The 144,179-nt window shown below is 44.4% G+C and overlaps 2 protein-coding genes across 14 annotated transcripts in view; both read left to right on the top strand.

The window, feature by feature from the left end:
- Window positions 1-897: 897 nt before the first annotated feature.
- Window positions 898-113,872, top strand: MYT1 (myelin transcription factor 1). 7 transcript variants are annotated; one of them, XM_073309008.1, is made up of 24 exons: window positions 900-966; window positions 44,608-44,708; window positions 59,109-59,163; window positions 60,877-60,907; window positions 64,810-64,872; window positions 66,157-66,404; window positions 67,555-68,436; window positions 70,077-70,211; window positions 71,963-72,053; window positions 75,284-75,397; window positions 76,997-77,211; window positions 79,816-80,021; window positions 81,419-81,688; window positions 83,046-83,200; window positions 84,974-85,072; window positions 87,221-87,283; window positions 87,444-87,512; window positions 94,381-94,443; window positions 95,009-95,092; window positions 104,492-104,713; window positions 105,330-105,421; window positions 108,365-108,468; window positions 109,126-109,269; window positions 111,046-113,872. In XM_073309008.1, the coding sequence occupies exons 1-24, from the start codon at window positions 942-944 to the stop codon at window positions 111,184-111,186; spliced, it is 3,672 nt and encodes a 1,223-aa protein (XP_073165109.1). In that variant the 5' UTR covers window positions 900-941; the 3' UTR covers window positions 111,187-113,872. The 7 variants fall into 7 exon arrangements, with proteins under 7 accessions (XP_073165116.1, XP_073165115.1, XP_073165109.1 ...); XM_073309011.1 differs by lacking the exon at window positions 900-966 and adding an exon at window positions 5,809-6,074; XM_073309010.1 differs by lacking the exon at window positions 900-966 and adding an exon at window positions 6,153-6,587.
- A 23,978-nt stretch (window positions 113,873-137,850) lies between these two features.
- The window catches only part of PCMTD2 (protein-L-isoaspartate (D-aspartate) O-methyltransferase domain containing 2), an 18,055-nt gene continuing 11,726 nt past the window's right edge, over window positions 137,851-144,179 (top strand). Inside the window, exons 1-3 of one of the 7 annotated variants that reach the window (XM_073309022.1) lie at window positions 137,949-138,035; window positions 140,131-140,295; window positions 142,557-142,888. In XM_073309022.1, coding sequence (XP_073165123.1) covers window positions 142,582-142,888 — 307 coding nt within the window. In that variant the 5' untranslated portion in view covers window positions 137,949-138,035; window positions 140,131-140,295; window positions 142,557-142,581. The other 6 variants (XM_073309019.1, XM_073309021.1, XM_073309020.1 and 3 more) reach the window with 6 other exon arrangements.

The raw sequence follows: 144,179 nt of genomic DNA on the forward strand, positions 1-144,179 counted from the left end.
TTCAGTACCATGTTGCCATATGTCCCTTCAGATGCAGGGCTGCCCATTACAGTTTGGACGCAGCCAGGAGGCAGTTCCCCCTCCTCATCCACCCACCCACATACTCTGCACTTTAACAAAGCATAACCTGAGCTACCCAGTTGCAGAGAGGCCAGGCCTGACTCATTTGGGCCAGCAAGGAGAAAGGATTCAACACCCCACCACTTCCATTCGGAGACCACATTTCTGTGACAAAGACTCCAGGCGGCCGGATGATTCTGTTTCAACCATGGGACGCTGGCAGCATCAGAGCAGGGGGCCAACACATCTCCAGCACCCACCTCCATGTCCTCACATTGGTGTCCCTTTGGGAGGGGGGGGGGAACCCTTTTTCCTGCTTCCAGTGGCAAAGCAGAGGCGGGTGGAGACTTTCCCCATATGCATGGGAAACATTTCGGCAGAAGCACTGAAATTGCACCGCCTCGCTGCAGCTGGGTGGCTTTTTTAATCTACAGAGCCCCGCCGCTTACATTTAGCAGCCGCGGGTGTCCCTCCCTGCTGACGGCCCCGGTTATGCCCGGCACGCTCCAGCCGAAATACTCGGTCGGACGGAGGGGAGTTTGCACCCCAGTAGCGGCCCCAGGCTGGGCTCCCGGGGCGCATGCTCAGTCTGAGGCGGCAGCTTCCCATTGTCTGCAGCCCGGGGAACAATTGAGCCGCGGCTCCAGATCTGCAGACCTGCGATTGGCCGCATTGATTTGTAATGAGCAGCTCGGCGAGCTCCCATTGGCCGGGCGGCCTCGCTCTATGGGCCTCTCGAGCACATAAGTTTTTGCTCTGGAGTGTAACTTTTTGCAGGGATGAAGTAACTTCTGACTTGAGCTGTTGTGTTTTGGTTTGTTTTTTGGTTTTGGTTTTGGTTTTTTTTTTGAGGGGAGGCGGTGGCTAAATCGCTAGCAAGGATGAAGCTGTGTGGAACTTTCCTTGGTTCGTAAAAGCCTCTCTAAACTTTTCTTGACTTCTGTGTCTTTGGGTTTTGTTTTCCTTCCTTGCAGCTTCTTAGCCGGTCTCTTCCGCGTCTGTTACATGTCATTTTTCAATGCACCAAGCAAAGGTGGCGAAAGTGACTAACTTCCAGGCGTGCCTCGATGTTAATCGCTTTGTGTATGTGGCTCAGAAAAGGAAATGTGTCAGGGAGGCTAGGAACAAACAAACAAACACACACAAAAAACCATGTATCTGTATTCTCCTCTGTTGAGTGCATGGCAGCAATACCTTTCAATACATTCAATACATTTCACAGGCTTAAAAGCCAAGCTTCACCTCTAGTGTGTGCACTTAGCAAGTGAGATTCTGATTTATTCTTTTTTAAATATCTCGTTTTCAAAATGATTGACATTGACTAAACTCAATTTCAGATGCAAAAGTTTGTAGATCTAAACACTCTTACAAACGTAGGCGAAAGTGTGTGTGTGTGTGTGACTCTCACCTGCTCGTGCTGAAATTAGACTCCAAATAATGCTTTGTTGTTGTTAATCATTCGGGGTTTTTTTGGGGGGGGGGCGGGAAATGATGCAGGTAAGAGATCTTTTTCTTTGTTTGTTTCTCATCAAAGCTTTGTCCAGAGTTCTCCGCTTTTGCATATTAGTGGATAAATAGGGGGTAGCTCAAATATAAAGCTGCCTAAAGCCTGTTAAGCCGTTGATGGAGTGTCCTAAAGATTGCACTTCACTGCCGGGACACAATGCTGACAAGTTTTGGTTTTGTTTTTAAATGCCATGTAGAAAATGCAGGGTTGAGATTGCAAAGATTTGCATGGGACTGATAAGGAGGCGGACGCCTTTAAAGAAATTAATAGTAGTTTAAAAAATAAGCTTCCAACTGTAAATTCCTTTTAGACAAAGAAGTTTTCTCCTGGGGGAAACTGTGTAAATCAAGAGAGAGAAACGGAGGGATATTGAAGAGTTTTTGTGCGTGTGCGGTGGTGTCCCATCTGCCAGGGGCCTGTAGTGGGCAGGTCTTTCTTTCCCAACCCTTCAGCTGTTCCATATACAATATTAATGCTGGCCATTTCTATTCGGCATACAACAGCACTAATTGTAGTCTGAGGCATTAAGGCAGCCAGCCCATCTGCATCGAAGCTTTCAGAAAGAAACAAGAAAAATCTTTCACCCCCCAGCTGGTACCGTAGAAATTGGTGCCAATTGCAAATGTATAAAGTTTGAGACCTAAAGTACTTGCAAAGAGTCTCTAGGAAGCAAGTAGACTGCAGCTTAGCATTATGTCTGGATATACACAAAGTAACTGCACTTGTATTTTAAACAACCTTCAAACATAGACCTTTAATTCGAGTTTTTTAAATGGACTCATCCAGGTTTTTTTTTAAACCAGAGGATGAATATAATCCATTTTTGTGTTTTTTTTTTTAAAAAAATCTTTCCATATTCATTTTGTAGGGTACGGATGAAGTGAGCTGTAGCTCACGAAAGCTTCTGCTCAAATAAATTGGTTAGTCTCGAAGGTGCCACAAGTACTCCTTTTCTTGTTATCAATGACTGGTAAACGTGTCAGTTTCAATTTGCAGCCGCTAAGATTTTCCAATGTTTGCGAGTAATTTTGTACCTCAAAGGGGAAAAAGCCATGTGTAAAATGTGGAACACAGAGAAAGAGTCAGCGTATTAAAAAGTGGCTACTTAGAAATCAGAAATAATATAATTTTAAAACACAAATTGTAACTATTAACATTCTGTGCTTCAAGTAATTTCTTGGTCTGACACATGTATCACTTAAAAGAGAGCCGAAAACTGTAGCCAGTTGTTTGAAGGTTTTGCTCAGCTGTGATCTTAACTTTAGCAGCAAGCTCAGGGGCGGGTATTCCTAAATCGTTTCTGAACAGTGGCTGCTACAAGCTATGGCAGGAGCTGTCCACTTCACCAGTGCTGATTGTCCTGTGTTTGCCTGGTTTCTCTTTAATTTTCTCAGCTTTCTGGAGGCTTTTAAAAGTTGAAACCTCTGTATGCTAATGTCTTAAATCGCCCCTCCAATTTTCTCAATGAGTTTGCCATGTAAGCCATTTATCTTCGTTTAGCAAAACAAACAGGTTAGGTTTAAAAGACAAAATAATAAAACCCTTAATATTTTGTTTCTCTTCAGCAACATCTTAGTGATAACGATAAACTCTAGCCTTACACTGTCCCATTTTGCGTCTAAATCTAGGTTGGTGTATTTGGATATACCCGTTTGCAAACTAACTTTTATTTTTCTGCTGAGGTTTTGCATAAACAACGGAATGCTATCGGCAGTCAATTGTACAGACTTTGGAGTTCCAGGGTAAATAAGTGTAGAAGGGGTGGGTGGGTGTGAGAGAGAGAGGCTGTGTGTGTGTGTGTAAACCCACATACGCATGCATACACACAAACACCTTTTCCTCTTGTTTTCCATGCTATCTCTTTTGCTTTTGTTTCCCAAGTTTTAGTGTTACGTGGCCGAATTCAATAGCACTCAGGAGTACCATCCAGTATTGTTAACAGAATGGAGCTGATGGCGCCTGATTCCTCCCTTTTGATTCTATCTGGAATGCAGAACAATGAAGATGCGGTGTAGCACCGGGCCTGCTGCCGGGAGATAAGAGTTTAATAGAATTTCTGAATGCCAAAGGTTTAGGATGTAAAATATCCCTGTCCTCGCAGCATGTCCAAAGGAGATAGAAAATGGCTTTTCAGGAGTACTCTCAGTTGAATTCCTCCTTTTATGTTAATGGCTTAGCAGCTCAGGCAAGAGCCAGTAGCTGGGCCTGCAGTCATGGAAATGGGCATTGTAAGATGTTTCTTTCCAAGACACGCTGAATGTTCTGGGATTACAATGCTGTTACAGCCCCTCCCCCTAAATCTTAAAACAATGCATTCAGAATAAAATAGTCCAAAATAACTAACTAAAGGACATGGGCTTTGGCCCAATAGTAGGGTGGTGGGTGAGGAGCTGGTTGGCAAAATGGGATTTTATCTAAAGATTATTCCTTGGGGCCCTTTGTGGTGGTACCCAGGACGCTCAATGCCATTGGCTTGGATGAGAATAGGATCAGGGCCCACGATGACACGACCAATCTTTCTTTCTTTCTTTCTTTCTTTCTTTCTTTCTTTCTTTCTTTCTTTCTTTCTTTCTTTCTTTCTTTCTTTCTTTCTTTCTTTCTTTCTTTCTTTCTTTCTTTCTTTCTTTCTTTCTTTCTATGACCGTGAAATATCAGGGCAGGAATCGATCTCAGAATAATTGTCATTTACTTCTTTTCTCTCTCTCGCACACACACCACTGCGCCGTAAAGATGTACAGGGGCGAGATGTTCCGCTCTTCAGCGTGCTCTGGGAGGAAGAATAAATGACTTGAGTGGAGTGTTTGAAATGCTGAGGTTGCAACTTTTGCCTTCTCTTGGCTTTTCTGTCCCTGCGGGCCTGGGCAAGCTCCAGCAGAGAGACGGTCATCAGTTTGGCTCGGCAGGGTCTCCTCCAGACCAGCCATGGGGGACCACAGGCCCAGACCTCAACTTGGGTTGCTTAGCTCTGCAACCGCTCTCTGGCTCTAGCATCTCTGAAGGCTCTTGGGGTTTTTTAGTCCATTTGTGAGCTGCAGCCTGTTCCTCTCAAACCTCCATTAAGAGGACAGTCGAGTCACCTTCTCAGTGAGAGGAAGAGGAGAGGCTGGGAAGTGCAGAATATCCCTCCCCAGTGGGAAGAGCTTGGTTCAGTCAGATCATATGTCCGCCACGATTTTCCAAAGTTACAATCAGCACCGATTAAAAGTGCTAATGCCCCAGTCCAGCACAGGGGAAGGGTGATAACTTTTGTCCTTGCTTGACCATGTGGGGAGTGGGGGTCTCTGACAAGAGCCGGGATACACATAGCACGTGTCGGCTTCGTGGCACACCTCATGGGTGGTGATGGGGCCTGCGGGGAGGGGTGTGTGTGTGTGAGAGAGAGAGAGAGAGTCAGATGATAGCTCCGGGGTGGGGGGGGAGGCTCTTTCCGGGGGGAAACAGGCTTCCAGGAAGAACCGATTCTCTCTCTCTCACACACACACACTTAAGTAGAGATTGTGGGGCTGTTTTTAGAAGGATCCTTCTTCTGCTTTCAGTGGAAACAAACAAATGGAACTATCTGAAACTTTATCCGTCACCCCGCTCCTTCCTGTTTTTTGAAGGGGGGGGGTGTTTTCTGGGACTGTTGTGTGGGGTGCTTTTTTTAAAAGAATTATAGATACATTATAACAACTGGTCCTCGAATATGTACATGGGCTAATATGCCATACTTCCTGTTTCATATAGGCGATAAATTTCCCGGTCTCTTCTTTATGATGATAGGTCATCTTCCTAACCACCAATAAATATTGTAAAGTACTTTCGCTGTAGCTATGCTAACCTAGGGCATCTGTCATTCCCTGGTTGTTGCTATTAGAAATTATTGGACTGTACCATACGAGGGGAATGCACGGGGGGGGGGATCAGGATGGCAGTCGTAACATTCGCAGCCCTTCTGTGTGCTGGGCTTCAAAGAAGCCCCAACTCTTCTGCATATTAATTATGAATCATCTTGGGCAAAATCGGGCCCTTTCGGTTGGCTCTGGCGGCGGAAGTGGGGAGGTGGGAGCAGGAGGGGGGGAGGGCGGGTCGAGCAGCGCCCCAGCTCTCTCTCCACTCCAAAAAGTCAGCAGTCCCATCTTTTTGATGCTACACTGTAAATGTATTTCACCTCGGAGAGTAAACAGATATATTGCAACCCCAAGGGTTCATGGGTAGTGTATTTACAAAGGGAAGGCGCATCAAGCCCCCTCTGTGCCATTTCCATTAATGAGAGCGGTCATTAAGTAAATGAGACATTGCCTGTAGCAGGCTTAAGAGTTCACACACTAAGGCGCATCAGCTATTGAATTGAAACCAACAAACCATCTTACACGCATGTTACTGGTGTAGGGAAGTGGGCAAGCCTCCAACAACTCTTCCCCCCCCCCACCCCACCTCCAACCTCTCCCCCCTCCCCATGTAAATTTCATGATTGCTTTCCGTGATGTCATTTTGAAAAGGGGCAGACAATAGCTGTGGGGAAAAGGTAAGTCAATATTATGTTCTTTCGCTGACAAAGGCAGATAATGCTGGGGGGAGGGGGGGTTCACCTTGGATTGGTACAGAGCAGAGGAAGGGGGTCTCGGAGAACCCAATTAATGTAAACAGATACAGGCTTGGCGCTTGGAGGCAGGGTTTGTTGTTTTAAAATTGCATTGGAGAACCGAGGCGGTTTTATTAAGATAATGATTATTCCTAGGTCCATCTTTCTCTCTCTCTTTCTCTGAGACTCGAGTGGACATGTTATGCTTCTGACTGAAGAAGAGAGCTTTAGCGGGGGCGGGGGAGGGGACACAGCATCGGATTCAGCTGGGAAACTTTCTGAATATTTCTGGAAGAAGAAGAGCAGATATGTTTGTGGACATAGAGATCTGTGGACGTTTATCAGGATAAATCACTGTGGTTTTAACAGAAGAAGCTTCGTAAAGGGAGAGGAAGAAAAGGCAAGCTTCGTAGTTTATTTCACTGGGATATCTTGCGTGGTAACTTCCAGTCCAAGGTACTGGAACAGGAGCCGATGCTGTGACTGACTCTGTCTGAGGCTGTGATCTCTCTGGTTGTTGTCTTTCTTTCTTTCTTTCTTTCTTTCTTTCTTTCTTTCTTTCTTTCTTTCTTTCTTTCTTTCTTTCTTTCTTTCTTTCTTTCTTTCTTTCTTTTCAAACTACTGAAGGGGAAGGGGGGGGGGACCTTTACATATTTTGTTCTTGTTTGCCTTGTACAAAAGATGCAGGCCAGTGTCTTCGGTCTGCTGTTTCTTACTCTTAAATCATTGATGAGCTTTGCATTTTCCTTCAACTAAGTGAAGATAATTAGTTTAAACAAAACAGGGCAGAGCCTCTAAAAATGGCATGCCTTTAAAAGCAAGTTGATGTGAGGTGTTAAAAGACCATGTGTTGGCTGTTTCAGCTAGTAGACTTTTTTTCTGACTACTTTCCACTTCTCTCGTTATAGTAAGGAGAAAGGAGGAAAATATGCGATATTTGTTTCCGTGCTCTCTGTTTACCGTGACAAAAAGACATCTGAAGCCTTGTTTGTAGTTAGCTTTGATCAGAGGTTTTACTTGAATGATCCCTTTAACAATTTCTCCGAAGAGGAAAAGTTAAAAATCCCGCAAAACGTTCGCACAGCAAGTGAAAACAGTTCCTTAGTCCTGGGGGTTGGAGTGAAAGGACCAGTTTGCTGGATGGCAGAGGTTGTTCTGTATTAGGAAGGACACTACGGAAACCATCTCTTGTAGCAGCTGGAAAGCAAAAACCCAGACACGTTCAAGGTTCTTTCGTGCGAGTGACCTGTGCAAACAAAAGAGCAAGTCACAGTAAGATGAACATAAACCACTGAACAAAACAGATACCTAGTGGCAGGAGGCCTTTGTGTTATGAGTCATCAGGATGTTTGCCTTGAAATCCTCCCTTTCCCCCATTCTGAAGTGAATCGTTCGCTTACAGCTTGGCTTGGATCCAGGACCTGGCTGTCTGGGGGGCTCTCCCCTACTTTTGTCTTTGACTTACTAAGCACGACTGTGTAGTTTTGCAGGACAGCCATTTCCAAATCATCAAGGGCGGGGGTGGGAGGGAGGCAGGAGTGCAATCTAACCGTGCCAATGTGCAGCCACAAACAGCCCCCATCGCTGTGTTTATCCTCCATCTATTGTGGGCCCCTCTGCTTGTATTCTAACCCTTTCCCCAGGAAAGGCAGTTTCAGGCAAAGTCCTCCCCATCTCTCTGCCGGTTCTTTTATCCCCTCCTCCCCCCTCCCAGTTGGCTCTTCTGCTGTTATTATCAGCTTTTTCCATATGGTCACTTTAATTAATGGCAGACAAAAGGGGGGGGAGGAAGAGAGGAATCCAGGAATTAGAGTTTATAGCGGGTTCGTGGCTGAGGCCGTCATAGGAACCCGAAGCAAAGATGCCGCCTGTGCCCTTCTTTGTATGATGCTGTTTATTGTTCCAGCGGCCTCACACGCCGTAGCCGGGTCTCTGCTGCGGGGGAAGGAAGCACAAACCCATCTGACGGCGGCGGTCCTTCTTAGCTCTAGGATTCAAGGCGCCCAGCCAAGTTGTTGGTTTGTTGTTTCTGGAGCTGTGACTGACACACACACGCCCCGTTTGCCTGTGCCTTGTGGAGGCCGAGATCACTTTCGCTGGCGGGGGGGGGGGGGAAGGGAGTGAATTGTGATCTGAAGGAAACCCAGTGGTGAGAGGGGCGCTCGGATGAGCTGTTGCACCCTTAGGAGAACTCAGGAAAGTTTGTTTTGTGATTAGCTGCACATTCGGACAGAATTGCCAACTGGCTACGGAGCGGAGTGTCTTTGTAACTAAAGGTACAACTAGACCACAGCGGGTTATTTTTATTGGGGGGCCAGGCATGCTACTCCACAAGTAACAGCTACTGCACTTGCCGAATTAGCTTTGGGAGGGTCAGCCATGGGGGAATGCGCTGTTAGAAGGAACATGGAGATGCACGCTCAACTCTTTCCAGTCTATAGTGAGGACAAAGTGCATGCAGGGATGTTCTAACAACCAAGAGGGTGAAAACAGCACAATCTCCTCCGTGTCCCTGTCATCCCTGCCTCCTAGAGTCTCCCAGGGGTATTTGATGGGATTCCTTTGAAGGAGGGTTATTAATAAATATTAGTCACGCTGGGGATAAATGTGGGAAGACAACACGGGTGTTTATCAGAGTAGCCCCGCAGACACCCACTCTTCTGGCTCTCCCAAATGTCTGCCCTGCAGAATTGAAGTCTCCATTGGTTTGTGGGTGGTGGTTGTTTTTAAATCTCTGAGAATGGGATGTTTCTAGAGGCGCACGCGTAAAACCGATCCGCGTTGCCTAGCCCGTTGCAGCCAGGTTTGTTGTCAGAGGAGGCGATCTCGTGGAAGGCATCAGCTGATCGCCCTTCACGGCTCTTCGCTAACCTTTTAACTGCACGACAGTCCTGGGGGGAGCTGGGCTGAGGCACTGGGTGCAGGCATCAGAAATGCAGCCTCGCCACAGCTCGCACGTGGGCTCCTGCCAGCGGGGCCAGTCCGGTCTCGCTCCCCTGCTTCACTTCCCCACGGGACCCCTGCTGCCCGTGGCTGCGGGCCGGTACGTCCTGTTCCCCGGGGTGTGTGTGTGAGACTTACCCGGTGCAGAGGCCCAAATGCATCACTAAAGTCAGGGGGTCTCCTGCTGCTTCTCTAAACAGGGGTGATTTTCACCTTTTGACAACAAGGTCCCCAATTCAATAAGACAGTGACCTCAAACGACCCTCCCCCCCCCGCAACTTTCTCCCACCCGCACTCTCCCCTTTATAAAATCCCCTTTAAAAAAATACAGGGTGGTGGGAATTTCTGAGCCTCGCACAATAATGCCTTGCTCTCATTCCTGAGAAATATCTTCTACCTTTATCTCTTAAGCCAACATTACAGCCTCCTGCCACCCTACGCATCTCCCCCACCCCTTTACTCCAGTGTCTGCGACTATCTGTACAGGCCTTAGGTGTATACACCCGAAGTGTGTGGGGGGGGCGGGGCGGGTAGAGACCTAAAATGCGTGACACTAATAAACTCCAGCTCCCAGTTGGACTCTCGGGGGCTCTGCAGTGGGTGGCTTGAATGACAGGCTGTCAGTCCCGAGGCGGTGTGTCCGGCTGGCCTCTGGGTACCTGTTTGCCTGCGTGCGCTCTTCTGCCTTCCTGGGTTGTTTGATGCTGCGCTGGGGGTTGTTTGCGTTCTTGGCGCTGGCCAAATGCGGATTTCGTGCGGCTCATCCCACGAGGCTTGGGGAATGGGGGGGGGGGGGGGGGGAGGGACAGCAGGACCAGGTGATTTCAAACCGGGGAGCTGACGACAGTAATTATCCTTGCAACTAAACCAGCTGGGTAGAGCTGCTCTCTCGTTGGGGCTTAATCAAAGCAGTGAACTGCAGGTCAGGGAGGGAAGGGTCAGGAGGGACATAGGGGAGAGCTTGTGAGTGGCCAGTGTCAGGCTGACTCGGAAGGGGAATAGCAGCCAAAGCAAAAAGCCCAGTGCTCGCAGCTCCAGCCTCAGGCCGGTGGGGCTGGCTGGCCAAGCGTCTGCCGCAGTTTTTTGGAGGAGAGGGGAGCCTCTAATAACAGGTGGCTGAGTCCAGTCGCCGGGAGAGCAGCTCCTGTGCGTAGTTGGGACACTAACGCAGGCATCGAGCGTGGCTCTTACAACAGCTCTAGACGCTGGGCTTGCTCTTCCTCCCCTGACGTTGGAGTTACTCCTGATCTGAAAGTGGGAACAGAACCCGGCCCATGTACTTTTAACCTCCCCCGCCCCCTTAATGTGTTGGCATTTGGCAGTGGCATCGCGCTGCACTGTTCGGAAGCTCCCTTCCATGTGCATGCAAGACGTCAAGTTACACCGCTGCCTACCTCGCCAGTGTGCCCGACTGGAGCTATGATTCCCCGGTCGGGGGAGGGGGGCGGGCGTTGCATTGCTCCCTAGCTGGGGGGATGCCAGTGTTGACGCTGTCTTGGCTCAATTGCCAAAAAATAAAACAAAAACCCCTTCAGCCCTGTTACGTTTTGTTTTTTTGTTTAAGTTATTTATTTATTGCTGATTGCAGCCTTAAAGCGCGGAGAGGCTGCCTGGCCGGGACTGCTGGTTAACATCATTGTAACCAGATCACACAGACTTGCCGGAAGAAGCCGGAGAAAGCTTTTGAATTATTACTGGAAGTCATATGATCCCCAGCCGGGCTGAGCTGCGTGTGCAGCGCGTCAGACCAGCTGCCATTTTACTCAGACATTTTGAAAACACTTTAACCCTCTGATCTCCCGAGCCCGGTCCTCTGACCTCCCGAGCCCGGTGTGTGCGCCTTTGCGCGTTCGGTTCCCTTGCATTTGCACTGGGGGGCGGGGGAAACATTTTCAAAGCTTTTGCTTCACCTGGGGGGGAGCAGTTTTCTCCACCCCCTCCCCAATCCCACCGTATGAACAATAGGTTGTGATCCGGAGTCGGGAAGACCACCTGGCTTGATCGGTTCTGCTCCCTGCACGTGTCAGCCGGTGCTGCGCTCTGCTCCCTGCAAAGGGGGACCGATCTACCTCCCCAAGCGGGGAGATTCGGCCTCTAAGGCAGTGGACTAACGTGGCGGGGGAGGGGGGTCTGGCTTTGCAATGCGAGCTTCCAGTAAATGCCAGAAGTGGCCTCAGCTCGGGTGAACTCATCCAGACAGACCCACTGCATTTCCCAGAAAGCATCAAGGCAGCCGGCGCAAAGGAGCAGCGCTGTCCAGGCTGCTGTGAAGTCAGATGTTTGCGTGGAATTGCCAAAGGGATGGGAATGGGCCTGCCCCGTCCCTCTCCAAGGAGGCGAGAGGCAGACCCGCCCTGGAGACGTTCAGTGCTGCTCCAAAGAGCACGAACTAACTCCCGAAAGTCGGGAACTTTTCGATGAAAGCAGCCCGTGGCTGTCTCGGTCTGGCTCTGGGATAGCGCATCAGTTAATGAGTGTTTCAAGGACAGATGGACAGGGATCAGAGGGAGGAAATTGGCCTTCTCCTGGTGATGAGCTCCGTGTATTAACCTAGACAGACAGACGCCACTTAGATCCGTTAGTGGTAACTAGCTCCTTCTCATTGGACGTTTCTGTAGGTAGGATGTGAAACCATTGTAAACTTTATGAAGGATAATAATACAACTGAATAATATGTTGTTCTTGTCCAAGGATTTCAAAGGCCAATAAAGTGATATTTATGCCCCTGATCTGCAGCTAGGGTAATCGAAGCACAGAAAGGTTAACAGGACCTAAGTGCTATACATCACTTCACCCACCACTGAGAGGCAGCCACCTCTGGGATGGATTGGGGCAGCTTTTGAAGCAAGGCACCACTAAATATCAGTTTATAAAGAACATTGTACCAAATTGAACGTTATTTGACTCTACATGGGGACTTGATCTTTCAAGGAGTTTTAGTAGCTTGGAAGGGTGGGGAGTGGGGATATCATGCTATGAATAAAGAAGCCAGGCTGTATATGCAGACTAATTCACTTGTAAAGAACTACTGCTAGAGTAATAATGCATGCATTGGTACATCACCCTTCCCCAAGGACTCTTGCCACCTACCAAAAATGTAACTAAAGGATAAGGACCAATTTTTTTTCCAATGGCAAAAAGAAAACCCACTCATTTGTCATTACTTTTGCTGGGGGTGAGGAAGAGAGGCAGGCAGGTGTGCGTGTGTGACAGAGTGAGGAGGATGCAAATGTATCATCTTGATGGGGTGATTTCATGAAGACTAGTTGCAACTGGTCTCCACAGCATCAGCCTCTCCCCAGACTCACTGGGATTTCCAATTCCCTGCATAAGATATTTTCAGCCTTATCTTCTGATGCTACTTGCTTCTCAAACCAGCTGTAGGCTTGAGGGGAGTGGAGGGCTTCTGACAAGCCCAGACAGAACCAGGAGGCTGCACCAGGGGCTATTATTAGGGTGGGAAGAGACATGCCCTCTAGGGAATATTGTGGGAGAAATAGGGTTCTGCCCCCAGGTATCAGCCCTCTGTGAATAGTCAGAGATTAGTAGGATATGCATGGGTTATGAGGTTTGTGGCCCTTGCCTACTCTGACAGGTTGGCATTTCCTTCACACTTGTGTGCACATCACATTGGCTGGATGAGTCCATGGAAACTCCACACAGTGTGACACTCATGGTATTGTCCAAACTTTCCAGTTTTGCCACTGACTTCAGTGAGGCAAGGATTTCATCCTGGGGACCCGAGGGTTGCATTCAGATTCCTTCAAAATCTCTAACTCTCTCGTGCGGCTTGATAAGAGCAAAGTATCAACGGTTTAATTGCTCTACTAAGCCTATGTTTTTTGCTTACCTGCCCCATTGTCCCTGATGGGCTTAACAAGAAACCAGAGCTCCGGATGGACTCTGGGAGAATGCATCTAACCGACTGGTGGCTTGGAAGGGATGAGGTACAGGTTCTGGGACCTAAGGCAGCTGGACAGCAAGGTCCCACTGCCTTAGAGTGTTCGGCATGGGGGCCTGCACTTGGGAGCATGCCTGAGAGACCCAGAGTTAGGAACCAGTCACTACTCAGACCAGGGGAGTTAGACGCACATGGACCCAGTTTACAACAAACTAGTGCCTGTCCAGAAGAAGACAGGTCCAGGGTTTCACATTTGGTTCCTAATACTGTGCTCATCCCAGTAGGTCACCCCCGGAATACTGATTTCTGATACCCCCTGTACCGCCTGGCTCAGAGTTGCCCCTGTGCATTGCCTGTGTGTGGTGGTAAACTTCGGAGGAAAAACTGAAGCAAGGGGAAATTGTGACTTTGAAAGCTTCTACAGTGAAGGTCCTGGCAAAGGTCCAGTGTAGTGTGGAAAGGAGGGCAGAAAGGCAAACTGGGGTTCTGTGAACTCTCTTTTTATTGATAAATGGCAAGTTGGAAGAGAATGAGATCAGTGTCTCCGTGGTTAGACGATTTCAAGCAATTGTCAGGTCTTTAAAATAAAAGAAGTGACACATTGCTTTAATACTGCCCTTTATCTTTTTTAAAAACAAAACGAAAATGGAAAATATAATAATTTTCACCTGAATTAAAATGCCTTTGATCTTTGTCTTTCATTGAACTTTTTGCTTCAGAGAGAATAGATTAATAAACACTTTCAAATGGAAAAGTATAGTTTGAAAAGGTCCCCTTTTTATCTTTAACAGAAAGCTTTAGTGCTGACCTGTATATGGGCCCCACCTTTTTTTTTTCCCCCTTTCCCCTTTTATGTTCACAGAAATAAGTTTGCTTTTACTGTGATCACACTGGCCTTTCCTGGGCATCTTTTATTCTTTCCTTTTTTAAAATTTTGAAGTCAGCACATTTAAAAGAAATTGCAATGTTTTTTGAATCAGACTGAATGAAAGAGCAAAAAGGAGAATTTTAATCTGCTCCAAGCAAAACTGCCTTGTACATCTGTCATGTTTGGGATTAGTGGAACTCTTTAAAGAACCTGAAGACTTTTTAAACAAAGTATTAAACATTTGTGACCTGGTTTCCACTCTGACAATATTCTCATTAATAAGAGTGTAGGCTGAAAGACATCTGTTAAGCCCTGGTTGTTTTATGAATATTACAGAATTTAAAAAAAAGAAATCTAAAGGTAGCAGTTAGGGGCACAATCTTTTAGTCAGTTTCAAAATAGTGATTTTTTTTTTTGAATAGCCAAATGAAGATGTTTTAAAAGGATTCCACGTCCTGTGAAAATTGGGCCTCTTTAAGGTGTTTAAAGATGAGCACCTAAAATCATTCATTACTTTTTGACAATTTAGGCCTTCAGTCCTTACTTAGGATAAACATCCCCCAAAGTCAATGAGAGTTTTACCTAAGTCAAGAATGCATGTTTTTGCCCTTGAATTTGCCTTGCTGGAGGGGAGAATTTACCTCTGTCCCCAAATGGAAAGTTTGTAAGACATCTATTTCTTCTGTTTGAAAGCAGCAGTTTACAACTCCACTAAAAGCCTTTTCAAGTGGATAAATGCCTGACACCATGCAGCGAGTAGCAGGCAGCAGAAAGCAGGGCCCTAAGGAGCTGTCAGCGGAGCAGACTGAAGCTGGGAGGTGCTTAGCGTTCTCAACTGACATTGGTTTCAGTAGTGGATAGTGGCTCACGGTATCTTGCAGCGCTAAGTCCTATCAAAATAAAAACCAAAGCAGGAGGCATCCTTAGACACATAGACAGCACATTTGAATGTATCCGATGTTGCTCTTGGTCGCAATAAAAAAGAAAGTTCTTTTGGGGTTTGCTCCCTGTGTTTTGTCTGATAACACTGATGAAGTAAACAACTCAGTTCAGACCCCCGAGGAAAAACCATGTGCGCTCAGTAAACCACTTGCTGAAAGAATCTTTCAGTGTTCACACAGGTACCTCGTTTGAAAAGGAGGTTGCTGGCGACGGCAATCTCTGCATCCTGTTTATGCTTGCTGGGTAAAATATTAACGAAAGCGTCTGAACATAAAGTTCTGGTGTGAAAGGGTATCAGCAGGGGAGAGCCATATGGTGCCAGCGTGCTCACAAAATACCAAACGTTGGAAATTCCTTTTTGCAGAAGACTGAAAACTCTACTTCCCATACATAATATATGAGTTCACGCCTTTGATGACTAATGTTTAGGAGTACAAATGGTACAGGCAACTCCTTGGAACAGACACAACTTAGGGCATGCTATTTTCCCTTCTTCCTCTGTAGAAAAGAAATCAATCTTGAGCTGCTAAGATACATTTATCCAATATGCTGTAAGACAATATTTTTCCAGAACGGCTGCACAAGCTGCCTTTGGTCCAATTAAATATAACTGCAGGGGGACTTAGGCAAAAGAAGAAACCTACCAGCTTGAAACCGTTTGGAACTGGAATAGATGCGTCTAGGGCAAGCTTCCTGCCCCACCCCCAGCCTTTTCAACTGAGGGCGGGCTACTCCAGTGGGTTTGAGATCAGAGCCCGTTTGAGTGCAAAAAATTAGAAATAAAATTGTCTCTTGCAACGGCACCTCAGACTTGTTTACTCAAGTGCTCTCTGCCAGCTTAGGAGTCAGGTGTATTCAGCAGAAATGAATTCAAAACCCACATTATGGATTCCCCATAGCGAGTGTTGTTATAAGGTACATGAGATGTCTCTGGGGGAGGTTTCATATATACACTACTTAAAACCCAAGGCATCTCTGGCTTAATCTGCAGGTGATCCTTACTGTGTGCTTGATTTTATTTTATTTTTTTTAATCTCTCAAAAGCAACCATTTGACATTGAATAGATATACTGTAGCCAAAATACTTATGTATAAATGCCTGTATGTTGCACATAAGATAATTAAATAGAATTTCACCAACTGCTTTGGATGGTTTGAATGGCCTTAAATGTCCTAGAATCTGAATGTGCTGTCTTTCCAGCACCTGTGACTCTTCATTTTTCTTGAGCCTGAAGAGGGGAAGTTCTGCTAGGAGAAAAGGAATGGTTTATCTAGCAGGAAGGCATTTGGGACCCAATTTCAGAAATCCAGATCTTGCATGTGAGCATTCAGATCAGCATTTGGGCACCCAGCATCCCTTGGAAGAACTCTAAGTATCAACTGGAGCATCTAAATGCAGAATTTTGCCCTCCCATTTAGGCACTCGCATTTCAAATTTGGGCTTCCCCGTGTAACCTAAAGAGAGGCCGCCCCAAGGACTTGCAGACTCGTGGTAACCAAACACTCAAGATGGACTACTGCCACAAAGATGTGGATCCTGATCCAAAATTTCTCCATGCTCAGGGGTGTTTAGAACACAGGTTTTGGTTCAACCTATTTGACATATAGGCACCAGCTGTGAAGTTGCCTATAATGACATATGGCCCATCCATGACTCCTATTAGCAAATATCTCTAACAGAGAGAGATAAGACACTAGAGGGGAGGGTTCTGATTACTGCAGATAATTCTTTCCCAGGTGTCTGGCTGGTGGGTCTTGCTCACATGCTCAGAGTGTAACAGGACTGCCATATTTGGGGTCAGGAAGGAATTTTCTCCCAGGTCAGATTGGCGGAGTCCCTGGGGGCTTTTCACCTTCCTCTGCAGCCTGGGGCCTGGGTCACTCGCTGGTTTGAACTAGAGTAAATGGTGGCTTCTCTGGAATTTGACGTCTTTAAATCAAGATTTGAGGGCTTCAGTAACTCAGCCAGAGATTAGGGGCCCATTGCAGGAGTGGGTGGATGAGGTTCTGTGGCCTGCGGTGTGCAGGAGGTCAGACTAGATTATCACGATGGTCCCTTCTAGCCTCAATGTCTGAGTCTAAATTGGTGGGGCAGAGTCTCTGCTTTGCATAGGTTCTGCTGCTTGACGCAGCACAGTTGGGATGGGGGACTGTCAGGCTACGTGGAGGAAGGCATAGGAGCTTGTTTTGTCAGCTCTGCACTTACTGGAGACTCCCCTAGGCTGAGGGTTTTCCCAGAAAGGGCGCTATGGGAGCTTTCAGCTCACCTTTGCTCTGCCTTAATGATGCAAAGGGAGATGATTGAGAGAAAAAAAAAAATCTCCCTCTGCACCTGGAACTAAATCCGAGCATTTCCTAATTTGTGCCTGTGCTGATTGGGTGTCTTGGTTCTGACCTATCTCTGTAACACTGTGGTGCTGGTATCTCTCTGATTGACTCCGGTAGGAACTGGCCCAAACACTAGAAACGCAAGTCTACTAAGCCCTGGCCATGCGCTCAATTAAGAATTCTGATGATGTTGCTATTATCAATCTGCATTCTCCATATTACAGGAAACCTATTGACTCGTTGGTTGGAGCCCAGAAAAGAGCAAGGAAAATGACCGGGGGACGGGAGGGATTAATTTACGAGGCAAGTCCAAAGGAAAATGTGTGTGTCAGTTGGCTAAGCAATCTAAACTACAGACCGGTGGGGCACACTTATATTGGTCAAGGTTGTGAAGAGGTGTGATTTGTGACAGACATAGCCATGCCCTCTGAAGCTCCTAATGTCAACCGTGCTTTTACCGGAATAGCTCGCCTCGCTCAGGGTGTGTGTGTGATTCGGGCAACATTGGTAACAGCGCGTGAGCTCTTCTGGTATAAACTGCATTGCTTTCCGGGTGTAGGAACACTGTACATTATACTAACAAAGCACTTCTGGTCTAGACATGGCCTCAGATGGGGTGTGAGAATGGTCCATAAGTGGTGTAAACACCATGGAGGGAGTGGAATTATCTAGGGTACACAAGTAGTGTAACTGGGAGTAATGGGATGAAATTAAGAGAGGAACAATGTAGGCTGAAATATTAGCCTTTCTTGACAGGGAAATGGTCTAAAATGTGAACTAGCCTCCCAAGGGAAGAACATTTTGATTATGACTGTAACAAATGAGGATCTCTTGTGGTCTTCTCCAAATATAGGAAACACAATGGAGGACAACTCTGCAAAAGGCTATGCTAACCCCTCAGGGGTCTAGAGTGACATTTCACACTACTCCACTTTGGTTTACCATGGTTACCACCGTCCTCAATCTTCTGTCTGCCTTTATTTATGTGTGAAGTAACTCTCCAACTCCATCCTTGCTTTCCACTCTCCAGTATCTGTTTAATCACCATTATGCATGAATGCTTATGCATCAAAGTAGAACATATCCCTCCCAGTGCAATGAATAATGCCTCTGAGGTGTGGTGCACATTTTGGGTGCGGTACTGAAAGGCAGGCAGCATTGGTTTTCCTCTACTTTGCTAGCTGTCAGCAAAACTCCCAACTGGTTTCAGTGGGTCCAATTTACCCTGGTTTTACATTGGCTGATTACAGGAGAATAGCACTAGCATAAAACTGGAGTCACCCAGTGGTAACTCAGGTCCAGCCCCTGTTCTAGTCACAATGGAAAAAACCACAAGTACAGGAGTGAGAGAAGGTCATCTACCTGGCAAAGACATAAGTATGACTGTTTTGGTGAGAGTGGAGTCTCTTAGGGTGTGTGTGTGTGTGTTTTTCAGATGTTAGCGTCTCCTAAGGTGTTAATATATAAACCTGGCTGGAATGAAAGCTCATGCTGATGTCTAGAGAGAGAGATGCTGTAGTTATATTGTCTGCTGGATAGTAGCAATTCTACAGCCTTAATTTCTACAGTTAATACAACATCTATTTTCCATAATTTTGAAGCTTTGTGTCTCGCTAGCTTCTGGCAAGTGGAGTTAAAGTTTGTTTGTGGGCCCAACGTTTTGTTTTAATTAGTCAGTGAGCAACTAACTGCTTTGCTCAGAGAAATGCTTTCTCCAATAACATCAGTGACAGGCAAGGATTAGTCGCCCTATAGAGAGAGCTGCTTTGTTTAAAAAGTGGCTGGAAGTTGTGTAGTTGCTTTAAAGAAAAAATGACAGCCTGAGCAGTTAACTTTGCCCCAGGGGTCTCAAAGGAGCCCACAATGAGTTGTCATCTCCTCTTGCACTTCCCTTAGAAACTTTCAGCTACACGGTGTTGAGAATGGAGCTTTCTGACTGGCAGAAAAACAGATTGCTGCTGGAGTGGCAGAGGACCCTTGGCATGTTCACTCCATCCATCACTTACTTTGCAGGATTCTAAACAGGACTGGGTGGCTGGTTTTTGTTTGTTTGTTTGTTTGTTTGTTTTGAAGGATAACAAGCATATCCAGTGACAGTAAAGGTGTTGTTGGTTTTTTTGGGGGGGTTTGGAAGAAATATAAACTTTTATGCTCCAGGGCAAGAGACAACTTTTCATTAGCAAAGGTCAGGAGGAAACTTTAACTAGGGCGAGGATATCACATTACTGCCTCCTGCAGGGTTTCGTGCACCTTCTTGTCCAGCAGCTAGCACTGGCCACTCTCAGAGGACAGTGAATTAGATGGACCCTGGTCTGATCCTGTACAGTAAGCCCTATGTAGCAATGTAGCCCTTTCAGCGTTCGCTGGGAATGTAACAACTGCAGAGTGATGAACAACATAGGCTTGATTGTGGCCAGACTTCAGAACCCCACACAGGGAGAGGTGCAGCACTGTACGGCTCTGGGAGGAGCTATGAGAGGCTTCCTACCTCAGGAAGGAAAATGGCTCTAGGAGCCAATGTGCCATCTTGAAGAATGCTGTATGCTCTCCCCAGGGACCAGGATGGGACCGCTCAAGGGACACAATGGCCCTGCTTTCTTTGACCCTTTAAGAAGGCTAATGTCGTGGCTTCTGGCCTGGTGCACTCAGGGAAGCACAAGGGCTAGGATTGTACCTTATTATACCTGAGCCATTTCAGGGGTGAAGGAAATGTCCTTGTGCCCTTTTTTCATCTGCCTCAGCTCCTCACAGGCAACTTACATACCCATGCCAACCTGGGCCTGATCTGGCCTCTGATTCTTGCCCAGGGATCAACTCTTCAGTCAATGGCTACTTGATCAGACAGGTAGAATGTTGGGTTTTGTGAGGCCAAGGCAACTGGGGATGGACTGGCCTGGCTGGAGGTCCTGCACATCCCAAAAGGAGCCTAGTTAGGCAGGATGGGGACTTTTCCCATACAGCACAGAAGCTGGGGTGGGGACCAGTACTAGAGAAAGTTCATGCTGCACCTTTAAAAGGGTTCAGTTCTGCAACCCCTCAGAACCAGAACTCTCATTGCTCTCAGCAGAGCTGTCATTGACTTCCATGCAGCCCCCGAAAGAAGGTATAAAAGCCACTTCTAAGCATGTTCCCCACAGCACCCTGGAGGCATTCTGTCTGCTTTGGCGCTCTGCAGAGAGAAGGCTTCTGGCTACTGCTCCTAATGCCGTACATGTTCCCTCTTCCCGGCTGTGAATGCTTAATCGTTAGCCTATTAACTCTACTTCACACTTAAAGAGCGATCGCAGAGTCTCCATATAGCCTAACACGATAGATATAAAGGTATCACACTTTCCTATTTCATTTCAATTAAGGGGGTCTCCAGGAGCACTGAAAATGGCACCACAAGGATGATGAAAGAAAAGGAGTACTTGTGGCACCTTAGAGACTAACCAATTTATTTGAGCATGAGCTTTCGTGAGCTACAGCTCACTTCATCAGATGCATACTGTGGAAAATACAGAAGATGTTCCTATACATACAAACCATGAAAAAATGGGTGTTTACCACTACAAAAGGTTTTCTCTCCCCCCACCCCACTCTCCTGCTGGTAATAGCTTATCTAAAGTGATCACTCTCCTTACAATGTGTATGATAATCAAGTTGGGCCATTTCCAGCACAAATCAAGGTTTTCTTCCGCCCCCCCCCCCCCCCCCGACTCTTCTGTTGGTAATAGCTTATCTAAAGTGATCACTCTCCTTACAATGTGTATGATAATCAAGGTGGGCCATTTCCAGCACAAATCCAGGGTTTAACAAGAATGTCGGGGGGGGGATAGGAAAAAACAAGGGGAAATAGGTTACCTTGCATAATGACTTAGCCACTCCCAGTCTCTATTCAAGCCTAAGTTAATTGTATCCAATTTGCAAATGAATTCCAATTCAACAGTCTCTCGCTGGAGTCTGGTTTTGAAGTTTTTTTGTTGTAATATCACAACTTTCATGCCTGTAAGCGCGTGACCAGAGAGATTGAAGTGTTCTCCGACTGGTTTATGAATGTTATAATTCTTGACATCTGATTTGTGTCCATTTATTCTTTTATGTAGAGACTGTCCAGTTTGACCAATGTACATGGCAGAGGGGCATTGCTGGCACATGATGGCATATATCACATTGGTGGATGTGCAGGTGAACGAGCCTCTGATAGTGTGGCTGATGTTATTAGGCCCTGTGATGGTGTCCCCTGAATAGATATGTGGACACAGTTGGCAACGGGCTTTGTTGCAAGGATAGGTTCCTGGGTTAGTGGTTCTGTTGTGTGGTGTGTGGTTGCTGGTGAGTATTTGCTTCAGGTTGGGGGGGCTGTCTGTAGGCAAGGACTGGCCTGTCTCCCAAGATTTGTGAGAGATGATGAAGTTAACATAGTTGACGAGTCTTCTTGCTTTTAAATAAACTGGGCACAGCAGAACCCCTGCTCAGTGTGTGATGATAGTGGCAAACTGGTACTTTTGTTTGAGGCTACCTTTTTAATGTCTAATGGGGTCATTGATTGACTGCGCGTGAATAGAACTGAAACACGCGTCAGCGGCCGTACCAAGTGTGGAAACGGGGGGCACTGTCGAGAGATGATTGACCCTCTCGAAGGCTGAGAGTCGTAGGGTGCTGAGTAATGCTAAGTTACCCCAAGAGAGTGATTATTTCATGATGATCTCACCTTCTATTATGCCTTATTGCTTCTGTCTGTTTGACTCTACGACACACACTGATGTGTCAAATTTTCACTTCTTATGTGACAGGAGAGAGAAAAGGCTTAATATCACAACGACAAGCTGGCATTCTGGAAGGAGCCCACTTAGTCATCTAACTCTATGTCAGTGACACGAACAGCCAGTCTGTTCACTGGCTGCTTAGCAGCCTGCCTTAAAGACAGCCTCTCTGCTCCTTTATCCTTCCAACAACTGATGTGGCATCCAACATATACACACACAACACAAAATCTATTGGCTGCAGATTTTATTTATGGAACCTTGCCAACTTGACTCATTGTGAAATTTTCCCCAGTTTCTTGGGCATGGGTATTTGGTGGAGCAAAAATGCAGAAATCTGTCTGAAATCTTGATTTTTGGCTAATGAGGAATGGATCTGATTTAAGAAGCAATGAAGTGTCCCTCTGAAGTTACTGTATGTTTGCATGATGGGTCAACGTCTCTGTTGGTATAATCGGTTCAGGCCCACTGACTTTGGTGAAGTCACACTGATTTACATGAGCTGAAGATCTGACCTGTGATGTATATTTTTAAATCAATCACCCTGTTTTTTTAAAAACTAAACTAAAACAACGCAAAGTGTTTTATCTGTGTTTGTAAAACTGGATTTTTTTTTGGCTGTCCGTAAGAATGTTCTCCAGTTCCCTATAGTTTGTCTAGGTCTGTCTTTGCTAGTAAACCATGGGTTGCTGGGGACGTTTGCACAGTCTTGCTACAGTCAGCAGTGACATGGGGTGAGATTTTCATCCCCTACTGCAGCTCCTGTTCATAGGGTAGAAGGTCCAGAATGGCGTACAGAAGCCCTGGTCCAGCTGGGGAGGACTTCCCCATTCAAGCGTTGCAGAGCTCAGCCATAAGTTGGCCTTCTGAGGACCCCCTTGCAAGCCTTGGCATAGGGGATGTGCCAGACATGGGGCTGGAGGGGCTGGGGTAGGGGTGTGTGGGGCATGCAAATATAGCACACCATGCGGCAGAGATAGTGGACAGTACTGGATGGAGCCCATAAAGATCTAAGGTTAGGCTGTCCTAACTGAGACAGGCACCAAAACTGCCATGGGCCACAGAATCAAGAAAGTGGAAGGGTGGCTTAAAGTCACCTTAACCTCCCAGTCCACGATGCTGGGAGTTCTGTGCTGGGCCACTTAGAGAATCTCACCCTTGAAGTTCGAGGTTTTGCTCTGTGTGGTTGGCAATGCCCTTTTTGCCTGTCAAAGGCCTTTCAAGCAGAAGGAGACCTGAGCAACACACTAGACAGGACTGAAATTTGAAAGGTTTGGCTAAAGACCATCCGGACCTATTTAAGGTTTTGAAGACCCCAATGCAACATGCAGTAGTTTTGCTTACAAGCCATCGACTTTCTTCACACTCACGAGTGTGTTAGGGATTTCATTGATTACGCTAAACTCCTTAGGTGCAGCCTTTCCCTCCACACAGACCCACACTCACTTACAACCACCGCTGCAGCTCTCTTCCTTTTCCTTTGGCTCTTATATTGACAGCTCAGATACGCTGTGCCAGATTCTCAGCCGAGTCAATGGGCCTCATTCTGAACTATCGGACAGCAGCCTAAATGGGGAGCAACTCCAGTCAAACCAATGGAGCTCCGCCCATGTAAAACCAGCATTAGAGAGAAGAATCAGGCTTCGCTCAAAGCTGGTGTAACTTACACCTTCTCCTTGGCAGATTAGTTGCACCAGTTTAGAGACTCCCTGAGGCTGAGTGGGCTAAAATTACAGGTGGTGTGGAAGGAATGTAATTTATACGTGTGTGAGTGGAAAGGATCTAACACAACTGGAGAGACCCTAGCTGGATCTAAAGTGGTGTCTCTGACAGGCTGGAAGAAGGCATAAGCTCCCTCCCTCTCAACTTAGCCCATTCTTCCAAGGGAAGGGAAAGAGCTGAATTCGCTGGAGGTTTTGAATCTGAAATATGCCTGAGGTTTTTTGGTGGGGAGGGGAGGCAGGGGTGAGGTGGATCCTTCCTATGAAAAATCTTTTGAAAAAAAGACCCCCTCTGGAAGTGTTTTAATGCCCAAAACAATACAACTGTCATCTCCTTTCTATTTTCATTCCTCCTCAACCCCAGTTTTCTGACTTTGGCTCCCATGACTCTGCCTCCCTCTATTAATGCCACATTTCCTGACTTTGCCAAAATGGAAGCAGCATCCTCTCTGCTTGGCTCTATTTGATTAGGATGTAATCTGTCCAGCTCCCATCTCTTTTCATCCTGCACTTCTTTTGTTTTTCTTTCCCTTCTGTCCCTCCCCAATTCTCTTTGCCCTCTTGCCCGCTTATTTAAGAACATAAGAATGGCCCCGTTGGGTCAGACCAAAAGTCCGTCTCTCCCAGTATCAGTCTCCCACCGTGGCTAGTGCCAAAAGCTTCAAAGGCAATGAACAGAACAGAGCAAGTATCCAGGGATCTATCCTCTGTCCTCCAGTCCCAACCTCTCCACCCCGGGTGTTAGTCCATCTCACAAGCTTCTTTCTTCATGGTTCCTCTCCTCTCCGCCCCCTCACACACATTATAATTTGTTGTTTGTATTACCACAGCACCTCAGAGTCCTAGTCACGGACCAGGACCTCATTGTGCTTGGGGCTGTAGACACACAGCAGACATATGGAGGTGTCTTTCCACACCTTCTGATTCCCCAGCTAAGGTGTGAATCACCCCTTCATATGATGCCCGCACCTGTGGGGTCAGCTCCAGTAGTCCTTCTCATGGTGGCCCCTGTCTCTGTGCTGTGTGACGCATGTCTCTAAGCAGAAATTCCACAGGAGTCAGGAGGGCCCCGAGAGTCCTGCAGCTGTGTGACGGAGGGCAGCTCCCATGCCACAGATCAGCAGGAAGCCAGAGCAACTCTCCATTCAAGAAAGAGAGGATCATCTATCCCAATAGCCCTGGCCAGATATTCGCTGCCATAAAACGCATGATATAAACAGCATTTTGTTGAAACAGCGTGGACCACATCCTGAAAGAATAAGCTCGTACCCTTGCAAACCATGTATCTTATGCATGCAAATTGGCGGCTGTAGGCAGTTGCCTGTCTTGCACATTTCCCACACGCATTTTCCATCCGCGTGCAAGCTTTTCCTATTCAGTCTGTGCATCCTTGAACTCAGTCATGCAAAGTCATCCGGTTGGACTGGACTCTAGATATGTGCTGAAACAGAGGTGCATAAACACATCACTTATTTTAAATACACTGCTGAAGCGCAAAAGCCTATATAGAAGACGGAGCACTGGACTGGAACTTGGGCGACCCGGCTTCTATTCCCGCCTCTGCTACTGGCCTGCTGGGTGACCATAGTCAAGCCACTTCCCCTCGCTGTGCCTCAGTTTCTCATCTGTAAAAGAGATAATGAACAATGCAAAGCACTTTGAGATCTACTGATGAAAATACTGTGTAAGAGCTAGGTGTTACTATTATACTTTCTGTATTGTCAGGTGTATGTCAAACTCACACATGATATGTCTTATATAACAGAGGAACTATCTGATGCTTTTCACTGAGCCATTGGCTACTTCCTTCAAGAAGCACAATCCCCTGGTGCTGGCCACATCCCCAGGAGTCCAAGACTTGCTGGTCTTCCTGAATTGTCCCTTAAAATCTATTGGCAGGGAATTCTCCTGCTGTGTCGACATATTGGCTCCACAGAGGCTTTTGATTTGGTATGAAAAGTAATTATTATGGTGGTGCCGTTTAGCAGTTGTTTTTTACTCTGCTGGTCAGGTTAAAAGAAATAATAATAATATAAGAGAGACTCAGCCAGAGTAACTGCCTGCAACATGCTATTTGCATTTTTAAGGAAATACGTCTTTGAGACAGCTTGGGTGAAAGGTCAGTATTTGCATATAAATGGAAAAGAAAGTGTATGAGGCTGGAAGTTACAGCTGTATTATTTTCTCAGCAGTGAGCCGCTGTTTGGGAGATTCAGGGACAGGGATTGTATTTGTCTTTTATTGAATAGAAAAGTTACCAGGAAAGCCAAATTAGAACAAAATAATGAGGTAAATGTGCAAGAAGAAAGAAGCAACATCCCCTTACTCCCTTCCCAAACACACTCATGTGCAAACAAGCGTGTAACACATCATGCATACACAGGCAATGTACAAATGCCCAGTCAGACACCAAGAGGAACCACACATGCAAAAGGGCATTTGGAGGACAAAGCAGGTTACAAGTAGGGACTGTTATGGTTTTCCTGTCCCTGGCAGTAGAAGGTATGCTGCGAGTAATTGTCTGAAAATGATAAGCCAGTAGTTTAAATTTTGTTCATGCTCAGATCTGTTCAGCTGGTAATTATTAATGTGCTTATAGAAGGTTCCCGCGTTTGTGGTCAAAAGAAACAGATGGGCGATCTAAGCAGCTTTTTGTTGCTCCCAGGTTACTAGACTGATGCACGAGGTAGAGACTAGGCAGCAGGACTAGTCGTTACCTAGAAAGCAGTCAAAGGTTAAAACCAACTGTCACTATTGTTGATCTCTTGTTGTCCCAAAGAACATAAAGAAGTTCTCTAGGGATGTGGGGAAAAGTTAACTGGTAGGTTTAATATTCCTTCTTTGTAGTCTTCATTTTGGCAGTCCTCTCCTAGGCACCAGCAATGGTATCTGGGCCACATTTGCTTATAAACATGTTTAAATGGAGGTGCTAGTGGAGAAATCATACCAGTTAATTTATCTCTCGGGTTGCGTTAGATTTTGACTTTAAGTCCCCAATTCAGCAAGCACTTTAGTATGTTCATAACTCTTACCCTATAGCGTTCGATGTGGCTACTCTCCTGAGTAAAATTAAGCATGAGTTTAACTGTTTGCAGGTTTGGAAGCTAACTTAGCCAAGCACAGTAGCATCCACTGTAGAATAGTAGATTTGCTTTTCCTGAGCCCCCCCACCTGAAACTTCTGTAACTTATATTTTCCTGTTCTTTGGCTTTCTGCCCCCCTTCTCAGAAGGCAGAAGAGCAGCGTCACAGTTTGAGAACCACAGAACCAGGAGCAGGGGAAAAAACGCTGAAATACCATAATTCTATTCACTGGGCAAAATGGTCTCTGGTTTTGTTTTTTTTTAATCAACATATTTTAGAGAATGACACATAAATAGAACTGCTGCCATGTGCATGAAACATTTGTTCCCCCCCTTGAAGAATGTGTGAGTGACATGAACATCAGGAAGGGAAGGAGAAAGATGTTACTTTTGAACCTTATATAGCCTTCTTTAATGTATTTCTCTCACACTCAGAAAAAGGCATTGTCTATTTAACGGTTCAAGAACACTGGACCCTAAATATCCTTGTTAAGGAGCGGGGTCTTTAGCCTTATTTCTTGTTTTTATATTGTGGGAGCACTTAGGACTCCATTCTGCTAGGGGCTGTGTAAACACAGGACAAAAAAATGGCCCCTGCCCCCAAAAGCTTACACTTGAAGTGTAAGACAAGATATAATAGATCTATACAGACAGCCAAGAAGAGTACAAGGACAAAATGAGACAATATTGGTTAGCATTACAGGCAGTGACCTTAGCACACCCATGGCCTATTCGTTGTCAATTTTTTTGTAGGCATCATGGTAGAAGCAATGGATTTTTCCTAAAAGTGGGGGTGAACATGGGGGCCCTGCTCCCCAGCCAAGCTGGAAGCCACAGCCAGGCTGGGGAGCACAGTCCCCTCCATCTGCCCAGGGTAGGGGGGCCCAAGAGCAGCCCCTGGCTTGTGTCTCTGCCCCCAGACCCACCGAGCAGCGCAGGAGGGTCTGCGGCTACCCATAGCTGCCAATGTGGCTTTTACTGTGACCCAGCTTCAGTTTCCAGTCTGGATTCGGGCCTTGGGGGCCGAAGAGCTGCTGCCAGGCCATGGTAAGAGATGCCCAGGCAGCTATGGGGAGCCGCAGACCCTCCATCTGCCCTGAGCAGGAGACCCAGGGGGGCAGAGTCATGGGCCAGGGGCTGCTCTTGGGCCCCTCCCCCTCGGGCAGGTGGAGGGTCCATGGTTCCCCTGGCTCCCTGGGCCGCTGTTACCTGGGCCGGGCTCCAGCTTCTGGCATGGCTGGGACGTGGGACCTTGAGGGGGAAGAGGAGGGGCAGGGGGCTGGGCCTATGGTGAAAAGTGGACAGGCCAGTCCCATCCACTTTGGCCCTCTTCTCCCCCCCGCACCATTCCGGCATCCATGCATCGTGGCAAAGGAGGATCTGAAGGAGGACAATGATGTAGCATTGGGATGTTTATGGGGAGCTCCTCCTAAGTGTCAGGAGCAGAACAGGAGAATATACAAAGATGTTTGTTTGAAAATTTAACCAGTGGGCTGTGAAGGCATATTCCATTGTCTGATCAGAGGCAGGAGTTAACATCTCAGAAGTGAATGAGAGATAAGTAGAGTGACGATAGGCCATGAAGGGCTTTGAAAGAAGACAAGTAGCTTATGTTTGATGTGATAGAGAAGGGGGAACCCAGGGAGGGATGCAAAGAAAGGGGTGATGTGGTCAAAGTGATGAGCTAGGTAAACAATCTTTGCAGCCGCCTTCTGAATGGATACCAGTGGAGAGAGATGGCATTTGTCAAGGCCGAAGAGAAGGATGGTGCGGTCATTGAGATGAGTCTGTGTGGATGGCTCGGAAAGGCTGTGTCTTAGGGATGTCATACAGAAAGACTCAGCCTAGAAATCAGGATCTGAGAGAGGGCTGAGTAGAAGATGATGCCCAGGTACAGGCCCGAGTGACGGGGGGATGACAGTGTTGTTCACTGTGATTAGGGCAGGACTTGGGGGCGGGAGAATTAGAAGTTGGTTTAGGCTATGTTGAATTTAAGGTGATGGCCACGCATTCATGAGATGTCAGAGTAACTGAATGGAGGACGGCAGGGTGATGCTTCTGGTGCTAACAGAACAGCTGCATTCTGGTAGCAACAAACTCGTCTCTTTCCCTTGACACGGCCAGCTAGAAGCCCTAGTGTTCCTCTCTCTATCCTCTCACCCTGGTGCCTGCAGAGCTGAACCAGATTATACCCAGCTGTCAGCAGTAAACACCTCTGAGCCATACTTCTGCTGATCTGATTGCTTAGCTGTTAGCAATGCAAGCTACGCTGGGAGCGTACGTTCAACGCAGAGATAGTATAAAGATCTGACCCTACTGAAATTGCAAACTTTTCTTTCCCATGGGGAAGAAGAAAGGAAAATATTCACAGCTTTCACCAGCTTTGAATCCCCGGGAAAGTCTGAGCGTGGGGTTAGGTGGTGGGTTAACATAACACTATTTCACCTTTGGAGGAACACCCTCCAAACTTAATGCCAGGAGTGAAATGATTTTGTTTGTCTCACCTTGGTCCTTAATGGGCATTTGACTATGACACAGTTTTGCATAATTCACCAAGGGCATAGGAGATGCTGGGTGAGAAGTAGTAGGGAGTGTAAGGATAGTGCTCAGATGCATTGGCAGGCTACATAAGGGCCCAGGACTATGGTGGCAAGATGTGTCAGATCAGGTATAATGTACCCTGACCGAGCCATGGGAGAATCAGTGCCCAGGATGGAGGTGCTTTGGTGTAGAAGTTGGGGGCGAGTTTGTCCCGTGGCCTCTGAACTGCGTTTCTCGTAAGTGGTGTCTGTATTTCTTGTCAACGTGAAAATCATTTACCTTATTGCTTTCAATGAGATTTACTGGTAAAAAGTAAAAAATAAAAGCCTTTGGGATGGGGCACAAATATTGTATGCAAAAGAGATGAGCTTGAATCTAAATGTTGGCTGTGCATCGTGGGGAAGTGCCCATACATATGGCTCTCCACTGGTAATGTCTACTGGAGAGCCACAGTGCGAGGGCATTCCCGGAAGCACAGGTGAGCCCCAACAAACCCGAAACGTCTGAGTTTTACACACATGGTGCTCCACAATACAAACACCAGCATGGGCCGGGAACCTATATTCTGGGAGAGTGGGGAACTGCCTGGGAGGGGAGGAGTGCAGGCCCAAACTGGGGCTTGCATTTATATAGTGTGAGCTTTTAGAACTAAAACTTTTTCTGATTTGTCCCCACCTGGCCACTGGGTAGCCAAATGCTCATCCGTGGCCTCATGGGTCTCCAAACATAAGGACCTGAATTAATCCAACCTTTTCCCCCCATCTCTGGATTTGGAGATGTTGGTTCAGTTTAGTTGGGAGAAAGGGGCAGTACCTCACTCACACAAAGTGAGACAATCCTTCAGCACAGTTAAGGCTCTGATCTGGGTCCATTGCCCAGCTCTACTACAGACTCTTTGTGTGATCTTAGGCAAATCACTTAACCTCTCTGTGCCTCATTCTGCCAATCTGTAAAATGGGATGATAATCCCTTCCTTTCTCCCCCCCATTTTCTGTCTTGTCTATTTAGACTGTTGGCTCCTTCGGGCTTTTCTTGGCCTTGGAGTGTACAAAGAGCTACCAAGACTCAGCTTCTCTTAAACCATTCACTAGGCTCCTCTCCAGACATGTCAAAGATGATGAACACATGGAAAAATCACCAGAAATCTAGACCCACTAGCACTTCCATCTATACATCTCACTCTAATCTATTTCTTAAATCATATTTACTGATAAAGTAAGAGATCTGTATCTATTACACGGCTGTTTAACTTCAATTAGTGTTTTAATGATTGGTCATTAACCATGCAATATATAGTTAGCATCCTGTATAAAATCTTAAATTAAATGCATGTTTGGGAAGCGAAATTCCAAGCACTGGGCACTGCTCTTCTGCAGTACGCAGGATGATCGTCACATTGGATGGGAAACATTGTGGACCCTTGAAAGGGGGTTAAACTTCCATTCGCTGAGCCATGAATGGGAAGAATGGCTAACCTGGAACAGCCATCGCTGTTTACTTTGATACCAACAGAGGTTTTAATTCAGCTCCCTTGAAAAAGCACCCAGATGCAGAGCTTGTATGCTGCCATATTCTTGAAGGCTAAACGGATACATGCACTCACAATGTATCACTTCAAGCACATCTGTGTTTCCTGCGTGTGGGGATAGAGGAGGAGCCTGGAGAAATTTAGTCCCGTTTCAGGCTGGGTTTCATTGTGCTATGTCCTGTCTACTGTATAAGAGGGGTTCAGTTAGGATCCAAAAGACAGCAGCCTTAAATCGGTGATGAAAGGATCATTAGTGATGCCTGCAGGAACAAAAGCCCTCTCTCCGCCATGGCTTTGACCACACAGGAAAACAAATTCTGGTTAATAATGTTCTCCAGGTAGCTGGATCTTATGCTACTGAGAACCAGCCTCCCTCTGGGTGTAAAGGGCAGTGAGGAGAAGCCCTGTTGCTTTCCTTTGTGGCAACCTTTTTCACAACATTTAACACGTCTCTATAAAATATTAGGAAGTTGAATTAGTAACTTGAGTGTTTTCAGAAGAAATTTGCATTGGTTAATTGCAAAGAAAACAACCAGAACTGCTCTTAGTAATCCCTTAAATTCGTGCAGTGTGTGTATGCAGTTTATTACACAAATAAAGGAATCACCCACCACTGTAATGCAGCTGCCTCTAGTGTGAAGTACAATAGCGGGTGGTGGTTTTTGATAGTTTTTTTGTATGTTTTTTTTTTTTTTAACAGTGCACAGCAACCATGTCTGCATGACATTGCTGGGGGCATTTGAATTGTCATTAAATGCAAAATGACTCCCTCTCCTTTGTGCCCATTACCAAAGAACGGTGTCCAGAGCACATCTATGGTAGACTCTGGGAAACCTTTATGCACGCTTCCTTTCCATAAAGGGCGCTCAGGCTGCAAGTACAAAGGGCCTACTCCAGAGCCCATTGACAGGAAAGGGAAGGCTATTGTTGAGTTCAGTGGACTCTGGATCAGGCTCCAAGTTCAGCAAACACAAGTAATATGCTGCTTAGAGAGTTTTTTACACACAAAATGAGGTTCAATTTCTCTTGAGACCTAGCCCACCCCCATTTTATGAGTTCCCCAACATAGCCTTCATAGTGCTTCTAGGTCAGCTTTGGGAAGGAGGCCTTAATTCACCTCACTCCAGCTTCCCATCCTTGGCCATGCCCTGATGCGTGAAGTATAAGAATACAGCCTGAATTTTTTCCAGGCTGAGGTGTGACTGGCTTGGCTGAAGCATTAAATACCCCCTCAGCACATTCCAAGTCATGCAACCATAGGGCTTCCCTTTGCCACAACAACATCCTTGAGTAGCAATGTGGAAAAATCTCATCCTCTTCCTTCATTTTATTTTTTTTCTTGTGTCTGTGGGAATAAAAGATGCTTGATGCATACTTAAAACTAAAAAGGTAACCTGGTGCCAAAGCTGCGGTGCTATGAAGTGCTGGTTGTCCCTGTGCTGAATGGAGTTGGGCTGAGTGTCATCCGTTGCACATGGAATTGCAGGCTTGCTGATCTTACCCCTGGATTCAGGAAATGAGGAAGAGCTCTCATTTTGAAAATGTTTTCCTTCCACTACTGTTTCTTTTCTGGATGATCGTTGAGGGTTTGTATGGTACGAATGACAATATATCAGCAAGGAAAGACATGGTAACAGGGAGTCAGGAAATTGCTAAACCGGTGACTCTTTCTCTATGGTCTTGGTCAAGTCACTTAAACTTCCTGCCACCCTTTCCACAACTGTAAATAATGAGATGGAGCAGAGAATTGTCAAATGCTATGGTGATGGGGGGCAGTATAAAATCCTAGGATAGATGGATGATACTTACCGACCTCACAGGACATTGCACTTGACATAAAATGTTCTGTAGAAGTAGCAGTAACCCTTTGCCTTAAAGGAGTTGTCTTAAACACTCCGTCATGTATTAAACCACCAGACATATTTAGCCCATGGATACAGTGACTTAAAATCATGCCTTGAAGAAGGGCTATAATGTAATTTGCTTTATAACGGTGCCTTAAAACATTTTCCCCTTAATGTATTACTAATGCCTTTTATAACATCCTTAAAAGGAAGCTCCATTTCCAGAGGGGCTGCTACACATATCTGGAAGTAAAGCCTTTCATTGTGATTGGTATTTCCAAGCCTGTATGTGGTGGCCACCTTGTTTTTAAAAACAAAGCAAACCCACCCCCACTCCAAAAAGTGTGATATAATTTGTGACCCAGGCAACCTGGAAAGTTGATGTCCTCCGAGGGATCGCACATGAGATCCCATCCTGCTTGGTTAGTCTAACAAGCTTAAAATATTGTTGTGGAATAATCAAACCTTTTTCATTTTTAAACATGAAAACTTTTTAATGCTTGCTGTATCTATGGCAGTTTCCCTGGTGCAGATATGTACAGACGGGGCAAATGGGACTAGGACTTTGCCATATGCTTCCAGGCAAGGAGCAGAGGGGATTCGGGAGCTTTCACCCGATTTTACAGTGGCAGATTTTACATTTATACTGTAAATGCGGAGCAATTCCGTTGAAGCTGGTGGAGTTAGACTGGCGTAGAACCAGTGTGCAGTCTTGCCAACGCTTGTGACTTTTATTGGGGACTCATATTGGCTTTTCTCAAAGCTTCAGCTCCTGGAGTCATGTGAACAAAGAGAATCTTGACTTTCATTTAAAAAATAATAAATTTCTCGACCTTGTGGTTGTAGAGAAAAGGTTGAAAATGTAACCTGAGTCTGTTGCAAAGCTTCAAAAACCAGAAGACGAATTAGAAGCAGCTCACATTTTATTCTTTGGCTTAAAAATCCCAATCTTATGAGTCTGGGGGGGGTATCTGACTATCATTTTGTGAATGCTTAGGGCTACACTGAGTATTGGTGAGCAGAGCAACAGGTCTTTGTAATGCAAGGGATGAATAGTTCACCCAGGTGCACTCCACACTGGACTGGGGGTGTCGTGTAGCTGTCTGGATGGAGTCCAGAGCCACCTCATCCCTCTCTGCACTGGTTGGCAGCCCTTGAGGGGAGCTGAGGGAATGCATCCTACATCTCCAAAGAGAAGGTGAAAGGGAGGACGCTTCACCTAGTGACCAGAGAGGCATTTTCCGATTGCCACACTGTATATAGCTCTGCAACGCACAAACACTTTGTTCAATATCTTCATAAATGATCTGGAGGATGGTGTGGATTGCACCCTCAGCAAGTTTGCAGATGACACTAAACTGGGAGAAGAGGTAGATACACTGGAGGGTAGGGATAGGATACAGAGGGACCTAGACAAATTAGAGGATTGGGCCAAAAGAAATCTGATGAGATTCAACAAGGACAAGTGCAGAGTCCTGCACTTAGGACGGAAGAATCCCATGCACCGCTACAGACTAGGGACCGAAAGGCTAGGCAGCAGTTCTGCAGAAAAGGACCAAGGGGTGACAGTGGATGAGAAGCTGGATATGAGTCAACAGTGTGCCCTTCTTGCCAAGAAAGCTAATGGCATTTTGGGCTGTATAAGTAGGGGCATTGCTAGCAGATCGAGGGACGTGATCGTTCCCCTCTATTCGACATTGGTGAGGCCTCATCTGGAGTACTGTGTCCAGTTTTGGGCCCCACACTACAAGAAGGATGTGGAAAAACTGGAAAACGTTTTTTCAGAGGGCAACAAAAATGATTAGGGGACTGGAACACATGACTTTTGAGGAGAGGCTGAGGGAACTGGGATTGTTTATTCTGCGGAAGAGAAGAATGAGGGGGGATTTGATAGCTGCTTTCAACTACCTGAAAGGGGGTTCCAAAGAGGATGGCTCTAGACTGTTCTCAGTGGTAGCAGATGACAGAACAAGGAATAATGGTCTCAAGTTGCAGTGGGGGAGATTTACGTTGGATATTAGGAAAACTTTTTCACTAGGAGGGTGGTGAAACACTGGAATGTGTTACCTAGGGAAGTGGTGGAATCTCCTTCCTTCGAAGTTTATAAGGTCAGGCTTGACAAAGCCCTGGCTGGTATGATTTAGTTGGGGATTGGTCCTGCTTTGAGCAGGGGGTTGGACTAGATGACCTCCTGAGGTCCCTTCCAATCCTGATATTCTATGATTCTGTGAAACACATCACAGCACCTCTGCTTCTGAAAACCTGAGTGGAGCCCTACAGCAAGTTGTATACTGCCTTTGGTAGTACATTCTGATATACCATTGATGGGTGGGGCATAGAGAGAGAGGAATGCATTGCCAATGCCTACATCTTCTCCATGTTAATGACGTGCTAGAACAGGCTGATGAACCTACCGAGATGCAGCTGGTTTCCAACTGGGCACCCGAATTTTGCAGGGTTTGGCCAAGATCCCATATATCTACCCAGATTCCTTCCAAAGGTTCCCAGCTGTTTCCATGAATCTGGGACCAGTTTTGACTCTCTAAGAAAGCCCCAAACCAGGCAAAGTTTATTTAATTTGGTTTCCATCGCAAGCGTGTTGTACTGCTCAAAACTGAGCTGACTATGTGCCATAAATTAGGGAGCTACAAATCCTTGCTGTCTCATTTGTTCTCTCCACTTGTTTCCGCTGCAAGGCTTCGGGGCTTATGTAGATCCAGACAGAGATTAGAAAAGCTAGAGAGATTGGGAGGAAAAGTGGAGCCATGATGCCATAGCAATACAGAAGTGGTTTTTTGGCACGATGCAGTATTTTGTGTGATCACAGGGTACGTATTTTTGTACACTAGAGAGGAGCCCAAGCTCTGAAGTTGGGGTCAAGATCTGAACTCCTTCAAAGTCTTTTGGAGGTGCCAAGATCCAGGGTTTGAAAATGAGCCCATGCTGGGAGGAAAACACAGATTGTGGGGATGCATACTGCTCATTAGGAAACACAAGGAGAACCCCACCCTACACAATAGATGATCTAAGGGGGCACAAAGTAGGGATGGGGAAAATAGTTCTATGAGTTGCAGGTAAGAATCTGGATATTATGTAGTTCCCCCATCCCCGATCTGGCAGTGATGCTGAGCACCCACAAGAGCCACTGATTTCATTTGGAATTGTGTGAGCTCAGCACCTCTCCAGATCAGTTCTTAAATGATTTGGGTAATGTGTCAGATAATTCCTCAGTGGGCAATTCTGTACAGCACAGAATCTCTATGCCACTTGGCAATTAACTTCTTCAGCTCAGCACTTCCTGTCTCCCCAGGGAGACGTGTACTATAAAAATCAACCCTGCCTTTGTCCATTTGAAACTAGAAACTCAGTGCAGGGTTGCATGGAGTTATCTGCACAGCTTTTCAGCAAGCTTGGTTCATTGCAGCCTAGACTATTTGCTTATTCTATTTTATTTTCTAAAATACTGAATGAAATAAAATATCTTCTTGTATCTTTTAGAGGGGAAGTTTTACTGTTTAACTTTTGGGGACATCTCAGGGAATTGGATTAACTGATGAATTCCTGGAAACTTATTCTGTATTTTATTTAACAAAAAAAACCCCAAAACATTTCTATGCCATGATTCAAAATACTGTAGGCCAAATTCTGCCCTTGGCTATGCTTGCACAACACTCCAAGTAGGGTCACAGCTGTGGGTTGGACCATGATGGAATGATGCTGGGTTTTTTAAAAAATAAGGTGGATTCCATCTGATTCAAAAGCAACTTGATAGAGTTCAGAGCTGCTGCAAAGTGGGAGAAAGGTCACAAGGCACAGACATTGAATCTGATTCCAACCCACACTAGTCTGTCAGACAGTCTCTGGAGCTCACAGTCCTCCAGAGTCCTCTCCTCTGGGGTGGTCAGGGAAATTTGCTAGGGTAGGAGGAACCTCCTTCCACACCTTGCAACTGTAGCCACGTGAGCTGCGATTCTGCTGAAACCAGGGTTTGGGGGTGAGGGAGGGTGCAAACTGTTGCCCTCTGGGGAGTATACATGTCAGCAGTAGGGATACAGGAAATACAATTAATGTGTTAACAAGGTTATCCCAGCTAACTAAATTCAGGACGGGGAGACAAGGGCTGGAGTGTGGTGAGCTCATTGTGACAAGCTGCTCTCCGACAAAACCTTTCTGGCTGTCAGGGTGTCTGTGTTTTCCTAACACACATTGCCTGTTCTCTTCCCTGCTATGGCTCGATCACATGGCATGACCAAGAGTATAAGGAGGTGGGGATAGGGTCACCTGTAAGCATCAGTAACTGGCCAACGGATGGGGAATTGTGACATCAGGTGGTCAGATTTACCCAGGCAGTTGCCTAGGGTGACAGCTGTGTCGATCCTACCCTACAACTTGGACACACGTGAACAAAGCAGGTCCGATGGGGGGTGGGAACTATGCTTTTTCCTCCTTAAGGGTGTCTGATTCTCATAAAGTCTGAGGCTTTTGCAAACCCCTCAAACCACGAACAGGGGTTGCAAAGACATCTTGAGTTCATGAACCTTTTTTCTGTAATGTATGCCCATTTTCCCCAAGAGTGATTGTTAGTTTAAAACATGTATTTGTGGTTTAAAGGGAAATCTGTATCAGGTGGAGAAGGACACACAGCTGCTCTGAGATAGGCTGGGACATTTGGGTGCCCTGTACATGGCGTATGACCTGCACTGAGTTTTCATTTAACTTTTGCCTTTGTTTTTATATATCCATCCCTCTCCCTCCACTGTCCCACTGTCTTTTCCAATTTCTGCTCCATTTTCTCCCTGCTTGTGTCATCTCTCTTTCTCTGTTCCTCTTTTCATAGAATCATAGGACTGGAAGGGACCTCGAGAGGTCATCTCGTCCAGTCCCCTGCACTCATGGCAGGACTAAGTATTATCTAGACCATCCCTGACAGGTGTTTGTCCAACCTACTCTTAAAAATCTCCAATGATGGAGATTCTAAAACCTCCCTAAGCAATTTATTCCAGTGCTTAACCACCCTGACAGTTAGGAAGTTTTTCCTAATATCCAAACTAAACCACCCTTGCTGCAATTTAAGCCCATTGCTTCTTGTCCTATCCTCAGAGGTTAAGAAGAACAATTTTTCTCCCCTCTCCTTGTAACAACCTTTTACGTACTTGAAAAAGGTTCTCATGTCCCCCCTCAGTCTTCTCTTTTCCAAACTAAACAAACCCAATTTTCTCAATTTTCCCTCATAGATCATGTTTTCTAGACCTTTAATCATTTTTGTCACTCTTCTCTGAACTCTCTCCAATTTGTCCATATCCTTCCTGAACTGTGGCACCCAGAACTGGACACAATACTCCAGTTGAGGCCTAATCAGAGCGGAGTGGAGCAGAAGAATTACGTCTTGTGTCTTGCTTACAACATTCCTGCTAATACATCCCAGAATGATGTTCGCTTTTATTGGAACAGTGTTATACTGTTGACTCATATTTAGCTTTTAGTCTGCTATGACCCCCAGATCCCTTTCCACAGTACTCCTTCCGAGGCAGCCATTTCCCGTTTTGTATGTGTGCTACTGATTGTTCCTTCCTAAGTGGAGTACTTTGCATTTGTCCTGATTGAATTTCATCCTATTTACTTCAGACCATTTTGAATTTTAATCCAATCCTCCAAAGCACTTGCAACTCCTCCCAGCTTGGTATCATCCGCAAATTTTAAAAGTTTACTCTCTATGCCATTATCTAAATCATTGATGAAGATATTGACCAGAACCAGACCCAGAACCAATCCCTGCGGGACCCCACTCGTTATGCCCTTCCAGCGTGACTGTGAATCACTGATAACTGCTCTCTGGGAATGGTTTTCCAACCAGTTTTGCATCCACCCTCTAGTAGCTCCATCTAGGTTGCATTTCCCTAGTTTATTTATGAGGTCATGTGAGACAGTATCAAAGCTTTACTAAAGTCAAGATATACCATGTCTGCGGCTTCCCCCTGATCCACAAAGCTTGTTACCCTGTCAAAGAAAGCTATCAGGTTGGTTTGATATGATTTGTTTTTGATAAATCCATGCTGACTGTCACTTATCACCTTATTATCGTCTAGATGTTTGCAAATGGATTGCTTAATTATTTGCTCCATTATCTTTCCGGGTACAGAAGTTAAGCTGAATGGTCTGTAATTCCCCTGGTTGTCCTTATTTCCCTTTTTATAGATTGGCACTATATTTGCCCTTTTCTAGTCTTCTGGAATCTCTCCCGTCTTCCATGACTTTTCAAAGATAATCGCTAATGGCTCAGATATCTCCTCAGTCAGCTCCTTGAGTATTCTAGGATGCATTTCATCATGCCCTGGTGACTTGAAGACATGTAATTAGTCTAAGTAATTTTTAACTTGTTCTTTCCCTATTTTAGCCTCTTCTGATCCTACCTCATTTTCACTGGTATTCACTATGTTAGATGTCCAATTACCACCAACCTTCTTGGTGAAAACCAGAACAAAGTCATTAAGCACCTCTGCCATTTCCACATTTTCTGTTGTTATTTTTCCCCGCCTCATTGAGTAACGGGCCTATCTTGTCCTTGATCTTCCTCTTGCTTCTAATGTATTTGTAGAATGTTTTCTTATTACCCTTTATGTCTCTAGCTCTTTTGATCATGGTTGATTTCATGGTTTCTGCAAAACAGACTGTGGTCTTAATAACTCCTGTTTAACTTTTGACCCCCATGCTATTCTGAGGGGTTCTAATTGAAACAAAGCAGCTTCTCTCATCGCTTCCTAATCTTCTAAATCCAAATTTTGGAATGAAATCTCTAACTTGGGGATTTCTGGGGAGTCATTGATGCAAAGCCAGAAAAATAATCTAATCAGATGACCTAACAAAAGTCATATTTAGGACAAACAGAGGAAAGCTGGCCTTATGATTACTCATCTTAGTCCCTGTTACCATAGTATCTGAGCACCTCACAACCCTCAATGTCACAACACCCCTGGGAGGCAGGGCAGTGCTGTTATCCCCATTGCACAGGTGGGGAACTAAGGCTCAGAGTCACTAAGTGACTTGCTCAAGGTCATACAGGAAGCCTGTGGAAGAGCAGAGAACTGAACACAGGATTCTGGAGTCCCTACCTAGTGCCCAAACCACTGGTCTACCTTTCATCTCGCAATGGCTAAGGGACCAAACTGAGACTCGAAAGCTCTGGTTTCAAATCCTACTCTGCTACAAAATCCTGCGTGACTTTGGGCAAACAGTTTAATCTCGCTGTGCCTTAATTCCCCTGTGTGTAAAATAGGGAGCATGATCCTTTTGCTCTCATGCTTTTTTGTTTTGTCTATCCAGACTATAAGCTCTTCCAGCAGGGAGTAAATTTTACCTTGTGTATGTGCAGCACCTGGCACAATGCGGCCCAATCTCAGTTGGGACTTCAAGGGGCTACTATAATAATCAGGGTGACTTTCAGAGACACAAATGGGAATTAGATGACAAACTCCCATTAACTTTCAGTAGAGGTTATTGGCACCAACTGCCCCTAGTGTCACTTAAACTCTCCTCCAATAATAGAAATGACCAAGCCTAAAGAACGTGGAAACACACTGTGGCAATAGCAAATGTGACATATCCCATTAGCTCTTCCCCAGGCAGAGACGATTGAACTCAATGGAGTGGAGGGCTTCCCCGCATGGCACATTTCCTCCTTTTATTCTGCAGGTTTCTCCTTTTGTAATTTTTCTTATGTTGGTGGTAGATAAATGGAGCAAGGCTTGGAGAACGGGCAGTAAATTATTCAGCATGAAATACCATAGGGAACCACAATTAAAGATTCAAGGGGAAGGATCGTAGCAGAATCGCCCAAAGCAACCACAGTTTGCCAAGGTGAGCTGTGACATTCAGGGCCCTGAGGCCAAAATCTGGGGGCATCCCTTCTGATTTGACTGTGACAAGGTATAACTTAATACAGGGAAAGGAAGGCAGCCTAATATACTGATGCTGCAGCTCACACATAGGAGCAGATTCTCAGTTGGTGTGAATGGACTGTGATCAGGTTAATGTGCTAAAAACAGAGTGGTGGAGGGGCTAGCTGCCCTGCATACATACCTAGTGTCTCGGGTGGTACATACTGCGGACAGTTAGCCCCTCCCACCACTCATCCTGCTGCAGCTACGCTCTGGTTTTAGCGCTCTAGCATGATCGGAGCTAGCGCAGGTATGTCTCCAGGAGATGTAAATTTCCAGCTCAACATGTAGACATACTCTATATTCAGAGTTAGAATAGATGAAGGAAAAACCTCCAAGAAATTGCCCCTCTTACTCAGGTTACAGGTACCCCCTGGTATTTTTCCAAGTTAAAATGCATACAATAGTAATAACGAGTTCTTACATAGCACTTTTCATCCACAGATCTTAAAGGAAAAGAAGTAATGATCCCCATTTAACAGATAAGGGAAGGGAGGTGCCCACAGTCATATAGCAGAGCCAGGCATAGAACTGAGATCAAGTGCAGCCCAGTCCCATCCACGGGGCTACCTGCTTTTCTTTAGAAAGTTCACAGACCTTCAAGTTCAGAAACCCATGGGTGTGCAAAGCCCAAATGTAATGGAACATGGTAAAATGCCTTTTATTTTTTCTTTGTATTGAGGAAGGGCAGACGAAGGATTGTTTCACTGGGTGTATAACAACATGACAAAACCCGTTGCTGCTGTCAACCTATGGAAAAGGCAGTTGAATCCTGCAGCTTGTGGTATAGTGCCCTTTGTGCATTTGATCTTTGCTTATATCAGGATCTTTGATACTGGGTGTTATGGAATAATTACCTACGCCCTTTTCCCAATGGACGTGATGCTTCTAATAACACGTTTCCATCACTGCCGTCCTGTCCCATCCCATCGTGGCTATGAGATCACTCTGGATGGCATTACAAGGGCAGGTTATGACTCCAATTGTAGCCGTTCTTGCTGCTCAGGACGGAGAAGAACTGGTAATGGCTGTTCCAGGACTGGACTAGCAAAGCAATAGCAGGTCCAGACTGAGGTTTAGTGGCAGGGTTGTGAAATGGGCCTGAGCCAAGAATGGAATATTATGGGCACTGCAGGCCCGAACCAGGAGATGTTGCCATGGCACAGCCATGTGTGGGGAAGGTGTACACGGAGCTGTGCTGTCCCCGTCTCTAGCCAACGTTGTGAGCCCCCCATAAGAACCAAATGCACTCTAAAATGGGGGTGAAACAAGGAGAAAGCAAAGGGACTAAGCTAAATGAAAATGGTGGGCTGAATGGTGGCCGTGCTCCAGCACAGACTGGACTGGGTCTCGAGTGCTAACATGCAGGGGATGTCAATGCGCCAGCCTGAGTAAAACCGGGGCGGGCGGGGAAGAACACCAGCTTGGGTGGGGCCAGTGGGCCCTCTGGGGAAGTGGTGGAGCAGGGGGCAGGACCATGGTTCAGGTGCGGGTGGCCCCCTCAATTCTAGGGAGTGTGGTGCTCCTGGGTGAGGGGGTATGTCTGCAGGGGCTGGGCCATGGGTTCCCCCAGGAGGCTGATGCTAGGTGGGTGTGTGAAGATATCTTTCTTCCAAAGGCGATGCAAGAGTCAGTAGTGAGCCTGGTCCTCCCCTATTCAAGCAGGAGGCTGCCCGCCATCCTCCCATCAGACGGTGGGCTCGGTCCTCCCTCGCTCCAAAGTGGCTGTGTCGGCAGGAGCCTTCCCTTTGAAAGCCCTGGTTTTGTATTATTTGTGGGTTGGTTTAATGACCTGCTCCTGAAGTGCTAGTCTTGTAAAAGACAGTTGTCATGGAAACCTGGGGTGAGAATAGGGACGCCACATGGCTCTTCGCAGTGTCCAGCGGACGAGCGCTTCCTCTGCTCAGATGTGTGAATGTTTGTGAAGGATTAAAATTCAACAGGATCTGTGTCAGTGGGGAAAGGGATTGGCAGAAGGAGCTCAAAGACCATAGAGAAGAATTCAGAGGTTCATCCATACCACAGACCCTTTGGTGTGTGTTGTCAGCCGACCCACCCATTACGTTTCCCAGGCTGATGTGGGAAGTACCATCTCCCCATCCTTAAGGCTGGTCTGCCCAAGTGGAAGTCACCACGGAAGAGATGAGTAGGAGCAGAGTGCTCTTTACCTAATTTACCTAGGCTATAAACTCTTTGAGGCAGGGACCATCTTTTTGTTCTGTGTTTGTCCCTGACTGGGGTCTCCAGGTGTGACTGCAATAGAAATAACAGTATATATAATTCCACAGCTCGTCTTCTCTGATTGGTACTACGGGTGAACCTCAAATGCTCGGTTTTGCATTTGAGTTTAAATAAGCCAAATTTTCCCTCAAGAGACTGTTCATCTCTGGCCTGCGAGACCGGGCTGACCTGTCATGAGACAGGTTTATCTCCTGTGCTTTCTAGCGGAGTTGGTTGAAAACTTCTGAATTTGAATCCCCCCTTTGCTCCCCCCCCCCGACACACACACACACACACATGCAAATCAGGGTCTTTTTTTTTTTTTTTGCAAAACCTTTGGCGTAAAATATGCTTATTTTCAGACCTGCCCTGCTTTTGATCACTTGAAATGCTGTGAGACTATTCCCCTGGAATTGTGTGGATTGGTCCCAGCTTGGAAGCTACAGCAGAACGGTACCAAAAATCCCCCCCATCCTAGAAACATAAGGGCTGAATTTCAGAGTAGTCAAAGTTCAGTCCAAGTTTGGCTCCAGGCTCAGGGCTGGGAGTTCTTATATTTCTGGACCTGATGGACCATCCTTAGAACCACATCTTGATGTCCTTACTCAGCCTTCATTCATGACAAACTCCCTTTGACTCCAATGAGCATTTTACTGAATTAAGAAGTTAGGGTTGATCTCCCATGGGTTTCACTCTGGAAAGCGATGGTGGACTCTGCGCCATCAAATCTCCATGAGGACTCCCTTGCAGAACATCCCCCTCCACTGCCCCACTGGGGGAGGGGTTGCCCCATGCTGTAAAAGAAGGCCCCAGGGCCTACCGACAAACCCAACAGATCTTCCTGTTTCCTTAGAAACCCAGGCCATCTGCCTGGAGGCTCTGTGCCTCCATACTAGCCCTGGCATACATCAAGGCTGCTGCTCCAGCACTGCCAGTGACCGCCTCCTGGTGCTGGCTCCCAGTTGTGATGGGCTCGATGGCAAGGATCAGACATTCCCAGGTGGTATTATCTCTTCTGAACAAGCTCCACAGGGCCATATGTATCCACCCGATCTCCGCCCTCTCTCCCGGCACAGACACCAGGCCCACCGAGGCCTCTTAGATTCAGAGGGTGGATGGACTGAGCCATGTTGGGCCACTCCCCTCCCTCCATGCAGGTTGGTGATGATCCCTGTGTACTGGGGCCCCTCCATGACTGGACTGATCTCGCCTTGAGAGGAGCGCTCAGGGGCTGATTCTTAGCAATTCTCCTCCTCCAAAGCATTATGGTTAAATGCTCTATCCAAACTTTTTATGAACGCTGGACTATTGACAGCAACAAACGCGACAAGAAACCTTCAGGTTATTAAGAGGTGGGCCTGATGTGTATAATGAAACGTGTCACCAGTATGTAAAACACCATTTCCAACATCCTCTTTGCACAATTCGTTTTTTTTCCAGTGATCATCCTGTCTTTGTGCTTGGGCAGCAAAATGCTGAGGCAATTTTGGTAGGCTCGTTTATAGTTCTCTAGCTATTTGTTGGTTCTCTCCCTCTACCATGTGTCAAGTTGTAGTCACAGTGAAGGAAATCCAGCTTTGCCAGTTCTGTGATGTCGTTCCCACTGTTGAGTGCCACAAGGATGCACATAGTGTCTTGGTGCTAGAAGCCAGTAGCATGTAAGCCCTTAGGGGGAGGAGCCATCTTTATGTTCTGTGTATGTACAGCACCTAGCACAATGAGGGTCCCAGTCCAGTGACTGGGCTCCTAGGTGCTACCACCGTACAAATAATAACTAGGGTTCCTCTTTCTCAGTCCTGATGGCTCTGCTGAAGTGGTGTGGCCAGTGGCCACAGGACTGGTTTTGTTTCCTGACACTGTATTTCTCTTAACCCTTCAGAAAATGAGTTCCGGGGCGAGCTGCTGAATCAAAGGTGGACACGTGGAGAAAAGCTCAGCAGTTGTGAGACAGCAAAAAGCCTACACAGCAGACACATCAAGGTGAGCAGGCAGGGCAACCTTGCCAGAGCCTAGCAGTAAAGCAGCCCAGAAGTCCTATTCCCCCTGCTTTGTAGGACTGTAGACTGCACCATTAAAGAATCATATGACCTGACCTTTCTTGCAGCATAAAAAGCTGAAATACACACACCCTACACAAAGGCCCAGGCACTCTTTTAGCCTGTACGGAGGCTGTGGGTTCTACTGATGCAGACAAAACCCAAAGTGAATTGTCTCCAAAGCAGGAATTAGCAGAAGTGTCTACCTGTCATGAATCCTAGACACCACCAGGTATAAAAGGAGAAAGGGCCTCCAGCTGTACAATTTGGATCCGGATCCATGTCTGGATTTTTTTTTTTCAATCCTTTCCTTACCCACAACCCGTCATCGGGTATGCTTGGGTCTGGAGAGCTGGGTAAGGCCCATCTCTGATTAAAAAGGCTCTTTCTCTAAGACACAGGCTCATTGGAAGAAGCCCCTTGCACACCAGGTGAAACCTCAAAGCTTTAGAAGGAGATAAATGGGTCATTCATTCATGAACCCGGCCTATTAGACATCTGAGGGAGAGAAAAGCAACTCTGATGTTCTCAACACAGCAGTTCTTTTAGGGAAAAGTGTCGCAGCTGTGACCCTGTGAAAGGGGTAAAGCCAACACTGTCAAAACTCATGGCCGATTCGGAAGCTTTAATTCAGCGTAAACCTAGGCTGCTCGCTATACAAGTGACACTTCCTGCTTTCTCTTTGGCCCTATCAAGAATTGTCTTGATAACAAAATGTCATCATGTGATGGACTATCAGTCCATTCAAATAGCCGAGAAATCACCCTGTAGCTGATGTTAATTTACTTCTCCCAAATTGAAAATTAAACCTATCTGCAGAAACACCTTCTCTGCTTGGCAAATTGTGAGCTAATGGCAAGTGCTGTCCGGAATGCTCATGCCCTGAGCCAGATAAGCACTTTCTTTGGATTTAATAAGACTGTTGTGTGGGACTAAAAGAAGGATTGAAAAAAAATGATTCCTAATAATACTTATCATTCAGCATTTGCAAAGCAAATAGTCACTGACTGTCACAACGCCCCAGTTGGGGTGTGTTGTTTATCCCCATTTTGCCAATGGGGAAAGTGAGGCAGAAAGGTGAAGGGATTTGCTCATGGCTGCAGGATAAATCTTAGAACTGGGATTAGGACTCAGGAATTTGACTGATGGCTGACAACTGGTAGATATCTAAAAATACAACCCTACAACTTCAAAAGTTCACATGCAAGTCCGGAAGTGGTCATGATAGGGTTAATGGGTTTACCCAGAGTATTATGGAATGGAGTCATTTTCCACTCCTAGCTTACTTCCTGCTTAGTCAGTGGGGGGGTTGAGCACCCCTCTTTCCCCACCCTTACTGTGATGCAGTAAAGTAAAGCAGCAAGTCTGCAGCCTGCAATCCTGAGAGTGGACTTATTTTTTATTGCACAGAGCAGTCCCTCTAAGGACTGCATGTGCTCACCTGCCCATGCCCATGAACAGTCACATTGTGCGTGTGCAGAGGTTGGGCCTGGACACACATATGCACACGCTTGTGCAAATTTGGACCTGATCCTGCAAGCCCCTACTCATTGGACCAATCCTTGCATTGGTAAGGACTTCTCCCCTAAGTAACAGTTTGCAGGTTCTGGTCTTATATTATTAAATCTAAGATAACCTTTACTAAAAGGATTGCCAGCTTTTCAAACAGCTTTCCCTATGTATCACACATCTGAAGTCAGGTTAGGAACACTTTTAAAGATGTACCTATGCACATCAATGCAATGAAGTATTCACATACTGTTACACTGCTACGTAAACTTTATGGAAGCCCAGCAGGAGATCATAGTTCGGACACGGATAAAGTGTTGGATTTCATGTATGTGTTTATGCATATATATAAAATATAAACATCTCCTTTTTATGAGGTCCGGTTGTGATTTATAGTCCGTAGAATGGTGCAGCGGAGAAGGACAATGTGTTGTGTGGTGGGTTTTTGTGCATACAAAGAAATAAAGGCTCAGGGTGAAATTTCTCTTTACAGGTTTGAAATGAGATATCAGAAGCGTGATGGGTAGGGTCACTCTTTAAACAGATCCAGCTGAGCCCATCAGTCTGGAAACCTCTATTCATAATTGTCCTGGGCCCTGACACTGCATGGGGAAAAGAATCTCTCCCCCCTCTCCTCCCCCCCACCCCTTACTTCTTTTACACTCTTGAATGCCAGGTGAACGGACTATTGAATAGCAGGAAGTTTGTGTTGATGAACGCTGGTAGGGATTACATGAATTGGCCCATTGGATCCCATGCTTTGGCATAACCTCCTGGCACTAAACCTGGTGGCAATTTAGGGGAGGGACATGCAGCAGCACTGTGACAATTTCCTGAGATTGTACTACCTGAGGAGAAAAAAACCTCATGAAAATGCTGGCTTATTACAGAGCTTGAAAACAATGGTGTTGAGGAACTGCAGTTTTAAGGATGAGAGAATTGTCTGTACATCCTAAACCACTCAGAGCCCTCTGAGGATGAAGTGTTTGGATTGCATGTTGTCGCACTTTCAGTAGGAAACTATATGTAAACCTAAGCTACCGCATAAGAAATTACCTTGGCCTAGTGCCTAAATGTCAGCTCTGTGAATACAGATGATACAGCTCTGGCTATGTCAGATGTGATGCTGTGTAGCAGCTTTTCTGGTCTGTTTCCCCCATGCTCTGCACTTGCTACAAAGCATTAGCACTTGGTAAATGTTTCATTTGTGCCGTAAGTTTTAGCAAATGAAAACTGACAGTACAGCTTCATTAGGATGTTTATTATCCAGCTGTAATTTTTAATTTGGGGGCTGGTATGAGCTGCAATCTTACATATAAAGATGTCAAGGAGAAATCCTCCCAAGACTTGAAGCCAGAGAAAACCATGCGGGGTGTCCTTTCTCTAAAGCAGCGAGGGAGCAAAAAGCAACCGCTAGTTTATTCAGCTGCGAAGGGGACTCACAATGGGTGGAATGTCAGGAGGATTTAAATCAAGCAGCAGGGAGAACCCTAAAGGGGAAGAAGAGGGAGGGAGAAAACCAACCTCTGAGTGTGGTAACAAAATAACAGCTGGGAGCTACAGGGCTGATATGCAGGCTTCAGGATACATTCTGCTTTTTAAAAGTAGAGGGGGCTTTAAGCTAATCCCCCCCCCTTTTTTTTTTCTTTTAATTAACAGCTACAGCGGGCCCATGGTGCCAAAGTCATTATCATTTCATGGAATGTTTGCTGGAAAAATACTTTTGGGGGAGTGGGAAGGGATGTTCTTAGAGTCTGATCTTTAAACTTTTGGTTGATGTAACGCCATTGGGCCACGTTCTGATCTCACGCGGACCAGGTGTAACTGCACTGAATTGAAAGGAGTGATGATCCCTGATGAGAGGAGGTGGTGGTTGTTCCAAGGTACATTGTTGATTTCCGGATGGAAAGCTAATTCCCCAGCAGTCAGAAAGCCATAGGGCAGATAACTGAAATTCTAGCTTTGCCTCTTCTAGTTGACTCACACGGATAACGACAGGAGGAGGAAACTAAGGGCTTGATGGTGCCTGATGCTGAGCTGCCCCGAGAGCTCTTCCTGCCAGGTGCTGCGGGTGTAAGTTACCTGCACGACCAAGCTCGCTCTCCTCCATTCAACCTACTTCTGGGGACAGGCGCAGACCTTCAAATGAGCACGTGCCTGCTCTTGGAGGGGGTGTGCGCTAGCCTGGGGCCCCAGGATAGCGCCACCTCTTGGGGGCGGGGAGGGTGGACACGTACACACGACTGGTGTACTGGTGTACTGGTGTACCGGCTGCTTTTGAAGGAGCAGGCGATACGTGAATAAAGCCTAATGAAGCTGCCAGTTAAACCACGCCCCTTGTCTAGCAATGTTTTGCAACTAATAAATGATCTTAGCCCAATTGTAATGACATACGTCATTTAAAAGTGTCAAACTATTCATCACTTGTCGATCAGTGCTTTAATCTTCTAAGGGCTCTCCTGGAAGATATGGCACTTATGTGGGAAAGCAGCCTGGCTCTCTCCTTCCTCAATAGGATCTGTGCTCGCTTAACAAGGGCTGTATTGTGGCCTGGGGATGGAGTGGCAGGCAAGCTGCATCACCCTGGCAGGCGTTGCACCTGGGACACAGAGCACCCTGTCCAGGTGGAAACGTGGGGAATACCGCATTGCTTACTGCGGAGATGCAGCTCTCTCAGCTCCAGGCTGTTCCATTGCTCAGCCTGTGGGAGTGACGGGACTTGCCCACCCCACCCACACGCTTAGGGAGGCACAGTGGGGAACAGCAGCTCCACAGGGGTTCGCTGCACTGAAGACCTGAGATATGTAACACCCGATTGGGTGGGGCTACTTACTCCCCCTTGCTCCCTTCCATGGCTGGGTTAAAGTTGGGTGTAATTATTACTGCCTCTTCTTTGAGGGAACAGGCCTTTTGGAGTAGGGATGGGGGAAGAATGGAAAACATCGGACCAAGAATTATTATTCAGTCCCTTTTGCTGGAGAAACATGATGTTTCTTGTATCATTTTCCTTATCAGCTTTTACTAGGCTGGTTTCAGTTATTTTTTTAAAAACTAAAGTGAAAACTTCCTTTTCTGGCTATAGATGAGACCTAGGTTCTTGTCAATGGAATTTGTATCTACCTACAAATGAACAGTCCTGGAAACTTTGTTTTGTTTTTTTTTGCTTTTTCTTTCCATTTAAAATCAATATTCCATTCAGAATCCCCACCCCTCTTTGTCAAAACGAATGCTTTGTAAGTAGGTCTATTTCTTCCGAGCTCTGCAGTGCTCTTGAATATACATAAAGTATTAACTCTGACCTTGGGGAATTTCAGCATGGCCCTTAATGATATATTTGCATAGAGCTGTCAAAACGACAACTTGGGCTCCACCCCATGAGCGGCTGAGAGGTGTACAAAGGCAGTCACACGTGGGTGTCTTAAAGAACAAGAGATAGAGCACGAGCTTAAACAAGTTCAATCCATGATTAATACTTCCGTTAGCACCAACAAACGTTTGGTGGCTGTTTCATTGGAAGAGAAATGTGGGGGGTTTTTTAGAAAAAAAACCACCCATAAATATTTCTTCAAATTAAGTTTCAGATCTATATTGTATCATTATTATTATAGCACTAGAGTAGTGTTTTAATTATTATACTTATATAGTACTAATGTGTGTGTTTGTTTACGATCAGTTTTGATTTGTACCTTACTCAAACAAAACTGCCACAGAAGTTTATCTGAGTAAGGGCCTTGTGATTTGGCCCTATAGTATTAAGATGTTGTTCACATTATCCAGATTAGGGAAGTGCCAAGGGGCCCCAACCCACATCAAGGGTTCATTGTGCTAGGCTCTGTATAAACACATAGTAAGGGACAGTTCCTGTTCCTAAAAGTTTGCAGACTAAATAGACACAGGATGGAAGGGGAAACAGAGGTGAAGTGACTTACTCAAGGTTACCCAGCCAGTCAGTCATTCAGTAGCAGAGTTTGGGAGGGAGCCCAGCTTTCTTTGACATCCAGTCCCAGTACGCTATCCACAAGGCTGTATTGTCACATAAAATTGGGATAGTAAATCCACTAGGGCCTTTGCTATTAGTGTTGATTTTACATGGAAGTTGCTGGTATATTATGGTAATAGGTGGCCCTATAAAATTCTAAGGTAGGTAGCTTGTTCTATAGTGTCCTTGTAGTATTATTAATACGCTATTGAGCTAATGTACTATAGGGTTAGCATTCTGTAGTTCTTTAGTGTAGTGCAGTATTCAGATCATCAGAGCAGTGTTACATCGTTACAGAGATCCAGGATAAAAGATTGTTGCAGTGCAGGAAAATGCCCAGAGGTTTTCATAGAGGGGCAAGGTTCTGTTTTTTTCAATCTAAGTTAAAATAATAATGATACAAATCTGGGTAGCTTTCCAACCGGGTTATTATGAACACTAGTGAGAAACCAAATGGAAATACCCTGTCAGTCTCCAAGACTGCCAACATGCTCTATGTGACCTGAAATTTCACGTTAAAATGATCTGTCGAGAAGACTTCTCATTGATGAGGCAAAAACTAAAGGACAGTGGTTTCGTATAAATAAGCCTCATAGATGTGAGCCTGACAACACTGAGATCTCAGGATGTTCACTGCTGGCACTGTCAGCTTAAGCCACCAGAGAAAGGTATAATGGGGCTCAGAGGAGAACACTTCCTTGTATTTTTGCACCTTGCTGGGAAATGTCACCCAAGAAAAAAAGGTTTATTTTCTATTCTAATGATCTTTAAAAACCTGACAGCTGTTTGTGTTTGCATGACTCTCATTCCATGTTGCTTTATGGACTCTGGGTATGGGAAGAACTTTATTTCAGATAGGCCCACAGTTTCAAAAGTGCGTGCTTGTGTGTACATGTCTTCCAGAACTATTAGCCTCCATCTGAGCGTGCTATTGGAAATCCATCAAATTAGGAGGGCAGTGTGCCATATAGAGGCCCTCTCCTTTCAGCACTCCACCAAGAGGCCCCCGGCTAATTCAGTAACCATTTAAAGGGGCTTTCGTGGGCTCAGGGGAAAGACACATGCCATGCGGCTATATCTCCTTCCCCCCCACATACATTAAATCTCACGTGTGTTGCATCCCCAGTGTAAAGTAGAGGAATACATCAAGCTCATGCTTGTAAGCCAGAATCGGAAGACAGACGGTGATGTTTTTATCTGACTCAAGCAGGGAGAAACCAATGATATGAAAATACTGACGAGAGCTAAGTGAAATTTGTAAGACATCTTTTTTTTTCACCAAAAAATGCAAATTCAGATTGACCAAAACATTTCACCAAGTTGCCAAATTGTTTTGGGGGAGAAAAGGGTGCCGGGAGGGGGGAATTAAAAATTTCAAAAAAGAATTGAAATGTTTCATTTTGACCGTTTCTAAATTAAATGTTTTGCTATTTCAATTCCAAATGCCCTTTTCGTTTTGAATTTTGCATCATTTGAAAGTAAAACCCCTCAAACTGAACGTTTCATTTTGAATGGACTGTTTGGTTGGACTTTTTGATTGTAGTTTTGCAAATAAAATAAAATAAAATAGGGCTAGCAAAACTAATGCTGGTCCTCGATTTACCTATTGATTTTAAAAAATATATAAATTAATGTTTTATAAGCCCTGCGGAAAAGAATTTTCAGCACAGTACAGAAATGTAAAGCATTCCTTTCTGGAGGAGTTGACCCACAGTTACGTTTTGTTCGGTTATTTGTGGTGCAGCTACTGCACCGAAAAATCTGTTACTTGCACAATTCCAGTGCTCCCCTAGGATTTGAAACCATCTTACTCCACAATAGTATGTGTCTACTGTAACATATTAGGCTAGAATATACAGAATTTAGAAAGTTTTAACTCTGCTTGACAAAACATGTTAAATAGGTAGGTAGTGGAAAGATGGGATTGTTAATGCAAGCCACGCCCTAACTCATTACCGCCCCCAAAGCCCACAGCAAATCTTATTAAAGAACTCAAAACATCTGTTGATTCCATTTTGATGAGTTCCCCAGTGCTGTAGCCATGTGAAGCTCATATCAAGAAATAGAGGGTCTTATCCATGGGAAAATGTGAAAAGGATACATTGCAAAGCCAGCCAGTCCATTTAACACTTCCACATTCCAGTATTTGCAACACCAACAAGTCAAACTGTCAATATCCCTCTGCCTTTTCCACTTGGGGTCATGTGATGGTCTGTCCAAGCTCTGCACAGTTGTTTCTTGTAGTGGCTGCAAAAAGCAGTGATGTGGTGCCAATGATGCTTACCTGTATGTGGGCAGGAAAGCTGGGTGGCTTGCCAAACCTCTCTTCCAAGTCCCAGTGGGAAGTGTTTGCACCCAGACACTTTGTGCACGTTCCAGCCCTGGCCATTCAGAGTTCCGGCCTACTTTTCATCCTGTGTAAGCGTCTGTATGCGTTCTTCTTTGAGGATCGACGCCACTGTGTGTCTGCAAAAGAGCAAAGACTCAGAAGTCCCTCCTGCACTTTATGCAAAAGGTTGTTTGAAAATATGAGACTCAGTGCATACTCCTTCCGTTTCAAAGAGAGGGTTGGTAGTTCAGTCTCCATGGTGACTTAATCCACGGCCTATCTTCTGAGTTTGCTAACAAGAATGGGTTCATTGGTGACTGGCTTTCTGAGTGATTAGGAGCATAAATATGTTGCGTATACTGTGTATGAGGGTACCAATTTCTGGGCATTGGCAGTACTTAACTGGCACAGTTAATGAACAAGCTAGCTATGTTATGAACAAGCTATGAACAAGCTAGCTAGGCTCCAGGCTCGCTTTCCAGTCTACCTTCCCCAAAAGGGCAGGATTAAGACCTGAATATTTTGCCCTTCTGTATTTTATTCCCTTTAAATTGAAGCTCTTCACACCAAAGCGAAGAAGTGCTTCCTGTTGTCCTCTAAAAAAAAAAAAAAAAAAGTCAATACATTGCAAATGGCAAGATGCTCTGGAAAAAGGAATACCACAGCTGTTAGTTCCATCAGTAGGAGTTAGCAGTTTGCAAGCAGCGCCCATTACGCTCTCTGCAGCCCTCTCTATTCTCTGCTTTTTGAATAATTTATCTGCTGGAAATCCAAATTGCCAAGGCCCCAGCAGAATGCTTGCCAATTTCTCTGGGAAAACTGACAAAAAAAAAAAAGAAAAGAAAAAGAAAGAAAGAAAGCTCTAGATTTTATTTCAGCTGAACATAGCCACCTAGCAATCAAACATATTAGTTCTATTGTACAGCATGCATCGGAAGGCATTAGCGAGCTAGCTCAGAGCATGGCACATTTGAAAGGCTCGTAAATGTAATGAAGTCCCGTTGACACCTGCTCCTCTCCACACTTTAAATGTGAGCCATTGGTCCATGGGGAGCCAGGGCTTTAAAAATAGAAATTATAGTAATTGTCTTCTGGGTTATTGGGAAGGTTGTAATAAACGTAGAGAATAACGCTCCGGCACCACAAGACTATAGCTGACAGGATGCATAAATTACTCCAGGTTTTGATTTTTTCCAGCCCCCCTAACAAATGACATAAATCACTGGCTGCTACTGGTGCATTACCAGGGGGTGGAAGGGAGGGCTACGTGGGGAAATTTCATCTTGCTCATTTGAGGCATTTTCTTCAGCAGTGGCACCTCAGGGGGCTTTGTTATCTCCTGGCTTTTAGAAACTAAAATAAACACCTTAGTATGAAAAAATACAGGTGCAAATCGCACTTTCTGCCCGTTCAGTTCTTACCGTAAAGAACCACACACACACACACACATGTTTTGAAAGAGAACATTCAAGAGCTTAAGCGGAATTAGAGTAGGCATTTTGAGTCACACATTTAAATAGAGGCTCTCCTGCTCCTCATTGAAGAACAGATCACGTGGCCAATCGCTGGCTCTTGTGCTGGGCTTTATTCCAATGAGGAGCCAGCATGCTTTGTTTTCATTATACACAATGCCAGCAGAGCAACAGAAAAGGGAAGCAGCACCGTACTGCTCATTACAGTGCATGCTCCAGCTGCACTTTCCAGTTCTTTTCCCTTCCTTCTCCTTTTGAATTTATTTAACCAGTGCTAGGATTCCACACACCCGCTCTTTAAACAGTGGTTTTAGGTTTTAGAGCCACTTCATTTTGTTACATTGCAGAACCTCATCACATGATGGCCAGCAGGACTTTGTTAAGATGAGAACACTTAGTCAGGGACATTCTGGGCAGAAGGCAATTCACCCTTATTAGGACAAATCAGCATTGAATTTTCTTGTGCTGTCTCCAAACCAGACATGTATGATGAAATACCCCCACGAAAATGTATTATCTTCTCCCTCCTCCCCCATGCAACCGTTTTAAATGGACACTAGAATCCCAATTCTCTGCACCACTCTGATAACGCTAAATACATTTGGCTAGGCAGGAGTTCAGGTAATCAAGAGTCAAGGCATTGCAAGAGAAGCAGAGTAATTCCACACTAATGCCTATGGCAGGAGACAGACTGACAGCTCAGCAGAAAAAATTTACTGGGTTCCTGCTCTGCTTGATTCCATGAGAACAGACCTCTGCCTCTACATGGAGTTAATAGGAGATCAGGATCCAAACTGATGTGTGTGTGTGGGGTGGGGGGGAGGGATCTTGCTCCTTTATATATCTGGATTGGAGCCGGGCACAATTCTGCCGATATAAAGAAGTTGCTAACTTCATTCATTTCTTTGACCATCTTTAGGCTGAGAAGTAAACCTGATGCCCTGCCTGCTTTTGAAAGTTTTTAAAGATCCATTGGTGTGTTTCATAAGAGCCTATTCCTATTGTTCTTCTAGCTTCTAACTCCTGTTATACTCTGCCTATTGAGATAGCTTGTGAGGGGGCGCTGGTTTTTATTGGGGAACTGCAGGTGCTGCTGTAATATAAATAATTATTTCTCCTCCTCCTGCCTAAGCTGTTGTGTGGTGCTGACTGTTCAACAGATGCCCTGTTGCACCCCAGAGGTAGCTGCATGGCAGCTTTCACTACTTCACGGTGTGTTGTGATGCTTAATTAATTAATGTCGAGCACTTTGAAGTCCCAAGTATTATTTATTCATGTTGTCATTCCCTACAGAGCATAATGTTTGATGTCCACAATCTAGAGGTCGTCTGGATGCCTCCTTCCATCTGTGTAAAATTTCTCTGAGTGAGGGTAGAGGGGTGCTGTCAAGCGTGCCAAGGGAAAAGCTACACAGAAGATGCTATTCATAGTGCACGACAACAACTTTATTGAACATAAAGACACATGAACAATACAACATGCCCTATACTCACATGCCAATAGATGGCAATTTTTATCTACTAATGCTCTACAAAAGTGCAGATGCCACTTTTATTGCCTAGAAATTTCATAATAGAGGGAATTCATTCAAGGCTGCACAGAGCGATCTCCAGAGCTTGTGGTTTGAGACAAATAAGCTATCCGTCCTATATCTTATTGCTCACTCGAGCCCCTGCTTGCCGCCTGCCAACAATACCAGCCTTGATCATCTGCGTCTCCCCCAAGCATCTCTGTGCTGTCTCCCACAAGGACCCTTGTGGGTGAGAAAAAGCTCCTAGTCCAAATACAGCCACTGTCTTATCTGCCTTCAAAACTCATTTCTGTTGCAATGCACACAGAAAGCTGCCATCTGCTGGAAGCCGGGCAGATGGCGAGTTGCTATTATGGGCGATTTCAGAGGAACAGCCGTGTTAGTCTGTATTCGCAAAAAGAAAAGGAGGACTTGTGGCACCTTAGAGACTAACCAATTTATTTGAGCATGAGCCTAGTGGACGGTGAACTGGATTGGGCATCGGAAGACCTAAGTTTTATTTCTGGCTCTGCCGTTGGCCTGGTGGATGACCTGAGGCAAGTCACTTCACCCCTCAGTGCCTCAGTTTCCCCATTGGGGGTAATGGGATAATGGCTTACCTCCTTTGAGATCTACTGATGGAAAGTATTATAAGAGATAGGAGTTATTATTATAACCACTACTGATTGTCTGAGAACTGCACCCCCAGCCGGGCTGGGCTAAAACATCCCATTGTATTTGTTACCTGTCTTCCTCTATACTTTTTAGTCTTATCCACCTGGTATGTCTCATCTTGTAGCATGTAAGCTATTAGTGGTACAGACTGTCATTTTACTGTATGTTTGTACAGCACCTAACACAATAGGGCACTGACCTGGTAGAGGCTTCTCGGAGCTACACCAATATAAATGTTTGATAATAATAATAAATGGCTGTGCAGATCCCAGTGACCTATTACAATTTTGACACATATATGTTAAATAACACTAATAAAAAGCACATGGAAAGAGTTGCACGGCACCTTGCTGAATTTTTTTTTTCAGCTATGCCTGATACAGTGTTGGAATGGCCCCATGACTCAGAAATGGAGTGAAATGCCAGAAATGTGGAGGTTGCATTCAGATAAAGTTCTAAAAGTTTAGATGCTAATCAGAACCTCATCCAAACCTTGCTGAGGCTCAGTCTTCACCGCCAAACAATGGGTACTGCTTTGCATCAAGCCAGATAATTCCATGTAAAATCCTTGTGGAAACAAGGCACAAATAGTTATTACATCAATGTAGTTAGGTGAGATCAACCCTACACCTAGGGTGACCAGATATCCCGATATTATCAGGACCATCCTAATATTAGGGGCTTTGTCTTCTATAGGCAACTATCCCTTTGCCCTCCCCACAAAAAATAGTGTCCCAATTTTTCACACTTGCTATCTGGTCACCCTATCTACACCCTACCCAACTCGGGATTTACCGCAGCTGGCTACATACAGGTAAAAACTACAGTGCCTTGTCTCCACTAGGGTTTCACACCGACTTAGCTGTCTCTATGGAAAAGCACACCTTTTTCAGCCAAGGCATAGCCTTGTCTGCAAACCTGGGCCTACTGAAGTCAATGGGACTGCTCCATGTGGGTAAAGGTAAGCATGTATGCTTGCAGGATTGAGACCCTAGTCTGTAAATCTCACCGGAATGGGTTGCAATATTCCCAGTAGAGTCCGGTTCAAGTTGGGCTTGGGGTAGTGCAGTATAGCCCTCTTTGCAGGTGTGCCAACAATTCTGGTGGATATGAAAGCAGGAAGCACAAAGGTGCATGTGTGTGTAAATATTTTTCCAAAAGGTCTGCTCTGGTACAGAGAGGAATTAATTCAGGGAAGTCCTATGGCCTGCAGGATACATAGGCTTGGTAGAATTTGATTTTTATATTTTTATCATTTTGATGGATAATATCGATGTTTGTTTACTTTTAAGGCTCTTTTTAATGTTTATACATTTAAATTTTCAGAGTTGGGCAAAATTATGGGGCGTCAGGATTTTTTTCTTCTTCTATTTTTATTGATTTAAATTTTCACTGTCGTGGGAAGTTATGGGAGGTCAGACATTGGGGGGGGGGGGTCAGACCCTAATTATTCCATGACAGTAGACAGTGAGATTCCAAAAGTTAAAGCTTTATAACTATTAAAACATGAGTTGTCAATGTCACGTGTGAAAATATACAAAGTAAATATCTTGAAACAAACTCCAGGTTCTCAAGCAGCATTTTTCTTACCTTGCCTATCGGTGAATTTCAATTATCATCAGTAGGAAATATTTTGTCATTGGTTTGTGTGTGTACGATGAAATCAACATTTACCAATAAAAATCCAACCCTTCCAACCCAAGGTATCCAGGAGGTCAGAAAAGATGGTCGCCCTAGTCCCTTCTGACCTTAGAACATATTACATTTTTCTAAAGTTAACTGAATTTCTTGTCATTCATAAAAGGGTTGATTTGAGTTTGGGGGAAAGGTGTGGGCTAGTTCTGGTATCCCCTAGTTACCATGTCTGTTAATAAAGCATGATTGTTGTTTGTGTGGGGAAAATGTCTTTGTACCTTAGTCCAGCTATTACACCACTAGGTGGGGTTTTGAAGACCTCTGGATAACATTTCCCGTGTGCAGAGGGGAGAATTTCACCCACTATGATTTTATTCCGTTCTAAAGTTCATCTGGTCATGCTGAAGTTCATCTGGTCCCTCAAGGCTGTAGCTATTTTCCTTCATGCATACAGCTGGGAAAAGAAGTTGATAGGTTTTTGGATACAGATTTAGGGCCTCATCCGATGATATGGTGTCACCCTCTACTCTCGCTGCCTTCAGCAGGGTCTGCCTTTGCAGGGTCTGGCTCCAAAATTGTGTCCTTTCCCCCACCTCTTCCTGGGATGAAAACATGCAAGTTTTTTTATACTTGAAGGGACAAACCCTCAACTGGTTCAAGGAAGTCAGTGGAACAATGCCATTTTGCAACAGTGGGTGCTCAGCCCCTAAAAAGCAATGTCTGCAAAACAAAGCCAGCTATTTACTTGGTGGGCCAGAATAGCATGTCCATTCTCCCACTGCGTAGCACCTATCTCAGAAGTCCTATTGACTTCAGTGGGATCACTAGTGGTTTAAAATACCCTGATTATCATCAAATAGTGTCACAAGCTGAGCATGCAGAAATACTTTGGGTGAAATTCTGGACCCATCAAAATCAATGGCAAAATTCCCACTGACTTCAATAAGGCCATGTTTTCAGCCATTTGGTCCATAGAGCAAGAGAAATGCTACGTTCCTATTGGGTGAAGTCTTCATATTATAGGGAAAAGACAAATCAGGGCTCCTCCCCTTAGAGTCAACCCAGCAAAGTTAGTCTGGCCTTAATTTAAAAGGTAATATAATCAGTATCTTTCTCAAAAAAGACAATCCAGCCTCCCCAGCTCCAAGCACTTATATTGGGGAACGGTTTCCCATACATTCTATGTGACTGAGACTTTTTTTTTAAATGCTAATTTTGTCGCTGTTTGATTCCAGATGAGTTTAGAAACTGATGATAAGAGAGCACGCACACGATCAAAGTCTATCAGAGGTGAGCCATTTATTCTCCTCCTGTGTGGAATTACATCTGAGGTTAATGTGCTCCGTTTTTTCCAAGCAGGCTCTCCTTTCAGACCCAGAAACACTGCTTCCCCGCCTCCCCCAAACCCAGGAGATCTGTTCACAAAAACAGCTCGAGCAATAAACACTTACACCCCACATAGTATTTAACCTTCCCTCCTCCACCCTGCAAAAAAAAAAAAATCCCTTCCATGCTTAGTTCTATAGGCATCGTGATCGCTTCAGATCAGTTCCAGAGGCTTTCATCATGCATGCTCCGCTGGAGGCTTTGAAGTTGAACATCTGAGAGTGCCTGGCAGAGGCTGTACATGCTGCAGAAGCAAACAGGCCGTCTCATGGCGGGGACTGGAGGACAAATGACTCGTTAATTCAAAGCTTGATTGCTATTTATTTTCCAGCTTTACAAAAAATAATAATGTATATTTCATCCTCTAGATGCCTTTTCCCTACAAAGGGGAAGATGCTGTAATCTATTCTGCAGTGTGTAAAGTCATATCCAGATCATTGGTACCCTGTGTAATGATTACAGATCAACCTCGGAATTTATTTTGTCTCTTTTCTGTGTGTATGGATCTGATGCATTTCAAAGGTCATTGAAAGTGAGGAACTAATAGCACTGGTGAAAATAGAGGGTGATGCGTGAAGGAATTATGCAACTTCATCCACACAGCTGGGCCATTGCGCCTCACTCCACGCTGACCTACATCATTCTCCTTCTAGGCATTTGCTTCCCTCAGAAATCAGATACAGCCAATTGTGCTGAATCGTGCCACATTATGTGGTAGTTTTTGTAATATATATAATGCTCATTAGGGATTATAATGAGACCAGCCTGATTCTGTTTATTTTCCCACCTTAAACCTGCCTGAAACTCATTTAAACCCAGGTCTCCTGATGTGAAAAGGTAATTTCTTGGATAGACCATGCTACTTACTGTTGCCTCCAGTTTGTTGAAGTTTGTGAGTCACTCCATTGAGATTTGGATCCCCCAGAAACCCAATTAGCTCAAACAAACTGAGCAGCTGTGTTATGCCTTTTAGCCTGTGCCACATGGCATGTTTCCTTTTTTTTTTCTTTTTTCTTTTTCTTTTTCCTGGCTGTTTGGATTCCTGGCTGGACATCAGGTTTTCAGTAAAGATCCAGTAATGTCATCTGTATTACTCAGAAATGAAGAATCATCCCTAAAAATCTAGAGCCTGGGCTATCGTTACAAAAGGGATTAAAATGAGAAACTAGAAAAATGCAAATGTAGAAAACTATTTCAAATGCATATGAACTGCCAAAAAACTGAAGAGACATGAGAGAACTCAGTCAGTTCCTTTACCAGTAGAGGTCCAGATCCTGAGCTGGTTTAAATCAAGGTAGCTCAATTGATTTCAATATTGCCATGCTAGTTTACACCAGCTAAGAATCTGGCTCAGTGTGCGTGTGTGTTTGTGTCTACATAGAGATGTAGGCCCTTTCCCTGAAAACACTACATGCTTAATTGTAACACGCTTAAAGTTAAGCATGTGTGTAAGTGTTAGCAGGTTGAGGGCTGCAGACAGTTTATGCTTTTCTATTTACTATGTAGCCTTGCATAGTTTACGATCGAGCATGACTTAGCTCAGCAGTGGCAGAGGAATCTGTGTTTTTACTCACGGCCTTGTTTCTTTCCACTCTTGTTTCCTGTCCCTCTGCTCAGTGCCCACGGAACTCATAGGACAGGAGGTGAGGTAAGAAAATTTTCTTCTCAGCCTCATAGCTTGGGGAGGGAGAGGGATTCTGGCCCATTCCTTAAGGAAATAAAAGCTGTGGAAAGCATTAGATGGGGCAAATCTATTACCAAGCCCAGGCCCAACCCTAACTCCTCCCGCAGCCCCTTCTTCTGCCCCTCCCACTTGGCGAGTCCCATTCTATGGCTATAGGGAAGGGGAAGAAAAATGAACAGTATTTTAGCTGTGTTACAGTTTCCTGTACATCATGTAGCCAGACACTCAGGGCTTGGCCCTAGGTAAGTCCCCTTTGCACCAGCCCAGAGTGAAAAGGGACCCTAGGAGGGTAAGGGAATCCCCGGAGTTATAGCAGATTGAAACAGGAGGGGAGAGCTCTCATTGAACCAGTGTAGGGGAAAGCTGTAAGGGAACACTGCTTACGCACGCCAGGCAGAAGAGAGGGAGCTGCCCTCTGCACTTCCCCATTCCCACTTACTTTAATGGCGGGGAATCTGGCTTTTACTATCCACTACCCCCTCCATGCAAGGTGCATTCTGTGGTGAGCTGAGGGCAGGAGGCGGCCGGATAAGGATGAGAAGGAGCAATCTTTGGCTGGCAGGGAAGCCCCGGGGGGACTGTTCCAGCTGGTGTTAATTAGAGCAGCCCTGTGACTGCCCTATTGCTAGGCCCCACTCCAGCCCATAACCAGTCCCAGGAGCAAAGGAGGTAAAATGATGCACCAAGGACTAACTCAGCCAAGGATCCAGCCCCCAGAGGGAATTGCATCCTTAAATAATGGCACTTGGAAAAGTATCGTTATGTACAATGGTTAAAAGCAAACCTCCCCTTCCGTCTCTTGTGTCCTCCCCCTGCTCCCATTCCTGGATCATTCTCTGGTTCCCTTCCCCTCTTGTCACTTCTGTCCTCCTCCCCTATCGATGTTCCTGGTCTCTGTCTCTCCTTCCATCCCCTCCCCTGCCTTACAGGATGGATTTTAAAATTATTTAGCCCCACAGGTACAGGATAAGATTTTCCATCGGTAAAGATCTGATGCCCACTCCCCACGTCAGCCTGGTCATCCCTTAGCCCGATGACTGAGATGTTCAGGAGGTCCTGTTGTTCATTTGATGTAGCTTGCATGCTAGCAACAGCAAGAGAAAAAACTGGAGCAAACCGTTGCAGTCTTACGAAGCTTTTTATTATAAATCACTGGCTTCTGGATCTCTCAGATCTCTGTAAAACTGACATAAGTGCTTATGCAAGAGGAGGATTCACTAACCTGGGCATGTGCTAATGGCAGGGGCTGCATTTTCTAGTGACCTCTATTAGAAAGCTTTCCATGTCAAAGAGTAATTGGAGCTTAACTGTCCTAATTTCTTCGAGTTTCTGCTCCTACGCTCTGCTATGACTCCTAAGAGACTAGCATGGGGGATGCTGGGCATTACACTTCCCTAACTTTTATTGCTGAATACTCGAGTGGAGGTGGTAATTGAAGCAGGTGACATATTTCAGGGGCAGCACAGAGTGCTCCACACAGCCATCTCTGCAGCTGTCACCTAATTGCCTGATTAACTGGACGATTAATCGACTAATTGGAAGCTAGGCATCGTCTGCATGACAATAAGAAGGCTTTTGTAAAAGTATTAAAGCTCTTGAGAGAGAGAGAGAAATTGGTGAATGTTGTAAAGAAGGGAGAACCATTAACAAACCATGGAGCCCTTTGCCACTCATGACCCCTGCCAAGATGTAAGAAATTTCCATCTCCAAGGATTTCACAAATCAAAGTCCTAGGCCAAGATTGAATGACCTGGCATTCCAGAAAGCACTGAGCGCCCACCCTCTGAATATTGGACACCTTTGAAGTTGTCTAAAGCTAGGCACCAAAAATTGAGCCATCTAAAATCACGAGTCACTTTAGATACATTTGGCTCAGATCCTCTGGGCTATTATCTTTTTTTTTTTTTAACCACAGGCTGTAATTTACTGCCTTAAAAAGGGGAATCAGCCTTAACTGATTCAGCAAAGTTTAGAAATGCTCATAACATCTTCATCAGAGCTGTTCTTGTTCCACACTAAATAAGCCTTTTTATTTTTTCAGGCAAGTCATTGCTAGCTTAACCACTGCGCTGCGTGCAGTCACTTAGAGTGTGTCTGGGGCTGTTCAGAACAGAGCAATCTCAGTCATGACTGAAGGCAATTCAAATTAAATAGACTTTAAGATCATCAGTAAAGGGGAGGGGGACCTTCTTCCAATTATGCACATTAGCCTGGAGAGATCTTCTTATGTATGATCTCGAGCATGTCACTTGGAAGAATCCTCTGAGCTGCCACTTCCACTCATACGAGGAACCCCGTGAAAGGTGCAGTTTGGTTTGAGCATATGCACCGGACAAAGGCTAGGAGGCCAAAGAGAACACTGTGCATCCTCCCAGTTGATCGTGTGAGTTAAAGGAGGATCATCACCTCAGATATAAAGCAGGTCACAAGTCAGTTTATTGCAAAAGGCAGCCCTGGGGTTTCAATGTTACAAGGACATGTAGCAGGACCAGGAGGGTTTTGAGACAAGATAGGTCTAAGACCTTGCTGGGAGTTCAGATTTTTGAGTCTCTGGCTTCAGCTTTCCTGCCGGTCAGCAAGCTCCCAAACACAAAATGAACAGGGCAGTGCTTCTGTTCTCCTAGGGCTCCCTGCCCTGAATTCTGGTCAGCAAAGTGCGGCACTGCATCAGCTTCCATCTGGACCTTGGCCAGGAGTTAACCCTCAGAACTGCCTGGCTCAGCTGGGCTAGTTCATAGGGACACCCGTGGGGGGAGGAGGGGAGGGAAGATCCTGAAGAGTTGCTGCCGTTTCAGCAGCCAGCAGGTGGCAAGGGCCTGGCACAGGGCACACTGCACATGCAGAGCAGGACCTGGGTGCCGGCCGCAGCACCACTCCCCGCCACATCGTGCACGGATGCTAGTTACGAGATCACTATGCGTGCGGCGGCATGTGCACTCAGCAAACCCCCCTGGCAAGTTGCATCTCGTGACCAGCAACTGGCAAGAGAGTTGAGAAACCAGCCAGGCCAGTCAAAAAGTGGTCAAGCCGTGTCCCAGGTGGTCCCCCTTGCTTTGCAGCCTCTGGCAGTAGCCAAAGCCTAATGTACATCCGCCAGGGAAACTGGCTGAAGCTGCTTTTCAGCCTTTGGAGCCCCTATAATTCCTGAAGACTGGGCTATCTGTAGGGGTGACATTTACCAGTGCAGAGGAACTATGCAAAGCAGCATCTTCCACTTCAGTCCGTCTAAGGGCTGAGTAGTGCCTAAGGTTTCTGGAGCCCTCTGCACTGAGATTGCCGCTTCAGCTGAGCAGAAGCCAGGGCAGGGGAGCTTGTGAATTTTGTCCAACATGCTCTGACTCCTATCACCAAAGGCCTGGCTTCCCATGTCCATTCCTCAACCTGGCCTCCTCAATAGGTCCCCCATTCCTAGCATCCTCAAACAATGCTTGTCTGACAAGCCATAAAACGAAATTTTAAAAAATGATTTATTTTATGCACTAGTGAAAAAAAAAATAAAACAACAACAAAACTAAACAGTGACCGTGGGAGGCAGGGTACGGTAGTTGTCTTGGGTTTAAAGGCTTGCTTTTACACATGCAAATCTTTAATTAAACATACTCATAAAACTATAATGAACCGTTCATTTAATTAAATGGGGTGACTCATTTCATTAATTTTTAGCAAACTGCAAAGCCGCCATCCTGCCCTCCTTGCTTGGAATTCAAAGGGATGAAATGAACTATTTAAAGGAAATTATCTTCCCGTTTGCAGTTTTTGTTCCTTCTGCACAGATTCTTTTTAACTCTCCATAGTTTATATATTTTAATTAAAACGCATTCTCCAAGTCATCGCCATTCTTGTTGCTTGATTGTTTCCCTCTCAAGCTGCCCTACCCCAGGATGTAATGGCTCAGGACACATCCGTGGAAAGTATGCAAGACACAGAAGGTAAGATTTGGTCTGGAGGATTTCCAGTCTAAGGAACCTCAATGCCAGTGGTAGAGAGAGATGTAAGAATCAAGACAGACTGACCCTGATCCAGCTCCATTGACTACAATGGGAGTTGGATCAGGGTCCTAAATGAGCTTTACCAAACTCACAGCTGATGCGGAAAGGAATACACTGTGTTGCTATACAATGGGTTTATTAATTCTGCTGAGATGTCTTCAGGCTGAAGACTTGGTCTGCTTGCTACTTGCATGCATGGTAGAGGGGAATGGGGTGGGAAATAATAGTTTTTTTGGCTGCCTTGGAGTCCATTCTTCTGCTAACAGATTTTTCATCAGTGCATTATACTGTGCACATCTGGACTCCTGGTGCCCATGAGTTAAATATGCCACTATGGCTGGATCTGAATACCAGTTCTAGTTTTATAGCTAGAAGCAACCAACAGCCTTTAGTATCCAACAGTGTCCAAGGTAGAAACAACTGGGCCTAGCGTAAATTGTGATGGCAGATATAAGATGCAGGGGTGTCCAACCTGAGCCTGAGAAGGAGACAGAATTTACCAATGTACATTGCCAAAGAGCCACAGTAATACGTCAGCAGCCCCCCAGCAGCTCTCCCACCCTGCTCCCAGCACCTCCCACCCACCGGCAGCCCCGCCAATCAGCACCTCCCCCTCCCTCCTTCCCTGCACCTCCCGATCCGCTGTTTTGTGGCGTGCAGGAGGCTTGGGGGAGGGGAGGGGGAAGGAAACGAGGGCATGGCAGGATCAGGGGAGGGGACGGGAAGGGGTGGAGAGGAGGAAGGCCTGTGGCAGAGCCAGAGGTTGAGCAGTGAGCAACCCCTGGCACATTGGAAAGTTGGAGCCAGCCCAGGAGTCGGTGCCTGTACAAGGAGCCGCAGGTTAACTTCTGAAGAGCCGCATGTGGCTCCGGAGCCCCAGGTTGGCCACCCCTGATAAGATGCCATAGGACTAAATGTTTTTACTGGGTTATACGAACTCCCAGTGATCTCTGAGCGAAAACTGAGTAAAGGCATCAGGAGCTGGCCCATTCATAGGTGAGTTTCTTTAGAGAAGAGTGAAAAAGAATGAAGGCCAGATCTGCAGCTTGGTCAACAGAGCTAGGACATATAAACCAGCTGAAGACCTGGCCCTCCCTATGCATTGCCCATTTCTCTTTAGTCCTTAAAGGACTTTTTTACCTCTTGCTTCATTGATAAAGCCTCCATTTCTGAGGTCTTGCTCAGACATGCCTCCCTCATGCAATGAGTCCTCTTTCCCTCTAGTTTACAAAGCTGCCCTCTAGCAAAGAAGAGGAAACTTCAGGATGCTGAGGCCGAGCATCTGGTGTCAAAGAGAAAATCCCATCCCCTGAAGCTGGCCCTTGATGAAGGTTACAACGTGGACAGCGATGGGAGCGAGGAGACAGAGGTGAAGGAGGAGTCTGTCACTGACGAATCAGAGGGGACTTTGGAGGAGGAAGAGGCAGAGACGATAGAACAGGAGGAGACCCCCAGCCCTGAGCCAGCGGAAGGTGCTTTATCATTATTGATTGCAGAGCTTATTTTACAGATGGACACAGGGAAGTGAGTGTTAATAGTGAAGAGTTATAGCACCTCTGAATTATGTATAGGATGGGTTCTTCCATTATTATATTTAGTGGAAGAACAACAGAAAAGACCTGTTTAATCTGAGAAGGGATGTTCCTGGCTATGCTGGTCACAGACTGTCTCCAACATCTTAAAAATAAGAGTTTTTCCATCAGTGACGATTCCTGGGGAAGGAACTATGTAGAGTATAAAAGCATTTCTCTGTGTGGCTCAATAGGTAAAGCAATGGGAAAGGCAACTTGGAGTCTTGGATCCTGATCCAGAGACAGGTTATGAGCTTCTCTATTGTCTTCAGCCTGTGGAACTCATTGCCGGAGGATGTTGTGAAGACCAAAACTATAACAGGGTTCAAAAAAGAACTAGAAAAGTTCATGGAGGATAGGTCCATCAATGGCTATTAGCCAGGATGGGCAGGGATGCAACACCATTCTCTGCCAGAAGCTGGGTATGGACGACAGGGGATGGATCACTTGATGATTACCTGTTCTGTTCATTCCCTCTGGGGCACCTGACATTGGCCACTGTTGGAAGAAAGGATATTGGGCTAGATGGACCATTTGTCTGACCCAGGATGACTGTTCTTATGCTCAGTGGTCACAGAGTAAGACTCCTAGGTCCAAATTCATGCCACCTTCATGGGCTTTGGGAGGAGGTGTATGTGCGTAACCAGGGAAGAGTTTTGGCCCTCGGATCTTAGCCTTCTCCCATATCTCTTTCCTTGTAAATGTATTCATGCATTATGGACCTCTGTTTATTAAGGCAATTTGCATCAGCCTCCAATGGAGTGCTCTTTAGCATGAAAACATCACCTTGGGCTAGTGCAGGCAACATGCAAAAATGTGTAGCTGATGGTTTCTGATGGCTCAGTGGAGAAAATAGATATCTGAAGGTGTTGCTCATCTTATCAGTGGGAATCATTTTAAAATGGAAATCCCTTTTTTTACCTGCTATTACTAAATGCATTAAATCAGGTTCACCCAGGGCATAACAGCAAGACTTGGGGTTCAATTAAGCTGAAAGGAGACAAAAAGTTCTTTATGAGCTTATAATGTTTTTTCTTCTTCCTTTTTGCAGTAAGAAGCCCAGCAAAATCATCACGCTATGGACAAAATGCAGCTACCAGTACACCCGGCCCTAGCAAGGCCAATTACAGCAGCTATCAAGAAATCATTGCCAACTCTCTCCTAAATCTAGGCCAAATAGCAGAAGAAACCCTTGCAATAGAGGGGCAGCTGCCTGAAAATGAACTGCAGGTCTCCAAGCCTCCTGTTAATGTTGTGCACCTGGTTCACGAAGGGGCGGAAGAAGAGGTGGTCGAGGAGGAATGTGACAAGGAAATTATCATCCAAACTGAGGATGCAGAGGAAGTTATTGAGGTCACTAGCGAACGTAGCAGTGAATTGTGTCCAGAGCATCGGGACGACATGAACTGTGAGGAGTCCTGCAAGTTGCAAAAGGCCATGCAAGCAGAAGCAGAAGAGGAAGAAGAGGAGGAGGAGGAAGAGGAGGAGGAGGAGGAAGAAGAAGAAGAAGAAGAGGAGGAGGAGGAAGAAGAGGAGGAGGAGGAGGAGGAAGAGGAAGAAGAGGAGGAGATAGCACCTGAAGTGATCTGTGAAGAAACTCCTCAGACATCTCGGGACTCCCAGAAAACCCACTGTGAAGGGCGGTTCAGCCCAAAACCTGAGTACTCGGTCATCGTGGAGGTCAGATCAGATGACGACAAAGATGACGATGCTCGGTCCCAGAAATCTGCCGTGACCGATGAGTCTGAAATGTACGACATGATGACCAGAGGGAACCTGGGGCTGCTGGAGCAGGCCATTGCACTCAAAGCCGAGCAGGTTAAGATCATGAGGGAGCCCAGCCGCCTGCCAGGGGAGCATGTAAAGCATTTCCAGGTGGACGAAAAACAAAACAAACCTTTGGACACTATCAGAAAAAACTACTACAGCAAAGGTGGAGTATCTGAACAACCTTCCATGCACCATCTTTCTCCCCAGCAGCCTTGGACTGTGAAAGAATCTGAGCTTCACTGCTAAGTGTCCCATGAAAACTACCTGGTTGTGGATTTTCAAGCTCGGTTTGGTGATTGAGCCACATAGTTCCTGTTACTCTCAGTGGGAATTGCGTGGCAAGTCCCCTAGTTGGCTTTGAAAATCTCAACCTGTACCTCTAAGACAGAAATGGCAAAAGCGATGCAGAGTGGATAATCTGGGAGACTATTTATATTCATTTTATTTCTTTCCATTTATTAAAATGTTCCCACCCAGTCTTCTGGCTATGAAGTCTTCCCAGTGTCAATTAAAACCAAAATCCAAACGAGAGGACCCTCCAAAATAAACTCAGAACAAAAACTCTCCCACCAGTGCCATCCTTCTGCTCATTTTTCCCATTCCAGAAAAAGCCCATGAGACCAGATACTATGGACCTTGTGGCCTGATTTTAAGGTCATTTGGACTTTGGTGCCATAATTTACTTGAGCAATAGATAAGTAGAAGCCTTCTCCATGGGGGCCATGATGTACATATTGAATAGACAGGTGGAGAAAGTTCCACCAATATCCTCAATCCATCAGTTTCATCAGAATCTTTAATCAGCACCAGTTTACTTTTAAATAGATTTTTGAACTAAAACTATAAAGAAAAGCAGGAGACAGGAACCACCTGATTCCATGCACACCTCTCCTACTGAGAGTTTGTTGTCCTCTTTCCTAGCACAAGACAGGTTTCTTTTTAAAAAAAAAAAGTGTGGGGGGGAATATTTGCCAATGTTTCCCCCTTTTCATTTTTGAAATTAAAAATTTTAACAATTTTTGAAATTGAAACACAAACAAAATCAATCAGCTCTATCGATTTCCATTTGAAAATTGACTGAAAACTTTCATGAAGAATTTCATGTAAAATGTTCCTAATTTATGAATGAATGAATTAATTAATGTTCAAATTTCAAAACTATTAAAATGTGAAACATTTCAACTACTTCTGCATAGGACTCATATGAAAATATCAACCTGAAAACTAATGCAGTTCACATATTTTTGAAGCAGGGTATCACCTGCTAAGCCTTTCTGAATTCTGCAGGAAGTACTAGACCGTAAGTGGGCAGGCCTATAGAAACTGAAGCCTGGCCTAAGATCAATAACTTCTTTTGGCTTGGCTCGGTCCATGATTGAATATGAGCCAGTGGGATTATCCTGTCATAATTCTTAGATGGCCTCACTGACCTTATATAGCACATTACAGGATACATTTTCAGCCACACTGAGCATGGCCTCCCTTTCGTATCCACATGCAAAACTTGCACCTGTATTTTTACACCTACAAAAATGTAATTGTGTGTGCAAATCAGAGTCTTTGCACCAGTAACTACCTGATTTGCACCAACAATCAGGCAGCTAGTGGTGTGAATATTCAACCTTGGAGTCTCACTTGAACTACACGTGCAAACGTACTCCGAAATCTTGGCAATAAACTCTTTTGCAGCAGTGCTGTACAAAAGATCCTTTTCTTGTATTCAGTCACTCATGATTTGTATCCAGTTGCTGCCCTTGCCTGGGGTAATATTTTTTCCCACATCCCCCTCCCCATATTTCCTAGATCCCTCAAGACCTGAGAAGCGAGAGATCAAATGTCCTACTCCAGGTTGTGATGGCACCGGTCACGTCACAGGGCTCTACCCTCACCATCGCAGTCTGTCCGGTTGCCCACACAAAGACAGGATCCCTCCAGAGAGTGAGTATACTGTAGGGATTTCCACACCGCAGAAAAAGGGCTGCCTAACCTGGGGAGCTGAGGCACTTAGCTGACTTGTGCCTCAAAGCACATCTGCATTGCAATCTTAAGTGTGAATGGTAACTTGTCCAGATGTATCCACACTGCCTGAACTCTAGAAGAAGTGAGGGCACAGTGGCAAGGGCTTCAATGCCGGTTGCACAAGTATGAACCCGTGGCGACGGTCAGGCAAATTTGTGCAGTTCACCCTGCCACATCCTCATGTCTGTTTTTAGTGAGCTCTCTAGAGTACAGCTAATGCGGGTCCGTCGACACAGGTTGCCATTTACACCCCTAGCGGCAATGTAGAAGCACCCTTAGAGTGAAATTCACCCCTGCACGGAAGAGCCCCATCACAAGGTCAGTACACCACTGAAGTCGCACTTTAGCCCTCCAAATTCAACTTTAGTGGTGCATAGTTCATGTGCTGGCCTTCTGCCCAGGGGTAATTTTTGCCTTAAGAGCGTTGTTTAATTTCTCATGTTGTGTGATGCAGTTACAGTGTCTTACCCTTATGATGACAAAAGTTATAGCTACCCTTACAGGAAAGTTCTGGAGAATTTAATAGAAAATAATAATCTTTATATAGGTTTTTAGATCCATCTCATACAGATCTCCTTGCTATAGAATTCTATAGGGTGGTTTAAAAAAATGCAACTTTTAGAAAGGATTTCATTCTCTGTTAACTTCTCTAGATGTTGTCAGTAATTTCTATGGAACCCTACTGAGCTTCTGTTGAACCATGTCGGCTTGGTCCCTATATTGAATCCCACAGATTCTTTTCCCCCTATGGAGTAGCTTGTCGGGAAGGGGGAAGAAGGGTAAAAAAAGGAAATCTCGACAGCAGAATTTAATTATGTTTTATTGTATAGCAAAAAAAGTAACCATTTGATATGTACACTAGAGTCAAATCTCTTTTTATTCACTCATCACCTTGACAGTTACAACATAGCACATAAAGATTCATATATTCTGCAGGAAATGTTTATCACTATGCCACTGGCTTTTTTTTTTTCAAATATAGATTTTATTTCTATTTGTACCAACCTCCTAAATAGAATTCTCTGTACATGTAAATAAAGTTCAGTATTGTGTGCTCATGATAATGGAATAATGGCCAAAAAAAACCCCACAACTGCTGCCTTATCTGTAATTTCAGAGGTTGCAGACCTGCCATAAACACAGAACTGCAGGAGACAAGGCGAAAGTAACAGTTATCTTCATACAAGTGTGCATACAAAAAAAATTAAAAAGCAATCTGCGTGCTTTCCAAAGGCTTGCAAAGCAAATTATTTTCTTTACTTTTAAGGTCAGCGCTGCAGGGAGCAATAATCCTGAAGATTAAAATTTTTAAAAATCAAACAAAGACTAGTCCTAAGGATAAAAGCATAGATTCAACTCCAATCACTTAAATCCACCTGAAATGGGCAGGCATGGCTCCAGAACGAAGGGGGAGGAGGAAAAATGGATTGCAATCAGCTAACCAGGAAAAAAGACCAAGCTGGCCTGTGCAGAAATGCTAATCTAGTGCTGACCTGAGCAGAGTTGGCTTGTAACTCTTTTCTATACGCAGACAACTTTTAATTGCAGTTTCATATTTGCTGATTTCTAGGAAGCCAGCATGAAAACTTGACTATTTGTCTTTTTTGCTCTGTTTTTATAAAGTTGTTTTTACTTCCCTCCCCTCTTCCCTTCCTCTCCTCGCTACAAAGTCTTGGCTATGCACGAGAATGTGTTGAAATGCCCAACACCAGGCTGCACAGGACAGGGTCATGTGAACAGCAATCGCAACACACACAGAAGGTACTTACTTCAAGTTCTAATCTGCAGGGGCTGAAACATCATCAAGGCAAACAGCAAAAATTACATTGGTTTTATCCCTGCATAATGAACTTCACACTGAGATATGGTGTAACTAAAACAGATTAATTATAGACGGCTATTAAAAATAACTGGAAATCAGACAGAATATCAGGTATCAAATGGAAATGGGCAATAAGGCAGAGCAGAGTTTCTTGGTTTGGGTGCAGGTATTTAGTTAGAATGGAGTCAAGGAGACGGTATTCCGCTCTAGAGGAAGTTTAAGATGAGGTTCTAGTCCAAATGATGGTTAGTGTTTGATGGCACAGAACACTTGTGAGGTTTCTTGGTTGGTAAAAATGTCATGCAATCAGCTATTTTCACCTGAATTTCTGCCATCTCAGCATGAATTTCATCTGTAGCTCCAACCAGAAGTGAAAAATAGCCCCCTTCTAGTTTTGTATCTCAGACGGAACCTAATCAGTAGAGATTGGTTCAGATCTGGAGATCCGAAATTGTACCTCAAGTTCTGGTTTTGCCCTTGCTCTAGTGTAAAGAAGGTTATTGGTGGCTGAGAATTCTGCGGTGGTCCTCAGAAAATGTTTCGCTAGTCAGGAGGGCTTCTATGAAGCTTATCATGCAAAGAAATGCCAATGGTGTTGCCTTGGACAATATAGGCTGTATAACAGAGTGCTGGGGTTATCTAGCTCAGACTTAGGACTGTCTTGGTCAAATCATTTGACTTTAATGGACATACAGATTGACTGACAGAATCATAAATGTTAAATTCATTTGCAGGCACTAGGTGAGTTTGCCTAATTATTTATTCATACATTGTGGGGAAATCATGAAATAAATTGATGTGATGAATGCCTCCTCACAGCCTGAGAGGCCAGGGGAAAATGAGTGAAATGTTCTCACTCACTTGATAAGACCCATTTGTCTTGCACACTAACTAGCAGGTAGCAGTGAGCATCTGCAACACAAGTGGAAGCATCCACAGTTACTGACTGATGCACGTGGGTAGCAGTTGGCCCAGAAAAGAGCAGCAAGAGTTGGGAGAAAAGTTCATTTTCAGTTCACCTGCAGGTCAGCCCAGCGATAATACAAGAGACTGTCAACTGTTTTCAGTCTGATAATCAATGTTCAACGCAAGGGGGGGGGCAGTGGTTGAGAGTTGGGTTCATGAGCCAGATTCGAGTCAAGTGTCCCGAATTCAAATCCTGGCTTGGGTCGCTGGTGATAATAAGTGCGAGGGCCTTAGTCAACATCCCAAAACTGCCATTTAAGCTCTGCTCAAAAGGTGTCTGTGACTGGAATAGCAGGGATGACCCCAGCCAGGATTGAGGTTCAGATGCAGAGCTCTGTAGGGGAAGATCATGGAGCGCCTCCTGTACTCTGCTTGTTCAAGCCAGCCCTAGCAGCATCTCTCCTAAAGGAACACTGAATTCACAGAAGTCAATAGGAGTTTTGCCTGACTCAGGACTGAGTAAACATGGAGGGCCTGGAGCCTGTCTCCAGGGCAACAAAGCCACTCCACCCATAATTCCAATCAGATCCTTGCACAAGGAGGGGAGCAGGAGTACTTCCTTCGATAAACTGAGGTTCCATGCCCCTCAAAGCCATGAATCTCCTGAGACCATGACAAAGAGCTTCTGTACAGAAGCCCTTTGCCACTGCATTAGTGTCAGGGCCCGCTGGCTTCTGCTCACCCCTGGAGAGAATTGCTTCTACAGGGGCCAGGTTTCTAGTGGCTGCCTTGGCATCAGCTACTTCAGAGCCATTCTTGGGGCTTGAAGGGGATGTTTTCCAAGCCACTGAGAAGGGAAGCCATCTAAGTTGCTGCAGGCTCTTTCCACAGGAAATTCCACCAGTTTTCTCTGTGGATGCGAAGGGGAGAACCCAGTGTCAGCCTGCGGGCTGCCTACCCAAGGCCCTACCCCTCACCTGTCCTTGCCCCACCATCTCCATGTGTGTGGAGACTGAACCCTGCAGAGCTCTGACAGAGGAGCTTCCACGGGGGGGACAGAAGAGGGGTGCTTGACACAGAGGTGACCCAAACCTTCCCAGGACCTCCCCCACCTCAACTAGGATAGGAAGGGGCAGGATCCCCACTGCAAACATCTGAAGAGGGGGCGGTCAAGGTCTGGAGGATCCAGCTCTGTTAAAATGGGAGCCGCTACTATAATTCTGAGTTACGGCCAATCATAGCAAGCATTTCAGGATCTGCATGGCCTAGGCTGTGAGTGGCCCCTCTTCAGCCTTGCTAGGGCAGAGTGGGGAGTAGGTAGCTTAGGGTGGCCAAGACAGCAAATGTGAAAAATCAGGACTGGGGGTGGGGGGGTAATAGGAGCCTATATAAGAAAAAGACCCAAAAATCGGGACTGTCCCTATAAAATCGGGACATTTGGTCGCCCTAAAGTAGCTTCTCCTCCCAATCCCTTTCATGGCTGCCCAAAACAGCAGCCCCTTCACTCTCTGCACAGCAGAAAGCACAGGGTGGGCGTGTTCTCTTCCCCTGCAGAGAACAGGACTCCACAAAGGCCGCCCTGGCTCTATCACCCACCCTTTTAGCAACGGCCCATGGATCGGAGCTCATGCACCCCGGGGTGCAATCTGTCCCGTGTCCAAGGAGCTGTGCTGAGGGGGACTGTGCCTCTCTCAAGGCAGACTCTTTTTGGGACTCCTTTGGGGCAGGGCAGCACCACACCATGGCCTATGAACAGCTGTGGCTTAAAAGCCACACTCAGGCCCCATCCATGGAGGTCGTGGCAAATGTGTGTAAAAGTCACACTCAAGCCCCCCGGTACAAGTAGATGTTGACACAACTGCACATCTACAAAGCACATTTTCCGCTTAAATCACCCCGGAAATGTTTGCTTAAGCAAGGAACCAGAACAAGTAAGGAGAAGAAATTCCATTTATTCATTAAAATTTCTCCAAATGAACCATACCTCCCTCATTCTCTCTTTGAGGAACTCAACCCAGTTTATTGATATTATTATTACATTATCTATATCCTGGTTCTTTGAATGCTTCTGAACTTTTGTTTCTGAGCAATATCACAGTGGATGCCTGAATGCTTTACAGCTTGCCAAAATAATAACAATAATAATAATAAAAAGATTTTTCTCATGGGCTCAGTGCAGATCCTGGTCTGTAAAGCATATGGAGATCTTCATCCCAGTTCCTCATGCTTAGCTTTCCTTTCTTTCTCTTTTAATTCCATACAGTTTATCTGGGTGCCCCATAGCCGCTGCTGAAAAATTAGCCAAATCTCATGAAAAGCAACAACCGCAGGCGGGTGACCCCTCTAAGAGTAGCTCCAATTCTGACCGGATACTCAGGTATGTTAGATTTATAACAAGGAAATTTGTAACAACATTTCTTCCAACCCCAGCTCCCACCCAAAATCAAATCAAATCAAATCTGTTGCCAAAAGAACCCCGTCACAATCCATTCATGTACTGCTGCATCTTGGTACTACCGATGCCTGTTATTGTGATCATAGGTCTCTCCAAGGTGCGGGGATATTTAATTGATGATCCCATGGAGGGCATCCAGGACAATGAATTGCTTCTGTAGCATCAATTAATGCTGAGGCTACAGGCCAAAGGGTTTTAACAGTACAGCAGAAGGCACTTGTGCTGATTACACTACAATGCAAACTGCCTGAGAATTATGGCTATTATATTAGCATTATAAGTAGCGGGTTTTTTTATACAAATTATTCAGTCCCAGCTTTTTTTAAATAAACCCCAACATTTGTCTTCCTTTGACGACATGGCTTGCAGGAGTGGGACCCTGTTGGCTCGACGGGAGTATCGTCATTTTTGAATGATTTGATTTATTTGTTCTGGTTTTATCTGATCTGCCGGGGATGAGGACTGGCCAGTACTAAGAATGTCCCTGATGATCCCTTGCCTGCACAGTTTTGTGATTCACGATGCTACACATGGAGTGTAATATGGTTAGTTAGTTTACAATGAGAGCACTAAGGCAAGACTGCTGCGCAAACCCTTCTAAATGTTGATGTGCTACAGCCCAGCGAAGCATCAAGCTCTGATGGGTTTTTGTTTTTTTTTCAGAACAGCTGAAAACCTAGGTCAGCTGGAGTTTTGAGTGCTTCAGCATCTTTTTTTTTGGTTGAGGGGGGAAGACCATTAGCATTATTTATTGATTTATTTGTGGTAGTTCTTCCCCCACCCCCACCCCCCCATGTGTCAAGGTCAAGATGCTCACAGTCTAAGGAAAAACCAGTGGAAAGAGGTTAGGAGGAAGGGAATAACAATAGGCATTTTATATACAATGTATATGCAAGTCAAATTGATTCACTATGGGCTGCACAGCAGAAGTGGGTCATTAAAAGGGACTCTGCAGATAGGGTAGCGGCCTTTCCTTATTGTGTGTTCACATTCACTGTGGAGTCAAACCTACAGTGGTGACTTGAGCTTAACTCTGCTCTCTTGATAATATTTAATGCCATTTCTTTTCAGCTCTCCCAAAGGAAAGCACTACCCCAAGATTTTATTTCTGTTGGCAAAGAGCAAACATAGACACAGCGTCCCACAATAAAAGGTTGCACTGTGATCTATGCAGTGAACACCACTGGATCCCGTGCAAGAATTAGGAACGTGAAATTTCCAGCCCTACTCTTTAGAAGCTCAGGGTCAGATTCTGATCTCTGTCACTCTGGTGTAGGTCTGGAGGAAATGAAATCAGAATGTGGCCCACATAGTATTTTGTAAGGAAAACCTGATAAACCCATGAACGGAGTTATGAAGAAATGATCCTGCTTTGTTTTGGGTATAATATTTGTCAACCATCCTCTGGAGAAAAGAAATGGCTTGGCACTTATGAATCACTTATGTGAATCACTTACAAAGCAGGGAACGGAAAGAGAAGTATTGTTGATTGTTGGGTTTTGGTTCTTTTTTTATCTGCAGGCCTATGTGCTTTGTGAAGCAGCTGGAGATTCCTCAGTATGGGAGCTACAGGCCCAACATGGTTCCAGCAACCCCTAGGGCCAACCTGGCCAAGGAGCTGGAGAAGTACTCCAAGGTCACCTTCGATTATGCAAGTTTTGATGCTCAGGTTTTTGGCAAACGCATGCTTGCCCCAAAGATTCAGACTAGCGAAACCTCACCGAAAGCCTTTAAATGTAAGTTGGGACAAGTGAGGGGTTTGGTGCTGAGTGCTCTGTGCTTTATCATCAAATATCACTTGCCAGAGAATACTGTGGCTCTTGGGAGGGTGTGTTTGAGTGAAAGGGCTGGGACAAGTAAGAACAGTTGTCTATGGAGTGCTTAGCCCAAAGGACAATTTCTTTGGCTTCAGCTTTGGGGAGAATTGCATCCAGTCTTGGGTACGTTCATCTGAGCAATATCTCTAGGTGGGATAAGTTACACAGTAGCCTCCAGTTTGTCCCCAGTATCTTACAGCTCATGTATATTCCTCCATTCATCCATCTGTTTCTATTCTAGCTAGTTGGCTTATATTTTTTCTCTTCTCTATCTGATATCTAACTAAGATATTCTACCTGTTTGTTTCACATATTATATTGTATTAACCACACACCTTCTAGCCATCAGTTGTCTGACATCTTATCTATCTTATCTACCTACCACTCTTATCTACCAAGGATTCTGCATGACTTGGCAGAGCCATTGACCAAAGGAAGCCTCCAAATAGATGCATGTGTAAAATGAAATGATCAAACAACCCCCCTGAGGATGGACCTTTAGGTGCAGAAATTGAGATGGACATGGTGGGCTAAAATTAGAATTGTATGCTACACCTCTGTAGTGGATGGCCAGCGCAGACTCATGCAGTTTCACTGTTTAATGTTCCTACTCCATTAGTCTCCACACATGCATGCTGAATCCATCTTTTAAAGCATAAAAAAAAAAAGATTTAGGAAACCAGTTTGCAGAAGTCAGCAGCCTCAAGAGGGCTTTCTCTTTGTAGCTAATCCCACTTTCAGAGTCCTGTTTAATCCTGACGCAGCTGCTCTCTAAAAAGTGCTCATGCTTGAAAGCATCCCGGTTGTTGCACTACAATGGAAGCTCCCTTTTATTACAGTACTAAATCTGTAAAGGATCAGACAATGAAATTGGATGGAGGCCAGAGAGCACAACTGCCACTGTCATCCTGGGTTAGGGCTGATGGAAAAGTAATTTGTTTCCCAGCACAAGTGATTCTGCTGCTGAATAGATTGTGTTATTTGCAATATTCGCAAAGAATTTTCAGGGTAATTGTACTGACAAAAATAATTCCAGCAGCCCCACTAGGATAATCCTTTTTATTTTTTCTCGTCACTCATTTTTACTAATTTGCTGATTGCAAGTCCATTAGTGCCGGCAATACTTATGAAATGGAAACGCATCGCTGAGTGTACAGTGTGAAATTGAAATTGGCATCTCACCATTCTGGATATTGTCAGGTCATGCTTGCAAATACCCCGACCCCACCAAAAGACATGGATTAAACTGGACCAAAATTTAAAAAAAAAAAAAAAGTAATGCGCAAGAATAACCATTTGGGCAAGACTCCCATGGGTTAATCAGAGCAACAAGATTAATATGATTGCCAATCATAGCAGGCAAATCTGTTCCTTTCATTAAGGACTTACTTTAAAGAGCTCTTCATCCAGAGGGATGTGTGCACATAACTCCTATTAATGTCAATAGGCATTATGCACGCACACAATGAGGGGGGAAGCAGTCCTCGAAAAGATTAGCAGTTTATACTGTCTTATTTTTAGAGTTCATAATGGGAATAATAAAATCATTTTGCTTTGCTATGGCACCTTCATCTGAGCTTGTCAAGCTGCTTTGCAAACATAGGCCAAATCTTACAGGCCTTTCGCAGGCAAAACTCCCACTGAAGTTAATGGGAATTTTGGTTGGATAAGGGCAAAGGAAAAATTGACCAAGAACTTCAGGATCTGGCATGTAAATTTGGAAAGACAGAGCCCATCCTGCAGCTGGATCTGTGTGAGAAGACCCCTCCGCCTACACGGAGACACTGATTTCCAAGGGAGTCTATATGGTTGTCAGAGTCCTTACAAATGGATTGGTTTGCAAGATTGGGGCCATGATTTATATTGACTTAATCCTGAGAGATAGCGAGTCTCCTCACATCCCACTAGTGTTTCAATGGGAGTCGAGGGTGCTCAGCATCTGGCAAGGTCAGACCCAGGTCCGGCACAGTGTATAATAATGTACAGGGCAATGTAGTTCTAGACAGTATAACTATATTGTAGGAGATTTAATACAGCTAGATCAGCTATCAGAAGAGCCCTATTTCACTGGTGTCATCATCAGAAAGTCACATTTTATAGCTGTCATTGGTGTGGTTTTGCTGTTAAAATGTGATTTTTAAAAAATTACATATGTTTGTATAATTATATGAGTTTTGAGAAGGCAAAGTTAAAAAACAGGTGAAGACTCACTATTGTTTCCCCTTTGAAGCCCTCAGGATAGTGCAGGGGCATGGTTTTAATGAAGAGGGCTACAGTATTCTGGGAATTTGATGGTGCAGTCAGCTAATGCAGGAACCTTTCACCTTAGCACACCTGAGCATGAGTTCCCAGCTATTAGCACCTTCAGTTCCAGGAGCAGTATATTTGCTGACAGGTTTATAATAAGTAAAGGGCTGCCATTTCAGTATGCATATACACTGAAATCAGTGGCATGGGATTGATTTGCCTATAATGCTCATGTGCAAGTTAATATATCAGCCCTGTATTGTTCCCTTTTTGCAGCTAAACCTTTTCCAAAGGCCTCTTCCCCCAGCCACAGCCCTTCCAGCAGTTATGTGAAGAGCACTTCATCTTCCTCTACAGGCTTCGACTATTCTCACGATGCCGAGGCCGCACATATGGCTGCCACCGCCATTTTAAATCTCTCCACCCGCTGCTGGGAAATGCCAGAAAATCTCAGTACCAAGCAGCAGGATCTTCCCAGCAAGGTGAGCTTGACGGCAAGGAAATGCAGGGGGCTGAGGGTAAAATCCACAACAGCAAAGACAATGCAAACGGGACACTGTTCAAAAAAGATCTTCAGGTAATTAACTTCAATGTACTTAAAACCAGAGCGGGCTGAAAATCAGAATTTCTGGCCTGAGGGAAATGTTGATATTTTGACATCAGTTTTCATCCTGAATCAGGACAAAATGCCAAAACTTTACACAGAATAAAAGGCTCTCAAAAGTTTTGACTTCCGAAATGGCAGAGGGGAGACCCTGATGCACGATGGGAGATGTAGTTCTAGTCAGGAAGGCTAGCCAATGGGGGAGAACAGGGACAGGAGGCATCTTAACTACAGCTCCCATTAGGCACCACATCATAAGAACATAAGAATGGCCCTACTGGGTCAGACCAAAGGTCCGTCTGCCCAGTATCTTCCGACAGCGGCCGTGCCAGGTGCCCCAGAGGGAAAGAACAGAACAGGTCATCATCAAGTGATCCATCCCCTGTCACCCATTTCCAGCTTCTGACAAACAGAGGCTAGGGACACCATTCCTGCCCATCCGGGCTAATAGCCATTGATGGACCTATCCTCCAGGAACTTAAATCTAGTTCTTTTTTGAACCCTGTTATGGTCTCGGCCTTCAAGTGAATGCAGGTTATTGTCAAACTGACCCTCAATTAAATGTTTCATTTAGATTTTTCCTAATGGAAAATCAGTGGGGTTTTTTTGCAAAAAGGAAAATGTCTTTTCTGTGGAAAAAACATTTAGAGCTAAAATTCCTGACCCGCTCTACTTGAAGCCTAGATGGGACTGGTGCTATTGGAGCTTGACTTCACAAGCACCAGGTACTGTGGGGAGCTGAGCACTTCCGTAGTAGTGCAACAGAAGGCACTTGGCACCATCAAAAGGCACTCAGCCCCAGGCAGGATGAGGCCTAAACTGAAAAATTGGGAGTAAGACTCTTGACATGCTAAAATAAGAAGTGTCTGTGCTGGCTCGGGTCCCACTGTACATCTTTTGCATAGTCAGCATGTCCTGTTTTGAAGAAAGAGTGCTTGATTGTTCATTTGGAAAATAGGTCAGTATCCACAACGGTGTCTGTAGAACATGGTATGGAGGCATGTGACTATACAAAGTAGCTGTCCAAGACAAGCATCCCTTCCAAACAGAGGTTGCATTCGCTGCTGGGACATATTCACATGGGACATTTCTGAGAGGAAATCCCATTCTGCTCCATTCCATCCCATTGCCTGTCAGAGCTTGAGGAAAGGGTGTTGCATGCTAGTACCCACTACTCCATATTGCTTTAAGCCCCTGACTGCCCTGTAAAGCAAGAAATACTCTCCGAAAACTGATTGCAGGGACTCATTTAGAATGTTGTCCCCCATCTTTCAGTCTATGGACATTGAGGTGGATGAAAATGGGACGCTGGACTTAAGCATGAACAAGCATCGCAAACGGGAGAGCACCTTCCCCAGCAGCAGCAGCTGCAGCAGCAGCCCCAGTGTGAAGTCCCCAGATGTGTCCCAACGCCAAAATAGCACGAGTGCCACTAGCAGCACCATGACCTCACCCCAGTCCAGCCAGACCTCCCGTCAGGATGAATGGGATGGCCCCATTGACTACACCAAACCAAATCGTCAGCGGGAAGAGGAGCCAGAAGAGGTGAGCGGTGATGAGACCTTGTAATTAGGTCCCTTTTCCACTGAGATGCAGAGTGATCTACAGTAATATGTTTTCACTCTAGAGACCAGTGACTCTTGGCTTCCTTGGGCACTTTATTCCCATTGACTTCAATGGGGTCAGAGTTAGGCCAGTGCTGAGTACTTTGGAAAATCCCACCCATACTGTGTTTAGGGTTTTTTCTCTCTCTCTCTCTTTCTCTTTCTCTCTCCCCGCTTCTCTGATCCCTTTTCAGCCTCTCTGTGTTCACTTTTCACTCTGCCCACTCCGTTCTCCAGTTCTCATTCTGCTTTTGTCAGTTGTTTTCTTCCTCTTTCTTTCTCCTTTTCTCACCATATCCCCTGAGTAGAAATCAGATGTGATAAGGTTGAAGTTGAATGCAAATTTAAAACCCTCTGGCCCAGATTGCTGCACCCAGCACAGGACACAGCTCTAAGCCGCCTTTCTGCCACCCTCGTCCTGGGGCTGAATCAGCCACTTAGCATAATTTAGAGCAACCTAACAGCTGCTCTAAGTTATGCAGATTGGAGTGATCCCTTAGGGACTGCTCCCCCAGCCAGGGATCACCACAGTACAGCATGCTCAGACCATGCCCCCTCCTACCCCAGCCTACTCAGGAATGCCCCTTTGCAGTAGATGGCATAAAGCTGGCTATGCCTGCTTTGCATCACCTAGGAACTCCTTAACATCATGTTAGGGCAGTTCTCCTTCTCCTTTGTGTCACTGGAGTGGGGCAGAGAGGCTGGAGCTGGGGACCGGGATCTGACCCAAAACGTGCAAGCAGCTGCAAGGTCAGGCAAAATGAGTTTCCCCACTCATGACTGAGAGGATTGCAGCGTGAATTAATGAGCCAAGTGGAGGGGAGAAATAATCAATAACTATAAACCCAGTGGCCTCATTCTGATCTCAGCGACATCAGGGTAAATCAGCAGCGACTCCAGTGAAATTACACTGGTGAACATCTAGTGGGAGCAAGACCAGAACCAGACACTGGACGTTTAGAATTCCTGACAGGAAGGATGATCCAGTGAGTAGGGTGCTAGCCTGCAACTTAGGACACCTAGGGTCAATTCCCTGCTCTACCACAGACTTCCTGTGCGAACTTAGGTTAGCTGCTTAACCTCTCTGTGCTTCCGTTTCCCATTTAAAAGGGAATAATAGCACTGCCCTGCCTCCCAGGGTTGTTGGAAGGATAAAAATACTAAAGATTGCAAGGAGCTCAGATGATGGGAGCTATAGAAAGGCTACGATGGATAGATGGACTCTTTTGATTCCTCAGCACTGCCATGTTCACAGCATGTGGATCAGTAAAGATGTTATTCCCGCTGGTTTCTTACAGTCAGAGCCTGCAGCCCATTCTTTTGCCTCCTCTGAAGCAGATGAACAGGAAGTATCAGAGGAGAACTTTGAAGAACGGAAATACCCCGGGGAAGTTACCTTAACCAACTTCAAACTTAAATTCCTTCCCAAGGACATCAAGAAGGAGCTACTCACGTAAGTCCTGCCTCTTTGACGGCAGAGCCCAAGTGAAATGTATAAAATGCGCAGGACAGCCAGGAAGGATGGGGAGGTGGGAATCAGTTAAAAAAAAAAAAACCACAACTAAAATGTTCAGCATTGTTTCATACTGTGATGGTCTTATTTAATCCAAACACTTCAAACCAGAAGCTTCAAGAGAAATTTCAGCCTCTGACTACTTCTGATTATCAAGATGAAGGGTTATCCCAGACGGTCTTCCTGGACCTGTGTAATGATTAAAAGAACCTAGTTGAAAGCTCTTTAGTCCCAGGATTCATGAAAATGGCTGTGAACGCGTAATTTCCGAGATCATTTTCCCAATATAGTTCCCCTTAAAATTAATACTTGTGCAGTGATCGAGGGAAAGAGTTTGCCCAGTCCCCTGCCTCCTCGGGTACGAGATGCTAAACTATTCTTTGACATCCATGTGGCCAAGGGATCTCGGTACCTCCCAGCTGGTGCTCAGAACCCAGTGCCATCGTGCCCAGAGTTGAAAAGGCAGGTAAGTAGGCAGTCTAGGAGCCATCTCAGGTAGTGGAACAGTGGTTTCTGGTACCACAGAGCAGTGAGTACAGTCCCCATGAAGAAAGCTATAAAGACTCTGCAATGTATACAATTGAAACAACCCAAGTGTATATTATTGCACTGTGTGCTACATTTGAGAGGGCCCTGAACCAAACTCCAGACCTGAATGCTGTAGAAACTTGGAAAGTTTGGATCCAGAACTTTTCAGCTGGATCCCTCTCCTTAGGAGACGATGAAGAATCCTGGATCCGTATTGCTCATGTGAACAAAAGGGGAGAATTCAGATTCTGATCCAAACTTTGCAGCTTGGACCCAGCTCTAATCTAAAGGAATGCTGGAATAAACTGTCAGATGCAAGGTGTGGCAGGCTGATCCCTGAAGTAAACTTGTCAATGGAGCTATTATTCCTAGGCTTATTTCCAGAGTAAGTCTGACCTTTTAAAAAAATATAAGGTAGGAAGGGCCCAACAAGCCTTCATTTCACTGACCTCTTTCAGTCTAGTTCATTATTTGGCAATGCAAGTGGGAGTTTTGAAGGGGAGTATGTGATGCTGGAAGGAAACGGGGAATATGTGGAAGTCCCAGGTGAGCAGAGGAAGAGGGGAATGAATCCTCCCTACATGAGCAAGACACTTCAAACAATCCCCATAAGCAAAATTTTAAAGGTTTTTTTTTTCAGAAATGGCGTGAGCATCAATTTCTGGGGTGGGTAAGCCAAGTTCTCCCTGATCCCTGGCAGTATTCAAAGGGAGACTGTTTCATGGCAATGAACAGCTCTGGAAAGGAATCTTCCTGGCGTTCTAGGCAGCTCCGAGCTTCCTTTCCATACCAGGGACACAAGTCCTCTTTGATCCTTCTGCCATCATCTTGAACTACGGTGCACTGCATGCAGGCCATCCATGAACAAACTCATTTGTCATGTAGATTTGAGTTTTTATGTCCATATGGTCCCTGCATCATCTCAAGATGCTGGTGGCAAGTGTCTGGGAAAGTGTTGCCCATTTCTGTCTCGTTTATGGCCACCCTCATTTATGGCCACCCTACCCCACAAGTCACTAGTGCCACACAGCAATGTATATTGTTGGTTGAACATCTGCAAGTTAATCGTAGTTCCAGTGATTATATATATATTTTTTGTTCCTGTGAGAGGGACTTGAGGTTGATTTTCCTTTCTGTATCTTGGTGTGAGTAACCTTTGCATGTGCCCCTTGTCCCATAATGCAGAGGGAGTGGAGGCAGCAACAGCAGAGGGTATAAAACAAGTTGTTTTGTGGGGCATCAGAAACGGGAGTCCCAGGACCATCATCATGGACAAACTATGAGGTAGTTGTCCTGCCCTAGTACCAAGATTCTATCCAGTTCCTGTGCATTGTGTATTGATGTGGGTTGCTTCTTTCTGTGTTCAGAGTACAGCCATCTCCTCCCCGCCCCAACCCATTCTTGGTATTTCTACTTTCCACCACCCTCAAAGGTGCCATGTTTTGCAACCCTCTGACCAGATCCTGTCATTATTGCTTTGTGCATCTACCGCGGTTGCTCCAAGCGGATGCAAGACACTCCCTCCCCATAAGGGTTGAGGATATTGTCTTTGCAGGACTCCCTCAATCCCTTCAGCTTGGGCAGTTAGGGACAGGACCAGGCCCCAAATTTGGAACCATGAATAATAGTATCTAACACTGCCATTAAGTCACTGGGCTTGTTTCTATGCAGAGAGCTGTACCATGGCTGGGCAAGCTGTGCTATGGAAAGGCAAGGAGGGATGCCATATTGCAGACATGCCGAGGCAGACACAATGCCTGTGGCCTGCTGTGGGAATTCACTGAGAAGCAGATCTTGCACCTGTCTTTGGAGGTGTAGCTTGTGCTCCCCCAGCACTGGCCTGGTGGGCTTTTCCAGCATCCAGGGAAGGGAAGCAAACTCCAAGCCCAAGTCCTTCAGAAGGCCCTTTCCGCGGGGTGCTTTTTATTGTTTACCACGATAGTCAGACAACAGAATAAAACAGCTGCTGAAATCACTGACCATAATACCCAAAGGCCTCAAGAGGTCACGATCTTCCCCTGTGATATCCCTGGACCCAGCTTCTTCTTCCTTATATGCTCCATCCAAACCTGTGACAGGTAGGGATCACTTAATCCTTTCCAAGTTGCTGCTTTTACTTGGTCACATGGCCTCATTCCACTAGCCATGGAAAATGGAGATGGAGTCATGGCCATGTCCCGACCCATTTGGCATATCGACCACTGCTGGTGGCACTCTGGCTCTCCCAGCGTTTGTCCTTATGGAGCACAAGGGATGGAGGAAGATGGCTCCCTAGAACCCCCACCATACCTTGCAAACCCATGCAGGGGGAGCCAGAATTCATCCCAAAGTATTTCATTAGCACTAATTCCCAGATATGGTCCTGAACCCAAAAATCCATATTTGAAGACTGTGTTTGGCTACACTGTATCATAAGCCCCACCGTATGCAACTGTAGCTGTGCAATCACGTACAGCATTATGGATTTTATTTCCTGAATATCACAAACCCGCCACACCTGTCCTATTGCCTATAAGATTCACTGGGAAGCGGTGGGGAGGTAGAGAGATATAAAACAAAGCCAAGATAAACCATCTCTCTGCAGCATGCCCAGCTCCAGCTGTTAAAGAATTATGAGTGAAACCCCAGATATCATGAGATTTATTTTTTAAATTGAGGTCTTTTCATTTGCCTTCAGGTGATGGAACATTTAGGATTCAGGCTTTTCTCTGCAGCCTTAAGTGCTAGAAACTGAAAGAAAGTAAGCTGTAATAACTAGACCTTCACCTGTCAGGAATGGTCTAGTTATTTTCTTTAGTCCTGCCTTGAGTGCAGGAGACTGGACTAGATGACCTATTGAGGTCCCTTCCAGTCCTACACTTTTATCATTCTATGAAAGCTGAGATTCACAGATAATCACCTGATTCCAGCAGCTGGGGGTTCTAATAAAATGTCACAAGACTGTGATAAAAACCACGAGAACTGGCAATACTGAGTCTGTAAAGCTGGTTTTCCATTTACAATGCCATTAAGGCTGGTTTAGTTCTTCCTTTTAAAAACACAGACAAAAACAAAATACCCCAAGCAAACAATCTTTTTACTCATTCTTCATATTTTGCCACAAATTCCTTCAAAGAAGGAAAGGTCGCCATGGCCTTTTGGGAACAAAGGGAAAGAGAGCAGGCCAAAAAGGAAGCAGTTGGTTTATTTGTACAGATTTCTACCGGCTGCTAACACTAATAAGTAAATATCAAGGCCAAGGCTAAGTTGTGCTAACAAAATCCAGAACACACCCCGGTATTTCACCTACCCAAAGAGCCCTGGCCCACACACCAACCAAATTTATTTTATTTTTCACCCAAGAAAGGTTTCTTCCCTGTTTTTACCCATGCATGAATCTTTCAATGAGTTTATTTCTTTTTGGCACTTACACTTTTTATTATTTTTGTTCAGTTGCCCTACCCCAGGCTGTGATGGCAGTGGACACATCACGGGAAACTATGCCTCTCACCGCAGGTTTGTTGACCTACCATTTCAGGTTCTGACTCTTTAGACTACATATTTTTTTAATCGTGTGGATGGTTTTGTTCTGTTTCCTTCTCCCCTTCCTTCTCCCTTCCCCTCTTTTTCTTAATTTTTTTGGGCTTATCCAGATATTCCATCTCTTCTCTTTCAGCCTTTCTGGTTGTCCTCTTGCTGACAAGAGCCTCAGAAACCTCATGGCTGCCCACTCTGCTGACCTCAAGTATGTTTGCTCTAAACTCAAATCTCCCTTTTTTTCCCCCTGTGCTATGCTCTTGCTTTCCCCATACCCCTCATCTTTAGAAAAAGCAATCAAAATCTGTCTGAATGGATCTCCAGTGTGTGAGCCAAACATCCTCCCTGGGCTTGGGGAGGAGGGAGAAAGGTTAAGATGGGATCTTGGTCCATGACTTGGGCTCCTAGGCACTGTGGTAATACAAATAATAAATTATAATAATATTAGTAATAAGACAAGAGCATCAATGCTCAGAAAGTCTCATTGTGAAAGATGAAGTTCCATGAAGATGGTCAGATGTATGATTTTAACCCCGGGCAGATTTTTGTTGGCTGCAGTGGAAATGTGCTGTTTTCTTTTCACTTGGTGTCTCCTTCTGAGTTCCTGTAGCCTATGCAACACTAATATCTTTGTCCAAAAACACTTTATATAGTGCCACAGATGTCCTATACAGAATTGCTGTTGGTAAAATACTTATTACCCATCAGTATCAGAAAGAAGCTAGCTCTTTGCAAGCAACCTGACAATCTAATTACATGCGAAAATTTGGGGGATGTTCATTACCAAAAGGGAGATATTTCCATACTTTCAATGGGAATTTGATTTGAGAGAGAGAGGGAGCAGAAGCACCATTATTCATAGGGCCCAATTCTCAACTGCTGCAAACAGGTACAATCCCAACAAGGTCAATTAACTGGCCCAAAGCATTACATTGGAGTTAAGATTTGCTCTGTTTTCGTATAAGATCCTGAATCAAGGAATCCATATTTGAAATCTGCATGCAACTCTACTCTATCAATGGCTTCACCCCTCCCAAATCCTTATTAACCTTGATGGAGCTACACTGAGTTACACAAGCTGAGGTTCTGGCTCAGAATCTTTAATAAGAGTCCTAAGGCTTACAAGAGAGTTTGTCAGGTTTTGTCTTAACTTCCCTCCCCTAAGGAAAATTCAGGCCAAACCTCTAGATTTTTTTTTTCAAAGGTGTGGCAGGGTACTTAATATCCCTCCAAAAAATATGGAAAATAAAGTGTTGTGAATCATTATTCTAGATATATTAGATGGAGCCAGTTTGTGCCGTTTGTTTTCTTGTTAGCTGATTTTCACTTCGGATTCAGCAAAGCTTTGTGTGGATATTGCAAGGGTTATTATTAATTGAATTTGTAGTACAGCGTCAGGCAGGTGTCTCGGCTAAGAGTGGGGTCTCGTGGTGCTAGGCTTTACACAGGCACATAGCAAAAGGCTGTCTCTGCCCAGCAGAGCTTACCATCTAAATAGGCAAGACAGAGAGGGTAGGAGGGGAAACAGGAGAATGGGCAATTTACTTAAATTTTCAAAGGTCCCATAGACGGTGAGCAGCAGAGCAGAGAATCAAACCCAGATCTCCTATCTATACACTACCTCCCAATAGATAATTCAGTAGGGCTGATTGAAATTTTTGCATTTAAACTATTTTTCTATGGAAAATTGGGTTTTCAACTCACTGAAATTTTAGAAAAAAAACTATTTTCCAACCAAATCTGCAATTCAGCCTTATCCTAGGACATGTCTAAGTTGTGAGCCTCGCTTGGATGAGACTTCAAATCCAGACTCCAGCGAGAAACTGCTGAATTGGAATTCATTTGCAAATTGGATACTATTAATTTAGGCTTAAATAGAGACTGGGAGTGGCTAAGTCATTATGCAAGGTAGCCTGTTCCCTCTTGTTTTTTCCTACCCCCCCCCCAGATGTTCTGGTTTAACTTGGATTTAAACGTGAAGAGTGGTCAGTTTGGATGAGCTATTACCAGCAGGAGAGTGAGTTTGTGTGTGTATGGGGGTGGGGGGGATGTGAGAAAACCTGGATTTGTGCAGGAAATAGCCCAACTTGATTGTCATGCACATTGTGTAAAGAGTTGTCACTTTGGATGGGCTATCACCAGCAGGAGAGTGAATTTGTGTGGGGGGGTGGAGGGTGAGAAAACCTGGATTTGTGCTGGAAATGGCCCACCTGATGATCACTTTAGATAAGCTATTACCAGCAGGACAGTGGGGTGGGAGGAGGTATTGGTTCATATTCTCTGTGTATATATAAAGCCTGCTGCAGTTTCCACGATATGCATCTGAGGAACTGAGCTGTAGCTCACGAAAGCTTATGCTCTAATAAATTGGTTAGTCTCTAAGGTGCCACAAGTACTCCTTTTCTTTTTGCGAATACAGACTAACACGGCTGTTACTCTGAAACTTGGATGAGACTGAAGCCTAATTTATATAATTCCTGGAAAGCTCCTTACTCCTGCTGAGGCATAACCTACTTCTCTCCCTCCCCATCCTAATGCATGTTGTGCCTTTCTTTAACATCTGGTCAGCTATGCAGTCACGCTTACCTGTTTAAATACCTCTCAATGTGCTAGTTAAGAAATATTGAGCGGCTTAACCGATACTCAGGTGTGTCTTTGGGTGAATGTATTATTGACTCAGAATTATCAGGCTCTTCACAATCACTTTTTCCCTCACTTCTGATCCTACAGTACCGAATTTCCAAAACATGGCTGCCCAACATGTGACTGCACAAACAACAACAACAAAACTGAGTTTATGGGAACATGTGCAACAAGTGAGCCAGATGAGCAAATGTAAATTGGTCAATTGCCCATAGGCAGCCATTGTATCCACAAATACTATAACCACTTGCACTTGCCAATACAGTTTTATAGGTGGTCCTTGAGGCCTATGTGTTAAAAATGTGGCCCTGTGTCAGGTTAAAAATAAAAGTTATTACAACACGGGGGATTCTTCCATAGTCAGACTGGTGTAATTCCTTTCTCTTTGCATTTTTCCTCATGTCTGTACAGCTTTTGGGGCCTCTTCCAGAAGTGCCAAGTTAAAAATAGGGACATGGCTTTTAACTGCACTGAAATACTTTGGGCCAGGAATGCTTAATGGAGGGACAGGAGGGGAAAATGGTAAATATTTTATTCAAAACCCTAGAGACTATCCTACTTAATTAGGGATGTTAGGTATGCACAGCTGTAGTTGCTTTACTACCATGGTATTAAAGCCTATTCCACCCCCTTAACAACAACAACAAAACCCCCCTGCCATATCCTAATACTACCCTTTATAGCAATACCGCCTTGGAATCCTGAATCCGAAATGTGTTTTCTCATGGAATTGTTTTTTTTCCATCACAAGGTAGGGACGGGTAAAAGTAGTTTGGATAAAATAAGAACTGAGCTGAAACATCAAACTAAATCAAATTAAAACCTTTTCTGAGATTTGGAAAGGTGGTATTTGTGGTGTTTTTTCATTTTGTTTTGTTTACATGTGTTTTTGTGTCTTGACATTTGCCTCTGACATTTCCCTTTAGTTTTGGGTAGTTCTGGAAATGGAAATACCCATATAAAATGGAGGGGGAAATGACTATCTACCTCACAGAACTATTGGGAGGTTCAATTAGTTAATGTTAATACCCTGTTATGGAGGTGGAAAGCACAGTATCTATATGGTCAGTGCTAAGTACAATACAGATAATATTTTTCAAAGAACACTTTAAGATATCTTTATTTAAGCAATATTCCTCCATGCTTTGTATAGTAGCCCAAAGAATGACCACTGGATTATTTCACCACTGCTAAGAAACATTAAATTTTATTAGGAACATTGACCATATTCGCTGTGGACCAGCAAAAAGGTATTGGTTGCAGGTGTATCTGAAACTGTAATTTATTCAGAAAATTTGTTGGTCAATGGACACCCTGAATTGACATTTTTCACCTGAACACATTAATGGTCTGGTGCTAACACCAACCTGTGATACAAACCAGAGGAATACTGGCTAGCACTAAATCTCCAAACCTTATACTACAGTATTATTATTTGTCTGTGCTTTGATGCTGGTTTAGCACATTTATAAAAGGGGAAAATAGATTCCACAGGTATTACTCATATTATAGTGTCACTTTTTCCACAGTTCTAGATAAGGCTATGTCAGCAGCATTATAAATTCTATTTCAGGGGTTAATCTCTCAGATATAAAAAATTAGCTGCAGGCCAAAACATCCAGTACAAGGTATCTGTCAGGGATGATTTCTTTGAAGATAATTAAAAATAAAAACCAGATAATTCTCTTCACCTCTTAAAAGGCACTGAGAGGCAAAAAGGAATTAGATGTCAGTGATACGTATCTAAAACAATCCTAGAACTACAAAGAAATAGCTCTACTTTCAGATTTTAAAATGCTTAAGATCCTGGTGCCCTGTCGTCTCCCAGGCCTGTAGTTTGAAAGTTGTCCAAAGGATCTGGACATTCCGATCCCAAATCACAGCTGGTTGGATAAGGTGAAATTTTGAATTTTTCTGACAAAACAGGGATACAATTTTCACACAAAATTTTTCTATTTTCCAACCAGCTCTAGTCCAAATGCTGAGGCAGCTTTCAAAATCTCAGCTTTAGTTGGTCTGGACACCTATAGAAAAGGTAGGAAAAAAAGGCATTCCCAGTATTTATCTTAGGATCATGCAGCTTTAATCATGGTAGATTCCATGCTGCCATCCAAATGTATTGCCAATAAGACAGAGATGTACATGACAGTAGTAGGCAAAAACTAAATTGTTGACTGTGTGGGATGCGACTATGTAGCTGTGTTCACAATAGATTGGGCTCAGGGGCCACATTCACATGAAAAGTTTGAGCATTATTTTATTGGTACATTTTGGAGATATTTAAATAGCTGGGCATTTAGGGATGAATTCTACTCCCGGTAAAGCGAGTGGCAAAACTCCCATGGGGTTCAGTCACACAGGATCAGGCCCTTATACCTTAAAAAGAAGGGACTAAGAAAATGTCCAATCAGTGTAGCAAGGTTCACTCAACATGAGTAAATGGTTAGATGAAGGGTTCACAGTTTAAGGGTTTGTCTACCCTGGGGATGTGACCCAGCCACAGCCACCTGGATAACCTGAGCTGGTGCATCCTTAGTGTAGACAGGAAAAGCCACTATAAGTGTAGTTTTTAGTGGCGCAACCTACCCTGGCTGCTAGCCAGGGAGAGCTGCATTAGTGTAAATTGTGGCTTATAGCTCTCTGCCTGTCTATACTAGGAGTAGGGTCTACACCTGTAATTAGCCCCCAATGACTGTGTTCTCTAGTGTAGACAAGCCTAAGTGTAGGAGACTCGATCTTCAGAAAGGAGTTCTCTCTTTCTCTGGTATTCAAACTCCCATTGAAATGAATGGCAAACCTCCAATTCATTTCACATATCCCCAGTGAGTTCTCATTCAGATACTAAAACTTGACTCAAAACTTTTGTTAGCTAATTTGCAGGTAAATTATTTCCTTTGCTAGAGCTACTCACATCTTTTGTGTGTCCCCATGACAACTTTTATTTCTGCCGCATTGCCTACAACATCCGCAGCCAAGCGTTCTGCTCATCACAGTTCATATTCCAACACTTTTTTCACTGCTTCCATGGCCCTAATTACTCACTGTTTGACTTGCTCAATTATCTCTTGCTTGGTAACAGTTTAAGCCAAAGCCAGCTTTCATGCCATTTTAAGTGATCATAGAAAGGTTGGGAAATGAGCTGCATTGACGTGCTCTTATTTTTTTCCTTTCATGCTTTAATTTCATTTATATTTTTGACTGTTGGATGCTGTACCTTCAGATGAGGCATAGCTGGCAAAAGCTGAGCATAAATGTACAGCCAATCATTTCTTTATAGCTGGTATAGGAAGGATTTGCAGTATTGCAATGTTAAAAAAAAGTATAAAAAACTCATGATGCCCCATGTGAAGTGACTTGGGCCACAGCTTTGGTCAATATAACTAATGTCGCTCAGGGGTGTGAATAAGCCACCCCCCCCCCCGAGCAACGTAAGTTACACCGATCTAAGCACCAGCGTGGACAGCGCTGTGTTCCACCAGCATTCCCACAACGAGCAGTGGTAGCTGGATTAATTAAGTTGACTAGAGACTTAATTAATCCAGCAGTGCTACAACGGTGATGCTGTAAGCTCTCCAGTGTAGCCATAGCCTCGGTGGTCTTGGTGCCAGCTCGTGGTGAGAATGGTTCCACAGACAAAAGCAACCAGGACCCTGATTGGTTGTATTACCAGAAAGGAAAAGGACTGAATGAGCATGGAGACTGAACTAGCCTTTCACCGCTAGAGAAGGTACCGTCAGACTAGCGGTAAGGCACAGTCACAATCAGATGGTCTTGTGGTTAATTTACGGGCCTGGGATTTAGGAGATCTGGGTTCCTGGCTCTTCCACAGAGTAACCATGAGCAAATCGCTTGACTTCTCTGTGTCTCGGTTCCCCATTTGTAGAATGGGGATAATAATATTTCCCTGCTTCATGGTGGCACTGTGAAGCTAAATTCACTGGCATTCTCCTGACTCCTCAGGTTCTTTCTTGGAGCAGTAGGCATTGTCAAAGGTTCTCTGCTCACCTTCTGATTCCCTTATTTTCACCCTATGATCTGCATCCACAGCCCTGTTCATTTTTGTGTGTGTGTCTGCCTGCCCCTCACTCAGCTGATACCTGGATTCTGTTCCCACACCTAAAGAGACAGGCCTTCTGTTGTTTTGGGCTCCACCCACCAATCCCAATCATCAAATAGGCCTGAACTTTTCACTTCATTTTTGTTTAAATTGTACCGCGCTATCTACCAGTTCTCAAATGGTTTCCATTTGGATTTGTGGTGTGAACAGTATGGGTTGTGTATTATTACGAACTATTTGTGGGGGGTGGGGGGCGGGAGGGAAGGTTAAAAGAGAGATGCATCCAGTTTGATGCTCTCCAGCTCTTCCTTTAAAGTGAGCTATCCTACTGTTTCATTCAAGCCCTTGCTAATCATTGTTTCCCATTCTTCCTCAGGTGCCCAACTCCTGGATGTGATGGTTCTGGTCACATAACAGGAAATTATGCATCACATAGGAGGTAAGGTCTTCACTAACATTATTTTGTTCTATGGCCTCTTTTTATTTTTTTCCTCTGCAGTGGGCAGAGTTGGAAAGTTCTGAATAAAACATGAATGTTACTGACAACTGAAGCCTATTTTCGTCTCTTTAATCTGACTCTCTCTTTTTTTTTTTTTTTTGGATGTTTCCAGCATTTGATTAGAAGCTCTCTTCAGCAGAATAAAAGACAAAGGGTCAGATTTTAGCTGATGCAATGTTCCTATTAATAATGCTGCCTATTTATGACTTCTGTTATGACTTTAGAACATTAATAGAAGCGATCTAAGCCTTCTGTTTCAACAATTCCGTTAAACATTGCAGTCTGTTAGCAGATATCTTTTTATCTAGACACCATTAATTACTATCCATCTCCCTCAAAATGTGCTCTTTTTTTCCTTCCTCACTTCTCCTTGTGATGTGAGGCTCCAAAATGAGCGAGATCAAAACACTACAGTAAATTCAAGGGAAAGATGAGTGAGGCAGGGGAATATTAGAAGCGGTAATTCTGCCAATGAGACGGGCCTTTCTTCTCTTTTTAAACATAGTCTGTCAGGCTGCCCCCGTGCCAAGAAAAGTGGCATCAAGATAACCCCCACGAAAGATGACAAAGAAGACCCGGAGCTGATGAAGTAAGTCCAGAGGAAGTTCCTGAGTAGATCCTTTCAGAATTGGAAACTGATCAATTTCAATAACTCATGCAGCATTACACCGATTTACACACATGTGTAACTTTACACCATCCATTGATGTCAATGTGAATACTCGCTGTGCCTAATGTCAAGCATATGCGTACGTCTTTGCAGGCTCAGGACCTTAATTTGAAGAGGTGATTGGGGAGGGAGGTAGAAATTATAAAATATTTTCCATTTTTTCCCGTTTATTCTTCCCCACAATCCAAAATACTCTTGAAATTTGAAGAATTTTGACTAGTCCTAGAGCTGGCAAAAAATAAAAATAAAAATGGGGGACGGGGGGAAAATGTGGTCAATATTTCCCACTTATTTTCCAAATTTGAAATGTAGAACATTTTTCACCAGCTCAATTTATTAATTTCCTGACACCTTTTCTCTTAATACTTCGTGAAGAAATTGCTGTTCTTATAACTGACCAGACAGAGTTTCTGTCCAAGTGTTCTAGGCTTCCGTCTTGGCAAAGAGCAGTCCACGGGTGCTGCTGAGTTCCTTCAACTCCCATTAACAACAGTGGGAATTGAGGGCATGCAGCACCTCACAGGATCGGGCCCATGACAACACTGAACAAGACTTTATTAGTTTGGCTATTTCATGCTGTTAATGTACGCTCAAAGAAGCTCTCTGCTCCTCCCCTCAATGGCCCCCGCACTTACAATAGGCCCTAGAGCAGTGGTTCTCAACCTATTTACCATTGTGGGCCTCATATGCAGCTCTCTGTGTTATGTGGGCTGCATCCACACAATATATATACTACCTGTATGGCCCTGAGGATGTCACATGGGCCACAGCTGTGTGCTGATTGGGTCGCAAGTGGCCCGCAGACTGCGAATTGAGAACTACTGCCCTAGAGTCTCCGGCTGAGATTTTCAAAGCATGTAGGGGATTGAGGAATGGAGATTCTAAATCCCTTAGGCCACTTTGGAAAATCTCATCGACTGTGAAGTACCTTGTACTAGTTTATAATAAATGTGTGACACACAGGAGCAGTGGTAAGTAACTGAAATGTATTTCCTAGCCTCAGTCACCTAATATGGGTTACAGAAGGTTAGGCCTCTGTCACATGACAAGAGTCCGATACCTTAAGAGACAAATCTTACAGCTTTGTACCAAAATGACCACAAAAAACAGTTGTTTCAGAATCCCACAACCCTTTTGTGGGAACCAGGAAGTGCAGAGGCATGTGAGAATAATAATGATCAAAAACGTTTCAAACCTCCGAACACGTGTTTGGAAAAGTCTGTGTTGCCAACTCTCTTGATTTTAACACTGTGCTCCTGACATTGGGAGGGTGTTTTCTTACAACTCGAATCCTGGATTTATTTGATTGTGAGGCAGTCTCAGGTTTCAGGTTTTTCGAAGTAAGTTTCTAGCCATCGTGGCTGAGGAAAAGTTAGAAAACATAATCCAAGCGTACCCTAAAGTCTCAAACACTGGAAGGCAAATTAAAAGCACCCCATTTTTAAATTATTTTTTTAAAAATCTCATGATTTTGAAGGCAATCTAATGGTTTGGAGGGGCCTGACTCATGATTTTTGACTATATGGGGTTGGTAATACTGTATTTTAGCCAAAATAATTTGCTCAACTCTAAATGGAAGCACCCAAAATAGGCATATTTTGTCTTGGCCTGAGTTCTGGCTTGTGTTTTTGTGGGTGTAAAGTTTGTCCTTGCAACATGTATTGCAGGTGAGTAAATCTGAGTTTTTGTGCTTCTATATTGCCAATTTCTGCCCTCCAGCAGGTTGATACATTAGCGATTTGTGCTCCATTTTCAGCTGCAAGTGCAAAAATGTGGCTGTGTAATGCACCTAAAGTGCTGTGCAACTTTCTGTCATGAGCAGGGAAAATGGCATATTGCTACTCACCAATGGGTGTCCACGGTAAATAGAAATGCAATAACTGATAGAAAAGATGTTTAAAAACTAGATGATATTTGAGCCATCTGCTCTGCTTTTAGTCTTCAATCCACAGGAAGAGAAGTATTTGGTTAAATGAGCTGTGTGATAATTAGCAGGAGTTTATTAAAAATTAAGCAACCTATTCTACAATCTTCAGAAAAATCCTTTTTGACGTAAATGTTCCAAATTGCTAAGGGGAAAAAAATCCATAATCTGATTCCATTAACCAATGGCACAGAGAGGGGAGTGAAATCGAAAGACAGCGCTGGCAAAGTGCTGACTGTCTCAATTTTGGCCCTGTAAGTACAACAGGCAATCAGCTATGCCGTGTGTGCCATTTTGTTTAAATGTTTACTTCTCTGAGTTAGTCCCATGAGATCTAAAATTGGGCTGATGCTGCATGAGTGAAGACACAGGAAATTCAAATGAAGGCAGAATTGTGGGCAAAGTATGCAAAGGAAGCACAGTATAAAGGATCCATGGGAAGCTCCAGTCTATACATATGAAACTTACATACACGCACAAATATATATACAGAATAGATCACACATCAGTAAAAAGGAGAAAGAGGTCCTTGGTTGGACCATTGCATCATTTGGCAGTTGCTGTGCATGTGTGCACACACACTCGCATGCACAAACAAATACATACACACTTTATGAGGTCAGCTGAAATAACATATAGTAGAGCAGCTTGGAAACCAGAATTTTGACATTTTGGGGAAAAAATGGTTCCAAATCTGAACAAAAAGCTGAAATTTTAATCTTTCCCACAAAATGAAAATTCCCCCAAAATTCTGTTCAGAACCATTGAAGCATTTTGATTTGATATGTTTGAATCATTCTGTTTAGATAAAGTCAAAACTTTTCATAAGTTAAAAACAGGTCATTTCAATAATGTGGAAACTTTTTGTGAAGATTTTATCATGTTGGTTCATTTTGCTTAGACTTTTATTTTATAAGAAAATATTAAATATAATATGTTCTGTCTCTTTATAAAACATACTACATACAATATTAAAATGAATATTTTAATATACTATAAAAGGCTAAACAAATCAAAACGATAAAGTTGAAACAAAATGTTGTGCCACTCCCAAGAGGAACTATTTTGATGTTAACAACTCGAGCAGGTTGAAATGATTCAGTTTGGCTTTTCTCCTTCACAAGTTTTGTTGAAATAGAAACGTTTCAGTTTTGACAAAGCTGCGCTTTTTGATGGAAAGCTCTTCCATAAACATTGTTCGACCAGGTCTGTCATCTAGCAATTTACAGGTTAGATCCTCAGCTGTAAGTGAGAGATGCTCAGTGCAGCCATGGGGAAAAAAGGGGTTTTGTGTTATCCAAAATCATGGGGCCAGCAGCCAAATTTATTCCAGCTTTCAGTAGCCCCCAGGGGCCATTTCAGCAGCTCAGTGAAGCAAAAGGGCACCATGGTCACACTCCCTGCTTTGCAGCAGTTCCCAGTAGAGGGTGTGGCATAGGAGTTATTATGCTGGCCCTATGCTACCTGCATATTCCCCCGCCCCCATGTAGGGGGAGCCACAGGGAGCCAGATCTGCCTGTTTTAAGGTGCATTGCCGTGCTGGAAACAGCACAAAATAGCCCCCACCTGGCCAAGAAGCTGGCCCTTTATATTCAAAGTGCTTTACAAAGTTTTTCTAATGACCCTCCCAAAAGCCCCATGGTGTAGGAGAGTAAGAATATTACCCCACTTTTACAGATAAAGAAACTGAGGCGCGGGAGTTAAGGGACTTAACTGAAAGAGCCTGGATTTTCTGACTCCCAGCCATATGGGCTGGATAAAACATTGCACCCAAATGAGATCATGAGGGAAGACTCAGGACCCTCCTCCCCAGACTGGCATAACCCTTCAGCCCACAATCTGAGCGGCTCATCTGCATTTGCAAATATGCCCTCCTGTGTAGGGTAGCACATTTGTGCACTGCCCCATGAGCACCCCAAGACTTCTTCCTCCTCCCCCACTGCTCCAGGAGGAGAATAGCTCAGATCACTGCACCAAGCTTCCTCTGCTAGCAGCATGCTGTTGGAGGACAAATCTAAGCACCACTCACTCCATGCCCCTCCCCTACTTGGCAAGGGGAGTATCAGACTTGCAGACCCAGGGCCCAGGAAGGCCATGCAGGGCTGTAAAGGGAAGTGAGATTTCCCCTTATGCCACTGTATGGGCTTCAATATCTGTCTGTCCCGCAGTTATTAACAAGTGGAAATGGCAATCAGAATAGAGGGAGCCCATTGGAGATGACTTGGGGGCAAAACAGCAAGAAGAGGAAATGATCCCTTTGTTGCTGAGTTACCTAGTCCTTGGGAAGTTAGCATTTTGTCTTCTCTAACAAGGTACGCTCTGGTGAAGGTCCCAGCAGGTTTGCATTAAAGAGGCTTAACTGTAATTCCATTACTCCATCTGTGTACCAAAAGGCACTTGGAACTGATCCGAGTTTTGCACATTGCCACAGAGGAGAAAGTAATTTAGTCCCTGTTGTTTTGTTGCTCATCCTTCAAGTAATTTACTACAGATGTGATTGAACAGATCACCTCAACCTTCAGCCTACCCCTGGCATAAAAAGAAAATAACAGAAACTGGCTCTCTAATTGATCAGCCATTACTAACACTTCAGTTAAATAAAAAAAATAAAGTCCAAGCCAGCTGTTTTGCACAATAAAGGCTCTGGTTTATTTTTTACAATAAAAGTGTAATGAAAGTTAAATTAACAGTGTAAAATATGTAACAGTTGGGCCATAGAGGCTGCATTCTAAATGGTGGGGGGGCAGTTCTTTCTTTCTTCTCTCCGCCCTCACCCCTTTTACTCCTGGGGATTCAGTAATTTGCTTGTGATCATATAAAAGCAACGCGGTTATGAATTTAGCAAGGCTCCTGCTGGCAGGGATATTATAAGTGAATTGTGCTGCATTTGCAGATGATTAAAATGGAGATCAGCGTTTTTCAAATTATCTTGGAAAAATGGGTGTATAGCTCCCTCCTCTGCCGTCAATTTCTTTTTATACAATATAAAAATAATAAAGGTAATCATTTCATTGGTGAAACGTAGGTTGTGATTTCCAGGAACAGCTCAGTGAATGTTTTGATAGGAATGCTTGAAATCCCTAATTACTTTCCCGAAGAGGATGAGGGGGTTAGCTCTGCCATTTCATACCTACTTTATATATATATAAAGCTATATATATGGCATTCTCCCTTGAGTAATAAACTTTTAACTGTATTTATAATTGACTAGCATCTTTAAACAAATGCAGACCACAGCAGAAACCTTAACAGATGCACCAGGTTTCCTTGAATGACTGAATTTACTTAGCATGCCATTAGCAAGTGAGTTTGGAGGCAGGGATGGGTAAGAGATTCCTTTGTAGGGGGGCACTTTTCCACATGGCTACTACTGTAAGTTGTGGCTGCACTTCCATTATAAATCCCCACCTCCAGAACTTTATAGTCAGCCTTAAACATTTGCTGAAACATGGCCTATAGAATTGCCACAGGGTCACAATCCAGAAACAATAGCTATTATTACTTTTATACATCTTTTTAATGTATCTCCTTATCTGTTCAATTCTAAGTGTCAGAATGAAACAATGAGGCCCCAATCCTAAAGTCACACCTTTGTACCTGACAGGTTTCAGAGTAGCAGCGTTGTTAGTCTGTCCTCCTTTTCTTTGTACCTGAATGGGTCTGGCTGCGTGATGAAGGTCTAAATGAGTGACTGATTCCATGGAAATATTTGTGTTTCCACAACACAAAAGTAGCTTTTAACAAATTTATGATGATGCTAGTACATTCAAACCCCCTTGCCTTAATCTTTAGCAGAATTGTCAGCAATTATTGTCTTAACTGTGCTTGTTTGGGGGAAAGGGATTTAAAAGTCTGGATTTCCTGGCAAGAATGTCAGATATGATTTGCTATGTAAAAATGGGTGCCCGTTGGTTTAGTGTTACCGTGGTGTCCATACAATCATTCCATCACCTAGGGGTAAAAAAGTCCAGTTTGATGACTGAGTGTCAATCTTTGGAGTCATTGATGTAATCAAGATGTGTGGTTTGAGAACAGTATTGTGACCTGGGTTTTAGTTCTTCTGTTGGAAGTTGAAAAGGATTAATGCTAATGTTCTCGACTGAAGGGATTTTTTGGTTACCCAGTTAACAGATGTAAACCAAATCTTTTTTACTTCCTTTTCTTACCCTCCAAGGTAACTCTCTTCCCAGACCACAGCCCAGTGCTGCCTCCCAATGTATCTTACTCCTTCCACTCCTCAAGATGGGCCAGGCTTGTCCCAAATGTGAGGCGTGGCACAGGAGAAAGAGGGTCAAATTTCAGGAGGAAGCTAGTCTGGTGTCATGAATGCAAGGCATGGCCAGGCTGCTATCATACAAACCCTAGAGCCTCCACGTGTAACACGAGCCTCTCAGCATCTTTAATCAAATTCTGTGCCCTGCAACTCTGTCTGCCTGATCTGTCAACTTATTATGAATGAAACATGTAACTCTTTTTCTCCTGCTCCCCACCTATGGGGAGACAGAGAGGAGAAGGAAAGGAGTGAACTGAATTTGAGAGATGTGCTTTCCATCATCCATCCATGTACCCTCCATCTGCTCTCCAGCCTATCCACCCTGCAATTTCCCATGCCACTCCTCAGTTGTGATCCGCTCTTTGGTCAACTCCCCAAACAACAAAAACTTGCTCACCCAGCAAATAACCTCACACTTCCACCTCTAGGCTGACAGCAAATATAAGTGCTCTTGGTTAGTCTGTAATTTTCCCAAAAGTCTACAATCAATGTATTAGATTTTTTAAAAAGGGGGGTGGGGACAAAATTCAGCTGGCTTCCACAGTTGCACCCCCCCCGCCCAAAAAAATTTGCTCAACATCTATTTTGTGTTTGTAAAACTGACACATTGACCAATGTTGCCATTGTAGTTAAGGGGATACCCCATCATTGTGGCCCTTTCTATGATGCCTTTACATTTAAACACTGATTTATTTTAAAAAACAAACAAACTAGAACAGCCAGTCAAAGTAAACCCTGAAATTGGTTTAAACATAAGATAGGGTCAAGAGTAGGAGAAGTCGCCAGAACCTTCAAAGATGAGTCTTTCTCTCTGTCCCAGTCTCCTGTTGTTCCCCACGTCCCCCATTTCTGAGCTTCCCTGTGAATGTCTCAGTGAGTGCCAAACGCCTCACTGAAAGCAGTGGCTGATGTTAAATGCTCACTAGTACGTGATGTGACGTTCATTCTGAGCTCCGCATTGCTGTCCCGCTATATACAGGGGAGCCAAACACTCGAGGCATTATGGCCACCCAGTCATTACAAATTGATGCCATGGGCCCACAGGTGTCTGGGGGCTGCTGCTCTGCTCTTATCTACACATTGCACTGCCTCAGGTTACTGTTTCTTTGCCTGCCTATCCATTGTAGTTCTTATCATATGTTCCCTCTGCTCACAAAGCTCTCTGTTATTTATGCTTTGTGCTGGACCCATCTCCTGCTCCTGTTACTCTTTACCCTTGGCAACAAAAGGAGCCAGTGTAAGGAGATGACTTATTGTTGGCCGCTGTCCTGTGGAGTAGCTGCTATGCAGAGGGCCACACATGCCAAAATCTCTACAGCGCGGTTGAGTTATGCACTAGAGCTGCATTAGGAAAGCTGGAGGCCATGTCACAAGAAATCCCTTGGCTACATCAAAATCCATGGTGAGAAGACTGTAAAGCCTCAAGACCACAGCATTTAGGCCCCAGCTCAGCAAAGAATTTAAGCAGGGTAAGATTAAGGGTATAGGCCGTATAGGCCCATAGCTGGGGGGCCTATACTTGCTCCTGCAGGCAAGTGTTCGTGACAGAATCTCAGCTTTCATTTAAAAATAGTAGAATACCTCTCTAGCCCTCGTGGTTGCAAAGAAAAGTCTGAAGCATGAAAGGAGCGTAATCGAGGCAGTGGTGTCTGCACAGCAGAGCGTAGCCGCTGGGGAGCCATGCCCCACCCAGGCCCACCCAAATCTGAGCAGGGGCATAGTGCTGCCGGAGCGGTCGGGAGCATCGCTCCAGCACCTGAAATCCAGGACAGAGCGAGGCTCCGTCACTTCAGAAAGCTACGCTCTGGCAGCTCTGCCTGGTCATTTTCTAAACCACACCCCCCTCATGCCCGGCGGGGCAGGCCTAGCCCCGGTCTAGCGGTATCAGGGCCAGGGAGGGGATGGGGCACTGCGGCACGAGGGCCCTACCTGCACATGGACCTGCAGGTCACTTGATGCTGTGGCAGGCTCCTTTGAGAGCCCACAGGCTGGACTGGGGAGCTGTTGTGGGGAGCGCTTGGTCTCCAACCTCCCAACCCACCCTTCAGGCTTCCCCTCCATTCCAGGCCTGGATGGAAATTGCACAGTGACACCCCCCACCCCCATCCCCCACACAAATACCAGGGAGCTCATCTTCTGTGCACAAAGAGACCTTCCCCACAGCGCTGGGAGCCCGGTCTCTCCCTCCACCCCAATAAACAGCTACCTTCACAGCAAGCGGAGCCCTCCCCGCACACATCCCTTCTCCTTGTGCAGGTGTCGGGCAGCTCCTTGGCCTTTAGGGGCCCAGGCTGCATCTCATCCCTGTGTTTGTCTCCAAGAGGCCATAGCAGTGTGTACCAGGGGCAGTGTGTACCTGCTTTAGCCAGTTTAGTTTCTCCTGCTTCTTCTCCACCTCACACCCAAGGGGTTGGGTGAGCATAGCCCATCCACCATAAATTGAGGCCCAACCAGATTTCTACTCCTAGCTATGCCAACTGTTGCCTGAAACAGTATCTCTGAGAGGTGTGAACTGCCCCATGCATTGCAGGGACTTGTTAACTCCAAGCCCCACAGCTATTGGGAGTGGGGAGCAACATCGCCCTTTGCAACACCCTAATCAATTCCTCACCCTCCTTTGGTGTTTAGACTGGTGTACATGGTGACGGAGATGTGACTGTTTACTGCAGCTGAAGATCTGCCCTCTCCAGTTGAGATAAAGTTCAGATCCAGTGGTGTGCCATCTCTGTATGCAAGACATGCATTGCTTGCCCCAGAATTCAAAAAACATGGGCCAGCTTTTAGTCCGTGAGGTGATTTTGCCTGGCCCCGATCGTGCACTGAAGAACAAAATGGTATCCTCCGCACAACGTGACCTCTCACGCACCTTATGTGAGAGGTCACACTGCATGGAGGACACCATTTTGGACCTCTAGAGACATGCAAGTATAGAATTGCATGCCCTCCTGAAAATGTCTCGGCAAACCACAATTTAGATGAGAATCTTGGCTTTGAAGTACTCACCTCAGAACCTTATTTGGCTTTCCCCATCACTAATTTTATCTTAAAGTGTGTTTGCACCTTTAAAATCCTGTTTGTTCCCATTTTCATCTTATAACTATTTGTAATTCCCTGTGGTTAGGTGTCCGGTTCCTGGCTGTGTTGGGCTTGGGCACATCAGTGGCAAATATGCCTCTCATCGCAGTGCATCAGGGTGTCCTCTTGCCGCCCGACGGCAGAAAGAAGGATCACTCAATGGCTCATCATTTTCCTGGAAGTCACTGAAGAATGAGGGGCCTACCTGTCCGACCCCTGGCTGTGATGGCTCGGGTCATGCTAACGGAAGCTTCCTCACGCACAGAAGGTGATAACTGGGTCCACAGCAATCCTGTGCACAACCACACTCAACAAGGAAGTAAATGTCAGGTTGCCTTGGTATTTTTGATTTCTTCCATCCTTTCTGGAGATGGTGGGCTAAAAATATTCAACCTTCAGCCACAAAATAGGCTGGAAAAGTTCACACTTTGGGTCTTAGTTTTTGCCCGGTTTTTCATGAACTTGAAAGGGGTTTTCTCCAGCAGAACAAGAATAGCCAGTGTGCTGTGAAAAATTATGAAATCTGACGTCAGGCAAATTGTGAAAACTGATAATTTAATTGAATTAAATTAGCATGTTATGGCATCTTTTTGACACTTTTGAATGTCATTGTTAGTTAGAGATGTCCCATAATCCGTCATGTCCACTCCTTTAGGGGATTTGCATTTCCTAATCTTTGCACAACAAAAATCGCTCTTGTTTTATAGATGAGGATGATTGTGGCATTCTTCATAATGCAATTTCCTCTCTAACATTTAGTGTAGGATAGTTTTAGAAGAATCGCCTCATGGCACAAACTCAGCCAAATGGTGGGAACCCTTGTTGGGCACATAAACATCCATAGATGCTAAGAGTTTATGAAACCCATTTTTACTTGCCTTTAGTTTATCAGGGTGTCCAAGAGCTACTTTTGCTGGAAAGAAAGGAAAACTCTCAGGGGATGAAATTCTCAACACTAAATTCAAGACCAGTGATGGTAAGGATATTGCACTTGGTTGCTTTACCTTGCATATGTGTTGATAAGCTGATTATTTGTGTATTGTATCCATCCTGTATCATTATTAGAATCATATGACTCATGCAAAAAAATTGCTATTTTGCCAACTGTCATTGTTATCAATTAAGTATTGAAATAACTGTGTTCCGTTCTATTCTATATAGGGTCTCACACTGCGCTCATGAGTCTAGTATCTGAGCACCTGCCAGAAGTGCTTAAGCAACATGACTCCACAGTTGTCACTTGTTTGTTCTGTCATCTTCTCCCCGAGGGGAGAAGTACGTGCAGGGCCGTGTCTTGTTTTCGTAGGGTTTGTTTATTTGTTTTTGTTTGACCAGCCATTGATCAGCAGAGAAATGCAAAACAATTATTTGGGAGTCACTTCTGCCACCTTTTCTCACTTTCAGCAGTACTTACGTACACAGTTAGTCCTGGTTTGCTCAGTGGAACTGCCGGCATGAATAAGGGTGTCACAGTCAGGCTTTTGATGAACAATTTGTTTAACAAATAACAGCAAAATTGGTGAATACATTTGACTATCTCTAATAATGATCAGCCTTTGATCATCAACATACGAACTTGTTGTCTTAGTATAGCGATAGCCCTACCATTCGCTCAGCTTCTCCCTCCCACAAATTGATCAGTTACATCATTTCTTTGCAAAAGGAAAAGGAGGACTTGTGGCACCTTAGAGACTAACCAATTTATTTGAGCATAAGCTTTCGTGAGCTGTAGCTCACGAAAGCTTATGCTCAAATAAATTGGTTAGTCTCTAAGGTGCCACAAGTCCTCCTTTTCTTTTTGCAAATACAGACTAACACGGCTGTCATTCTGAAACCTATCATTTCTTTGCATGCTCACCTAATTTAGGGCTTGATCGTGCTCACCACCGTGAATAGGGTCACTCTGTCTTCCCTTATCCTGCTATTTCTTCCTTCACCTATGCTCTTATATTGTTGAAACTGGAGATTACCCCACTTTTGTCTTTATGTTGTCATAAAGATCAGTGTCAGCGGTCACTGTCATATACGGGGTGAAAGTAATATTACATTCTTACTGGTACGGGGGCTGGCTCCTGCCCCGAGAAGGGGTGGGGCCACAGGCAGAAGGGGCAGGGCCATGGGCAGAAGGGGCCAGGCAGTGCTTTAACATGAGCTGCGTACGGGCTGGTACCGGCTTCCTACACGTACACCGTACTGGCCCGTATCGGCCCACTTTCACCCCTGCTCATTTAATATTTATTTAAAAAATAGATATTCAAGTCTAATGTGCTGTACAAATTTCTGAATGCTAAATAGAGCTGATCAGAGTATTCACGATGAGTAAGGTCCTTCTTTATTTGCGGTACTGTGGAAACTGTAATTCCTGCAATATTAGGCTTCTGCTGCAATTTTGATTTTAATTAGCTTACAGTCCACAATTTTGCCTACCTTCTGAGGTTTGCAACATACACTTTTTTCTCCATTAGTATCCTAGAACCCCATTTATCCGAGCTGATAGCAGCAGGGGCTTGGGCTGCAAGTCCCAGCTGGCTGGGGCTCCTGCTGTCAGCCCTGCACACTAATGAACATAATGACATGCATCAGACGAAGTGGGTATTCACCCACAAAAGCTTATGCTCCCAGACGTCTGGTAGTCTATAAGGTGCCACCGGACTCTTTGCCGACCATAATGTAATGGCAGCAAAATGTCTTTTTATCAAAACAAAAAAAAAAATAGCAGGCATAACAATGATACTCGAGTGTTTACATTGTTCCAGCAAGTTTTTCTTAAACAAATAGGTCTTCTCAGGTTTTTCCAAATTACCCCAATAAGTAAAGGTCCATTATTACTTTTCCACTATTTTCCATGTCTTGTCCACAACTCAGCTGCAACTACTCCGCAATCATCCCGCAATTCAACTAGGATCTTAACTATGACTGATATTTGTTATGAATTTAGCTCCATTTTTAGCAAATCATAGGCAAACCCATCCTGATTCCTGAGAGTTTATTCGTTAGTCATCGTGTACAGCACAGAGCTTCAGCAAATAATTTTCAGCCTGCTGACTGCTAGCAAACTGTTTGCTGTGAAAATTCATTACTCCTGTTGTGAAACTGATTGTCTAAGACACATGGTGGTGTTGCTGCCGCCGGACTGGATGACTGAAAGTTAAAAAAAGGAGTATGATAAACAATGAGCTGCCATTGTGAATTTTCAGATGAAAAATTGCCAGTGTCAAAAGTTATAAACCTTTCAAGAATTCACAGACATTTTCAGGAATTCCTTCTAATCTTTCAAATACTCTCACGTACTCAGGGCTTTTACTCACAAAAATATTTACAAATCAGGATTTTTGTGGTTGGTTTGTTGGTTTACTATTTGATCAAGCCCTACTGTTATACTAGAACACTTCCTTCTTTCTGATCCAAGGAAATTCTACACAGTTCTAGAAATATTGCTCTAGTTTATACGCCACCTAGTTTATTACTAAACCACATTATCACTTGAAACGAGATCCTCCCAAATTCAGACTACACACGGTTCAAACTCGCAGCGTGCCAAGCAGAACATACATCAGTTCTGAAGAGCTTGTGAGTAGGAGAGGCTCTAGATGGAAGAGTCCATTATCTAGTTCTGGTTTTACACATTATTATATTATTTATTATTATTATTATTACTGTAGCGCCTAGGAACCATTGATCTATGAAATAATTAACTGTGATGCTATGGAACATATAAAACGATGTGAAATGTGAGTTCGCTTTAGATGTGGTGTTAGGAAGAATGTAAGCATTGCCAGCACTCTGATGCATATATAAAAGAAAGAAAGTTCCAGAGCACGAGCCTTGCATTCATCAGAAAACCCTGCCTTCCTGTTGCTTTTTTCCTCATCTGTGAGTCAGAGCAGCAGATGACTGACTGCAATTTTCCCACCTGCAGTTCTAGAGAACGATGAAGAAATTAAGCAGTTAAACAAGGAGATTACTGAGCTGAATGAGTCCAACTCGGAGATGGAGGCTGCCATGGTGAAGCTGCAGTCACAGGTATGTGAGTATGGACTCTTACCAAGCTCTTGTAATCATAGAGCTTGAGCCAAAATTCACTGGAGTCAATGGAAAGTGGAGGGGGGACTCCTCAGCTGACCAGCCAGGGCAGACTTGAAAAGCAATGCAAAGTGACCTCATCAGAGGGCAGGACCTGCCTCATTGTCTTCCATTGATTTCCTAGGTATGTAAATGATTTGCAGTAACTTATCTTAGCAAAGTAATTACAGAAGGGAAGGAAGTGTCATTAACATCAACCCCCTGATTAATTTCTTCTAATCACAATACCAACTTTCAAATATTCAGAGTGCCTATATATTAGAGCCCTTTGGGAAGTAGCTTTTTTCCCCCAGAGGAAAACTGGCAAAAATGGGAGAAAAATTGTCCAAATAAAAATTTTGATTTTTCATCAAAAAAAAATCAGCCAAAAACTGAAAAAAACAGAATTGTTTTCGGCTTTCCGATGAAAAATCATACGTGCTGCAGGAACACAAAGACTCCTTTCATGAAACCATTCATTTCGCTGAAAACCCAGCTTCCCATCGGAAAAAAGTTTCAACAGAAAATCTTTGACCAACCCCAGGGCATATTATATGGAGGGACAGGTTGAAGGAGAGGGCGAGGGCAAATAACTTTGCTGCACTCTTTGCTGTGCAGATATCAACCATGGAGAAGAACCTAAAGAACATTGAGGAGGAAAACAAAATCATTGAGGAGCAGAATGAAGCCCTGTTCTTGGAGCTCTCAGGTCTGAGCCAGGCTCTTATCCAAAGTCTTGCCAATATCCGCCTTCCACATATGGTGAGGAACTTTTAAAATGTTTCATCATAATCACTGTGATCAAATGAGCAACACTAAAGCCATTTTCATGATAAGGTGTATATACAATTAAAGACTAGGAAAAATATCTAGAGATCGTCATCTCTTTATTCACACATCTGCCTTTTGTAACATCAGTACCTATACTGTATCTCTGAAGCACATATTGTTATCTTCCTTTTGTTGTCACTTTCTGCTGATCTCCCTTTGTATCTATTGTTCTGTCTCATTCCATCTAGTAGCTAAATCAGAAAATAGGAACTTTATCAAGGGTGCATAGCGCCTTTCAGACTAAGACAGCACAAGCAGAGATCAGGAGGGATTTGATTTCAACGTCAGAAAGATCTTACGGCTCCTATTATAATGCAGGTAGTTTCAATTCAGTTTTGAATAGCTAGCAGCCAAAGAATAGCATCCTTAAAGAGCGTGTGTTTTGTTTAATTTAACAAGGTCTAACAGGACACAGCATGTTGTCATAATGTTACTGCAAAATGAAAAGACTACATTAAAATAGAAAAATCAAAAAGAGCTATTAATTACCTTCTCTCTAGTCTCAGAAATTTAATTATTATTGTCTAAAATACGTGTGCCGTATGTATGTGAGCTGGGGGGCAGATTGGTGGAAAGCATCTGATTGCAGATACTAGAGACTTGCGAGATGATCATAGAAATGAGCTTTTGATTTATGGAATGAGCTTTCCCATCACCTTTTTCAGTATTCCTTTCACGAAGGTTTGGATTTAATTTTGGGCTGGTTGGATACTATCTCTTCTTCAGCAGAGAATTTCCTTTACAAATACTTTTGGGCAGTATTCACACAGCTCTCCACCTGACGAAAAACTATTAATTGAATTGGCTATTTGATAGGTGAAGGTCAAATAAACCAGCCAGCAAATATGTTTTTAATGTGTTCAACCATCTCCAAATCAAATAGTGTCCACAAAATGTACACACTCATATTACTAATATTTCTTCATCTTTCTGCTCTTCCTCCTCCCTCTCTCTCCTCCTCCCCTTTCTCTCTCCCTCTGTTGATTAATCTGATGTGTCTATCTGGGGTGTTCACGTGGTAGCCAATCAGTGTGGTATCTGGACTGGTGTGGCAACATGCAGTGCTTAATTTGCAATGAAAGAGGTGCTGGGGCTCAAGCAATCAGGTGCCAGGGCTGAAGCAATTTTTTTTACTTTAATAAGTGACGTGGCAAGCCCAGAGGTTCCAGGGCTATGAACTGCCAAGCCTAGAGGTGCCAAGGCTCAGCCCTGGTGCAAATTAAGCACTGGCAACATGCTGGAGTTGATAAAGCATGATACAAGGACTCAGGAGACTTGGGTTCTAATCCTGACTCTGCTGTGTGCCCTTAGGCACATCTCCACTTTTAGTCTGCCTTCTCTATTTAGACCTCAATCCTGTAAATATTTATGCATGTTCCTAAATGTACACACTTTTACTAGTCCCATTGTGGGCAGTGCATAAAGTTAACCATGTGCTTAAGTCTTTTCAGGATCACGCCTAGATTCTAAACTCTTCTCTGCATGGAGTGTCTCTCAATATATGCAGTGCCTGGCACAATGGGGCCCTGATCTTGTCTGGGACCCTGTAGCTGCTGCTGTAATACAAATAATGATTAATACCAAATATTGATAATCCCAGCACCACCCCAGCAGAATTAAACACAATGATTAGGCTCTGTTTTCTTCCTCCCCCTCTTCCTCTTCTTTTTAACCATTTATATTTATGTTTTGTTTTATTGGATTCAGGAGCCAATCAGTGAACAGAACTTTGACGCTTATGTTAATACCCTTACCGACATGTACACCAATCAGGAGTGTTATCAGAACCCTGAGAACAGGGACCTGCTAGAAAGCATTAAACAGGCTGTCAAGGGAATTCAAGTCTAGTGCTGTGGGATAACACAAATAAACAAACTGTAAGAAGATGGAACCTTCACTCCGAGTATTCAGGTTTACAAGTTATAAAACTTGTCTAATGAATGAAAAAAGGACCAAAATTTAACCAAGAGGCCATTTACAAGAAGCAGAACTGAACTGAACTCCATGTTGTCGTTTACTTAACTTGGACCTTCTTGCAAAGAGTGGGATTTTCTACCCATACCAAGTGGTAGAAGAGAATGGACAATGAGACACTACAATAGGCTGCAGGGCTTGGTTGCTGGTAGAGAAAAGGCATCTTCATGAGTTGCCACATTTTACTGATGAGAAAAGAAGGCATTGTAGCAGAATTAATCCAAGGGTTAGTACATTAGAAGAACAGGGTTTTGTCTGATTTAAGAACAGAGTATGACTGGCTTAAACCCTCATGTTGTCTATGGTCATATGTCCAGATCACCTACTCACACATGAATTATGTTATAAGTTACTGTAAATGAGAAGCTGGAGCTGCAGGCTACCTGTAAATCTGAACCTCTGCTGGGCCTCCCACCCCCAAGGTATTCAGATATCCACTGGGTGTGGGAACTCTTAAGTATTATAAAGTAGCTTATTTTTATTTTCTGAAGAGCAGTTCTGGATCTCCAGTGGAAAGCGCAATGGAAAAAAGGTTCTCAGGGAAGCTTTTGGAGTTTGCAACTACAGTATTCCTTTGTCTGTCTTAAATATGAGAATAGCTATTATGAATAGACCAATACCAGATGTGTCATGGTCCAGTGTATATGATTTTTTGGAAGTCTATTGGTGGACTGTTCTGGTTCTTTTCAATATTATGGTCATCATTACAGCAGTGCAGTACGGCCAGTGCAGAGATCATACATCAATGCCAGAGAAATGTTTAAAGAGATTATCAACAAAAATGAAAGATGCTAATTGATGGCCAGCAAAGTGCTTATCTACCATGGACTGTGGCTGATTCCTTACAGATGTACTTATGGCAATGGGTTTTTCTTTTGTTTTGCTTTGGTTGGCTGGTTTTGATTTCTGTATTTTGTGCAAGGTTACAGAGCAAGCGTGATTCCACAAAAAGAGCATTTGGGTATTGATCTTTGTAAGCCGTTTGGTACATGCAGCCCACCATGCACTTAAAAGAAATACAACTATGTGAATGTCTTTTCAAAACCAATCTCTAGCACCTCATTCATCTAACCATCCAGCATTGCAGAGCACAGTGATTAAGGTATTTTTCAATCTGTAAGAAAGGAGTCAGCAGAGAGGGAGAGAAGTATCGGTCTGTCCCAGCAAATTGCAAATCCTGAAAGCTTGTTTAATAAACAAATCTCACACAAGCATTAACTATCATTCAGAATTCTTTATCAGCCTGGTGATAACACTTTGGAGAAGAAGGAGGTAGAAGCCTCTAGCACCCCAGTATTTGTCACATAAGCCCCCCACTTTCAATATCATTTCCAGTGAGGTGAGGGGTGGAGAGGATTTTGCTCACCAATAATAAAATGAAGAATATTGTGTCATTATGAGCCCAATCCTGCAGATATTTAGGGGATAATGCAAAGCTCAAGGGAGATAATGGAAAGACTCCCATTGATTCCGGTGGACATTGGATCAGATTCTTAGCACATGAGTAGGTAGGTAGCCCTACTGAAGTCAATTGGGCAGCTCATGTGAATAAATTTAATCACATACTTAAGAGTTTGCAGGATTGGATCCCATGAATTCACTTATTTTAGAACCCATTCCAAGTGCAAAAATAAAACGGAAAAAAATGTAATTTGATGTGTTAAAAACACAGTTCTTAACATGTAAATAGAGTCCAACTTGCTTGTGACTACAATTCAGTTAGTATTTAAAAGTAGAGAAATTGCACTTCCTGGAAGAGAGAGAGAGGGGGGGAAAGTAGCTAGTTTAATTATCCTGTAAATTATTTAATTTTGGCAAGATGTATGTAATTTATATTCACAACACCTTATGTTAACTTTTTCCTATTTATTTAACCTTTCTTATTTATTAATTTTATACTTATTTTAAACTGGACACCACACCATGGAAAAGAAAATAAAAGCAAAAAATAAAAAGTAAAACTTTTTTTTGACCATAAAAAAAAAAAATTCCAAAAAAGAAAGAAAGAAAGAAAGAAAGGAAGGAAGAAAAAGAAAAGGGAAAAAACCCATGTATCTACAACTCCTACTTGTAATTTTGATGCAACCGAGTTATTTTTTATATATTTTGTTATTTATTCTTTTAACAATGGGAATTTTTTAAAGATATTTTATAACTGAGGCATTTTGATAATTTTTTGGTTTGTTTTTCTGAAGGGGCGGGGGACAATGGGAGGGGAAGAGAGACCTTTAGGGATTTTGTTTTCATTCATATTGTTTCAGGCACTGATTAACGGTAAATGAAAATTCTGTATTTATTATTTATTTAATATTTAAGTCAAAATGAACTGTGCTCTTGCTGTATATTTATTTTGTCACGTTTGTGTGTTGGTTCTGTGATGACTGAGTAATTGTTTATGTGAAGGAATACTGTTCATATTTAAATAATAAAGAGTCACATTGAAAGTTATAGCAGGCTACATGTTATTCTGTGAAAATTGAATACTGTGATCCACTTTCCTCAGGAAATGTATGCTGCAGACAGCATTTCATTATGTATTTTCAGGGTTCTTTCATAATAAAAACCCAGTTCTGTTTGTGACTTTAGTTCCCATGGTCTTTCTTGAAGATATTGTTAAAGTCCCCAGTATTTTCTAAGAGCTTTGTTCCAATGCATGGGTAACCCACTGTTCAGCGGTATTACGAATTTCTTTTTGAGCACAATCTGCAAAAGATGGGAGTCTGTTATGATCTCAGCTAGAGGAATTAGACCCAGTTTTTCAAAGATGGTTAGGCAACTGAAGATGCAGATAGGTGCCTTATGGGATTTTCAAAGTAGGTCAGGGCCCGATTTTTGAAGGTATTTAGGTGTTGTTGGGCTCAATGTTGCAATGTTGCAATGCCTAACTTATTTAGGAGCCTGTTTTCATTTTAGGTTCCTAATTACCTACATTCCTTTTGAAAATGAGACATAGGCTCCTAAATCAGTTAGGCATTGCAATGCTGTGTGCAGCAACACCTAAATGCCTTCAAAAATCTGGGCCTAGGCTCCTAGCCCAGACTGAAATCAATCGTTGCTTTGTGCAATGGTTATTAAAGGTTCTGCGCATTGCAAAGGAGACACTTCCGCTCTGTGGTTTAGGGTTAATGGCTGCAGTGCAGTGGGCTGAAATAAAGCCCTCACAGCTGTGTGCCTCAGCACAGTGTTAACTAGGAGGCAGGTGTGCATAAGAGAGGGGCACTCAAGGAGTCTCAAGTACAGAAGTGCGCAACCCAAGCAAAGATGCATTCTTTTTCCCATTGTTCCAGAGGCCTTTTACAACAGAAAGGGCACTGCAATTTTGACTTTAGATTTGTCATATTTTTTTTGGTTTCCCAGAAGTTCATTATGAGTACATACCCTTTGGCATTCAAACTTGAGCTGTTTTTTGATTGGACAAGAAGGTCATAAGGTATGTTTCTGTTCCCCAGGATGAGTGTAACTTTAGATCCAGGCTATTGGCGGGAATATTCGGAGCTGCACATTTGAAATTCGTTTTCCTCAAATATTCTCCAGTGTTTGATCACAACTTGTTTCTAGCCATCATCATTCCCACAAGGGCATGATCCAGTGTTCACTAAAGTCAATGGCCTCTCAGTGGAATCAGTGGGCACTGGATAATGTCCTCAAGAACGTTCACACCAAGAGAACGCATTCCAGGTGTCCAGCTCAGCAGGATGCAAACAACTGACACTCGGCCAAATTTTGTCAGTTTACACATGTGAGTAACTTTGAAGTCAATGAGCTACTCGCATGAGTAATGTTACTTATATGCATGGGAGTTTGCACGATTGGTCCCTAGCCTATACTTGTATTTTAATTTTATAGGTAGAAGGAAAATGCACAAATTACTCTGCAGACCCTTGTTTTACTAAGGCAAAAGTCATCCCAGAATGTTGCATAAATGTTCCTGTGTGTCACAGGGGGAGCTGTTCCAACAGGTTCCAACTCTGACCTGTTATCTCCCCTGATGGTGCAACAAAAATAAGGCCTTGTCTACACTTGCGGCACCATGTAGGCTGCGTGTAGCTACACACTGTGGTGAGAGGCACGTGGCATCTACGCTGTGACGCGCAGCTCCGCATGGCAGTGAAAGGCTCTGGCGGGAGGGGCAGCAGCAGGGACCCTACACTGCTAAACATAGCCGTGCAGGCCTGGAAGGCATTGCTGGAGCATATAGAGAGCCATGCAGGGTATATAGGGCTCTGACATGGCTCTACGGTAGTCGCTTAAGCAGTGCCTCACTGTCTATACCTGGTGCTAGCTGTGAATTCTGTATGTTGACACAAGTGTCGACCTACCCTAAGAGGACATGACTGAGAGCCAAGCCTGCTGGGAGATACAAAAGGCAGCCTTTTCTGAATGGAGGGCAATCTGGGGGAAGAGTGTTTCCTTATTAGGAAAACCTGTCGGGAGAGACTGGATCTTGTGTGGGGTGCTCCACCGAAAGGGGTAGGGAAGGCCTCCGAAGAGGTAGGTCACACCAGGACCCTGGAGGAGGGTTGAAGGAAGAAAAGGAAACTCTAGGATACTGTACAGTACTGAACTGTGTGGGGTAGAGGCCCAATTACTACTGGTCCGTGCTTAGGCAAGCCAAGCCAGCTGTTCTGGAAAGAGTGGGAGGAAGCCACTTTTAACTCCTGTGCCAACAGGGGCTTGATCGCAATGGACCTTTGGTGGGAAAACTACAGTTATTACTATCACTTTTGTTTGAAGTTACTATTGCTTGAACTGAGGGAGGGCTCAGGAAGAGGCTACTACATCTGGGGAGAACTGGAAAGCCTTCAGCAATGCTTGAGCCTGGAGAAGGGCTGACAGTTTTGTTTGGACTCCGAGAAGACTTTCGTTAGGTTTGGCTGGAAGACTAAACCCCAAATCACTCTGCTGGCCTGGGAAGATCATTGTTAAGGGAGGTGACATGTCCTCACACTGGGCAGAGGTAAGTTGTTCCTACAAAGTTCAAAAGAAAAGGAGTACTTGTGGCACCTTAGAGACTAACCAATTTATTTGAGCATGAGCTGTAGCTCACGAAAGCTCATGCTCAAATAAATTGGTTAGTCTCTAAGGTGCCACAAGTACTCCTTTTCTTTTTGCGAATACAGACTAACACGGCTGTTCCTCTGAAAGTTCAAAAGCTGTTTCTTTTGTGTGGTTATCCAGAATGAGCCCCAAAGGCTACTATCTATAAAACAAAACAGTCCCTGTGAACAAAGATAAATGTCTCATTGGATTTCTCAACAAATCTTGCAAGAAGTCTGCAGTTTCTTTTCTGAGGTTCATTTTGAAACATTGGAAGATGTTTATTTTTGTTTTTAAAAGCTTCCTTATTTGCAGCTAGTTGGCGGTCATAGTCCTAGACAAAATTCATGGAATAACAGAGTTTTGCCCTGGTAAAACGTATCTAACACTTTAACATGGTTATTGCCATAATGAAAGAGAAGCTATTGTAAGTCTTGGTATCAGAGACTTCCACAGAAGAATTTTACACATATATCTCTTTTAAAAGTAACTGGAAAAATATATTTGTGCACATTTGGGAGGGTTTAGATCCTTATAATCTATAAAGAAGATTGAAAATGCTTTTATATTTTTTTAAAAAAATATGGGTATTACCTTTGGAATATTGTTTTCTTCTCCTGTTACTGAAGGACTCCTAAAAGGACTAGAGAACTGGAGTGGGAGCCTTCTCATCCCCCATTTGAAGAGATGGGGCTATCCGAACCTTTAACAGAAAGATTATTCCCACGAGTGTCTGCTAGAAGTTTGAATGAAATCGGTGTTAACTAAAACAAAAACCAAAATGATATCAGTTTGAATAATAATGTATTTTCCTGTCAGCTGCACAGTGTTCTGCCTTTTACCATAATCCCTAGATGACCAGAGTGCTTTAGCCAAAACAGGGTAGACAACACCTAATATTTCTAATGCAGAAACAAGCAGGAAAAAATTCAGGCCCGCTTTATACATGATGAAATATAAACGGGGACAAACACGCTCTTTTCTGTCTGCGGGTCACACTTCAAAAAGGAAAGGAAAAAATCATATACTTAAAAAAAAACCACTTTCAAAGAGCCTCAAATCAGCCTCTACATTTGGGGGGGGGGGCGTTTTTCTGCCCATATTTTTAGACAAAGAAAAATTAACATAAAAGGTTTGACTTCAATGGCAGTAGGATCAATAGAAAAGCTCCCGTTGACTTCAGTAGGACAGGATTCCCAAAAAAGTATTTCTCTGTGAAAAGTAATTAGACGCTCAGCATTGGTCTAGCTCTGCATCCATTGAAATCAATGGTAAACACTCTCACTAACTTCAAAGGGAGGAGAGTTAGACCAGGGCTGAGTCTTTTTAAAATCCCACTCTTGGACTCCATTCTTTTGTGCTTGCAAATTTTGCAAGAAAACTTGCTGGTGCCATTTTACAGGCTGCTACTAAAAACGTGTCCCTAAAAGAGGAAGTCAACGGACACATCCCATGGTGGTTCAGTGAACACTGTATGCTGAGAGCATGCTTTTTTTGTTGCTTTGGCTGAAGCACATAGACCCTAATGACACTAGACATATCTGTATCTTCAGTCTTCTGAGAGATCAGGTGGATGAAGGAATATCTTTCATTGGACCAACTTCTGTTGGTGAGAGAGACCAGCTTTCGAGCTACATTGCGCTCTTCTTCAGGTTACTGTGTCGCTCAAAAGCTTGTTTCTCTCACCAACAGAAGTTATTCTAATAAAATATATTATCTCCACCACCCTGTCTGTCTAATACTCTGGGGCTGACATGGCTAAAATAATACTGCCTACTTCACACTTCTCCAGGGCACTTTGAATTCGATGGACAAAAAAGGACCAGTTGCGTTGCTAATTTTTCATTTTCCATGCAACACAGCAGTCGTGAACCATAAGGCAGATCCATATTGCACTTTACTGTCGTTGGGAGTCAGCTTAAAGTCTTGGCAGTTTGGCTCAGCCATCCACCCAGACGTGGCTAACAAAGAATTGACGTGGTTGGGCTCCCTAAAAGAGCACATCAGTCATCCTTGACTAGATGGTGGCTGAGACATAGAGAATTAAGTGTCGCAGGTGGACGTATGCGGGTCAAAATGATGGGAACTTTCAAAGCAGGGAGGGGAAAAGATATAGTGAAACTTTGATGAGTTCCACAGGCAGGGTTTTCTACTGCATTGTCTAAAGCATGTCATTCCAGTGTGAGAGATCGTGCAGCTTTATCTGAGAGTCATGAGTGTGGATGAGAGAAGCAAAAATAACCAAATCAACATCACTGACTTCTGCAAAAAGGTCAGCAACAAGGATTTTTCTCCAGGCCCCGCTGGCATTAAAGAAAGCCGCATCCGTATCAGATGCTCATATCTCAATCAGCTGCATGCTACATTAAACTATCTTCATGGTGCAGGATTAACTGCATCTGGCAAAGGCTTAGAACCTACCTGAGAACAGGAAGATCCTTCCTGGGAGGGTCAGCTGGCCTGTCACAGGCACATCAAACTATTCCTTTAGCTCTTGTTACCTCCCTTGTTTGTTTTCAGGCATGGCTGCTTTGCTACTATAAACTTCCCAAAGGCTTGTGTCCCTGATTTGTATGTTGTCAGGCTGAGGTGTCTGCTGTGTAACTGACTCGCTTTCCTCTCTACTCCCCTGCCCCTCAGTGGACATGTTACAGAGATGTCAGCAGCATTCGAAAGTGAAAGGCATGGGCTGATAAGGACAATTGAACTCAGGGCCTGCAGTCTCCTACCATCAGTGAATGACAGCGAAATCGGGAGAGTTACTAGGAGCCATTAAACAATACAGCAGCAACTGTCAGAGATACTAGAGACAGTTTGATTCAGAGCCTTCCCGCTGAGCCCATGCTTGTGTGCCGGGGTAACAAATCTTCCCTTCAGCTTCAACCAGCATTTAGGCCTTAACACGCTAGACATCTTGGGATGCACAGTGTTATGTCTTGTGCTTTGCTTGTCAGCTGCACAGCGTTTGCCCATCATTTACAATCAGTCAGGAAGCAAAACAGTTCTTCAGGTATTTGTTAGAAGCTCTAATGGATGTGCAGTAGGGATGTGAGTTTGCATCCCAAGTTCCTAGTTCCAGCAGGAAATAGGTATGCTGCAAAGCCAAGATGCACAGCCCCTATCAGGCCTCATATATGCTCTACAGGAAGTGCGCTGACAGGATGCAAAGCAAGCAGACTGCAGGAAAGCTTGCTGCAGAAAGGAACCTGGGAGCCTGCTTTTGGAATCCATAAAATCCATGATTTAGGAGGGGCCTCCAGTTTGCACCACAATCCTAAACTGAATGTCTGTTGCTGGCTGACCATAGTGATCTCAGTGGGAAGGGGCAAGAAGGGGGGAAAGGGCCTCCCTGTCCCCTGAAGATCCTGAACTCAGCCTTGCTTAATGGGGACGGGACGGGGACTAGGGGCTCCAATACCCCTCCCAGTGGAGAAATAAACTGTTCTCAAGGTAATGTCTCCTGTAGTGAAAAACTCATGCAACAAAGGATTATGGGGTTTGTTTTTTTTCAAATTTGAAGTAATAAACAACATTCCTATTTGTTTTTGAGTTTTAATATCTGGTTTTCTCCAGAGCCCAGTCCCTGACTACATCGCTGCTCCAGTGCCGTCTGCTCCTGGCCACTCTCCCAAGAGCAAAGTCTCATTCCGTTGTTACTGTAGCTACTCTCCCCTTCTTAGCCCATCCCACCAGGGTCTTTGTCATTACTCTATGTGATCTTTCAAATTTAGGGCCCTATCCTGCGTCCCTTAGTTACATGGCCCCTTAGACATCAGCAGAACTATGCACAGGAGTGAGGGATGCAGGATTAAGAGCCCAGGATTTAAGTTCCTCAGGGCAGGGGCTACTGTGATGCTGGCCACCTTAGCTGACGCTGGAGACTGAATTGGGACCCTCCAGAGCTCATAGCAGCAACTAAAAGCCAGGCTCCCATGCTGTAATGTTCACCCCTTCTGTGGACCAGGCACAGAGGGGGAAGTGTATCTACGCTGACCGGGGGTTGTACCAGCACCATTGTTCACCTGCTTTGTGCCCAGAGTTATTGTGCCTTGCAATGCAACTGCAGTCATATTGTGTGTGGGGTGGCGGGGAGGGGGTAGGCACGCACGTCTGAAAACTGAGGCCATAAAGTCGGGGATCCTTTGTGTGGAAACCTCTCTGTCAACATAAAACAAATGCATCACTATTCCACAAACACTGCCCCATTCCGTGGTTTGGATTTTAAAATGGCCTTATCCCTGTGATGAACCCACCCGTGTCTATGAAGCACCTTCTTGAATGATGGTGGCTCCTGAGGGAAGACCTCTCTGGAGCACTGCAGTGGGACGTTTGGATGATATAAGGACTGGGCTTAGAGGGTCTTATGCACTTCACTAAAGGGGCAGCACATTTGTAAAGAAGGGTGTGTAATGGTGCAGCTAAACTGACTCTTTTTTTTTTTTTTTGAAGGGCGTATAATTGTTTTAGGCTTGTTTTACACAGACGTTGCATTGCCAAGCAGTTTATTGTGCCAATATTTGATTATGGTGATAGACATGCTAACTTGTCCTTTCTTAACAAATTGGCTTGTGCTGCATAATAGAACGGGTAGATCTGTGTTAAATTGCAGCTTTGGGAGCCATCGTTGTGAGATGTTATCTTCTCTGAACTGGCTTCCTTTATCGCAGGGAAGGGAATTGAATGGGTTTGCGATGGCACACAGTACCGTTATAGGTGTGCTTAGGAGATGCTCAGGGTCTGAAAGCTGAAAGGCAGTGATGAGTGGCTCTCTTGCTTCAAGGATGTGAGGGAAAAGAGGCTTGTCAGTGTACGTGTGCTCCTAAACACATCAATAAACCATTAACCTACTACATCATTAGTTGGCATGGCAAATGGAGACAGTTAATTGTTCAAAGCTGATCGCTAAATACTCCCTCCACCCTTCTGCCAAAATGGTATGCTCCACTTGTCAACATTTACTCAGCCTCCCCAGCAGGAGCATTTTTCACAGGTTTACATGGTGCCTTTCATGTACTATCAAACAAGGTTTTCTTTAGCCTCAGGTTTTCGGTTTCTTGGCTGAGGGCATCAGAACATCCAGGAGGAAGCTGCCAGCAGCAAATGCTGCAGACTTTAAATAACACTCCCAGGTGTGCTCTGCCCCGTTCCCATCAGACTCGCTTCCTCCTCACTGAGTTCACCACCCCAGCTGACACCAATTTTGCCCTTTTGTCATCAGTCTTAATAGGGAAGCCTTAGGAGCCATAAAGACTGGACTCCCCTTTAGCTCCTAGAGGTGGTTCCCCTCAGGTCAGGGTCAAGAGAAACTCGTGGAGCAATGTGTTAGAACATCAGAACATAAGAACTACCACACTGGGTCAGACCAAAGGTCCATCTAGCCCAGTATACTGTCCTCTGACAGTGGTGAAGGTTATCATCAAGTGACCCATGCCCTGCTACCCAATCCCAGCTTCTGGCAAACAGAGGCTAGGGACACCCATCCTGCCTAACAGCCATTGGTGGACCTATCTTCCATGAATCTATCTAGCTCCCTTTTTAACCCCATTATAGTATTGGCCTTCATAACACCCTCTGGCAAGGAGTTCCACAGGTTGACAGTGCGTTGCGTGAAAAAGTACTTTCTTGTGTTTGTTTTAAACTTGCTACCTATTAATTTCATTTGGTGGCCCCTTGTTCTTGTATTCTGAGAAGGAGTAAATAACACTTCCTTATTTACTTTCTCTATACCACTCATGATTTTATAGACCTCTATCATATCCCCCCTTAGTAATCTCTTTTCCAAGCTGAAAAGTCCCAGTCTTATTAGTCTCTCCCCATACAGAAGCTGTTCTATACCCCTAATCATTTTTGTTGCCCTTTTATGAACCTTTTCCAACCCCAATATATCTTTTTTGAGATGGGGCGACCACATCTGCATGCAGTATTCAAGATGTGGGCATACCATGGATTTATAGAGAGGCAATATGATATTTTCTGTCTTATTATCTATCCCTTTCTTGAAGATTCCCAACATTCTGTATGCTTTTTTAAGGGCCGCTGCACACTGAGTGGATGATTTCAGAGAACTATCCACAATGACTCCAAGTTCTCTTTCTTGAGGGGTAACAGCTAATTTAGACCCCATCATTTTATATGCATAGTTAGGATTATGTTTTCCAATGTGCATTACTTTGCATTTATCAACATTAAATTTCATCTGCCATTTTGTTGCCCAGTCACCCAGTTTTGTGAGATCCTTTTGTAGCTCTCCACAGTCTGCCTGGAACTTAACTAGCATGTGTTGGGGTTTTTGCGTCCGCTGCCCATGTTCTGTGGTGAAAGAAGAGAACTTCATTCTCTAGGCTAGGCCCCTCCGCATTAAACTCACACACAAAAATTAAAAGAATGTATACATTCATAGAAATGTAGGGCTAGAAGGGACTTTGAGAAGTCATCATAGTCCAGCCCCTGTGCTGAGGCAGGACCAAGTAAACCTAGACCTTCCCTGACAGGTGTTTGTCTAACCTGTTTTTAAAAACCTCCAGTAATGGGGCTCCCACAACTTCCCTTGGATGTCCATTCTAGAGCTTAGCTACCCTTATAGTTAGAAAGATTTTCCTAACATCTAACCTAAATCTCCCTTGGTGCAGATTAAGCCCATTGCTTCTTGTCCTACTTTCAGTGGACACAGAGAACAATAGATCCGCACCCTCTTTATAATAGCCCTTAACTTATTAGAAGATTGTTATCAGCTCCCTCTCCCCCAGTCTTGTTTTCTCAAGACTAAACATGCCCAGGTTTTTTAACCTTCCCTCATAGATCAGGTTTTCCAAAACTTTTATCATTTTTGTTGCTCTCCTCTGGACTCTTTCCAATTTGTCCATATCTTTCCTAAAGTGCGGTACTCAGAACTGGACACTGCTCCTGGTGAGGCCTCACCAGTGCTGAGTAGAGTGGGACACTTCTCTCCTGTGTCTTATTGTGACAGAGAGTAGGGAGTTAACAGAACCTGCACTCTGATCACTCTGACACCCATTAGTACCTCCAGAGAAAACTGAATGGGGTAATTAAGGTAGTTAGCTACTTAGGTCAGGAGGCTGGGTGAGCTGCCAAGCCAATTAGCCCATCAGTTCAAGACGGAGAAAGAGGCACGTGAAGGAAGTGTGTGTGTGTGGGGGGGGGGGGCATGGATGAAGAAAGGGCTAGCCGAGCCCAGTCTCACAGAGGTCTCAGGGAAGGGAGATCAGTTTGTCCTAGATTTGGTCCAGCAGCAGCATGCCTTCTCCACATTCTGGTCAGCATCTCCTCTTTAGGGGAGCCTGAATGGCCCATCTATGGGGCAAGTCATATGAAGCCCCCTGAGAACACTGAAACAGGGATTGTGCTCTCCAGATTGTCAGTAAAACTAAACCCACCTTAAATTTTCCTTCTGCTATGGGGTTGGTGTGATGGGATCACTGAGGTCTGGAACTGTGGGACTGCTGTGCCCCCTTAACTCTCCAGCCTCTGATGTTTCTCACAAGGCTATGCCAGTGAAAAACAGCAAATCCCTCCAGGCACTGTGATCACTCAACCATTCGCATCTGGAGCCCCACACCTATCGAATCAGGGAGAGGCATCAGCCAGGCACCCCAGCCTTGCACCCCTAGAAAGATACCATCTTACACTGCTCAAGACTCACTTTGACAGTACAAGTTCACTACTTCTTCAAAGGAAAGTGGACATGCACCATCCTTCGTAATCCGAGCTGAGATTCTCTGAGCACTTCAACCAAAAATACACTGGGCTGTTAACACCTGTCTGGCCAGTGATAGCTGCTCTTCTGTCCCTACTGAAAGGCCAGCTGTGGGTGTTTCCCAACCTCACAGCATCTTTCAGCAACACATCTAACAATACTTCATAACTTCCCATACAGTGAGAGTACACACAATTCAACTGGATGTCAACGTTCAGAAGACGGAGACTTTTAAAATGATACCTCACAAGAGCTGCATTGTGCAGAACAGATCATAATCATATGACAGTGGTGAATCTGGGGTTCCAGGGTGCTACTTTGAGGTACAGAGAGTGACAGCTGGATATTACAGCATTCTCTGCAGCCACATCTGCAAACCCTTAGGGTTGACTCCAACCAACAGCTCCTTAGCTAGGGAAGAAGACAGGTGGTGCCACTCTACCAGCTGATGTGGTCGCATGGCCCAGTGTTCATTCTCATCTTGACTGCGCTGTTGCTTCCTGGAAAACTACAAGCCACTTGGGGTTCCCTTTTTTGTTTTGCTTCAGCATGTGCTGTGTGACTAGGGTCCCCGGATTCATTCTGATTTCACGCTCTCTGCAGGTTCTGAGCTACAAGGTACGCTCTGAGGAAGGATTAAAGAAAGAAGCTTGCTAGTCCCCTGAAACCTGTCCCTGCAGACAAGCTGCCAAATTATCTGCTTCCCTCCACCCTCACTGTGTCTCCTTTAGCACAATGCCTTTAAGTAGGAGAGAGAACCTCTTTCCATTTTCTGCTCTCCTCGTGCTGTTTCTCCTACATTCACTCAGACACAGAGAAACATGTAAGTGCCCCTGAAGTTTGTCCAGGCTGCAAAGCAGAATCAATAGCAGAAGGTTCCAAATAACTCAACAACTCCCAAATGACCAGAGGAAGCAGAAGATACAGTGGAACAGCCTCCTGGATGTGGGAAACATTCCGCATGCTTTTTTGGACCTCCTCAGAGGTTTGATTCTTGTGCTGGTAGTGTGCAATATATATATATACATGTTTTTAACAGGACAGGCTAGAGTTTTGCTTAAATTACATACATGTGCTTGCACCTTTATCAGATGAAACCTTTGTGTTGCCCCATGATGTGAAATGTGCACAGTCTCATACATAGTAGCATAGCAGCAAGTTGCAGTGGTCAGCAGGGAGGAATGCTAATCAGAGGACTCCCTCCATAATCAGCCTCCAGAAGATGCATGGTTTTAAGTCGTGACTGGGGCCTTGGAAGCTTCCCAATGACCAATCGCAGCAGGGATTGAAATAATATCCATGCTCCTATTCTGCAAATGTTACACCCCACTGAGAAATCACTGAAAAGGAGATTCTGACAAATCTCAAAACTTTGCAGAACTGCAGCCACCCAAAGAGAAAGATGCTTGAACTTCTATTGATCTCCTGGTTCTGTGTTTATTGTGGAATGGATGTTCAGAGAATTCAGATAGCAGTAACAAAGAGTTTTGCATTCATCTCTACAGCTGTTTGAAATGGTACTACACACAAAGGACTGCGCCCTCATTAAATTTCTCAGAATGTCACCGTTTGGACAGCAGAAATTTTGTTTTGTTTTGATACACAACATGTTAATATATTCAGTATCAAAGAAGAGGATAATGGGGTGACAGATGGGAGCTGGACTCCAGCTTTCCTGGGAAAGACTCTTCCCAGCAGGAAAGCGGTAAGTTTCCCACCCAATCTTCTGCAACCTTCTGACTGCTAACAACTGTAAGACCCCATGTAGTGGTAGTTATTAAATGAATGACTTCATTCCCAGCCAATAATAAACATTTTACAAACATACTCTTTACCCCATAGACTTTTCCAGGCTAACTAGACTCTGTTTGTTAATCCAGCTACTGATTTTATGCTATTTAATTGCTAAATGTGATCACTGTGGACTGTCCATCTTATTAAATGTCTAGCTGTGAGGATTCCACTAGCAAATGACAAGGGGGGGAGGAAGGGGTTGATTCCCCACTCCCAGGAACTTTAATGGGTTTTGGATCAGGCACATCAGGAATGACTCCACTGAGACCTGTGGAATTACGCTGGTATAAAACTAGTATGAATGAGTGGAGAATGAGGCCAAGATATCTCTGACAGTTCAACAAAATGAAATCATGAGAGCTTAATTTGTGCCAGGGGTGAGCCCTGGCACCTCTAAGCTTGGCAGTTGATAGGCCCGGCACTTGTAGGCTTGCTGCATCAGTTATGAAAGTAAAAAACTTGTGGGAGCCCTGGCACCTAATTACTTGAGCCCTGGCACCTCTTTCATTAATTAAGCATGAGATATCACCATTACATAAACAGAAGGAAGCTCTAATGGCTGTTCCTATGTTTTATAATAACCCACTTCCTGCTGATGGCTCTGAAAATCTGCCTCTGAACATGACACTATGGCTTGTACACAGTGAGCATTTGCGAGTATCATATCACAAAGAAAGGAGCAAGGGCATTTGGAATGATAAGAAATCCCAGACTGCAGAGCAGAGCTCTGTTTTTCTGTGGAGCCTCCGTCCCGCAAGCCCTTCGGCATAGCACAACGGATGGTGCAAGGTTATAGTGCTCCTGCACAACTGTGAGAGATGGATGCAAGCAAATGAACTACTATGGGAGAGAGCCTTGGATCCAGCCAAGCTGTGCTTGGCACTGGACCTGGAAGAATAGATGTCTTAATGCCACTTTTACTCTGGGGCTGTTTTATGTTACACCGGTTGGAAAAGCCCTTCGTGGCTGATATGCTGACCCAGGATCATGAGAGTACAGTGCACTAGAATTATAGAATCATAGAAATGTAGGCCTGGAAGGACCTCAAGAAGTCATCAAGTCCACCCCCTGCACTGGCAGAACCAAGTAAGCCTAGACCTTCCCTGACAGATGTTTGTCCAACCTGCTTTGGAAAACCTCCAATGACGGGGATTCCAAAACCTCCCTTAGAAGCCTATTCCAGAACTTACTTGCCATTATAGTTAGAGAGTGTTTCCTAATAACGCCTTTGCTGCAATTTAACTCATTACTTCTTGTCCTACCTTCAATGGACATGGAGAACAACTGATCACCATCCTCTTTATAACAGCCCTTAATATATCTGAAGACTGTGATCAGGTCTCTTCTCAGTCTTCTTTTCTCAAGGCTAAACATGCCCAGGTTTTTTAACCTTTCCTCACAGGTCAGGTTTTCCTAAAACGTTTATTCTTTTTAGTTGCTCTCCTCTGGATTCTCTCCAATTTGTCCACTTCATTCCTAAAGTGTGGTGTCCAGAATTGGACACAGTACTCCAGCTGAGGCCTCACCAGTGCCAAGCAGAGCAGGACAATTGTGTCTTACATATGATACTCCTTTTAATATACCCCAGAATTATATTAGCCTTTTTCCAACTGCATCATATTGTTGACTTATTCAATTTGTGATCCACGAAAACCCCCAGATCCTTTTCAGCAGTTCTACCACCATTTTGTAGTTACACGTTTGATTTTTCCTTCCTAAGTGAAGTACTTTGCATTTGTCTTTATTGACTTTTATCTTGTCAATTCAAGTCTAGATCATTTTGAATTCTAATTTTATCCTATAAAGTTCTTGCAACCCTTTCCATCTTGGTGTCATTGGCAAATTTTATAAGCATATTCTTCACTCCATTATCCAAGTTATTAATGAAAATATTGACTAGTATGGGACCAGAACTGACCCTTGCAGGACCCCATAGATATGGCCTCCCAGTTTGACCACAAACCACTGATAACTTCTCTTCGCATATGGTCTTTCAACCCCTTGTACACCCACCTTAAATGAATTTCATCTGGACCACATTTCCCTAGTTTGCTTATGAGAATGTCACATTGGACCGTGCCAAAAGCTTTACTAAAATCAAGCTCGGTCACGTCTGCTGCTTTTCCTCATCCACTAGGCCAGTAACTCTGTCAATTAGGTTGGTTTGGCATAATTTATTCTTGACAAATCCATGCTGGCTATTCCATATAACCCAATTATCCTCCAGGTGCTTACAAACTGATTGCTTAATAATTTGTTTCAGTATCTTTTCAGGTATTGAAATTAGGTGGACTGGTATATAATTCCCTAGGTCCTCTTTAGTTCCCTTTTTAAAGATGGACACACTGTTCACCTTTCTCCAGTCTTTTGGGCCCTCACCCATCCTCCAGGAGTTCTCAGAGGTAATTGCTAATAGTTCTGAGATTGCTTCAGCTAGTTTCTTAAGTATCATAGGATGAATTTCATCAGACCCTGACAACTTGAACACATCTAATTTATCTAAATGTTCTTTAAACTGTTCGTTCCCTGTTTTGGCTTGCATCCCTTCCCCCTTGTTGTTAATATTAATTATGTTGTGTATCTGGTCATCATTAACCTTTTTAGTGAAGACTGAAGCAAAACAGTCATTACACCTCAGCTTTCTTGATGTCATCAGTTATTAGCTCTCCTTCCCATCTAAGTAGAGGGCCTATACTTGCCTTCATCTTTTGCTTGCTCCTATTGTATTTAAAGAAACTCTTCTTATAGCCTTGCCAGGTGTAACTCATTTTCCTGCCTTAGTCTTTCTGATTTTGTTCCCACATGCTTGTTCTATTCTTTTATACTCCTCCTTAGCAATTTGTCTATGTTTCTACTTAACAGATTCCTTTTTGATCTTCAGGCCATCAGAGTGCTCCTGATGGAGCCATATTGGCCTCTTGCTATTCTTCCTATCTTTCCTGCGCGTTAGGATAGTTTGCAGTTGTGGCTTTAATATTATCTCCTTGAGAAACTGCTAGCTCTCCTAGACTCCTTTTTCCCTTCAATTGTTGTCCCATGGGACCTTACCTACCAGTTCTCTGAGTTTGTCAAGGTCTGGGTTTGTTTAAGTCTGCTGCTCTCACTCCTTCCTTTTCTTAGAATTATAAAATCTATCATTCACGATCACTTTCACCTAAATTGCCTTCCACCTTCAGATTTACTACCAATTCCTCCCTGTTGGTCAGAATCAAGTAAAAAATGGCTGTCACCCTGGTTACTTACTCCAATTTCAGGCACAAAAAGTTGTCCCCAATACATTCCAAGAACTTACTGGAAAATTTGTGTTTTGCCATATTACTTTTCCAACAGATGTCTGGGTAGTTAGTCTCCCATTGCTACCAGGTCTTGCTGTTATTTGTACTAGAAATGCCTCAACCACCTCCTCTTCCTGATTTGATGGTCTATAGCAGACCTTTACCATGATGTCACCCCTATCTTTTTAGCCCTTTTATCTTTACCCAGAGATGCTCAACTGGTTTGCCTCCCTCCTCCTTCTGGACCTCAGAACAAGTGTATATATTCTTGATGAATAATACAACATCTCCTCCCTTTTTAGCCTACCTGTCCTTCTTGAACACGCTATACCCCTCTATACCAGTATTCCAATCATGAGAGTTATCCCACCAAGTCTTTGTGATGCCAATTAAGTAATCATTTAGCCTATGTACTATACTTCCAGTTCTTCCTGTTTATTCTCCATACTCCTTACATTTGTGTACAGACATCTAAAATGTTGATCAGATTCCCCCACTGATTTCCATCTGGTCACTGCTATGACCCTTCTGTCATTTTTCATGTCCTCTCTAACATCTAACTCTCTGTTGAGGTAACCTATTTCACCTTTTTTATATATTTACCTCAGGGCTTCTGTTACCTGCCCCCTTTGAACCTAGTTTATAGCCCTCCTCACTAAGTTGGCGAGTCAATGTGTGAAGATGCTCTTCCCCTTCTTGGTCAGTTGGACCCCATCTCTTTCCTGCAGACCTTCTTCCCAGAACAGCACCCCATGGTCGAGGAAGCCAGAATCCTGCAATCGAAACCATCTGAGCAGTCACACATTCATCTCCCAGACGCGTGTGACCCTGCATGGGCCCTCACCCTGAGCTGGACGATGGATGAAAACACAGCCTGTGCCTCCAACCTCTTCACCCTTCCTCCCACAGCCCTGTAGTCACAGCTGATCTGATGAGGGTCAGACCTGGCTGTATCATTAATGCCCACATGAATGAACAGCATGGGGTAGTGATCGGAGGGACAGATGAGCTTCGGCAACTTTTCTGTAACATCTTGGTCCCAGGCTCCAGGAAGGCAGCACACCTCCTGGGACATCAGGTCAGGTCAGCAGACCTGGGCCTACAGAAGGGGAATATATATATTATATTAAACTGAGCTTGCAAAGCGGCTTGGGTTCTTTAGTAATGGATAGCACTGCAGACCTGAAAGATATTTTTATTGCCACAAAGAAATAGTGGAGAAACGTTTCTGTAGGGGCTTACACCCAGCTTTCCCCCTGTGAACCATCCTTCCAGCGCAGACTGTCTCCGGATAGGTCTATACTACAGTCCTGTGGTATGGACGCAGTGTGAGTAAACATAGCTTTCCGAACTCGCTCAGTGAAACCACAGCAGAGAAACCACAGAAACACAGGCTTAAGTGCAGGCTAGCCCTGCAAGGAGTTACCCAGGGTTCTGGGTGGGTGTGTACAGCCGAAGTGCTTGCTGCTGAAGCTTCATTGCTCTGACCTGCAAACAAGCTACGTTATCGCTAGCTCTGGTATGTCTACTCAAGCTCCAATCATACCACATGATTGCAGTATAGACATACCCTCAGATTCCTCCTCTCCAACATCAGGTGCTTATTTGTCTTTGTCTTAATAAACTAGCACTCCTGTGTACATCTAACAAGAGTAGGGCAAGCTACAGAGGAACTACACCAGGATCATGCCATCAGATAATCTTTAATTTTACTTAATACCACCACTCAGCTCAACTCTTATTTCTAGAAGTTATCACACTCAGCCTAGAATAAGTAGACGTTTCAGCCAGAAAAAGAACAGGTTAAATTCTGATTTTGTCAGCTATAATAGCGTCCGGAAGATTCTTGCTAAGAAGCTGAATACCACTGACTTTAGCTGCCAAGTTCTGTATTCCCCCCGCCCCCCCCCCCCCAGCTTTTAATTCAAAGTAGAATCCTGACAATGAGACGTGCTAATAGAATTAGTCTTCAGCTACACACTGTGCAGCTGGGCTTGTTAGCTCAGTAGCTGTTGCTACATTCTTATCAGAACCACCTAAAAGACTATTAATCAAGAATGGCTGCCCTCCCTGTATGGATCTCAGAAATGTAATTAGACTCCAGTAAAAATGGGAATTCATGTTGAAAAGAGGCAAGAATAATGCGAGGTGATTCTGAACTCATAGATATTGAGCTGAATCATCAAATCCGTGCCCACTGATATCAGAAAGAGTTTTGCCTGAGCAAGGCCTGAGTAAAAACGGAGACTATCCTTCAAGACTTTCCGCAGTGCCTCCTTTAACATGGTAGTTAATATTAAGTGTCAGGTGCTCAGCTAGTGTAAACTGAGGTAGTTCTGTTGACTTCAATAGAGCTATGCTGATCTATACAAGCTAAGGATCTGGCCCTAAATATTTAAAGGAACAGGACTGTTCACCAGATAAAATAATACTGCCGTTGAAAAGACATTGTGATGCATGATTTATGGCTTTAGATTTGTTTGTTCAGCACAACACTACTGTGTTGCCATGCCTTAGATCTGTGTTTAAGTGTAATTTCATTCTTTGGGGATCTACATTCAAACACTTGCTACGCTGTGATTGCTGCTTATCATGTTGTCTCGTAGTTTCTTTGTTTGTTGCATTTGCCTATTGCTTCCTAGCTTATACTTAGACTGTAAGCTCTTTGGGACAAGGATTATCTCTCTGTTTGAATATTGCTGAGCACAGTGGGGTTCTGGTCGATATCTACGGCCTCAAGGCACTATTGCAGGAATCGGCAACCTTTGGCACGCGGCCCACCAAGGAAATCCGCTGGCCGGCCGGGACAGTTTGTTTACCTGCCGCGTCCACAGGTTCGGCGGATCGCAGCTCTCATTGGCCGCAGTTCGCCGTGCCAGGCCAATCGGGGCTGCGGGAAGCAGTGTGGACCGAGGGATGTGACCCTTATGTACTTGAATAGTCCTTACTCAGAGGTGCTCAAACTAGGGTGCTGAAGGTGCTGTCACACCCCCTGGCTTGAACTGGTTTCCATCATATCCAGGGTTTACAGTTTGGTTCAATAGCTCTCAGCACCCCCACTATACAGATTGTTCCAACATCCCTGTCTTTACTCCCAGGAGTCGTCCTAGTGACTTCAGCAGGACTCTTTGTAGCGGTAGGGACAGGATGCAGACCAGCTTGGCTGACTACAATGGAACCACTTGTGTAAGGATTACTTGCACGAGTAAAGGAAAGGGATTGGGTCCTGGTTTGTGCTTATTCACTCCCTTAATATCAATGTCTGCACTAAGAAAAGGAGGACTTGTGGCACCTTAGAGACTAACCCATTTATCTGAGCATGAGCTTTCGTGAGCTACAGCTCACTTCATCCGATGTAGCTCACGAAAGCTTATGCTCAAATAAATGGGTTAGTCTCTAAGGTGCCACAAGTCCTCCTTTTCTTTTTGCGAATACAGACTAACACGGCTGTTACTCTGAAAAATGTCTGCACTGATGGTGACACCTTGTGGTAAATTTCCAACAAAATAAATACTCTGATTTAAGAGTATCACTCGGCCATCTTTATTTAGCTCTGGACTGGTGCTCTGGAAAGACCTGTTTTTTCCAGTGTCAGAAGCTGACAGGACTATTTAAAAGCTGGGAAGAGAGGGAAGGCTTCCTGGATGCACATGCAAACAACACAGACAAAGGATTTCATTAACACTGTACTGCGACCATAACTCACGAATAACAAAGCCCCAAGTGAGCTATAAGGATGCAGGCAAGGTCTTTTTAAAGTGCGTGGAAGGATGTATCTGAAAGAATCATCAGTTTTAGAAGCATGAAGTCAGAAACGTATATAAAATTCAACATTCTGGCCTCTTAAATGGTGTTTTTAAAGTGATAGTAGCAGTCTTTGCTTGTGATTATCTTTTTTCAATAACTGCATAATAAACATACTAAAGTACATGTGCTGTAGCCTGTGAGGAATATTTGGGAACGGGTCAAAAAGAGCCACAATTCCAAAGGAAGGTGTAATGAGTGGACCCCAAAAATGCAGCTTTTTCACTGGGGAAAAGAACAATACATGAATATGCAAAGCAAATAATTGACATAGATGATGCTTAAAATTCAATGTCGTAAAGGCCTATAACAGGATCTATAACAATGCACAGACATGCAGGGCTCTTTTGTTAGCCCTGTCTGTTAGCCCCTGAGTGTGTTCTCTGAGCCAGGTTCACAGCATGGACCTTGGGAGTTAATATTGCTTCATGCCTGAAGTGCAGTAAATAACATGTTTCCTTTGGAAATAAACTTGCTGTTCAGTCTGGCTCCTCCCCATGGCCATGCTGCCCACTCTTGCCTGCACAGTCTAACGACCTTACAGCTCATTTGTAGAGGGGAAATTAGGCGATGACCTGAAGGCGGTGAGTATCCTACTTAGTTGTCTTCACACTACATGTTGCCCTGGCTGAATTTCAGTGGTTTTGCTCCCCTCCACATTGTGCAGCAACTTACCTGGCATGCTGATGAAAGGCTGAGAGAAATAGGTAAATAAACCCAGGAGTGTTCCCAGATGGGGTCTCCAAACTCTTTCTGATTCTCCCTGTGCTGCCATAAGAAGAAGCAAACCATCTTATCAGGATAAACCTCTTCATATTCTCTGTGTATATATAAAGCCTGCTGCAGTTTCCACGATATGCATCTGAAGAAGTGAGCTGTAGCTCACGAAAGCTTATGCTCTAATAAATTGGTTAGTCTCTAAGGTGCCACAAGTCCTCCTTTTCTTTCTCTAGCTCAGTGAGTCATGGACTCCGCTGGGGGGCACAGTGGTAGGTAAATATCAATCTTTGCATGTCCACATTGTGACATGTCATTCCATATTCTTTATGAATATATGCTTATATGAATATGACATAACTGAGATATACTTTATGCAAGATAACTCATGTGAGATATCATTGGAAAGGTTATGATTTACTGAATGTGATTATCCTATTTGTACGCCTGTATCATTTCTGTATCTGAAATTAGGAATAATTGATGATGTATCTGTATTTCAACTATGCTTCTTTGGGTGACGCCCACTGCCAATACTTCAGGTACAACAATGGAAAAGCCAGACAGGGGTGGATGGCCCATCAACAAGGACAATGGACTCCTAAAGAGCTTAGTCTTCCTATGAACCCTGTGGGTCAGCCTGTGAAGAATGGCTACAGGGGCCCTACAGAGGCAGGTGGTCTTGTCACCTGATACTAAAACATTACCTGGGACTTCTTGTAACTTTCCACTATAAGGGAAGGGGAGTCAAACTAGGAAACAAAGGACTCCCACCTTATGCAAATCCTATTTAAGAGTGGGGAGTGAGGAAATCCAGGTCGTCAGTTCTCCCGTGTTACCCCATGCAAGATGACTGCTAGAAACAACTAAGACTGAACAGGGGGAAAGAACTGGACCCAGGCTGGAAGGGCGTCTGGCCTGTGAAGATTATTAGAACCACATTTAGGGTGAGAACTCACATGTAACCAGTTTCTTTAGTGTATTAAGCCTAGTTTGGGTGCTCTGTTTTATTTTCTTAGTAATCAGCCCTGTTCTGTCTGCTACCTCCCTAACTACTTAAAATACACCTGTTATCGTTAATACATTTATTTCTGGTTTATAATACAACCCCGTTTAGGTGCTTTCTAACTGGGAGGGCGAGAAATTGTGCATACCCTCTTCCACATTGAGAGAAGAGGTGAATATAACATATCTTTGGGTCTGTACTCCAAGGGAGTGGACATCTGAGTGCTGGAGCAAGTCCCTTAAACTGAGTTGTCCAAGAGCTGATCTGCAGCTGGGTGTGGCTCTGCCTGTGTGTGTGTTAGAGGAGATTTTAAGAGCCTGGCTCAGCAAGACAGGTTAAAGGGGGCCCATGCTGGCAGAACAGCTACACTGGGGTCCAACCCGTCACACACATGAGTTCCACTCTGTCTACATCTCAAGTTCTCAAAACACCAAAAATGTTTTTATGAGACATTTCTACCCAAATGAAAAAAAAAGTGAAATTTTCTGTGAAAAATAATTGGCATTTTTCACCCAGCTCTAGTGGGGAGGGAAACAAAGGTTCAGAAAGGTGAAATCATTAGATCATTCATTAGCTGGTCACTAATCGTAAATGAAAGAAGCTTGGTATCTGATTAATGTTTACAGGTTTCGACTGCATTGCCCCTCTTCTTGAAAGCAGCCACTAGTAAACACAAAGAGGCAGCGCACAACCCCTGTGTGCTATTTTGGTTGAATCAGCAACCAGGAGTTTCACTGTTCGCAGTACACAAATAGTCCCATTCTCTCAGGCAGCTGTCTTCTGTGAAATGAAAGTGCAGACATCTACAGTATTACCCTGTGCATATTCACACAGGATCTGCTGTTATAATGATAATGAAGGCAGCTAGGATAATCATCTTAAAGCATAAATACATCCCAGATGCTGACTCACTTTCTCTTGTTCAAATCTCACTTTTGGGAGGTATTTCTTTTTGCATGCCGCTTCCAGTGCGGGTTTGTTGTGTCTGGAAGTAGCAATATTATTCTTTTTTGGTACAGGTCTCCAAGCTGCTTAAATCAATGTGTGTCTTTTCCAGACGCTGTAGTCCCTCCAAGTACAGATTGTAATTAGTTGCAGTAGCAAATATGATCAAGGCCAGTTCAGACAATGCTGCCACAGCTGCAGCCTCAGAGGTCGCTCAGGTCAGTTTATGCTAGTGTGATGTCAACTGCTCGTGTTCCAGTATGGGTCACTTTGTGTTGACGGAGAAATGAAGGGGGATAGAGTCCCCAGGGGAATCAGGATATTTCCTACGCAGATCACCATCCCTCACTTTTAACAGGAAACCTCTATATTCTATTCCCTATTTAGCTCCACAAACCTGGTCTACTTATTCCCTCCTCCGTTGGCTCAAAAAACCATACTTACCCAGCCTAACCAATCTTCATTACATTGTTCATGGCAAGTGGAAAGGAAAAGGCACACATGCATTGACTCTTGCCCTGTGAAGGCAAACAGACAACTGACAAAGTCCTATTTGCTGGAGGTTCCAGAGTAGTTTCAACTGGTCCTAAATAAGGCCTTTAGCTCCAGCAGGGATGAATTTGGCCCATAACATCCAGTAATGCTATGGTTTAGTCCCACTCCTATTCAATAAGCCTCAAAAATCTCTTTAGAAATTCTAGACCTTCCACTATCTTTATTATTCTTATTTATAAAGCGGGGTTTATGGCCAAGAAACTTGAGTAGCTGCTGGTAAATTTGGTAAATTGAAACCTGCCTGCCAGTGGTACTACACTGCACAAGTATCCAGAAAGGCTATGCAGGAAACACACAAAACCAACTGAAAGCCCCTATTCAGTGGCAGAATAGTGTGGGCAGAGATTAACTCCACGGACATGAATCACAAACAAACCATAGGGCTCCTGTTAGCACCGGCTATGCGAGCCATTCCAGAAACGCCTGGGGATGAACTTTCAGCATAGCAGGCTTGGCTCAGTTTAGCCACACAATCGTTTTTTATCACCATGTTTGCTAATTTTATTACCCCAAATTGCCATAGATGGGCCCCAGCCAACGTGCACATGGGGCAGCCCCTCAGACTGAAACTCAGCTGCAGCCGAGACCTGAGCAACTAGCCCTCATGCTGGCTGGATGGCTGCCTCCAGCTTCAAGGGGGCAATGCAGTTCAGCAGCCAATGCCCAGCAAGCACCACGCTAAACGGAGCTGGGCAGGGCAGTGTTGCCAACTCTGGTAATTTTATCATGATTTTATGATTTTATCATACCTAAACTTAATTTCCCCAATACTAATTTCTCCCTACTGTTACTCACACCTTCTTGTCAACCGTCTTCTAATGGGCCACTCTCTTACCACTTCGAAAGTTATTTTTCCTCCCTTGGTATCCTGCTGTTAATAGATTTATCTCATTAGACTGACCTCACACTTGGTCAAGCAACCCCCATCCTTTCATGTATTTATACCTGCTCCTGTATTTTCACTCCATGCATCTGATGAAGTGGGTTCTAACCCACGAAAGCTTATGCCCAAATAAATTGGTTAGTCTGCAAGGTGCCACAAGGACTCCTCATTATTTTCATCATGAGTCTGGTGATCTTCGATGTTTGCCTTGCAGCCTCAGTTCCTGCAGTCACGTGTCTCAAGGCTTCGTTTTGTTTTTTTTTAATGTAAGATTCTTTCCAGGCCTGGTCATTGCAGAGAAAAAACTTGAACCCGTGACCCAGGTGCAGCCTAAAATCTCTAAAACCAGAGCGCAAACAAAATGAACCCCAAAAGTTCTAATTTTTTTTATTATTATTTTTTTTAAAAAATCTCTTGATTTTTTAAGCCACGCTTGTGCCTTTTGAGGTGTGTTGTGGTGGCGGAGTGCTGTGCTGGGGGCAGCCGTGCCCAAATCACTGTTAAGAGGGCCCAGCAGAGTTGGGATCTGTGTTCCCTATATTTTGGGTGGCGCAGGGACAGGTGATGGATGAATCTCTGTGTGTGTGTGCAGCTCCCACTAAGGCCCTGCTAGGGCCCTTTCTACTAATGCAGTAACCCCAGAGCTATTGGTCCGTCTGTCACAGACCCTTGGCCTCCCCCCCCCCAACTCCTCAGTGAGACACTCCCACACGGGGCTCCCCCTTTCTGGAGTGGTACATTCCCACACCTGTCACCCCACGCTGGCACCTCCGCGCTCCGTTCCCCATCACGGTGCTACAATGGTATATGCCATTTCCCCAATCCGTCGTCCCCGCGGTGGGCGCGCCGTTGGTCTGCTCCGCGACTGCGCAGTGGCGCTGCCCGGGGGCTCTCAGCTGGGTGAGTGTTTACAGCTGCCCGCCGGAGCCCGAGGGCTGAGGAGAGCCGGGCCGGTGGGGGAGGGGGCTGAGGAACCGCTGCCCCGGCGCCCAGGTAGAGCCCCTCCCCCACCCCGCCTGCTCCGCCGGCCTGAAGCGGCCGCTCTCGTTGGACCGAGCGCTGCAGGCCCCCAACCGCCCTGGCCTCACGGGGGCCCCTCCCCCCCTCAGGCCCCGGGTGGGGGAGGGGAGGCCGGAGCCCCCAGCCCCTTGCTGGGGGAGGGAGCGGGATGGAGACCCCCCCGATACTCGGCGGTTCCCTCTCAGTGGGGCAGGCCCCCAGAGGCCTCAGTAATGGTGGAGCCACCCCTCCCCCCCCCCAGCGCCCTCTAATGACACGGCCCTGCGCACCTCGCCAACGACCCTATAATGGTACGGGGGGGAGGGCTGCTGGGGTTCCCTGCACAATGTGGGAGGCCCCCCCAGGATAACCTGGCAACCCCCCCTGCTCCCCCCCCCCACCATATAGTGTCTCTTCAGTGCTGAGTCTGGCTGCTGAGTTGATCTCTGCTTATTTAAATTGCAATCCTGAGCTGTGGAGTAGTGGAGCAGGGGCACAGGGCTGTGGGTACGAGGGAGGGCGATGCAGAGCAGTATTTATTACACACACGCACCAGTGACCCGCATGGGGTCTTGTAGTGGAAGTAACAATGGGGGGGCAGAGTGAGTGTTTTGGGGAGGGTTGTGGGAGGATCAGTGAGAGGGGCGTAACTCAGTCTGACTTTAGCTACCTTTTAAAAAAGCGTGCTGTGGAGTCTGTGGCAGTTGTCAAAAAAGCTGAGTTTACCTCTCTTGTGTTTCTTTGTGAGCTTACTAACAGTGCATTTAACTCTATTTGCTTTGTAATAAATCATTAAAATATCATTGTTTGTTCCTGGAATATGAACGTAGCTTCTCACATTGTAAGCTCTTCTTTTTCTCAGAAGAGGTGAGCATGGCACCATATAAATAGCGGGTGGCGTAACCATTCCTGGAGTGTACACAACTCAGTAACTACGCTGTTCTGATAGTGATCATAATTGTGGCATGCACACTCCAGAGTAACGGCCAGACCTGTAACACTGTGATCTGTAGAGAAGTCTGTACTCTGCACAAGAACTGCAAACGAGTGCAACTAAATTATTAAAAGATGCGGGGGAGTACCTTTGATTATAGCTATCAGTTTAGGAAAACAAATGTGTAATTATTGGAAAAGAGAAGTTTCAATGGGGTATGTTTTAAAATTCTGCATATAAAGCAGATGTTTTCCATAAAATGAAGACCAGTCTGTGCTACAGAAATAACCGTTTCAAAGTCTCATTGACACTACCAGTATAACTTAGAGGACCCTGTTACAACTTGGTTGTCTGCTGTCTGGGTTACAAAATGACTGTTGCTTGTAGTGTGGATGAGAACCGTTGATGTCCCTACAACTAGGCTAAAGCCTGGTCAGAGGACAACAATGTCTTATGTCAAGTTTCAGAGTAGCAGCCGTGTTAGTCTGTATTCGCAAAAAGAAAAGGAGTACTTGTGGCACCTTAGAGACTAACAAATTTATTTGAGCATAAGCTTTCGTGAGCTACAGCTCAGAATTGAGCTGTAGCTCACGAAAGCTTATGCTCAAATAAATTTGTTAGTCTCTAAGGTGCCACAAGTACTCCTTTTCTTTATGTCTTATGTGAGACTTGTGATTTCATGATGGTTTTTAGTGTATACTGGACCGTAAAGCCACGGTTGTGGTGCTTGTGTGCACAGGAAGGAAAAACGAAGTTTGTTTAACCTTGTCAGGGAGCCACAGCAGAGCCCTGGTAGGGCCAAAACCATACTTCACAATTGTATTTAAACATGGAGATTTTAATAGTGTGAAGAGGATCTGAATGGAGGGAAGGAGATAAACATACTCAAGAAAATAGTGTGCACAAACAAACATCAAGAAAAACAAGGTCTTAAGGGATGGAAGGAATTTTCTACATTTAGTAATTAATCTGTGAAGAATACTACCCAAAGGCACCAACCAAACTATAATCAAGCAATCACAAGAAATTGATAGGTATTTAAGAAAAAAACAAAATTGCAGGATAAGACCGGCTGATGTACATATTCTAGATTCTGGGCACTCTCACTAGCAATATAGTGTAATGGTGTTTGTTTTTTTTAAACTGATGAAAAAGGGATGGTGGACAATTCTTATTACCTGCCAATGGGGAAAAATATCCAAGACACTATTAATGGATTACTATACTTGGAGGCATACATTTATTAACCAGACTAAAGGTCCTTCCTAAGAACTTGATGGAGGTTCATCATGCCTCGTCTGTTCGCAGACAGACAGGACGGTACGCTCTGAGAATACATATGTTGAGATTTTCTTGCTGCAATTTCTTCTTTATTTCTTTTGAAACTGGTAAAGTATATAAATTTTCTCTTGCTGAATGTATAGAACAATTTAGCTGTGGGCAGATCTACTGAATCTAGAAAACAACACTAAAGCTACTGCTTCTGCAGTTATTGTTAGCACAGCATAGCAAAGCACTGCAAATAAAAATTCGCATTGTACTTTCTGGAATGGAACTTTTTAGTGGGTGGGAAACAACTAGATTAATTTGGAATTATAAATGAAGTGCTTTCCCTCTGTAACTCATTCTTTAAAAGATGAAGATGTACTTTATGAACTGTCTCTCCTAAATAGAGAGTAAGTGGTTTGCTTTCTTTTCCCAGAATGAACTGTGAGTCTGTAAAAGTGACATCAGCAGTGTCATTATTTTGTAAGGGCTGGATGGGGTTGAAATAGTTTCTGAGGGGGATGATCTTTCTAAACTCTTAGAAGAGACCATGAGAAATTGCACTCACTTCTGAGGAAATTTCTTTCCAACAGTTGCTCTCTATTCTATTGCATTCTCCACTGAAGGTGATGCTTGGAGCTGCAGAAGCTTGAGCCACAGGAAAGTATGTATTCTACTGAGGAGGTGGTGGATACATTTAAAAAAAAAAAAAAAAAAAAAAAGATAATCAAGGGGCACAGGCAGAAGTGGAGGAAAAAAAAATGTATGTCCTTGGATTTAGAATCCTGTTGTGTTTTCTTTCACCCTTCACTGCAGGCAATTTGGGAGGCTCCCTGTTTCTTTTTTCTGCCTGTTTCTTTTGAAGTCTATTAATCCCCTTCTGGTGTTCTTGCAAACAGAGTCTGGATGTTCCTTGAATTTTGGCAAACACAGGCCATGTTTTTATGACTTATTTTTTATTATTATTGCTTGGACTCCATAGTGGAAAAGGGACAATGAATGGAGTGGAGTGCCCCAAGGGTCGGTCCTGGGGCCGGTTTTGTTCAATATCTTCATTAATGATCTGGAGGATGGTGTGGATCGCACCCTCAGCAAGTTAGCAGATGACACTAACCTGGGAGGAGAGGTAGATATGCTGGAGGGTAGGGATAGGATACAGAGGGACCTAGACAAATTAGAGGATTGAGCCAAAAGAAATCTGATGAGGTTCAACAAGGACAAGTGCAGAGTCCTGCACTTAGGACGGAAGAACCCAATGCACGGCTACAAACTAGGGACCGAATGGCTAGGCAGCAGTTCTGCAGAAAAGGACCTAGGGGTTACAGTGGACGAGAAGCTGGATATGGGTCAACAGTGTGCCCTTGTTGCCAAGAAGGCCAATGGCACTTTGGGCTGTATACGTTGGGGCATTGCCAGCAGATCGAGGGAGGTGATCGTTCCCCTCTATTCAACATTGGTGAGGCCTCATCTGGAGTACTGTGTCCAGTTTTGGGCCCCACACTGCAAGAAGGATGTGAAAAAATTGGAAAAAGTCCAGCAGAGGGCAACAAAAATGATTAGGGGACTGGAACACATGACTTATGAGGAGAGGCTGAGGGAAGTGGGATTGTTTAGTCTGCGGAAGAGAAGAATGAGGGGGGATTTGATAGCTGCTTTCAACTACCTGAAAGGGGGTTCCAAAGAGGATGGCTCTAGACTGTTCTCAGTGGTAGCAGATGACAGAACAAGGAGTAATGGTCTCAAGTTGCAGTGGGGAAGGTTTAGGTTGGATATTAGGAAAAACTTTTTCACTAGGAGGGTGGTGAAACACTGGAATGCGTTACCTAGGGACGTGGTGGAATCTCCTTCCTTCGAAGTTTTTAAGGTCAGGTTTGACAAAGCCCTGGCTGGGATGATTTAGTTGGGGATTGGTCCTGCTTTGAGCAGGGGGTTGGACTAGATGACCTCCTGCGGTCCCTTTCAACCCTGATATTCTATGAATGGGAACCAGAATCTATAATCTTATTTAGCAGTTCAAGGGTGGTGCACTGGAGGAGAATATTATACAACTAAAAATGTGAATATTATGACCTTCCTACCCCCCTCCCCAAAACATGTATGTAATTCTGAAACTCCAGGTACATGATTTTGTTTTTAATATTTTAAGTCAGCTTTTGAGTATATGTTCTGTTCTAGTGTTTTTACATTGATATCTTTGCAAAGAAGTTGTCTTATTGTTATGACTTTAAGTTGTTTTATGTTTAACAGCCTTAGCGCTTATAATGATGTTACATGTCTTCTGTTGCTCATCTTCCCCCACCCCAATTGAGTTTTAGAACTTGCTAAAAATTGTTGAAGAAGATGGGAGGTGCAGTGAGTGCAGGAGAAGATAATGATGAATTAATTGATAACCTGAAAGAAGCGCAGTATATCCGGACAGAGCTGGTGGAGCAGGCATTCCGTGCCATTGATCGAGCAGACTACTATCTTGATGATTTTAAGGACAATGCTTACAAAGACCTGGCGTGGAAACATGGAAATTTTCATCTCTCTGCACCGTGCATTTACTCAGAGGTGATGGAAGCTTTGGATCTACAGCCGGGACTGTCGTTCTTGAATCTGGGCAGTGGCACCGGTTACCTGAGTTCTATGGTCGGACTCATCTTGGGTAAATAACTTTGTCATGTTAATTACTGATTAAATTATCATCTGTTTTCATGATCGTAGGAAATATTCCTCAGTTTAATTTCAAGATTTTAAATTCGGTCTAAGTGCAGATAAAGAATATGTTAATCAGATTTGGCCAATTAAGCAGGATTCAGGGGAACCTAGTGATGACTCAGAACAGACACTGATGCAGAGTGCACAGCTGATTGTCATGGCCTCCTACTGGCATGAGTCTAGGCTTGCTGGGCCCTCACTTGAGGGGAAGATCAAGATGTCAGGAGTGGAGAGAGACGAGTTTGTGTGGGATGGTGATTGAGTTTGACCAGGGAGAGCCCTGAATCTTTAGATCTATGACCCATTTATTCTTAATCCCCTGCAACCAGCCTGAAATACATTTAAAAGATCTAATTGTGATTTATTCCAGTGTAAGATCAGTACCTGGTATCTAGTTCTAGTTACTTCCCGAGTGCAAGCAAGGAGATGCTTCAAAATACAATTTAGCAAATAGTCTTATGTCTTAATATAAGAACAGTGGTGGTGGTTGCCCACAGTTAGCAACTTTCTTTTTCCCTTACCTTCCTCCAGACAAACACACAGGAGTAAATGTGTAAGTAGAATAGCTCTTCCAGGATGTAAAAGCGTGGCTGATCATACAGAGTTAAATATATGAAAATGCAGGAAATCACCCCTCAATCTCATGGTGGTAATAATCACTCTGTGTGGAGAAGTGTCAAAATAAATTTCAAACTGCATTGATCCTAGTGAAATGCAAAGTCAGTGTTTACACACTGCTTCTGACTTCCAGTACAGCTTCTAATAGCAGGAGGGTCCCCATTACCCTCCTGCCTGTGGGTCAGAAATTTTAATTGTTTAAATGTTTGTGTCATCAGAGCTGAGACTTAGTCCCACTTCTAGTGAGCGGGCATGAAGCTGGAACTTGTTTATTGGTTTGCAACAAGCTTTGACAAAACTAATTAGAATATGAACACTTATAACTTTAGGTGCCTTTGAACTATTTCTCCCTTAAAATGAGCAAGCCTGTCTCATATCAAAATAATAGAGGGGTTTGTGTAGCCCTAGTTATAATGTAAATATGGCTATTGTCTTCAGTGCTTAATAACAGGACTCCTAAACTGTGCATAACTGTAATTCTGCAACAATTTCCTTTCAGATATTTGAAGGCAAATTGCCATATTATGTATTTTTCTTTGTTATACTTGATCATGTTATGTAAAGTCACATGATATAACTGCATTGAACTTGTTATGACATTAAACAAGGATTCGGTTTAT

This window comes from Lepidochelys kempii, chromosome 13, assembly GCF_965140265.1.
Source record: "Lepidochelys kempii isolate rLepKem1 chromosome 13, rLepKem1.hap2, whole genome shotgun sequence".
NCBI lineage: Eukaryota > Metazoa > Chordata > Testudines > Cheloniidae > Lepidochelys > Lepidochelys kempii.

Excerpts from the sequence above, each read along its gene's own strand:
- MYT1 (XM_073309008.1), top strand. The coding sequence starts at position 942 with ATGAAGCTGTGTGGAACTTTCCTTG. Across the intron at positions 75,398-76,996 it reads AATTCTGACCGGATACTCAG|GCCTATGTGCTTTGTGAAGC; the intron begins GTATGTTAGATT and ends TTTTATCTGCAG. Across the intron at positions 83,201-84,973 it reads ATCAAGAAGGAGCTACTCAC|AGGGAGTGGAGGCAGCAACA; the intron begins GTAAGTCCTGCC and ends CCCATAATGCAG.